The sequence below is a fragment of the Drosophila obscura genome, unplaced genomic scaffold, assembly GCF_018151105.1.
Source record: "Drosophila obscura isolate BZ-5 IFL unplaced genomic scaffold, ASM1815110v1 contig_150, whole genome shotgun sequence".
Taxonomy (NCBI): Eukaryota; Metazoa; Arthropoda; class Insecta; order Diptera; family Drosophilidae; genus Drosophila; species Drosophila obscura.
This window is the reverse complement of record NW_024542736.1, coordinates 6,418,987-6,552,532: the sequence shown is the minus strand read 5'-3', so window position 1 is coordinate 6,552,532 and position 133,546 is coordinate 6,418,987. Positions and strand designations below refer to the sequence as shown.

Sequence of the window (133,546 nt, the reverse complement as noted above, 5' to 3'; positions counted from 1 at the left end):
CTCCGGAAGAGCATTGAACAAAAAGCTTTTTCTCTCGTAACTTTGGAAACTGCATTGTGTGGGGGGCTGCTGCCGCTGCTTCTCTTCGCTTCTTTTGGTGTTACTATTGTTGCGGTTGCTGCTGGCTCCTTCGACTCTCCACTGACACATACAGTTGCACTCCAGATGATGTGCAGCAGAACTCAACTCAGTATCCAGAATGAGAACCAGGAGTTGTACCCGCAGCAGCAGACCTGGGTTTGGACCTTGGGGCCGCATAGTCGTAGTAGTAGTAGAGGGCTATTTTATTAGAAAGTTTAGTTTCGTTCTGGCCCCGAAAAAGTTAGTTTTTGCGAGTGAAACAGACCAGAATTGCGGCTAGAGAATGCTGGAAGCCTAATGATGCCTCGAATGGGGGGTGGTGGGAGGGGGCAGGGGAGCAGGGATATGGGACAGAGTCTCTGATGCTCAGCGAAATTGCGGAAGTTTGCTGCAACTAACTGAATGATTGATTGTCATTGCTGGTTTATTCACATTTTCACATCGTTTGCATTTTCAGTTTCAGTTTTATTTTATTTTATTTGTTTTCCGCCCCAACACCCACCATCCAACATCCACTTGATGATTCCTTTCGGGTATGGACTGGATAAGACTTGATAAGAAAACTTCCCCTAATGATCGAACTTTGGTTTCGGCTTAGATATTCAATTGTGCCACGAAAATTCCAACGAAATTGTTTTGATAATGTGCGGTGTGTTTTTTTTTCGACTGAAAATTCTTTTGAACAAGTTCTGACCTTCGCTTTAACCTATTAATGGGAATTATTTTCATTGCAGAAATTACATTAGCTTTACTTTTCTTTTGTGGGAATATTTCTTCAATTTTTCTATTGATCAGCAACAAAGCAAAGCACCAGGGCATCCTGCAGCCCATCTCTCATCTCTGTATATGCTGGATAAGGAACAACCTACTACTCCTCCGAGTTCATCCATCTTCTTGAGAACTCTACAAAAAATAACCATCCAAATTACCATAAGGGCTCTTTGGGGAAAAGTCTCCCACCTACACAGTACGAGTAGTTTCCCCGCATGCTCTCAGGGTCCGGGGCCGGGTCCGGAGATTTCCATTACCAGGACCAGCTCGTCTAGCTCACAGAAATGAATTACCCACTCGGATTAGGGGGGCAACTTTTTATAATCGTAATAATAATAATAATAACGCAGCCAGCGGCAATCTTCTCGGCACCCGTAAAAAAGAAACCGAACCGTGGAGAGGATAGCAAATCCTGACGGGCCTATCCCCCAAATACCTCGATTAGCCAAACTAACCAATTCGGGGGTTAGGCCCGAGCCCGCCAACAAGACCATACCAGTCAGGCACGGCACTCGAATGCTATATGGAAATAAGCCCCCCGAATCGCACATATGTGCGGGTCGTATATGCTGCCGGAGCCAGACCATAAAGAGGGGTGGGTTGGGGTTGGGAGAAAGAAGCGCAAAAACGCAAGAAAAATGAAATCAAAAACAATAACTTGTCTCCTGACAGCATTCCACAAGAGCCAGGACACGCCAAGCCACGCACATTTCGTTCTCATACACTTTCAGAGGGGTACTACAATTTGGTTGGGTTTTTCCAGGGCAGTGAAGGAAGAAGTATTCTGAAAGAAGTGAATATCTTCTGATAGATTTCGAAACTGCTGTTAATATTCTCGTAAACATTCTCGTAAGTCGAAACCATACCGATAGGAACTACATACACAATATATTCGAGCTTGCTCTCTATGAGTGCTGAGTATTCTTATTTTTAGTCCTTCGGTGCAAGAATATATAGTTTTATTAGTTGAATTAGCGGATTATCGGATTCTGTATACTTTTTTTAATTATTATACAAGTTTCAATAGGAATAATTGCTGCACTTAAGTCATAAATATACACCCAAATATGTAACCTCTTAGGGTATTTCCTTTTTCGGCTTCTACATCCAACATTTTTTTGTTTCGCTTTTTTCTTCTCATGTGCGAATTTTTCGCTTCTTTTTTTCGTGCCCCAGCTTCGGTGGCTCCTTCGCTTGACATCTTCGTTTGCGACGCTGTAACGGTATTTTGTTGTCCTTGCTTTAGCTGTCGCTGTTGCTGTTGCTGTTCTTGCTGCTGCCACTGCCGCTGCCGCTGCTTTTCTTTAGAAAAATGTTATTACGTGCCGCTTTCGTCTGGCGCCTGGCTCTGGCTCGGCCTCTGCCTCTGACTCTGGCAACTTATGCAGCGCTGCTGCCTATGCCACGACACGCTCCGAGCAAGCAACCCTGCCACACTCGCACCCGCACTCGCGCCCGCCTTGCCAGCCAGCGCTCTCTCTCTCACTCTCTCTCTGTCCTCGCTTGATTGTGTTGTTATTCCGCTTTTGTGTCGCCTCAGACTGTTGTATGTGTGTGGTGTGTGTGTGTGTGTGAGTGGAACTACACATTTTTTCGATACTTCTTCTTAATGTTATCGCTGTGCCCGCTGCTGATGCTGTGGCAGCAGGACTGCTGCTCCTTCAGCTGCTCCTTCGATGCCTTTGTCGCAACAAATTTTATTTGAAGCTGGCACTTTCTGCTCGTCCCTTCGTCCCTTGCTCCCCACTCTTGGGCTGCTCGCTGCTTCATTTTTATACACAATTCCACTTTTTTATGGGGGGGCGTGCGTGCAGTTCTCTTTCTCGTGCTTCCACTCCCACTCCCACTCGTCCTTCATTCTGGTCTCAATGGTATTAGGGGCTAATATTTGTAGACTTTTTCAGAGTTGATTGAGTGGCACGCACTGCCACACACACACACGCACACATATGTCAAAGCGTGGCGAAAGTGGTTTCCAAAGGGATAGGAGGAGGTTGTGTGCACATGACCGGAATGGAATGCCTGCGGCCAGGGACGACGACCAGGACCAGAACCCGTGCTTGTGTCCCTTGTCCACAGCGTTGTTTTCACAGCATTTGCTGTTTTTAGTTTTCGAGATTTTTGAATTGATTACGATATCAATTATGTTTGCTTTTGGCCATGGCCATCTAGCCCCAACCCACGCCGCACCACGCTCTGTGCCTTGTTCCACTTGTTTGCTTTGTTTGTGCGTGAAATTCCGGGATGATGCCATGCTGGGGCCAGCACTGCTGCTTCTCCGGTCTCCAGCGCTCTGCTCCAGCTGTGATTTGTGTTTATCCTAATAGAATAGCCACAGTAGGGGAACGAAACTGCCTGCCTCTAGCCCCATCTCTTTCATCGGGGTTTCACTGTCCCTCTCTTTCTAACGGTTCTGCTGCGCTGCGTCCGCTAGCGTAGGACGACGCTCAATTTCGGTTTCCGTTCAGAGCGCTGCAGCGCTGGTTATTTGCGCCCGAAAGTATGCTTTGTCTTGTGTACGAGCATCGTATATGCATGTGTATTGCATTGTGCTTTTGCTTCGCCTCGCTCCAGCTCTCTCTCTCTCGCTCTCTGCACTCTGCACTCTGCACTCTTCACTCTCTCTCTCTCACTCTCTTGCTCTCTCTTTCTGTGTGTGTGTGTGTGTGTGTGATTGTTGTGCGCGTAACTCCGTTGATTTGGCTGCCACTGCCGTCACCACTCTGCTCCGTCGCATTCCGATGCCGTATTGTTTTGTAAAATCGAGCTCACTGTTGCCGGAAACCCACGAACTACGTACTCGCGCCAAGCGGAAAGGATTTCGCTGTTATAGCTGATGTTACGGCCCACACTGAAAGAAACTTAAAGCTGGCGATCGATCCCCTTGCGAATGCTGGATCAAACTCTTTCAATTAAGCTGAAATTAGTTTTTGTTATGCCAGTTGCAAAAACAAAGCATCTTTGCTTTAATGATTCTAACCGTAATGTTTTATATTTGAGTGAAAAAAACTACAGCAAACTTTTCACAATAAACTTTCTTTATAGTTTTCTCTGCTACTGTTTTTAGAACGCACTTTTGTCAAACATTTTTTGATGGCAAGCAAACAATGGGTGCCACAGAAATATGAGCAAGCAAAACCTAATCCAACTGACATATGGACCAGCGAAACTCTGCTACCTCTTTCATAATCCGTTGCCTTCCATCCAAATACGAGCATAATCTGAAAACTTTAAGCGCAATTGTTCAATCAATCAACGTTAGAAGTTGGAAGCTTGCAAAATCCAAAACAAATCTCGCCTCCCTTGATGACCATTTATTTTCCTCAGTGTACTTGCTGCTGATCGGGACTAAAGTCGGATGTGCGGGGAGGCTGTCTGTGTGGGTGTGTGTCTGCGGGAAAATGGGAGGCAATTACGCAGCACGGCCATGCAATATTAAAGTTGTTGTTGCTTGGCTGTTGTTGGCGCCACCGCAGCGAAAATTTCAACTTTATTTTGAGCTATCTGCTGTCTGCAGTTATGCAAATATGAGAAATTGCATTTCACGCAGCCAACAGGCAGTCGTCGGCCACGAAGGGGGAAAGCGAGAGGCATATAGCGGATGAAGCGAGCGCGAGAGATAGCGAGTGAGAGAGAGGCGGAAGGCAGGAAGGCAGGACAATAGAGGCAAAGAAACAAAAGTATATTGGAGTTCCAGCTTCTGGATATTTCAGTACGGTTTGGTTTGGTTACGTTCGGTTCGGTTGAAGGTTCTGCTGGGGTTGGGGGATTTGCTTCGCTTTGCTATGCTTTGGCTTGGGGTTACTCCGGGTGCAGTCGCGAGCCAAACTCATCTTCTTCTGCTGCTGCTCCTGCTGCTGCTGCTGCTACTGCTTACCTCCCTCCGTGTTCTGCTGCGGGAAAACATAGGCGGAAAAGTTTTCGCATTATTTGAAAATACAGCGCGTGCGATGCGATTTTCACTGCAAATTGCAGAAGAGTTTTTGCTCATGTTTTTGCATTGGCTGGTGCAAGCCCCAAAAACCCATACCATTGCCATACCAATCCTCTGTGCCTTGCTCTTTTTCTCTGTGCGTTTTTTTCTGTGTCTTTCTGGTAGTCGGCCCCGCTACCCCCACCCCCCTGCCACAGCAGCCCTGCTTCTGCAAGGGCTGTGCCTTCGTCTTCGCCTTTGCCCGTGCCCGTGCTCGTGCTCGTTCTTGTTCATTCTTGTTCGGTCTTGTTAGGTATCATTGTGCCATGTCTGCTGGCTGCCGAGCATTTGCACATATTTTTCACAATTTAAAATAAACGAGAAGTAATTTAACTGCTTGCCAGCCACCAGTCGTCGCCATGGACATCATGCAATAGTTGCAACTCCACTCCACCCACACTTCCACTCTCACTCCCACTATCCACATCCTTGCCACTATCCTCGGCCACAGTCGCCCCAGCCCACTCTATTTGCCCCTTTGCTGTTGCCAGAGTTGTGATGATTGCTGGAGGCAAGTTTTTGGGCAAGTTAACAAAAGAAAATGTGGTCCTGATGTGAGGACTTTGCAATTAGCCATTCTAATTTGATGCTCTATACATATGCATGTGTCTGTTCTGGGTCTCTCTATATCTGTATATGTGTGCTCTGCTTGTGGTGTGTATCTGTGTGGGGTAATTGAGGGAGTAAACGGCTCGAATGATATCCATGCTTGTGGATAGACCTTGGTTGCCAGCTGCACCCCTGAAGTCAGTTATGTGCTTTCGAATTGGTTTCTTCTTACCCAAAGACAATACGGGCTGGCCAGACTAGCATGGCATATAGTATGCACGAGTATGCACTGGCTGCTATGCAGTTAAGTATCGCAGGATTATAGGACCCCCACAACTACTGTCCTTTTGCTTGAGCAACTTTTATTTCAGATGCCCAATTTGGTGCATACACATATACATATATGCAGCATTTAATTACAGTTTCATTTGTCCTTTGTCCCTCGCTCATAATTTGTTGTTCATAATTAGCCACTATTTTTTTGACATTCTTCCAAGTTAATTAGCTTGTAATTAAATTTAAAATACGTTTTTGTTTATACATCTAGTCATGTGTAGTTGGCAGCTCAAATCCATCTTTTTTTTTGCATTTTCCCTTTTGTTTATTAACACATAATTTAGCTTAAAAATACCTTACATATTGCTATGTGGTGTCATGCCACCATTTCGCTTACCAAATAAAAACTCTACTGACGTACAATATAACATGTAATTTAGTTGGAAAAAACTAAATACCTCCCGTTTTTATTATGTGTGTAAATCACAAGCATTTCCGCCGAACAAATGCTGCACAACAAATTATAATTCGCTATTTTTATAATTTCCATAATGCGAAACAAAGCATTATGGCATTTTCTGGAAACTTTCCTGCGTTTGGTGTGCAAAAGTTGTGTTATACCCGCTATGTTTGGAGCATCCTTTGTTCATTTAGATATGTAAATAAATATGTGGTAACTCTCTATTATGGCGAATACCATATTAATTTTTATTTTATTTTCTGTTAAAGGTATTTAAAAAACAAATAGATGTTTTATTAAAGGAGATACTATATATATGAGTAATGTTTCTGCAGCTATCATATTCTTCTTTGAATGATGCATAGTTCATCTACTTATTCCTTTTCTTATATGATCTTAGTCGAACTCTGTACTGCCCTTCCTGCTGCCATTTAACCTGAGTAGCCATATTTAAAATTTACTACGCGTCTTAGTACACAGTTTTAATTGCTTCTGTGCACATCGCATTGATTTACTTGTATTATTACCCCTAAATCCAAACCAATCTCATCTTGGAATGACTAAATTTATTTTTGGAGCTCATTCACCGATGTCGTGGGTAAGTGCATAACTAGGAAATAATTGAAAGACCTTAATTAAAGCAAGCAAAAGTGGAAGTAGGAGCAGGAGGTGGAAAGTCTGTGGCAGAACCAGACGCAAAAGATGCCGGCAAGCATTCGTAATAAATTAGCTCTGCACGGAAGCAGTTTCTGTCATTGCCAGTCGCCAGTCGACATTCTCCATTCGCTGTTCGCTGTACGCCGCTCTCTGGCGGAGACTCGAGCGGTTACCAGAGTTTGCCCATTCAGATTGTCATTGTACTAATCACTCCTCGGGCGCACTCCTCAGGCCATTGGGAGAAACCCATTCCCATTCCCATTCCCACTACCACTTCCCACTCGCCATCTTGCCACGAGAGTAAGAGAAACTTAATTTCTAATTACGCGTGCTATTTGTCAGCGTTTTCTTCTCTTTTTTTTTTTTTCGGTTTTCGTTTTTTTTTTTTTGTGTTGTTTCGGTGGAAATGAATCTCTTTTGGTCTCTGGTTGAGTGGCGGAAATCTTGTTCTGTTCGCATCAAACAGTCGGGGCATGCCTCATTTCCAATTAACAATAAATCCGTCGCAGCCTCTCTCAGTGGAGAATGCCGGAGGTGAAAGAGTGAAGGAACGTTCTACCGCTGGCCAACTGAGCGTATGAGTAATTTAATTTTGCCGCAACTTGGCCTTTGGTGTTACAGCTGATGGTACAGGGGAATAGACAGCCATGGAGCCATGGAGCCATAGAGACGCCGATTGCACTAGATATAGAAAGAGCAGGATAAAGACATACCGAAAGAGAGAGGGAGAGTGAGAGAGAGAGAGCTAACGATAGACAGAGTGTGAAAGAGAGGGCGCAAGAAACTGCACAGTTTACGCAATTAAAATTGTTGCCAGCGCGAATTTTCCAGCTTCGTTGCAGCCAAACACAAGAAAAATGAAAGCAGCAAAAAAGGCAAAAAAAACTGGCAGGGGGAGGCTGAGTGGAATCTTGGGTGTATGGCTGTTGCCAGCGTTCGTGTCTTGGCCACAGTCACTTCCTGAGACAGGATGCGGACGTCCTCGTTGCCGTTGTCGTCGTCGTTGTCGTAGTCGTCGTCTTGGCAGCCCTTTTACTTTTCATTTGCAGGTAACTTGCGTTATAATTAAAAAATAGCAAAGCGCATTAGGCAACAAAAGGATGGCAGACAGGCCAGCAGCCAGCCAGCCAGCGTAAGAGAAACATGCAGGACTACGTATAGCATGGGGGGGACAAGGATTCAGGCTAGCAAGAAGGAGCCAGCAGCCAGCAGCCAACTCCAAGCGGGCGTGTCCCAAGTAAAAGGAGCCACATAAAATGCTTTGGCTAATAGCCATTTTTACTTACTTCACTGCTGATGCTTCCCATGCTGCTGCTGCTGCTGCTACTTCTCACCTGGCTGCGGGATCTAGGACCAGGCCAGGCCAGGCCCATTCTCGGGGCCAAAAACTGTTGAGGCCAAAAAGCCAAGTTTGGGCGTCCGTCTGCGGCAATGAAAAAAGTTACGCTTGTCCACTCCAGGGAGCTTGGGACTTGGGCGTGGGCGTGTGCCAGAACCTCGAACCGGACCCCGAACCTGGAGCCGTAGACGGGCGTGGCATGCGGCAGAGTGCCGGAGTGGAATTCATTCCGTGCGTGCAATTAAATGCGCCGTTACATTAACTTTTACAGGGTGTCTGCCCCAATGTCTATCCCTATTTTCTGCCACTCTCTCTCTGCCGCTTTCTCTCTGTTTCTATTCTTTGTTTTCTGTGGGTGGATGTGTGTGTGTGTGTGTGTGCGTTTCGTTGATTGTTGACTTGATTTGTTTTGCTGCCTTTGACGCCGCCCCTAACGCACACCACCCCAGCCCAGCCCAGCCATTACTCCCCACAGGCCCCATCGACCCCACTCAAAACAAATTGCCGCACCGGCCAAAGAAGGCACGAAAATCAAGTCAGTGCGTTGCAAATGGTAGTGAGTGGTTCGACGAAGAGAATGCCATTTAACCTACACACAGACAGCGGTAAGAGGGCTCTGAAAGGGATGAATGTTAAGCCAAAGATCATATAGAGAAACTGCAGATCTCTGCTGGGATTCATCAGTAGAATTTAGTAGCCAATATTGAGATGGTAAACGAATTAAATATTAAATATTAAATAAGAGTGCAACAGAGTTACATATGAAGTGAAAGATCAGTCATGATTAATAGAGAAAATATAATGCTAGTTCGGGAACCTAGGGGAACCTATCAGAGTGGTGTTCAGACTTGCTTGCAGCGGCTGTTGAATTATTCCTGTAACGATGCAGAGCGGGATTTTACTTCAAATGTAGTTTAAAACACAGGGAATAATCCCCTATAATTGTGTTAAGCGAAGGGGCTTCATCCTTTTGTTACGAAACCCAAGCATACAGCCTAATATACCCCTTCATTTAATTCGGGGCAAGTGTAAGAAAAAGAACAAATTGTTTTACTTACTTTTTGCTTTGCGCCAAGTTGCTCATTTTCTGTTGCTGCTGCTGCTGCTCCCATTTCACTAGCATCCCATGCCACGCCACTCTGATTCTCTTCCGTTGCGGGGTGAACTTTTCTGGCCAATAAATGACTAAGAAACTTGCCGGGGAGGCGCAGGTAGAGCTGCCCTAGCCCTCGGATAGGTACAGCTACACGTCCAGTTGCTATGCCTTGGACGTCCACAATCGTCCGACCACGTAAACAAATGTTAACTTTCTCGTTTGCTTCGCTTCACTCTTGGCAGTGCGTTTTTTTTCTTTCTCGGAATTTTTTGATTTAGTGACTTTAATTTACGCTCTTGCCAGGTGCGCCAACTGTTGCCCCCCAAAACAGCAAGGGGAACCCCGGCCCCAGCCCCAGCCCCAACCCCCCTATACCCCATTGGTCCAGCAGCTGCGGACTTGCCGGCCAACCCCAATATACGGAATACACTTCTGGGGATCTCCACTCCACTCGATAGAAGCGTCAGCGTCAACTTCAGCCTCAGCCTCAGACTCCGGCTCAGATTCTGATTCCGCTTGAGCTTGGTTCGTTTTTCGTTTTCATTTTTAGTGGTGCGGAAAATTGATTTATTACTTGGAAAATAAAATGTGCTACGTGTCGCAGACACACACACACAAACAACGACAGCGATATAGGCACATACCTACGCAGGGACACTCATTCCCCACTCCTCCTCGTTCCTGGCACCGCCACCACTGCTGAGTTCCTCTGCTCCAGTGCTCCGCTCCGCTGCTGTTCCCCTCTCTCGCTTCACTTTCGCTCCGATTCAGTTCAGTTCACTCCATCTCCAACCTTCAGTTTCTTCTCCCATCCGCCCGTCTTTTCCGTTCCGGCGGAGACTGGCCAGGGTGGTGGGCGGGGGGACAGGACAGGGAATTACGCGCATACATAAACGCCGACAGGCAGACGTCGTTCTCGACCCCTGAACCCATCACACCCCTCTCTCTCTACAGCCCCCGCTGCCAGTGACTGTCTTGACTGTCAGTTTGTCTGTCAAATCACAATCGCCCCGCATTCACAGACAAAAATTTATACACTCGGACAAAAATTAAATTCAACTCCACAAATGTTGGCATATTTATTTTGGATCCGCCAAGATTGGAGGCCATCATTGGACTGCTTCAACAGACCGCAGACCATAACGAAAAAATATTCTTTCTCTCTGTGTAGTCGTGCCGCAGCTGCCTCAAACACAAACCCACACACACACACACACAGATACACGTACAGAAACAGTGGCAGCTACACCTTGTGGCAGCAGTACGCCCCCACGCACATTTTGATAAATCAATCAATCAATTCCTTGATTTTTTTTGTTCGTATCTGCGCTATGTGTTATTTTTATTATTATATTTATTTTCTTTTTTTTTTCTTTATAATCTTAATTTGTCTTTCACTCGCGCCACTGGCAGCGACTCAACCGCGAATGCCATTCATTTTGTTTGTTTGCCTTTGGCCTTTTTTTTCTGTTTTGTTTTCAGTTTCGTTTTTGTTGTTGTTTTTGTTTTTGCTGCTGTGGATGTTTACGCATTTCGCAATTTTGCATTTGGCACCAATGTCGCCGCTGTGCCAAAACCCCCTATCCAATTTCTGGCATTCGCGGAGAGTCGATTTCGCAGCATCTGTTGCCTTCTTTGGGGCGCTCTAGCCCTGCCGGATGTGTTTATGATCGGACTGTATGAACAAAGTTTTGGACAGCTCAATACTCGGGTAAAAGTTTCACTTCTGCAGCCATGTATATTCTATCTGTACCTACGAGGAGTCGATTTTCTGGTACAAAGTTCGCTTTTTGGAGGCCTGTGTTTTTTGGGGAGGGGGGATGGGAAATACCAAAGTTTTGGGATAATTGAATGTTTAAGTTACTTGGGGAAGAGTGTGGAATTTTTGAGTGCATCAAAATAATATCCGCTGGAAGATGTTCTAAATTGTGGCAGAGTCTAAGTTTGGGGGGAAAATTATTAGCTGCGAAGTTGCTGAAATTGAAAAAAGATTATTAAAAGGGGAAAAGATCTCTTAATGTTAGCACTCACTATAAGTAGCACCAGGAGAGAACTTTGAAATTCAATTCCACTTTCTATTATATTTCCATAAGCTCTCTGCAATGATAGAGCCTTCATTTGACTCCAAGAAAATCACTTCAGCATGGCAAATATTTATTCAATAAGAATGCCAAGAGCACAGTCAGCATATTTTTCGGGGACAGCCCGAACTAATTTGTTGCCTTTGGAGATTTCATTAGAAAGCCCAGTCCAAATATTTCCAAAATTCTGCCAAGGCCTTTGGCAATCCTATTGTAAAGTGTAAACACAAAACCGCCGAAACCAAACCAAACCGAGTTCTGTCAGTGCTTGTTACAGCTTTTGCACCACTCCCCAGTGGAACCACCATGCTGGGCACACCACCCACCATCACACAGCACCCACTCCATTCTTTGGCCCTTACAGCCTAACCACGCCCACTGTCCCCGCCTCACGGTGTTATTGTTATCGAAGCTGGCATTTGAGTTTCGGTTTGTTTTTGTGCGTTATAATATATTTGATTTGTTGCTGGCATTTTCCCACTTTTTCCATCTTTCCCTCGGAATGAATGTTGTTTTTGTCGTTTGGGTTTGACTTTTTGCCGGTTAGGCTTCGATCACTGGCGGGGGTCGGCCTTGTCATCCCTCTTGGGGCATGCTGCTGCGTGGGCTGCTGCTGTATGGCTGGATGGCATCCGCAACCACAGCCGCTCTGCCATTGTAATTGATGCTTTGTTGTTGCTACCGCTGTATTGGGGCTGGCTGCTTTAGGCTGAATATTTATACCCAGTAGCTGGAGAGTGAGAGAGTGATGCGTTCAAGCAGTTGCAGGTTACAGCTAAAAGAAAGCTGGCCACATTCAGAGCATCTAAGATAAATGTCTCATATTTGTTGGACTCATAAATCGACTTGTGTTCACGATTCAACAATCACTACAACATTCATTAGTAGAACAAGCTTTTAATTATTTTTAAAGGGTATCTCCTGGCTCGTCATATATCGTAAATCACTCTTCCTAATTTTTTTTGTCGTGGGTTTGGAACCGTTGTTCGCTTCGCTTCGCTTCGGTTCGGTTATGTTTGTTGTTTGGCTTTATGTTTTGGCATTTTTGCAATTATTTCTGGCACAAAATGTGGTTTTAGCAGTTTAATTGCTTTTGCCAAAGTATGTGTCGATGTGTATGCGTACGCGTACGATTGTATTTCTGTAGTTATTTTAGCAAATTTTCACAGCATCAACATCAGCATCGATTTATATGCAGAGCACAAATGCGGGAACCGACTCGCTGAACAGGCATCCTCAATCCACCATCCTCAGCGGCAGCAGCAGCGGCAGCGGCAGCATCCGCAACTTTGACCGCCAAACGGCAGCAGCTGCTGTTGCTGATACACTGCGGAAAAAAAGTATACCCAGTGCAACTACAAAAAAGTGTTTAGAGCCTGATTCAAAAATGGTGCTAAAAGACTTATTCACTTGGAAAATCCACTGCGAGCTTAAGTAGCTTCATTTTATTACTTCTTTTTTTTCAGTGCAGTGTTTTTGTTACTGTTGCTGCTGCTGTTGTTGCTGCTGGTTGCCAACACGCACTAATTGTGAGCACTGCTGTAGTCCGGGGCGGCCCCCATTCCGTTGTTGTCGCCGATGTTGCTATTGCTGTTCCTGCTGCTGTTCCTGCTGTCGTTGTTGTTGTTGCTGGTGCTGCTGCTGTTGCTATTGTTTGCGGCTGAGCAATAAAACCTGAGCTATGTGGCCCGTTGTTCCTGTTCCTGTTCCCGTTTCCATTCCCATTCCCGCCCCTGCCAACAACATTCCATGCCAACCAACTGCCTTTGCCGTCTTCCCGCAGGAAGCATCTGTTCGTGTGTGTGTGCGCCATACGCGGCGTATGCGTGACATTAATTTAATTGCAATTTCACATGGGAGTTGCCACGCTGCTTTTGTATGTGTTTGAATGGTTTTGTGTGCGTGTGTGTGCGGTGCAAGAAAAGTTATAAAAATCAGATTTATAAAATGTTAACTTTGATTTCATTTCTTATTTACGAGCCTGTGGTTTGGGGTGGTTTTAGAGGGTCTCCGGGAATGGGTGTGGGAATGAGACTCTTGCCGAATTGTTTGGTGTGGTTCGGTTTAGTGGGTTTTCTCCAAGTGGGTCAGATTACGTGGGATGGCATGGGGTGGAGCGAGCGGAGTGGGCAAAACCTCAACATGTGTGCGTGTGTGTGGGTGTGTGTGTGTGCACTTTGATGGCTGAGCTGGGCGAGCATTTAGCGAGCATCCTGCGGCTGCCGTTTCACTTTAATGAGTTAATTATAACCAAAAGGCGTCGATTATGCTCAGTTATGCGCACACAAACTGTCGCCATTTCGCATGCTTCACTGGAGCAGAATGGGAATGTCTCATTCTATCTCCCCCAAGACGCCAAGCCAGCCCCATACCGCTCTCCCTGTGCCGCAATGTTCGTGTTGAATTCCAACTCGTCCTGTGTGTGACACAATGTCTTGGGAGAGGAGGCTACAACGAGGTCTCTGGTCTCCTTTTGGCATTATGATAATGACATGTTTGTTTGTCTGTGTGATGCTGCTGCTGGTGGTGCTGCTTTGCCCCGCCATCTTGTCTGACAGGTGTGTGGGTGTGCGCTGTTGCATGGGAGAGGATGTGTGTGTGTGTGTGTACGTGTGGGTGGGTGGCATTGAATGTGGTTTGCGTTTTCTTTAAGTCGAGCGCATTAACCAACGGCCCAAACGATCCCGTTTATTGAGTGCTTTAACTGGCATTGGTATCAGCGTCTGTCAAGTGCTTTTCCTGCCTCTCCTGCAATTGCCAACTTTTCATTGAGCTCAATTTTTAATTGGCAATTGTTCTCGAGTGTCACTGCTGCTGCGGGGGGGGGGGTGGTGTGGGTTTATTGGTTTTAGCGGCCTACGTGTCGTATGCGTAATTTGGGGGCTTTCGCCGGCTTAGGCCAACTGGGGCGAGTGTCATTTGTGGCATGATTAATTGATGCTCATCAATGTGATTAAACTCGATTTTGGCTGCCATCAATCGCAGGAGACATCCTTCAGCGTGTCACTCCGCTGCACGGATCCCACCCCACCCCCGAAAAGCTATTTGGGTGCGCAAATTTTAATTAATTTTGTATAATCCTTTTGTAATATTCACAAATGAATACAAATTGTTATTAATTCTCAAGGCATTCCGTTGGGCGGCGGGTGCGGGGGGGGGGGGGAATTCATCAGCGTGAAGTGATCTGAAGGCGCTTTATGCACAGCATTCATATGCCCTTCCGTTTGTCGTTAATTGATACCCTGTATTTGTACAGTCCTTGAAGGTATATTATGTAACAGCAGGATGAAACTTTTTCCTACTTTTGAAGCCATACATTTCACATATTTAAAGAGCAATTGAAATTAATTTATATCACTTGAATATTCCTGCATCTCTAGATTATATTAGAGTTTTAAGCGCATCCCTTCGACTGATGTCTATCCAAATACAGCTGAGAGTTTTCCAATATTTTCCACCCACTGCAAAAGTGAGGGATATTTTTCCATGCCAATAGATTAAATCCAATTAATTGGCATCCCATAGTCGCAATTTGTGTAGATGTGTACGTATCACAACATTCTCAATTGTTTCGTTGTGCATTTCGCATTCACTCGTAATTATTGAATTATGCAAATCACGTGCATTGCGCAAAACTTTTTCGGAAAACATTATTCACACACACATAACAAAAACAACAACAACAACAAGAACAAAAAACCAGAAATAAATTGGAGAAACATATAAATCAATAAATCATAAATCATGATAAGTGCTTGAATAACTAATAAATCAGGGCCGTGTGTATTTCCTTTTTGCATTAAGCCAAAGCCAAAAACCCCAAACCGAAGTCACTCATTTAATCAGCGGCATTTTCCAGATTTATAGTTCTCCTGCTTCTGCTCGGCATCTCCTCCTCCTTCTCTCACTCTCTGTATCTGTATCTGTATCTCCATGTATCTTTATGCCTCTATGTTATTTCGTATCTTTCTTTCTCCTGGTTTATTATGCACTTAATTGCTATAAATCTGGTTAGGCACCTCAATTAGTTCTCGACTCTTTTGCCCAATCCATTGGCCAAGCAAAGCGACTTAGCAGGTTTTTAATTCATTTACGTGAAATGCATTTAATCTTCTTATAGTCGCTAAGAATCAGAAGAGAAGTAAAGGACTGTAGGACTGTAAAACTGTGGAATTGTAGGGGGGGGGTGGGGGGCGGACTATAAGCCCAGTCAGCTTGTGTAAATGCTGAGTAATGAAGGCAAAATATTCAGGCAAATTAACCGACATAAAATCAACTAATGAAAGTCATATGAAAAGATCTCCTCCGCTCTCTGTCTCTGTTTGTATCTGTTTCTGTGTCTGTCTCTGGTGGAATGCAAATTTAATAACCATTTGCTGTTGATTGCACACTGCTATCTATCCATGCCTAGGTGGGTGTGTATCTGTTGCTCAGTGTGTGTGTGTGTGTGTGCTTAGGTCCATGGATGACTAATGCAATCCTCAATTTATGCAGGCCCAACATTTTACAATTTAAGTGCAATTTACCAAAATTTATGATTGATAATGATGCTCGATTGTGTGCTAACATTCTGTCTACCAGCTCTCTGTCGTATTTCCCTGCCCACCCAATGCCTCTCCGCACTGGAGGCGGCAAAAGAAACTCGGCCAAGAGAGATTATGAAATGCCTAAAATTCACAAAATTCCTTCGAATGATTTCAAGCTTAAATTATCCATTTAGTTCATATATAATGTGCGGCTGCATACACTGAACGAAACCGTAATTGACTTTCATTAATGTGCGCTTACTCGGAATTGGGTTTATTAAGTTGCGGCTTTTTCAAGTGGGTTTCAATTTGAATTTGGTTTCGATGCCAGCAGTTGGCATAAGGGGAAGGGTGGGTAATGTTTTGCATCTTAGTTATGGCTACGTGATGAAGCAAATTTAAGCAAGCAAATGGGTTACAAAGCAAGCAAAGCAGTTGGGCTGCAGTGATTTCCATAATAATAAGTTTTAGTGGCATAGGAAGAGATTAATTAGTTAATTGATAGGTGCAAAAATAGTTAAACAAAAGGAAGAGAGATTTTTAAATCAAAAAAAAAGATTTACAATTTTAATTCACTTAGAAAATAATAAAAACAATTATGTTAGACAAAGTATAAGTAGGTAAAAAATCTTTTGGATGGAAAATATTTATATAAAAGTTAAGATAACTTGTAATGTCCAACTTACTTAAACTTAAATTCATTTAAAATTTTTCACAAATTAAACTCTATTAATCAAAATGAATAAAGCAATCCAACAAAGAAAATATTTATTTAGCAAATGAATTATTAAATGCCAAGCTACGTTCATTAGGCGCACAGAATGTAATCCTTTCGATTTTAATGCTTATAATAAAGTACTGTATCTGTCGGCCAAGAACTCCACACAACTTGGCCATAATTCTCTGGTTTTTATGGGATTATCTCTCATAATCTGACTAGACCAAACTTTCATTCTGTTAAACCAATCATATTTCAGTAAATGCATTTACTTAAATTCCGTTGTCAGCTTTTGGATGTGTGTACTGGTGTTCTTAAATTTCTTTAAATTCCTAGCATAAATGCTGGCTAAATCTCAATTTAAATTAAATCAAATAAAATGTATCAACAGTGGCGACAGTTAGCCGCATTCTCGTACGAGTTTCAGTTTCAGCTGAAATTTATGTTCCAGTTTCCTGCCATAAACCTGCCTCGACAAACAGTTTCGGCCTCAGTCCCGTTTGTTCTTTGCTCTGTAGTGTGTCCTCTGTTTTGTCTTTGGCTATCTCTGAAATCCTTCCACATACACACACACAGAGATACGCAAATGAATGCACACACAGATACTGGGCGGGGGGACAGACAGACAGAGAGATAGACAGACACACACGCAAATGGCTGGCAACATTCTCGTAACATTATCAATGACAAATTTGATGAAATAATAATGATTTATTTGCCAAATTGCTCAAGTGTACAAATGTGTATAAATTTGCACACACTCGTATATACATACATATATATATTTGTGCGTGTGTGTGTGTGTGTGCATATGCAAAGAATGAAGTCTGAATTTATCGCTATTGTTATTATCCTTGTTGCTGGTGTTGTTGTTACATGGCATAATTGCTGTTTGACATGACATTAATATTTGAAACCAAGTTTTTCCAGCAGCAAGAGTACGTTCCCCCCCAGGGAACTGATTGGCAATGGGAGCGGTAGGGGGTTGATTGCTTTGGCTCATTACTAAAACATAATGCGATTCATTAATTGATTCAATTTATGCAAATACATATGGCATATGGGTCCAATACCGATTACATTTGCCCTGTGCACTCACCTCACCACAGGTCTCTCTGGTTTCCACACATATCCATTTCCATTTCCAGATACAACTTTGCCCCTTTTCAAACTTAAATGAAAGTCAGTGAGTTGCAACCAAAGTTGGGGAATTTTTAATTCATGTAGCATGAGCTCATTAGAGCGTAAAGTTCATTTAACAATTGTCATGGATAATGGATAAGCACGCCAAGGCTCAGGCTCTACCCTGCATCTGTCTGTTTGTCTGTCTCGCTCTCCCTCTCTCACTCCCTCACTCTCTCTCTCTGTGTCTCTCGCTCTCTGTTCTGGGCTTCGGGGGGAATTAAAAACTTTAATTGGCTGCGGCGCATGCTGCGTATGCTTGATATGCGATAGCACTCGGCATATGCAAAAGGATTTGTTGCACAGCAGGACGGAGTGGGTAGTGGGAGTATGTGTGCACGAAGCAGAGGCAGAGGCAGCTGCCTGCTCTTTGGTATCAGGGCCTGCCCCTGCCCTAACGAACCAAAACCCAAACTGAAAGTGCCGCTAATGCGCTTAACTATTTGAAATATTTAACGTTCTCTCTCACTCTCTCTCGCTCTGTGTGTGTGAGTGGATGTGTGTGTTGTTGGGGGGAGGTGTGGCTTTGTTTGTGGCCCACACATACACACACATAAAAGTTCACTTTGAAATATTTTACCGCTGCCACAGCATCAGCTGGCGGGCGACACACGCTGCGTATGAGTGACATTTTGATCACTTTATTTGACTGCTAATAAATGCGACGCTTATTAATTTCTGACGCCCTTTTTAGGTATGTCAAACTGTTTGTCACTTGGGTGGGTACACACACACACATTGACACCCACTTCGATATATGTACACACCTATGTACATATGTTCGAGTGTGTATATCCATAAAGTGTGGCACGTGTGGCATGGCCTGCAATAATAAACTCTTAGCCCCGCCAATGGTTGTGTTTATTATCGCTAAAATGCACAATTAGTTGATGTTTTTGCGGTGCTAATGCCTTAATGCCACGCCCACAAGCAGTCCCCAATCTCTCACACACACACAAACACCTGCACAAGCAGTGATAAGTGACCAAACTACAAGTACACAAGCACACAGACACACATAGACAATCACATTTAATCGCAATATATATAGAGCTTAGAATGGAGAATCTCTCCCCCCCCGCTACATTGCTGTCGCCTGCCTCTGTGCGGTCAGCCAATGAGCGATAATTATGTACTGTATTTATTATTTTAACCGCTAATTACATAAAATGCATATTAGTATGGAAATTATTTATAAATATGTTAGCCAAAAATGACACAAGCCATACATAGTGGCAGCTACATACATACAAACTATACTCTCTGCATTATTATATTTCCCGCCCTACAGGCAACATAATTTTATAATAATTTTTGGAATTCATAGCCCGGTTTTTTCCACTATCGATTTTCAGCCAGAGGCCAGGGGTCAGAGCTCCTTTGCTCCCCTCCTATGTCCCCTCTCGCGATAATCATGCAAATTGTATTCCTGATGAATGTTTTAGACTGCCATTTTGATATCTATGTGGCATTATGTATTGGCGGTGACTTTAGTCTGGCTAATGCATGTTTCTGGCATCAGCAAGGGGTGAGTGCTGGATAGTGCTGGAGTGCAGACAATTAATTGTTGGCAAGGATTATTGGTTACGAGTAAAAGCGGATTGTGTTGGGGATCGTTTTTCGTTTTTCGTTTTAATTATATTCCATTGGAATCCCAATACATACATTGGTAGGGAAATACCAATGTATGTATTGCTTGAGCTCCTTTGCTGCTGTTCGAATTCCTGCTGAATTCCCTCAAGAAGTGCACATAATATGCCGTGTCTGCCCACCTATCGTTACTGTCCTAATTAGATTGAGAATGCAAGACAATTGTCTAATTTAACCCATACCCAAACAATTTTAAACGCATCTCTGGAGAGCAATAACAGAGCCTAATCTGCCCTTTGCGGTGCAGGCCAACGCTCCGACCGTTCCGAACCGCTCCGACCTCTAGCTTCATTGATCATGATGGCAGGGCATCAGCCGCAGGTACACTGTGGTCTTACCCCACCTCAAGGCAATCCAAATCCTTCAAACTTCTGAGCCGAATCCTTCAGCAAACAAACACACACACACACACACACAGACAGAACGGAAGGTTCCCGCACACATGGAAGGACAGCACAGCGGCAAGGACTCGAATGGGATGGCGGTCTGGTACATGGGGAAAGGGGCCAGACAGTCAGCAGATTTTTGTTTACTCTCGGAAAACTAACGAGCAACGAAACTAAGATGCTCCTCACATTTTCTTCACAGTTTATTATGAGCTTAACTTTCCATTAAAAAATATAAATCCCCATGAAGCGGAATGCAAGATGGGGGGCAGCAAGCAGAAAGGAGAGTAGGTAAAAGGGGGAACGTAAACGTAGCCCGCCCCCCAGTAAGACAAAGAATGGACGAATACTACGAAAAGGAAGCTGAACAAATGCCGAATTTCGTGCCGAACCATTTGCTGGTAGTTTTTTAACGGCCAAGCACAGAAAAAATGGGGCAAAAAGCAGAAGGAAAACTCGGGGAAAAAAACGAAACACAAAAAAAACCAGCTCTATGCTGTGAAGGGCTGGGGGAGGGGCTATGGTAAAACGGGGCGGGGGAAATGGGAGGGGGAAGGAGGCTAAGAAGAAAGCAAATGTGTATAAATTTCAACAAAATATCTTCCAACTTAATAAAAGTTTTGGGGTTTTTGCCTTGTTTTTCTTGTGCTCATCTGCTCCCCCTCTCTTTGTCTGCCTCTCAGTGTGTAATATGTATCCATGTGTGTGTGTGTGCATCTATTTATGTGTCCATGTGTGTGTGAGTTGTTCTTTGTTTTTTAGTTTTTTTGCGAAATACCTTTCAACTTTTGGCTAAATAATCTGCAAATTCATACACACCGATGCTGATGCTGATGTGAATGTGCATTCAGCAGTATTATAGATACAGCTACAGCCACAGATAAAGATACGAACGTATACGTAGTATATATATGCAAATCCCCTTTCCCCCCCACTGCCCACACTACGCCCCACTGCCACTGCTCGAACTCTTAGCACGCATCCCCTTATGAGCATGTGTACATTATCAATTCATGACGAAAGAACGGGAAAAACTTCATTTTTACCAAAACCCAAAAGTCCCACAACCATCCCACAATCACAAAACCCCTACCCCTACCCTATGGTGTCCTTCTACTCGTAGGGCAACAACAATGGACCCGAGCATGATGATGACGCCTCAGTTGCCACAGTAAGCGCCAAATGGGCCACAGGATGTGCACAGCAGATAGGGACACAGCACAGCAAAAGTCAGCAGGCAGTAGCAGTAGAAGTAGCAGAAGCAGGGACAGAGGCAGAGACACGGATCAGCAGCAGGACACGACTGACAACTCCCCAGCTGACTGCTCGTCCTGATGGGGCTGACATCCGAACCGAACCGAACCAAACCGAACTGAACTGAACTTGCGTTGATGCCTTCACTTGAAAAACTTTATTTCAACTTTCTTTGGCTCTTTGTTTTCTCCGACAGGAGCAGCAAAAGGATAATCAAAATTTGACATTAAATATGCAACAGAAGGGCAAACGAGCCTGCCCAAATGATAGGAGAACTTTCAAGGCAGCTGCACTGGGGGAAAAAAAAACCAAAGAGACGAGAGACACCTTTGCTTTGCAGCAACAAGTTTTCCGAATGTTTTTTTAAGAATTTTGAGTTTGTGAGTGCTGGCTGCACACATATAATTGAAATTAGTTGAGCTGGAAGAGAATTCTGTGCACAAATCTGGATATATAAAATCGTATACAAATTATTTGGAATACTTTTGTTACCCCAAGTTTTGGGAGCATTTGCATGTTCTCCATTTATTGCAAATATAAACGAATGATTGGCCAGAGGTGTGGCCAGTAGAGTTACGCATATTGTGAATGTTTTTATACAGAATATGAAACCTTAAGGCAAGCAATTGATATCAATTTAATTTTTTTCACAGTGTAAAATGGACAAACAAAAAAAAAAGCCGGCTTAGTTAGGGGTTTTTTGGTCGGTTCCGCGTTTAATCAAATATCAAATTGAATTACCAAAAGCCGCCAAACAAAATGTCAACATTGCGGCCGATTGCGGCCCAATTGGTTCAAAGCAAATACTTTCCTGAATTGTTTGTTTGTTCTCTTGTTTGTTTGCCTTTCCTCATTTAAGTGTGCGTGTGTTCGTGTGTTCGTGTGTTCGTGTGTGTGCTTTGTGTGTTTGTTGCCGTGCGCGCGTTACGGTACACCTTTTTTGTTGCTCGCTCCCGTTGTTATCGCCAGCGAGCTTATTGTTTGCGAAATGCTTTGCATTGTATGACGATGTATGGCAATGATTAAAATTGAATGGCTTTATTAACAGAGAATAGCCCACGGCCATCAACGATTCAATTCAATTCGGTTCGATACGGTTTTTGGGGGCTAAAGCAAATGCAAATGCCAGCAACCAAATTACAAATGAACAAACATTCAAAATGTTTGTCAAAAGCATACACAAATAATCCATATCTATATACATATATATATTATACTCCCACAGATATGTGTGTATGTGGGTGGAGACTTGTTAATTTCAGTGGCAAAAGTTGCCAGAAAAAAAAAGAAGAAAAAAAAATGGAATCACACAAAATATGATGATGACCTGATCCCACTCCCAGTAAGTGCCATAAAAATATGAGAAATATTAAAAGCCAAGCCTTCGCACCAGACCCAGTCCCCGTCCCAGTCCCTGCCATGTGGATGACCAGAGTGCGCCAGGTGGGGACATGTGTTCGACTTGGTATGTGGTGTGGAGTCACAATGGTAGTGTGCTCCCAGTCCACTCCTCCACTCTCCCCTGGGATGCGGCACGTAAATCGTAAAAAAAGGTTCCCCCACCCCAACCCCCCACATTTGTAATGGCCAAAAAGGCACAGGCAACTCGAGGGCCAGCATACGATACGTGTCTATGAGATTTCCTCAAATAAGTTTCTTTCGGTTGTTGGATTGCAAATGGGCTACGGGCGGGGGGTTCAGGATTATGGAAATGGGAATGGGAATGGCCCTTAAAGCGATTGAAACGATCAAACATTGATGGCCGAAAATGATTCCGAAATGATGAATGATGCCGAAAAAGTTTTCATATTCCGCAGACAGAAAGGAAAATTAAATAGATCGGAACTTAAGGAGAATTCTCTTAAATGAAACTGCAATGAAGGCAAAGATTTACTTAGATAAGTGGATCGGAATATATTTAGCTTGAAAGAAACGATAGCACAACATTTTATTTAGAATATATTCGCATGGAAACTATAGCTGCTTCATTAGGATATTACTGGCATCTCTAAGTAGCTCCCAGGTTGAATTCCTGCAGCAGAATCACTTTGAATCCGATGTGGCACATCCCATCAATGTGCTCAAAGGTTATCAGACGTGAGGGAATATCTGGGGATTATCGCATCTGAGCCATTAGATGCATCATGGGCAGAAGGTAGGTTTGGCACGGCTCTGAGGTCCGCACGCTGCCACTTCAAACGCTACACGAAGGCGAATCGACAACTGAATTGATAACAATCCGCTTTTACACGATTTGGAATGCAACCTGCAAGCTGCAAGCTGCAGCCCGCACCTGACACAGCGCCTGATCCATGTGTACGAACGATGTTTGTGGGTGTATGATGATAGACTGATGGACTGGCTGATTGGTTGATTGGCAGAGTGACAGAATGACACAATGACAGACTGATGGCTGTGGCAGTGGCAGTGCTGCCGTTTTGCTTGTTAGAATGATAGCTCAAGCTTTTTGCTAGGGCTTATGCACGTAAGTCGCTTATGGTTGCCCTTAGCTCTCCTGCATATGCATTGTTAACACACTGAAACAAACTGTAACTGTAACTGTAACTGTAGCTGTAGCTGTATCTGTGCGCGTGTGTGCGGGAGGGTGTACTTGTGTGTGTTGTTGATATGAACATAAATTTGTTTCACTGCTTCATTGCCAACTTCTGTATCTGTGTGTGTCTGCATCTCACTCTCGCTCTGTGTGTGGCTTTAGTTGTTTATTTTTGTGCAAAACTTTGAAGGGAAAACTCACAATGGCCAGATGACAGATAGGAAAAGATACATCCAGCGGATGAGTGGGCGGGGGAGGGGAAAAACTCTGCACAAGTAACTCACAAAAGTATCAAGTGTTGTTTTTGACGGCTGCATATTGACTTAACTGTAAAAATACACAGTGAGTCAAGACCAGGCCAGTAGCAGAAGCAGAAGCAGAAGCAGGACGAGAGGGACTACCACGACACAGGCAGACAGATGAGCAAGATGGAAAAGATGAGGCAGCCCCACGACAGGAGACAGCCCCAGGGAGAGGGGAGGGTGGCACCAGAATGGGGCACAGAGTGAGACCATGTCCATGTCCATGTCCCTGGCGCGTGCTGCAAGTGTTTGGATTGAGTTGTTAGGCAACTGATTTGATTTACTGAATAATAAAAAAAGCAACCAAAACATCCACACACTGACAGACCCAGAAAGAGAGAAGGAGAGAAAACGGGATTCACTCCCACACACCCCATACAGCGGGACACAGGAAGGCAGGGGTCTTGGCCAACTGACAGACTGGGCCATAAACAGTCATAGACACTTGGACATGGTCCTGGCGCACGAACGGCAAGTTTATCAACTACAATAAGAAAATGTGACAGCCAAAGGAGAAAGGAGAGCGAAATAAAAGTTTTCCCTCATTCCTTTTTCTGTCCCTGTTGCCAGACAAATTTGCTGTACTCTTCAAATGGGGTATAATTGTTTCTGTTAGATGTTTGCCAAACAGAAATTGAAACTTCCTTGCAGATTAGCATCACCCAGTGGCTATAGGAAGCTGTTTCATAATGCATACTTTTCTAGGATTTCTAATCCAAATATATACCCACAAAATACTCAATAGATCATCAAGAGTATCTAGAGCTGCGGCTCACGAATACATCCTTTCTTTCCTGTTATTTCTGTTGCTGTTGTATTGGCATTGCAAGTTCCATAAAAAATGCAAAATACATTTGAGCAATGAGCAACAACAAAAAAAAAACACAAAATAAAAACAACAACAGCAACAGTGAATGGAAGTGGCAGGACTGAAGTGAGAGACAGTGAGACAGCGGAGGAGAAAGCAATAGAAAAAGCAATTGCAGGCAAAAGAAAAAAGCAATGGAGAAAATTCTGATACAATTTGAAGCAAAAAATAAAGAAATACTAAGAAATAAATAAGAAAAATCGCATTCTCCTTATGAGAGAAGTGGAGAAATCCGTCGGCACAGACACAGACACACACAGATACACACCGAGGCATTCGATTTTTGTGTTCGATTGCGGCAAAAGTTAAAGCGGATATCCTTTGGCACAGCGAGGACATCATCGAGCCCGGTCTCTAGACTCATTTGTGTACACTGAAATTAAATGCAGTTGCTTTTAAGTGATTTTTAATGATATTTTAATGAAGATTAAAACAAATTCAAGATTTCGAATTTTCAAAGCATTTCTTAGAAATTATATTAAATATCCATTCAGGGGATTGACTGAACAGATGATATTTAAAATACCTTTCCTTTGCTTAATTCTATTTGGATATCAATGGATATTTATATTTTGCTCTGTGTACGATTTGTTGACAAGTTTCTCATCTATTCGCAAGGCAAGGGAAAGAATGAACAAAACTTCACCGCCAGCAACTCAATGGGAACTGAAAAGCGATCAAAAGTCTTAAGTGGGCGGGACAATTTGTTGCAGTAAAAAATATATGAAATTTCTATGAATTAAAATTGCCTGAAATCGTGTTGAAATTGTATAATATATCATGGCCAACAAAAATGTATCCTAAAAAAGGAAATCCCAAAATCCCATCTAAAAAAATCTAAATGCTCATAACTCAAAGTTCACTTGCCGAGCGTGGGCCATAAAAAACGTTTCAAGCGCTTCTTCAACTTCCTGATCAGCAAATTTATAATTTATTATTATTATTTTTCAGTTGTTAATATTTCATATTTTTCTTTTTAATACAAAAATATTTCTTCTACCGCTCATTGATCAATTTCTGGATGCCTGACAAATCTGCGTATGCGACATCCTGAGTTTTTGTAAATTGGATGGTGGGAAAAAAATGAGAGAAAACCAAGCCAAAAATACAATGCAAAATGTACATAAATATAACGAAAAATATTTCACATTGTGGTGCACCACTCTCCCCTCTCTCCCAGCACACACACACACACAGCACAGAGAGCATAAAATATGGGCAGACATGACGTATGCGTAACATAAACCAAAGACAAATGAACAATTGGATATAAATAAGCGACATAGCAGCGTACACATACAAACACCAGACACACACACACATATACAGAGCAGAGTGGCACGCATGCAAAGAGATGTAAAGTGACACGGATTGGGGCAGGCAGCGGCGCAAATGACAAAAATGCAACAGCAGCGTCCCAAAAAATTAACAGCGACAGCAGCGACAACAATGCCCCAAAATGAAACAGAAAGCGGTGAAGAAAAAACGAGAAAGAGGGTGAGAAAAAGTGGTCTAAAGGGTGCAAGAGAGAGACAGAGAGAGCGTGAGCGAGAGAAAAGGGTAGCGGAGCAGCCTGCGAGAGTGTCATGTAAAAAGCCTTTCAATGCATGCTGCATACTTTTGGGCGGTGCGTGCTGTGCGATGCCCCGCGGTCCTGTTGTCTGGGTGTGTGCCCCTGTCTGTGTGAAAGTGCCTTCATGTCTGTGTGCGTGGCTAGAAAGCGCGATAAAAGCAATGCATAAAATACGCCAGCGTAAAAAAAAAAACACGAACACACACACACACACATGCACGCGCGAGGCAAGCTGGCGAGCTATGAAGATTGGTTGGCCAGAGAGGGGATATTGTCGATTTTGACGACTCTGGTGATACCCACTAATCAGAGTGAATTAAAGAAAATGATTTAAAAGCCATCAGCCATACGGATGGATTTATGTATAGGAAGAGTGGGATTGGAAAAAGAAGAATAAGTTTGGCTGTTAGCAGAAGTCGGCGTTCCCTGCCACATTTCATAATTACAACAGACAGAAACAATGTTTGAATCGACGCCGCTGAGGAACTTAGAGCGATCTCGTGGCAGCATACTCGAATGCTTAACGAGTGCGGGGTGTACAAGAGAAACGGCAGCTATGAAATGAGTGGCAAAAGCGGCAACACGTCCAGGCGGAATGCCCAACAAAAACCTCGTATATAGATGTGTGTGTGTGTGTGTACGTATATACATACATGCATGCATATGCATGTATGTGTGTTCATGTGGGGAGCGTGCGATGGCGACGTGCATATGCTTGAATGCGCGTGTTCGCACTTGCATGCAACACACACACACACACATACAAAAAAATGCATATAAAATGGCAACCAAATGCACAGCAAACCAAAACACACACAGAGGCATTCAACTGTGTTTGTGTGTGTGTGTGTGTGTGTGGGGGGGATAAAACGAGTGCAAGTGGAAAAATAAAACATTTTTGCAATTAATTGCGCTCAATTTAAAATGTTGCAAAATTAATTCAAGAGTCATGCCAAATACAGAGGCGCAGTCATTTATGCAAACAGAGCGGGGAGACCGAGCAACGAGGGAGAGACACAAGTGAGTGCCTGCCACAAGGGCTGCTGCTGTTGCTGCTGCTGCTGCTGCTGTTGCTGCAGAAGAAGGGGCCACTGGATTGGGGCACAGCTGAAAGGCTGCTCAAGCGACCAGACAAATGCACAGTTGCAAATGGACACATACATACATGCACACATGGAAGGACTCCGGGGAAGGACACACTCATGTGAGCAGTGCAATGCAGTGAGGATAAAGGAGAAACTGCATCAGAATGAGCAGCAGCCAGCACACACAAATGTGGCGTTGATGAGCAGACGCCGGCAGGGGCTAGGTGCCGGACAAACGATTCCAAGACACAGGACACACAAACACACACACGCAAATACATATAGAGAGGCACACAGAAGAAGCCAAGTAAACAGCAAAAGGAAAACGAAAAGGAGCCAGAGATGGTAATGGAGCAGGACCAAGAGCCGGAGCAAAAGAAGGTGTAGGTGTAGGAGTAGGAAACGACCAGAACGGGAGCAGCAGCAAGCAGCTAGAGCAATAAAAATAACAAAAGCGAAAGAGAGCGGTAGAGAGCAGTAGAGGATGTGCGCTCAGTGGAGGACCCACACCGGGGAGGACGGAAAAGCGAGCGGCACATGTATAGAAAGCTAAAACCAAATGAGCAGCCCCACATGCACTGCAAGAAATTAGCTATATTATTTGAAGAATTCAGTAAGATTCAGAAGAAGAAAGTATATCTATCCGTTGAAGAAGAGTTACAGGACCTCCACTTAGACAGAGATCATGAGACAAGTATTCAAGTTCAGTTTACGTATTCCTTACTTTTATTGCCACTGCCTTGTATTCTTTTCTTAAGGAAACCATTCCAATCAATTAAAGTAAATTTTTTCTTCAAGTGTACAATTTGTACACACATGGCGTACCTCTGCCTCCGCTTGTGGCTGTGGCTGTAGGTGTGTTTGCTGCAAGCTTGTGGACTCAAATGGATTTTCTTGTTGTCCTTGTCGCTGGCGGAGGAGTTGCAGCGAAGGCCGTGGTGGTTGCAGGCTAAGACCGAGGCGGAGGCAGAGGCAGTGGCAGTGGCAGGACGGACCAATTCAAGTTGCAGTCACGGAAGTTGCCTGTTGAAATTAAGCCAACAGCAATTATGGCAACAAATGCGGCTAGCAGCGTCGATTATGCCTCCCAGTATGCGGCATGCAATTCTAGGAATTTTTCTAAAGACATTCTGGCCGGGCTCTGAGGCGAAGCCAATTATATGATCCCCCAGAAACTTCAAGAAGTTAAAGCATTTGCGGACAACCCGTTATGAAGGAAGTTTGAGAGAGCTTCGTTACTGCTGAGTTGTGGCTTGGCTAGGGTTTTATTTTACATAGTTTTAGTAGAGTTTAATCTTCCAAGTTGCCTTGGCAACTCTCCTCCCTTTTATCCTTTGGCAACGAAATTCTAAAAATTCTGAAGCGGAAAAGTAATCTTTAAGAGGGGACTCATCTGGGATATCCTGTGATGAGGCTATAATCCATATTTCAATGATTTCCGTATCCCCAAAAATGCTATGTATATGTATTCCCGAATCACTTTTCCATACACTATAGTCCTCTGCATTTAATCTGGCCATATATTGAGTCCCCTCCGATCTTAACCCATCCAATGTGTCAATCCCGTAGCTCAGCTTTTCAATTACAATCAAATTTGTCAAATGATTGAGCAATCACGACTATTAGATAACAGATAACAGACAGCGAAGAGCACACACAGACAGCAGAAGCCAACGACAAAAAAAAAAAAAAATGGGCAAGTGGCAGAAGTGAGAGGAAAAGGAAAACAAAACCGAAAAACCCTTGGAACATGTACGAGCGTGTAAAAATCATATGCATGTGAATGTTGCCCTGAGTGTGTCCATAAGTGTGTGTGTGTGTGTGGCTGGTGCTGCCATGAGTGTGTCTACGAGTGTGTATGTTATCTTATCGCTTCCGTTGGCTGCTTCCAGCTCCTGGACACACGCAAAAAAAAAAAGACAAACCAGAAAGGGTTGGGCCGAAGCTGTACATACCCTGGAAGAACCAGAGTTCGTATAGAAGTAAATTAGTCTAAGTCCACTATATATACCAATTGATATATTTTTGATACATCCTACACATATATGTACTGAGTATATGTATGTTCTGAGCTCTTAGATGAAAGAGAAAAGAAGAAAATGACAAATGGAATATGCACAGGATGTTGATGCTGTTTTTAAATTCTTTTTAAATGGCTCTTTCTCTGGTCCATAATACCCCATCTTTAGGTGTACACAAAGAGCTGGAAAAAAGCCAAGAAGCGGAAGGAGTGAGTGCTCCTGAAGGAAGAACAACACTTAGCCCCAGTTCAATGGAGTTATCGCTGAGCAGAATGCGTTTTACAAACTTCCTACCACCCTCGAGCACTTGCCCAAAAAAAAAAAAAAAAACATCTATATATGTATGTACTTTTTACCCGGTTTGCCTTTTTTTAAAGTGTGGGAGGGGGAGGGGGAGGGGGAGGTGGTGAATTTCGGGGGGCAGAGCAAACGAAGTTTTACCCCATTTTGGCTGCGAGTGTCTCACTGTGGGCAAATAAATGCCAAACGCTGCGTAAACCAAATAAAGTCGAAGGCACGCACATATCCCCACCACACACACACACACACACACACACACAGACACAGACACACCACATATGCTGCTCCACACACACACACAGACACAGACTCACACCCACACGCCCACACATTTAACAGTAACAGACGTTGGCAATGAACGCTGCGACAGGAAGTAGGCAACAGCCTTTTAGTCCTTTAGTTGCTCAATTTCAGTTTCACACTTCCGTCGAGCACGAGGACACCACCCCAGCCACACACACACACACACACATACACACACTTACTGACAGACAGAAAGACAGACAGAAAAAGAGAAAGACACATATGCATATGGAAAAGACAGTGGAGTCCTCGACTCGTCTTCGTCGTCCTGGCTCTGGACTCCATCTCCGCTGCAGGCGTAAAAACGTGCGGCGTACAATTTACACAACGAAGCGAGAAGCGAGGAGAGGAAGAGTGGCAGGAGATGGAGCACTTCCAGGAGCAGCCGGAACACCATGAGGAGGCAGGATCACAGGACAGCCAGAAGGGGAAACGGAGCAGCAGCAGAGGCAGCAGCAAAAAGACATGCAACAACAATTAAACTTTCAAAGACGTCGCCGTCGCCGCCCGACACGGGAAAAGTAAACCGAGCAAAAGTTGTTAACGGGGCATAAAAAATGAACAAGAAAACGAGAGAAGACGGTGGTGGGGCAACGCAGAAAAAAATGTGCAAACAGATGGGTAGAAGAGCGGCTAAAGGGGAGGGAGGGAGCAAAGGCAGAGCAAAGCAGATGAGAGGCCAGGCCAAGTGGCAGCCTGCAGTCGTGCAGGAAAAAGGAAAAGGCACGCGCAACTCTAAGAGAAGGAGCAGCAGGAGCAAGAGCACTAGGAACAGGGGAAGAGAGGCAGGAGCGGAGCACCAGGAGCACGGGCAGGGGAATGAGTTGGAGGCCAACAGACAGCGGCAAATTCGCATGCAAATTGTGCGCGAAAAAAATGAGGAAGCAGCACAAGACACACACAGAAGAAACGACCGACAAAAAAAAAAGTTCAAAATGAATGTTAAGCATGAGGCGCCGACGCCTGAGATACCCTCTCAAATGATCAATTGTTGGGTTCCCTATTTACTTATTTTTACTATTTGCCAAAGTTGTGTAAAATAATCTATTTTTTAATTGTCTTTACCTCTCAAATCTTGCTGCTTAGCAGGCTTCATAAGGGCTTCTTGCTGCTTAGCAGGCTTCATAAGGTTCTTAACACCTTATAGGTGTTCCTTAGTGCCAAAACCTTATCAAAGACATCATGCCCCTTCGGCAAAAGGTATAAAAAGAGTCGGAGAAAACATGAGCAGGCAAAAAAACCCACGAGTTAGAGTTGGAAATAACGAAAGACCAGGCCAAAGGAAAACTTTTCCCCCAAAAAAGATGAGGCACACGCAGACAGACATGCATGCCACACACACACACACACACACATCCCATACACACATATATGTGCACGTATGAGAGGCAGAACATAAATGTAAACAATAAAATTGTAGAAAATTGTTGAATAAATAGGGTTCAGTGGGGGGAGGCTGGTGGTGCTGCAGGAAGGCGATCAGCGGCAGGAGGCAGGCAAACTGCCGGCGGAAAAGCATTTTCTTGTCATCATTTCACGACTCATGAAGGCCCCGCCACACCCACAGGCAGCTCTCGCGCACACCCCAACTCCCCGCACCCCGCACAGAACTAGGTGCGAGACAACGGCAATTATCACAATTGTCCCCAGCACTCATTCACATTCACTCACTCAGCGCTGAGAGCACAAGAGTGAGGCCAGAGTCAGCCTAAGCTCATTCATTCATTCATTCATTCGTGCAGCCAGCCCTCCTCCCTCATTCAAACAGAGCACTGGGTAAGGGTACGGGGAAGGGGGAATCTCATGCTCTCTCTCTCTCTCCTCTCTGCCCCATTCATTCGACTTACGCATTGTTCCTGCTCTGACGCCTAGCTGGCTTTTGTTGCACGAACTGTGTTTACATTTACCCTCTCCGTCAAGAGGCGACGACGTCTGAGGCGAAGGCAAATGGCAGGGCCAAGTCAGGGCATCATTTCCATGCCAGTTGGCAGTCGGGGAAGGAGGGAGGAGACCATCCCAGAGACCCATAAAAAGCCGCTGCTGACGCCTGATGATGCCGCCGCCTGGCGTTGCCTACTTTGCGGCGCATTTAGTTAAATTGTTTATTTGTCTGACTGCAAGCTTTTCAGTTTGTTCACAATCAATTAAAAGTCAAGCGGCAATGTTTAATTAAGCTAAAAGAAGCGCCGACAACTGCAGTCATTCGCCATCCGCCATTTTTTCCCCCCATTTGCAGTGGTTTTAATTAGTGCCCCTGACCCCCCACCCCCACCCACACCCACACCCACTTCTGACTGCTCTGCTTATCCTTGTCTTGGCCCAAATTGAGTTATTAGATGCTCATTATCGGCCTTTGCCAAGTCTTCCTCTCCCTCACTCACTCTCTCTCCCTCTTTCTCTGGCCTTTGCACTTGCCACCCTCTACTCTGCAAAAGCCGCTGACATGGAATATAAATTTGCAATGCCCCACATCATCACACCCCCCACGCCGTTGCAGAAGTCGCCAATAATTGGCTACTAATGGTGCCACATAAAAACTTTTACCGACTGCAATAAAAAATCCCATTGACAAAACTTTTCCACCAACTACAACAAATAAAAGCTGCGAAAGAAACAACAGGAGCAGCAGCGGCAGCAGCAGCAGCAGCCAGCCAACGCCACCATCCAGCATTCAAACAAAATGAAGAAGAAAGCAAAAAAAAATAATAGAGAAAAAAACAGAATCAATTAACATTTTCATTTTGCGATTTTCCGCTTCAACTTTCCAGCGCAAATTATTGCATTTTGTCATCTTTGTTGGTTTTGTTTCTGCTGTGGCGCTGCTGCTGTTTGCAAGCCAATATATACATATAAATGGCTTGAAAGTGCATAATAGATGTTTGTTCATTGAATAAAACGGCAAATGAAATAATTGAGAATCTGCCGTGTATAATTGTTTACCGGATGAGAGGGATTTCCTCATATTATGCGATTGCTAAACTAATTTCAATGCACCATAAGGGTATAAATTATTATATGGATATAGCCAGTAATACTGCAGATAATTCATTAATACCACTCCAAGTAGGCGTACTTAATCCAATTTTCGTTCTTTCTTTCATTCATTCTGCTAATTGTTAAGGTTGTTCAATGCCAAAAAGGCACGGCTCCCACTCGAGTGCATCTTTCTATTGTGGCCATTGCTTTCGATGGCCGCTTCGCATTTCGAATGCGAATCCATTGGGTGGGGCATACAACGGGTGTGGCGGTGGGACAGGTAGTTGGCGCACCTGCATTATGCTACAGTCGACTCCACTCCAGCCACGCGCTTTATTGCAAACAATTTGCCCTGTTTGTGCCACCGGACAAATGACAAAAAGGACAAATGGCGCAAAATATTTTGCTTTCGCCCCGGTCTGGGATGCCTTGTGCCCGGATACCGCCCAGTCCCTGGCACTGGTCCTGGCAATCGGAAATGTTGCCAAAGTTCCACACACACACACACAGATACAGCTACACTCATATGCCCTGAAGGCACACACATAGACAGACAAACAGAAAGAGAAAAGAGAGATGGAGCGAGGGAGAGGGACAATGCACAATGTATGCACTGAGGCAATGCTTTGGCGGCTTAGCCGCTCGCCCACACCCCACACGCCAATCCACTCAACTTTGCCTCCACACTGCTCCCCCCCAGTACCGACAACACTTTACACTGTCCGCCCCAACACACGACACACGAAAAAATAAAATATAAAATACGCGACTAAAAATATGGCAAATCGCCTTAATAAAGTTGCGCTAAAAATAAAAACTAAAAAATACAAATTCATAAAATCAATTCGTTATAATTCGTTTTTAGAAACAACATTGTTTTCTTGTAGTGTAGTGTTCTCGTGCTACACTGTCCTACACTGCACTGCCTTTCTGCTCTGCCTGCAGTGTTTGTTTTAATTTAAATAAATGAGCTTAAGCGCACTCACAGCTCGTGATCCTTTAAGGCTCTACTCTCCTTATTTGCTGCCTTCAGCAGTGCCTTGTCCTTGTCGCCGTCGCCGTCGCCGTTGCCGCTGACGCTGCCTTTGTTGTCCTTATTTAGCTGACGGATGAGGACGGTGGACACTGGGGCTGTCGCCATTGCCAGGATATGCAAGTGCTAAGCATTTTTAAGTCAAATTGCTTTGCCGAACATTTCGCCATTTGCCTGCACGACTGACCTGACCCCGGCCATGCTCCCTAGCCCCTCATCCTCAGCCGTTTAGCTTAGCACGCCTGCTGTCCGCCGCCAGCGACGCGTTGCTGACGTTGTCGCCGTCCTCGTCATCGCTCTGTTGTTATACCCAGGAATTTTTGGCTGCCAAGGGGAATATTGCATTGAAGGAAATGCACAAAAGACTCGGAAGCAACCAAACAAATCGATTTCTTTTCGGAAAATATACAATTTATAGACCAAATTTGATGCACCAATCAGGACACAAAAATTAAATTGACCAAAAACCCAAAGCACTTCGAATATTTGAGAGTCTCATCCAGGATTTGTGGATATAATGGCCCCCCCCACAGAGTACCGGGTATCTTATTGTCGAGGCACTCGACTATAGCGTTTTCTCTTGTTTTTGAGCTTTGTCCTGCTGCTGCTGCTGCTTCTGCTGCCCCTAGTACTGCTGTGTAGCAGTAGAACTTCAAAAGGCTTTTCCGCTGTGTTAGTTCGCTTTGCTGTCGCCTTTTGCTCCTTTCACTTGCGCGCAGCCCGCACCGACCTCGCTCTGCCACTTGTGGGGCTTCTCTTTCTCTCCATCTGCCTCTCAGCCAGCCGCTCGCTCAGCTCCGCGCTTTCCTCTACTCTTTCTCTGTGTTAGCCAGCCTGAAGTTTACCTTTGGGTGCAACTGCGCTGATTTGCAGTTTCTTCTTTTCATTTGATGGGCGCAGCTTTTTGTCATGTTTTTGTTTTTTTTTTTAGTTTAGTTTATTTTATTTTATATATTTTTTTGTTCTTGTTTGCTCTCCTTTGCTCGCTTTGCGTTCGCTTCTGTTTACACAGCAAATTTATTTATTTTCGCACTGTGGGACGCGCTTAAATATTCCGTCTTTTGAGTGCTAATGCAAATGTTGTCTGCCAGGCGGGGGCGAACAATCCGCGGGGGGGTTCAGCGGGGAATTGCTTCAGCTAACGATTCAAAATTAACTGCATACACTTGGCATAGACTTGGCATTCTGAACAGATGAGCCCCTTTATTGGCGTGTTCTTGAAGCCAGTCATTCAATTGGAAAATAATCTCCGTCAAAAGTCGGTAATTGGCTGTAAAAAGATGCAGTGCTGCAGCACAGTAAAAGCAACCGTGGAAATGCTTGTTAAATTGCTATGGAAATTCATAAAACAAATGGGGGGTGAAACAAAGAAATAAAACAGAGAAACATCAACAGAAGGATGACGTTAAAAAATAAGTGAAGAATAAGTAATCCGGTTGGCCTTGAAAAGAAGCGAATGACTTGAGCATGAGCGACAGGCAAAAGCGCATTTTGGAGGCGAGTGTCCACAGGACAAAGCGTAATGAGATTATCACTTGTTCTGTCCTTTTGTTTATTTCCCTGCCCACGAAACGGACATCGTTGGGCTTTCGGTTTGTCTTCTCTTAGCTACGTTTTGTGTTCGTTTTGGTCTCGTTTCTGGTTTCGGTAGTTGATCTTAAGTAGCAGCTAAACATGATACTGATCTCAGTACTTTTACTCCTACACTGTGCAGGGGAAATATATTTTTACTTGGCACTGCAAAGCAGCTGCCGCCTCTTTAATCTTCTCTCTTTTCCTCTAGTACTTGCTTTGAGGATAACTCTGAACTAAGAGCTTGTTGCTTTCGTTTGTGCACGAAAGTTTTGTGCTGAGTGCAGAAATTCAGTGGCCCATTATGAATAGTTTTTTAGCTTGGGGCATTTTGCTATGAAATACCAAAAAAAAAAGGCCCCCCTTGCAGATGGATTTCGTGCTACTAATTTATGAATTAACTGCCTTAAATATATCTTTGAGAGTGAAAATCCATCCAAAATATTTCTGATAATCCTTGGATTCTATATTTAAAGTACGTTCTGTGGCTCCGTAATCAATAAGCTCAAAAGATCGGTGAAAAACAACTAAATTGAATAGCCATAAGCTAATCCACTTAGGTGAACCGAAGAATGATGCATATATCCCGAGCCCGACCCCGCTTACATGCATCAAGTCCAAGGAGCTCTGTTGGCCTCCGGCAAGTTGTTCCATCTACAAGTTTAAGTGCAACCCCCCCTTGTCGTAGCTAACCCTGGTTGCATTCTGCAACTCTAATTTAATAAGTAAATCACATTTCCGCCTTTTGAATGTCACCATCTCCAGCTGCAGCTGCAGCGCCTCCTTCTTCTTCTGACAATCTACTAGCATGATGCTCCGCATCGAAGCTCCGTGGCGCCGCCGTCGTGCTCGGGGCATCGCATTGACACCTCGTCAAAAGTTTTGCAAGACAGCGCCGGAGCGTGGGAGGAGACTTGCTAACTGGTTTAGTGCAAATTTACTATTAGGAGAGCGCTCAATTTCACACTGAAATTAAATTACAGCGCGTCGAAATGTGGCAGGATGTAAAAGGGGTTAGGGGGTTTACAGTGTGCAGGGGATCAGAGTTTTGTGGCCAGGCTGGGGAGTGGAGAGCGGCGGGGGTGTTCAGCTACAAATGAGCGAACACCTCGTTAGTTTCTGCGCCTTGGAACTTTTTTAATATTTACATTCATATTTTGCACCTCTGCCGCCTTTTTAACCACTTTTCCGTGTTCCGCTGGTGCTAGTGCGGTGCAGCGGGTGGGTGCAGGGGGGCAGGGGGATTTTCTTTTATTGCAACTTGTGAAACGGGGCCCTGGCCTGGATGAACGGACGGACGGGCAGACGGACGGACCAAGGATGCTGTCGAGTCATAAATTTTTGTTTGTGTTGAAAATTGCATTTGCCTTTTACTTTGTGTCGAGGTTGAGGCGGAGAGAAAGCAACCAGAAAAACGGGGCAGAAAGGCACAGAGGGAGAGAGAGAGAGAGAGAGATTGAGCTTACCCGGCAGCCATATTGGATGCTCCTAAAAGCAGGCAACGTAAAACGTGAAATTTGTTGCAACGCTTGATAATCAAGTTAGCGATGGGCGTGTCCACGCCCCCACTAACCCGGAGGCAGTGGCCACCACCCAGCAAGCCCACCCTACCACACCCCACCCCACCCACTGTTTGGTGCACTCAAATTGAACAGGCTTTTGTGCTCGATTCCTGTTTTTCGCCTTCACTTTATCGTTGAAATAAATTTAAACCGATGATTCCGATTCCCATTCTCATTCTCCCCTGATTCCCCTTTACCACGCTACCTCTCTACCCTTCCCTACCCTATACCCCATTGCGATTTTCATTCCGATTTTGATTTTGATGTTTTTGCTCACATTCTGTTTACTTGCAGATGTCAGTGGCTGCGGCAACGGCAACGGCAGCGGCAGCGGCAGCGGGTGGCAATACTATGGATGTGGTGCAGGCAGCTGGAAATCAAAGTCCAATTGGCACAAACACGCGGTAAATAGAAATCGCAATCGAGGCTTGCAATTGAAAATAGAAATTCGCATTCAAATGCAAATAGAAATAGAAATAGAAAATAGAAAATTGCCACGAGAGACCCCAAACAACAAACAGGCAAAAAAACAACTAAAATACCCATAAAATAACACACAAAAACAAAGAGAGGCGAGAAATAGTAAGAGAAAATTGGAAGAGAGCAGCTGCTGCTGCTGCTGCTGCAGCAAATAACTGAACCACAACGACAAAAACAAGGACAACAGCAACAGCAACAACAACAACAACAATATGGAGAAGCTACTGCTATCGCCGGCACTGTTTGTCATTTTGATAATGGCCACAAAATGCGGCAATGCCGTCGCACAGAATCAGCATCACGGTAAGTGGGGAAAAAAAGCGAAATAATGTGTACAGAGGGGAAACCTTTTATCAATGCAGAAAAGAATATAAATATAGAGCGATATAGATAGTTATTTTGATCACACACACACCCTTACCATATACCCACAGAGAGCAATTCCCAATTGGATCCCGATCCGGAGTTCATTGGCTTCATCAACAATGTGACATATCCAGCTGGACGCGAGGCCATACTCGCCTGTTCGGTACGAAATCTGGGCAAGAATAAGGTGAGCTTTGCAAATCTCTTTAGAGTTGAAAGGTCACTTAAGATACACTCCAAACAGGTGGGCTGGTTGAGGGCCTCCGATCAAACTGTGTTGGCCCTGCAAGGACGCGTGGTTACACACAATGCGCGGATCAGTGTCATGCATCAAGATATGCACACGTAAGTTGTGGAGAAAGATATTTAGCTTATATTTGGGGATTAACTATATCCTTTGGTGCATTGCCAGATGGAAACTGAAGATCAGCAAGCTGCGTGAGAGCGATCGTGGCTGCTACATGTGCCAAATCAACACGAGTCCCATGAAGAAGCAAGTTGGTTGCATCGATGTTCAAGGTTTGCCTTGCTATTAGATAATTTCTCTCATATATTCATATGCCTTACTCTATCAGTCCCACCCGACATCATCAATGAGGATTCGTCCGCTGATATGGCCGTGCAGGAGGGTGAGGATGCGACGCTCACCTGCAAGGCCACTGGCAATCCTCTGCCCCGCGTTATCTGGCGCCGGGAGGATGGCGAAATGATACTCATACGAAAGCCAGGCAGTCGTGAGCTGATGAAAGGTCTGTACTCGCATCTTTTGTTTGATATTTTAATGAATGTGTTGCTTGCTCAACAGTGGAGTCGTACAATGGCTCTTCATTGAGATTGCTTCGCTTGGAGAGGCGCCAGATGGGCGCCTACCTGTGCATTGCCTCCAATGATGTTCCGCCGGCAGTCAGCAAACGCGTGTCGCTCAGTGTGCAGTGTAAGTAATCGATTATCTAAGCCCTGGCTATAATATAATAGTATTTTCCATTCTCTTTCAGTTGCGCCCATGGTGCGTGCGCCCAGCCAACTGCTTGGCACACCGCTGGGCTCCGATGTGCAGCTGGAATGCCAGGTGGAGGCCTCGCCCTCGCCCGTCTCCTACTGGCTGAAGGGGGCGCGGACCTCGAATGGGTTCGCCAGCGTCTCCACAGCGAGTCTGGAGTCTGGGTCGCCAGGGCCCGAAATGCTGCTCGATGGGTAAGGAGGCAACTGGAGGAGGCAACCCAACATTTATGGCTCGCTCCCTGAATCACTGAATCGCATTCCTCCCCCCCTTTTGCAGGCCCAAGTATGGGATAACGGAGCGGCGCGATGGCTATCGCGGGGTCATGCTGCTGGTGGTGCGTTCCTTTTCGCCCTCCGATGTGGGCACCTATCACTGCGTCAGCACAAACTCGCTGGGCCGTGCCGAAGGCACGCTGCGGTTATACGGTGCGTATACGCAATCTCTGCACAGCCCTCTCCCTGCCCCTTACTCATTTGTGGTCGTGTGTGGGTCCTTTGGGCGGGCCGTATTTTGTTTGTTTGTAAATTGCAGAAATCAAGCTACATCCTGGTGCCGCGGCCAGCAACGATGATCATCTCAATTACATCGGAGGTAAGAGAGAAAAATGGAGTGCCATTCGCGGGGCAGCTATCTCTTATCTGTATCTGTATCCGTCTCTGTATCTCAGGTCTCGAGGATGCGGCACGCAATGTGGCCACCAGGAGGCACACAACGTGGCAGCTGCTGTGGATGCTGATGCTGATGTTGCTGCTGATGCGGCTGCGACTGCGGCCTGGGGGAGCGTGATATCAAAACTGAATAAGGAGCCGGCAATCAAGTATTCCTACACGATTCCCTCGGACATCGACATCGACTACAACATCGACATCGACATCTATCGCCTGCATTCTTGTTGTTTGCGTTTCCATTACCATTTGCGTTCTGCGTTTTGTGTTCTGCGTTTCTTGTCTCCTTAGTGTATATCCCTCGCCACATACAAACATACATACAAACAAACATATACATATACATATACATATACTGCCTAGGGCGCCGTCCTGCGCCAGATATCATTTGCATACGTATCAGGAATCGCGTTGTTCCCACCATTACCAGCAAACCCAGGCCCTGGACCTGGACCCTGGCCCCTGGCACTGGCTACACCTCGCAATTGCGAAATTGCACGGAAATATCAAAAGTGGACAATTGGATACCCAGCTCCAGCCCCAGCCCCATTCGCCACACCACCCCCTCCCCCAAACATAATGTTACATTGCATATAAATTAAATATGAATACTATAAAATAGTGCATAAAATTTATTATCATAATATAAATAACGACAAAATTATTGAATAAATTATCGCAAAAAAGAAGACAACAAAAAAATTAAATACAAAAAGTCAAACAAGAAGGAAAAGCTGAATGGAATTGTGTGTGTGTGTGTGTGTGTGTGTGTGTGTGTGTGTATCCCTCACATCCGACAGGGTTTCCCGCGCCACTGGCCGCCTGACCCACTGATCCACTTGCTGGCGACTATTTTTGTTTGGGGTTGAGAAATGGTAGTTAACCGAGAGGAGTTCCACATTTAAGACGAGTCGCATTGAATCTTACCCCATCGTGTGCCAAGCAGCACGGGACAGGCAGCGTGCAGCGCTTTAAAGTCACAGTTGCCGGCATTATTCGCATTGTGCCAGACCAGGGCAGAGCCGCGGCTGGGCCTGATGCCCAGGCCCAGAACGGGAAAGGATGTGTAGCCGCCGAGGCGTACATCACTGAGCTGAGCACATCAAAGGGCAAGTAAATGCAGTTCAATCGGGGAAAGCAACACAAAATTAGCGACTCACGTATAGCAGAACGGTGGCCAGGCGGTACTCCTTCGGAAAGGGTTCCACGTGCGGCTGTTAAAGATAAATTTCAGTAAGAAAGATCGCGTAGCAAGTGCCGGCGGGGGCTGTACCTGTGGCTGTACGCAGTCTTCGTGGATGTAGTACTGCCCCCCAATGCCGTAGTTCAAGACTCTCAGCGGCTCGCTGGCTGCCAGATCGAGTCCTGTAATATCCTCCAGCCGTCGATGTAGTCGCTGCACAGTGGGCGTGGCATTTTCGGCCACCTCAGCACTCGCAAATGTGCGAACATTGTCGTACCGTTCGCCCCGATGGCGCTTCAGCTGGGCTCGACTTAGGTGCATCAGATCCTGCTGTTCGGCGGCAGAGACGACCTCGTGGTAGATGGCCACCAGGGGATCCAGGCTGAGTTGCTCCATCCGGAGTGGGGCTAGGCGCAGGAATGCGGATCCCTCGGCGGCATAGTGGCAGCGCAGCGAGGATTGCACTGGCAGTCCGCTCCTGCCCTGGCAGTTGCGCTGGTGCACAAATTGGTGGCCCAGGTTGTCGGCCAGATGGCGAGCGATCGCCACGTCCTCCCCCTCGCTGGCCAGCTCCACGGCCTTTGTGAAGGCAGCATGGCTACCGTGGAGATCGTCTGGGGAGAGAGAGAGGAGCGCTGATTAAATGACTCAACCAATTCTGGGACTCAACCCACGTGTCATGATTCGCGTCAGGCCCAGCTGCTGCCAGATCTGAGAGCGTCCCGTCTGCAGGAGCCTGTGAATGGGCTCCCACTTGTCCTCGTACTGCTCCAGGGCCACTTCCAGCCACCTGCTGGCCAGAGGTCCCCTCTGCTGATCTTCCAGATGTGCGCCCAATGCCAGACAATCTGCGGCGCTCAATCTGGAACTGAGGGAAAGGATTGGAACGTGTGCGTGTGCGTGTGGCTTGGATGCGCAGACAAACGCACTTGTATTGCTTGTGGCGCAGCTTTCCACGTGCCATGTCCCTCTCATCCATATCGTAGATCTGCTGCATGCGCAGCAATCCACTGGACGCCTCTTTGAGATCCAGTTCGGTGATCGCACCCAGTTCGTACTCCGCCAGCTGTTTCAAAGGGCTCTAAAAACAGCAACGCAGATTCACCTGTCAGCACCGCTGGAGGGGGGGATGATCCCCCCAAGTCTAGTTACTCACCCTGACCAACATCGAGGCGTGCAAAGTCCAGCAGCTTGCTCGCATCCTCGTGCATCCTGCGCATCAGGGGCAGACTTCTCAGAGGATTGGCCACGTAGCTGACAGGATCTGCTCTGGCCTCCACTCTTCTGACCATCCACTCGGCCTGCAGCCTGCAAGAAATCATCTGCGGATAGAGCGAATTCAATGCCAAAATGCATTTACCTACACTCTCATCGTGTGCACCTTCTGCTGCAGCTTCGCCGCATACTGACGCACAAGCGCCAGCAGCTCATCCTCCACCTGGAGCAGGAAGGCCAGGTGCCGTGTCGATGTGGCATAGTGCAGCTCCTCCCCAGCCACAAGGCCACCACAACACAGAAGTAGCAACCAGTACGAAAACATTTTACTCACTGAAAACATCCGGCATGGTCTGGCTATAATGTGTTACATCTGTGGCAGATCAATTGGTCAAAGACGGATATGGATATGGTGGATTACGCTTCTTCAACCATTCTATACGTATACCCTATACGTATTACTGGAGTACTAACACTGTATAATAGTTTTTGGTAAACACAAATGTATCGAAAAATAAAGCTTAGGACCGTATTGCATAATTTTTTTATTACTCAACACTGAAAATCGATATGATATATATCTTTATAGTATCGATTAAGTGACAAGTCATCTCTGAATCAAATGACTGTCATAAAAAAGAAAAGTGGCCTCTGAAAAAACCTATTCTGTTCCTGCATTTCGTGCTAAATTATTCTGAAATTATAGTTAAATCTTAACTCAATTCTTTAAATCAACCACAAACAGTAAGAAAAAACGTGTAAGTGCACTGTACATATGAGTTTTGCGGTTAATAAAATGTGCTGGTCCCATCAGTCTGTCTGTCGTAATTTTCCGTATGTCTGCGCTGCCATTTTCCAGAGCCATGACTCGAAACTTTTCTTAGGAGCACACTGTACGAACATACACCGCAGTACTACCAATTCTCTAAACGCTGGGAGGTGTATAGCTTTAGAGCAAGTTAACAGAAAGTTTGCCCGTGAGCCAAATCTAATTTGCGTGCATGCTTTAAGCCCCGTCTAAACGGCGCAAGAAATAACTACTAAAATCTTATTTTTCCACTCCGTGCACAGAAAATGAATGAAAAGCAGATCGAGGACTTTCAGAGCGCTCTGAACGTGCTCGCGCTCCAGAACCAATTTGAGATGAGGCCGCCACGGAACGAGCCCAAAGTCTATCCGGTGAATGGGATCGTGCAGCCGGCGGCGATGCCGCCCCCCAATCGCAAGGGAAGGTTCACCAATCTGTTGCTGAAACTGAGGACCGTGGTGAATGTGATGTTGCGCGACAAGTCCTCGCTGCACTTTCGCCATCCCGTGAATGCCGTGAGGCTGGGCATCAAGGAATACCACACGATAATCCATAGTCCCATGGATTTGAATACCATCAAGAAGCGACTGGAATACTCATACTACTGGGGTGGGGCAGATCTGCTGGAAGACATGAGATTGATTTTCGAAAACTGCCGCATCTTCAACAGTCCGGATTCGCCCGTCTTCCAGAGCGCTGTCACTCTATGCGAACTTTTCTGGCTACGCATGGAGAAGCTTCAACCGGAATTGCACAACGAGATTAAGGTGGAGGCCAAGCCCAAGCGCCAGCGTAAGACAGCAAGTCCAATGCGCCCTGCGCCGAAGCCACAGCGACAGCCAAAGGCTCCTGTTAAGAAGGAGCCCGAGGAAAAGGGCCAGCGCAAGGCAGCCATTCCAACGCCTGCGTTCCAGGCCAATCAATATCCGGATCGGTCCCAGTGGACACAGATCAGGCCCGTCCCCACGACCCGTCGTGGTCGTGGCCGCCCTCCAGGTCCACGAGCTCAAGCTAAAAAGTATGCTACTAGCTCGGAGACATTGGTCTCGCTTCCGTACCAAAACGTCGTTAAAAATTACGGCATTCAAGTGAAAATCGAATCGGAGTCCGAAATCGCCGAGCCACAGGGGTCAGAGGTTGACCTGATTCCATTAGATCGCGAGATCGAGCGCACTCACAGCAAGACGTTGCTGACGTTTTTGCGTGGGAGGCGTGACGCTTGGCCATTCAACAACGCGAAGTATTGGGAGAAGTTTGGTGAAAATTCGGAATATGACCACGATGAAGAGACTCTGGATTGGGGTATATTGGAGACGCTGTTGGCGGGGCGCCAGTTTGAGGGCTGGGACTGGTTCCTGACCAAGATACACCGGATGCTGCACAACGCTATGAGCTGCTTCGCCCTCAACCCGTCGGTCCGCACATCGACACAAAGGATCCACGCAACTGTCGAGAGAATGATACCGCAATTTGTGGAACGCATAGCGGACGCAAAAGAGAGGGCCCGTGATGCGGTTCGCTTGAAACTTGAGGCCATGACACCGGCCCAGAGAGATGACCTCTTTAAATAACTTAGCTACGCTTTAATTGTTCATTGAATTTAATTAACAAATCCCTCTTATTGGCCAGTTGACAGATATTTGAATAACGTTCCAAAAGCGCCATCTCGCGTGTTTGCTGCGAACTAAATCATGCCACCTATCGATATCTTCAAAATACAATATCTATGTTTGCCATTTATGAACATTATATCAAGTTTGTTTTATTTGCTTTGCTTTCTTCTAAAAACTTTTCTTCGTATTTTATGGCAGCCAATCCAAACATATCAAAAGCGAAACGACTGTAGCTCGATACTATCATGATAGTTTCAAAACCATCGATAGTAAAGGCTAGCAGCAAAATATCGATACTCTCGATAGTGGCTCACAATTTAAACACAGAAATGAGTCCGGAGAGCGTTTCAAAATTTGCTCTCTTTTCAGAGGTGAAGAGAGCGGTTCGTGGTGTGAGAAACATGTATCTTACGGGAACGCATTTGGAATGAAGATTCATTGTTGCGTCATTCCATACGCGTTCTCGTAAGATACATTTGATTTGTATGGGAAAAAAATTCAGCAACATGGGGAAATGAAGAGGCAGCCTTGTTGTGCAACTTTGGCACGGAATGAGCAACAATCTGCATACCTTGGGAAAATGGATATTATGGACTTGAGATATTGTTTGTAAGGCTCCAATTAATGCAGAAACTACTCAGTCTCTGTTTTAAAAGATATCAACGAAATTTTGCAGCTCATGGGTTACCAATAATAGGTATCAGAACCGGGATAAATGTATGTATAAAACACAAACATGTGCATATATAGGTAAAAAACATGTCAATCTAGGATAAAATCATAAATAATGTTTCAATGGAGCTTGGACCAAAACATTTAACATCAATTAAAAGAAATAAGGTATACAAAGGTCTGTACGCATAGACGAAACTTGGCTGACCAGCAACACTGACGTCACATTTAGTCAACATTTACGTTTTATGCTTTGGCCGTTTTTGTTTGAACCCTATTATCTAAACAATGTCATTAAAAATAAAGCCAATCCTAAACAAAATTCATTGAGGAATTGGATGAAATAATTTTTTTAGGGCTGAGAGGGCCAACTAGCTAGTAATATTAAACGGAATATCAAAATCGACGAATTTCATATCACAAATATCATGGTATGGCAGCCCGCAGCAACTACGAATTGCACGAGTCTGGCAGCGCCACAAAAACGAATTCACATTCGTTTTATGTTGTTATTGATTGAACCTTAATATGTAAATAATCCAATAAAAAGGACTTCTGAAAGCTTGCCAATCTTTTAGAAAATTTATGTTTCTATCGGATAAAATTATTTGTTTAGGGATGAGAGGGCCAACTATCTAGTAATATTAAACGGATTATCAAAATCGAGGAAAATCAACGTTGAATTTTTTGAAAAAAACATTCGATACTGTCACTCAATACCATCGATAGTAGAGGCTAACAGCAAAATATCGATACTAGTGCCCTCGATAGTACCAGCTCTATTTGACAGCTCTCTTGTAAAACGCTCGTTTAAAATGCTGAAAATATCCATAATAATTGTAAAACTAATGTGAATTGTGTGTGTGAGTGCTGCAGGCAGTGTCTGATGGTGAAATATCATTGAATTTAAAACGCACAATTGCCAGAAATTGTGAAAATCCAAAATCAAAAATGCAAACCTGATTTGTGTAGAAGAAGAAGCAGGCATTTTTTCATCGTCGTAAAAATACATACATGCAGACACATGCACGCACACAGCCTCAAATCTATAGCTGTGTGTGTATATGCGAAACGCGCGGGCGCGAAAGAGAGCAAGAGAGCGTAAACGAGAGCAATAGTAGTTGTCGGTCTTTGTATACGTGCATTTGTGTTCGTGTTGGTGTTGTTTTGTGATATAGAGAGAGAGTCGCTCGGCGAATGTGAAAGCCAAAGCAAAAACCAAGAAATAAGTGAACGAAAATAAAAACGAAAAATCGCCATTCGTCGTCCCCCAATCCTCTCTGTCCCTGTCACACTCATTGTGTATGGTGTTGTTTTGTGATTGTTTTGTGCATTACACGGATAAAAGAGTGTTTGAAATCGGCCTAAATTGGATATCGGATATATATTAAATGCAGCCCCCCTGCCTACCCTGAGCAAAAGGTAATTTAAAGAGATCCGGATGATACGACTGGACTGGCGGATGAGTCAGTCCCCAGTCGGTCCCTGTATTGTGCACGTAGATATTGATTTGACTTCTAACACACACACATTCCCATCATCCATATCCATATACATTATCCATTATCCATACATGTCTACTAACACCCGTACGTACACCTTTTAGTGAGTAGATTTTAGATTGTTGATTTACCGCTGGAATGCAAAGGTGAAATGCAAATTGAGCAGACAGCAGCCTGCCCACTCGTCGTACAACAAATACAGTTACCTTATGACCAAATCAGAGGTTCCACGGTACACGTTAGTCGCACCCACTCACTCTCGCACACGCCCAAGCCCAAGCCCACCCGCAAGACACAGCATCCATAAATAACAGTTAATGTGACCAGTGCTGCTGTGCTGCTCTGGCAAGCTAATTGTTTTTGTGGTCGCCTCAATTAAGGTACTGGCGAAACGAGACAGCACACACATGATTGCTGCAGCAAGAATAATGATAATTTTGATCGGTTAAGGAAAGGTTCATTAAGCAGATCTATTATTATGTGGCTCCTATTACATCAACTTGATATTGTGATCTGAACCGAGTTAATTACTGTCAAAATCAGGCGAATGCTGTCGTTTATAAGGTACTTGAAATCTTAAATTCTGAAGCGCTCTCCCACTGTCGTCTACTTGACCCTCTCCCTCTCGCTTACGCACACCAGGGCCAAGTGTTTGTATAACTAAAAATTGATCTGCTGCCGCTGTTTCTGCTGCCTCTGTTGCTGCTGCTGTCGTTGAAGCTTTTAATAAATTATACAATAAAATGAGAAACGATCACAGCGGCAGACCGCTAAAACGATCGATGGCTGCTGCTTGTTGTTTTTGTTGTTGTTGAATAATTACTAAATAAATGTGTATTTATGTACATATACATATGTATATCTGATGTTGACGCCATTTTTGCTGCTATCGAAAGGCAAATTCCAAATCTTGTGAGAGAGTGTGCCTGTGTGTGTGTGTGTGTGTGACTTTAAGTTCGTGAGAAACTACGCGCCAAATAACATTCGAGGCGTAAAATGAGTAATTGCGCATATTAAAAAATGTGCCTTGTCTTTCAAAGAATCAATAAATCTGGGGTAGTCCGAAGGAGCAGCAGGCCAGTGGACCGTTATGCTGATTCCGGTGCACTTTTCACGCTCCACTGATCACCGCTGCAGCAGCAGCATCAGCACCAAGTCTTTGAGCACCCCTCGTCAAAATATTAGTTTTCGTTAGTTCTTGTTGAAAGTGGTTAGGGGAGGGGAGGACGCTGTGCAGCGGCCAACTGGGTTACCTTACCCACCACCGCACACCACTAATACTACGACGAAACAGATGTCCCAATACTCACACACACACACACACTCTATCACGTATTTAGTTCGGCTGCTGTTTCGTGTTTCGTGGCAAATTGGACATCTCATCATCATCATCAAACTGCGTTTCACGCTCAACTCTTAATTCTGCTCATTAAACGCCCAGAGAGATACTCTATTTTAATGGCCCACAGCAATACCAGCGCCAATGCTCTCTCACACCTTTTGCATTTTATTGGCGCGCACATTTTTCATGTTTCACCTTTTGCTGCGTGTTTTGATTTACACACACACACACGCACGCAAAACACGAAACACGAACGAGTGAGCGCACACACCCCCGCATGCTCTCTCATTCATGGTTCCCCTCTTATTGTCTGTTGGGGTTGGGGGAGCCATGTGCTGCGCTCTGCTCTCTTAAGGTTGCTGCTCTCTTTCTTTCCATCTCCATCGCTCTTCAAGGGGAGCGCCAAGCTCATTTGTTGCTTGTTTTGTGTTGTCTCTCTTCTTCTTCAGCTTCTGGCCATTGGCTTTCTCTCTTGTGCTCTTATCCTGCCTCTTATTGTTGCACATGTATTTAAGGCATTTTTGCATAATTTCATACAAATTTACATATTTTATGTAGCTGTGTCGCGCTCTCGTTTGGGGCAGACTTCGATTTTTTTCGTTGGTGCTCAACTTGTCAGTCGTGTTTGTTGTGAGCTTGCGAGTGTATGCAGATAGTTGTCTATTGGGTGCCTGTGCTGTGCTGTATGTGTGTGTGTGTGTTTGTGAGTGGGAGGGGGTGTGCTGGCCCGCTGCTACTGCTGTATCTGTGATTGTCGTGCTCGTGTTTATGGCTCTTAATCGTTCGGCAGTCGATTCGGTTTTCAATCGTCGTTACCTGGCCTGCTCTGCTCTCTGTCTCCGTTTCCAGCTGTCTCCCTCTGGTTTCTTGCGCTGCCCTGCTGTCTGCTCTCCTCTGGCATGCTGCTTGACTTTAATCTTCTCAATTACTCGCAATTTGCAAGTTGTATGAGCGCGCCTCTTTGGTGGGGTGTTGGTTATAGGGGCATGAGTGGGGGATATGGTATGCCTGTCCCTGTCTGTCTGCCAGTCTCTGTGTGTCTGCGTGTATTCCGTTTCATTTTGCCTTTGCCATTCTTCTTATTCATGTTTTTGTACATTTTTGCGCTTGTTTTGATTTCTTAATCTTTTTACCATAATTGATGGCAATTAAATTAAAGGTGTGTGAGTGGGTCTCTCTGTCTCTCTGTGTCTCTGTGAGGGGTTTTGTGTGTGTGTCGGCGGCCTCGTCGTGTTTGGTCGGCTGTCTGCTCTGCCTACTGCCGCCGCCTGCCTGTTCGGGCCGGTTCGATGTCGCTGTCGATGTCGATGACGATGCGTTCGAATTGGCCAGCTCTCGGGGCTCGCCGCGCCGTTGGAGATTGTTGCTTGTCATCTCTCCACCTCTTCCACTCCCCCTGCCCACCTTCCCGGCTCTCGCGTGACTCTTTTTCAGGCCCATATGACACTTACAATTGGATTAATTCATTAAAAGAGTACAGCCATCAAAGCAATTTGAGATAATCAGTCTGAATTACTGCTTCTACTACTTTCCAGATTAATCTGCGGCTTTTAAGATTATGCTACCGATTTATTTTTACAAACAGGATTAATTACAAACCAGTTTGTTTCACTTTGACAAGTTCATATTTAAGTTTAATTGCCATTTTATTGATCAGCATAAAAGTCTCAATATCTTATCAAATATTGGAGTATGCTTGATACAATGCCATCAAATTAGTTTGCATTTCACATTCAAATCGTTTTGGAGTCATAGATTCCAAATTCATAACGGCGCACCTCTAGTCAGTGTCATACAGATACATCGGAGACAGTGAGTGTCATACAGGCAGAGGCAGTGTCATTCAAATTGCAGTCTCCCATCAAAATTCACTCTTTATTTTTGTTTTGCGCGTCTCTTATTTTGGGACCAGCTTGCGTTTTGTCATTTTTGTGCGGCCTTTTATTGATTTGTTCAGATTTGTTCTCTCTCTCTCCTGAAATCCTTCTCTCCTGGGTGGGGTTTGCCTTGGTTTGATCTGGCCCTGGGACTGCTGCTGGTGGCATACTATAATTAAAGCGATTTAGTTAATTGATGTCAACACACAGCGTGCTAATGCTAAGCATTCTGTTGCCTGCCACTGCTTTGTGTCTGCCACTGTGCCTTTGTGTGCGTGTGCGTGTGCCTGTGTGTGTTTGTGTTTCACAGGCCCAATTTGTGTGCAATTTGTTGGCGAGTGTTTATACCTGGTTGGTAAATCGTTGAGAACAATAGGGTATATTGTATTCAGGATATTGCATGTAACAGGCATACACATCATGTACACCTGGATCTGTAGGAGAACTCCAAGATCAATCATACATATTTTCTGTGCGTACTGTTTACATTTTTCTTCTTCAAATATTGACACGCTTTATATGCGCCTGTGATCTATATCTACCAAAAAATGGATCGCAATCGAACGATGAGGGGTATCCTTCTAGTCGGAATATTCAACTAAATATTAGTGCCTGCCTCTCTGACTGCCTGCCTCTCTGCCTGCCTGCCTGCCTGCCTGCCCGCCTCTGCCCCCGTGAATGAGTATTAAATTGTTGACAATTGTTTTGAGCTTGAGAGAATTAACCTTTAGTTTGTTATGTCATGTTATTTGCTTTGTGCTTGAGCTTTTGTTGGGCTTTTGTGTGTCGCCATTAAATAGATACTAATATTGCAGTTTTACTGTTGTCGTTGGAAATATCTAATTATTTATTGCTTATTGTGGAACAGACATTTAAACAGACAGTGCGTTTCAGTGCTGTATGGCAGTTAATAAATGAAGTCTTGGAATGAGGTGAATATTCAAATGGAAAAAAATATCTTCTTCAATCAGTTATTTGCATGTAGAACAATTCAAGCGTTTCAAATGGGTTCTGCTTTAAGTGTGTCATCTTACAACTGTCATATACTTTTGAATCGCAGTGTAGTAGAGGCTAGCCACCACATGGAACCATAGATAGAACCGCATATCCCATAAGTAAATCTGATCCAAAGGCCATAAATAATTGCGTCATTGGGCTTGGGGGAGGAGGAGGTAGGCAGCAGCAGTCTATTAAGATCTTTAGAATCAAGTGTTTAATTTTTTACACTTTCAATCATCAATGCGAATCGAATGATTATCAATTGAATATGCAAATTATTCATTTATGCATATTCAATAACCAATTCAATCCGTGCGCCACACATTCGAGCCAACTCCGGCACCGGCACCGGCACCGGCACCAGCTAACGGCCAACGGCAATTAGTGTAATCGCTATGCCAATATACGGAGGAGTGCTATCCAATTAAGCTTAGCCCCGCGGCTTACATCATGCCAATCGTGCGACCGTCCAACAGTTCGGGCCATAAAGACACTACACAGTGCGACAAAAGCAACAACTAAAAGGAAATTAAATAAAAAATAGAGGAACATCGACAAATGAAATCACAAATCGCAGCAAACTGACACATAACCGGAGACAGCGACAGCGACAGAGTCGAGAGTCAGAGCCAGAGCCAGAGACATCGAAATCGACTCACGTACAGTGGGTGGTTCACACATACACACGCTGACCTGTTTGTCCCGGCCACGGCTCAGTCAGGGTTGGGGGGGAGTGCACACACTGCTCCGGCCCACTGTGTTCAGTTCAGTCATGCATACAGATACAAAATGTAACTAAATTGACTTGCTGCCCGACGACTGGGGGCCGGCGACTCCCCTGCCGACTGTGGAGTACAGTTGACAAGATTGACTAACTAACAAGCCAACCGAACTAAAACCAAAGCAAACTAAACTAAAACTAAATAAACCACTGACAAGAAACACCTTTGGCTCGAAACAGGAGTAAAACACACATAAAAACCAACACAACACAACACAAAAAATAACAAGCAATAAACGTGGCAAGCGAATAACGAAATAGTAGATACCCTTTAACAGGGAATGGTCCCAGTGGGAGTTAGATATCCATAAGGAGCAGATGGTTCCAGTGGGAGTTGCACAATTGAATTGTGGGTTGTGTTGTGTTGAATTGAATAAAAGTTTTTTGAAGTTTTATGGGAAACATAACCCATATAGAATTTGCTTCAGATTGGTTGAGTTACGTGGAAAGTCCCATATTTTTCTCATTGAAATTTTGTTGAATGTACTCTGATCCTGGCAACTCTTACTCACATGTTTTCTGCAGAGGATCTTTTTAGAAATCTTCAATTATTTGAGATTGGTTTTGATCATAGTTCCCTTATAGGGTCGCCAGCTTTTCTTCCTTTTCTTTGTGCTGCACCCAACATATCAATCAACTAATGGGGTACGCTTGGGCTAGGGTATCCACAACGGAAAACAATTACCACACTGACTCATGCTCATAGGTGGGTTGTGGGTGGTAGGGGGAGGGCACCCCAGGAGCAGCAGTCAGGCAGCATTTCAGCTCCTTGCAATCTACTCACACGAACACGCATACACATCCATGCACACATAATCATTGCACACCCACCCACCCATTCACACTCTCACACGCACACACCACACCACCACCACCACCACCACACACCTCACTCTCCACCTCCACTCTCACACTGTCCAACAAAAGTCAACTTTCAACTTGTGTGTTTGCCCAACTGCGACGAAGCGAACTAATAAATTTCTACTTTGTTTTCTCTCTCTCCCCAACACCTACCAACCCCTCAAACCACAAATACTCCCCCCCACAACCCCCAACCCGAACCCGAACCCCAACCCACTCTCAATCATTTTTGCAGATTGAAGAAAACTCTGCCAAACAGCAGAGGCACACAGACTTTTGTGCGCCGGTGTGTGTGAGTTCGTTTGTTGGTATAGTTTTTGTGAAGGAATGGCAATGATGTAGACCAGTGCTGATGCGACCATTGATGATGATGATCCGATCCCGATAATGATGATGGGGATGATGGTGATAATGAGCATGATGAGGCCGCAGGGGCAGACCCAGAACGCGGGCTTCTGCCACAGCAACAGCCAGCGCCAGCAGCAGCAACAGCAGCAGCAGCACCAGAGAAGTTAAGGCGAAGTTTTTCGCGGAAAGTACAGCAACACAGCTATGTGGAAAATTGTAAATACTACGAAGAAGAGCAAAAACGGAGAACGCAGAAAAACTAAACGCGCAAAAAGAAGAATTTTCTCTCACTCCTCTCCTTCTGTCACCCAGCCTTAAAGGCCATAAAGAGCGAGAGCGAGAGAGAGAGCAACAACAGCAGCAGCAGAAGCAGCAAAAAAAAAAACTGTCGTAAAAAGGCAGTCATAAAGGAAAAACCCACCACTTAATAGTGGCCTACAACAACAACAACAACACCCAACGCCAACAACTGTAAGAATTTCAATTTCCAGCAAAAAAAAAAAAATAGAAAAGAGAAACAAAAGCAGCAGCAGCAGCGGCAACAGCAACAACAATGCAAAAACGAGAAAATCCTGGCAGAGAAAAAGTTCAAGTCTGAAGTAGAAAAACCACTTAAAACGTCGATGAAACGTCTACGGGACAGAGCGACAGAGACCAAACGGATGAACGGACGGACGGATGGACAGAGAGAGCAGAGCAGAGCATAAGAGAGAGGTTCAAGAGTTTCTTAAAAAGGAGTCTGTGACAGACAGAGAGAAAGAAAGAGAGTGAGAGAGAGAGCGCGGTGTGTCGCGCGTGCTACAAGGAGCAGCAGGGGGCAGTTGTTTTTTGAGGGGCGCTGATCTGCTGCGTATATTTAGTGGTAGGAAAGGTGATGCATGCTGGTGTGTGTGTGTGTGTGTGGCTGGTGGTCACGCAAGACGTGCCAGCGGCAACGTAAACGCCGGAGCGAAACAAAGGCAGCTGCAATTGCACCTTTAGCGCGCTCCGCTCTGCTCTGCGCTCTCCCTCCTGCCACCAAGACACATAAGCCCGAAGGTAAGGCAGTCCTCCGCGAGAGAGTGCAGCGCATGCCTGCCTTACCCTTCTGCGGAAATATATCTTGCGAGAAAAGAGAGACAAAGCCGAGGCTTGACGCGTTGTCGCGCTTTGACGTCACCTTCGGCTTTATTCGAAATTCGCAAAGCAAGGAGCGAGGAACGGTACGAGGAGCGCGCGCGAATAAAAAAACCAAGACGCAAGTGGGGGAAATAAAAGAAACAAAAAAGAAACGAAGCAGAAGGAGGTGCAGAGCAGCTAGAGCCGAAACAGGAACGAGCAGAAACGAGTCGTCGTCGTCGTCGCGCACCGAAAGGGGGGAAAATTGACGCATTCCAAAGACGCGCGCGCGGTTCGGTTACAGAGTGAGGAGGGGACGGACTCATACTCATTGTTGTTGTTGTCGTTGCTGCACTGCTGCAATACCGGTATTTCTGTTGGGTGTCGTCTCTCACGTGAACCGTGTGTTTCTCTCCCTCTCTCCCCCTTTTCGTACAGTGTGTGGGAGCCAGGAAAGCGCGCAGTGCCAACCTGCTCCGATATCCCAAGTGATACCCGTATCGAGTAGCCCCCCCAAACAATCGAAGGCAAATGCAACAAACAAGCGGAAAAACAACTCTATTATGGGCCGCTCCAAGTTTCCCGGGAAACCCTCAAAGTCGATCAATCGTAAGCGGATAAGTGTCCTGCAACTGGAGGAAGATGCTGCTGCCTCCGAAGCAACCACGACGGAGCAACAGCAGCAGCAGCAGCAGTCGCAACAGCAGACCGGACAGAGTGCTGGATCGGCGGCTGGGCGGGAGAAGGGCAACAATTGTGATAACGATGAGGACGACAATGCCCCAGGCGGTGCCTCTATTAGTGGCACAGGCGGCGGTGGCAGCTCCTCCACGAGTACTGCAGCCACAAACAGCAACAGTGGCAGCAATGGCTCGACAGGAGGCACCACCAATGGCAGCGGTGTGAATGGCAGCGGGAGGAGGGAGGTGGCGGGACGCATCACAAGAGTGCAAGTGCAGGCGCTGAGAACGCCGAGGATCTCCAGGAGGAGGAGGATGACGACGATGACAGTGCCAGTGGCAGCCACAATGGCGAAAGGAAGACGACAGCAGCCCCCGCCCTCGCCGTTGCCGTGGCCGGTCCCTTTGTGGTCAGCAGTGCACTGCTGCAGCGTGCCCGCAAGGGGGGCAACAAGAAGTTCAAGAACTTGAATCTGGCCCGAGGCGAGGTGATGCTGCCCTCTACATCGAAACTGAAGCACCAGCAGCAGCAGCAACAACAATTGCAACTTAATTGCCCCGCTGCATCCGTTGTATCCGCCTCCGCCGCTGCGAGCAGCTCTGTGCCCGTCGTCTCCTCCTGCTCTGCAGCAATGTCTTCTTCTTCGTCTTCTACAAACTCTGCTGTGGCAGTGTCTCCCCCAGCGACATTGCCACCTGGCGGCGTCTCACCTAGTGGAGCGGCGGCAGCAGCAGCAGCAGTAGTAGGAGACGGTGGAGGAGGAGGAGGAGTCGGGAACACCAGGTCTGTGCTGGAATCGGTCGAAGATGTTGCATTGGTAAGTCTCGTTTGTTGGTGTCTGTCTGTGTGTGTGTGTGTGTGGCTGCTCTCTCCCTCTGCTCTCTGTGTTTAGCTTTAGTTATGAATAAGTTTAAGCCGCTTTTCCACTGCTACTTCCCACTACCCACACCCCACACCCCACCCCCTGATACCTGCTTTCCCCTCGCCCCCTACTGATAGCTGCCACAGATTTTGTTGGACTGAGGGGGGGATTGCGTGTGCTGCAACCCTCTTGCTGCTGATGTTTCCTCGCAGAATGTAAATAAAGAAGAGGGTAACCACTGCCCCCGCCACCCCCCTCCCTTACTCCCTTCTTTTTTCCCCCTCTCTTGCACTGCATTTATGGGCCCACCCTGCCCTCCCCAACCCACCTTGCTTGCTTGCACGCTGCTTACCTGCTTAATTGGCTTTTATGACGTTTTAGCGCTCTTTGCAACTGCCACATGTGTGTGGTGTCTGTTTCGTGTCTGTGTCTGTATCGTTGTCGTTGTCTGGTGTGTGTCTGTACCCCATTCGGTGGCACATACTTAGTAACTTGTTTTTGAGCCTTAAACCTTGGCTGGGAGTCACCCCTCCCAGCCCTTACTTCCCCTTGCTGCTGCTACTACTTTCCCGCTTTCCTGCCTGCCTGCCTGCCTTTCCGCTTTCCGCTTGTTTCGTTTTCAGTTTCATTTGCGAGTTTGCCTTCCTTGCCTATTCCTCGCTCCGTATCCGCCCTTTTACCCCTTTACCTGCTACGTAGTTAGTGCATGAATTATTGATTTGTGGCTCCGCTCTCTAACCCCCGAACCCTTTGTGCTTGCAACACCCTTTAACGTTTCCCGCACTCTTGCAGAAGCGCAGGTTGAGCGAAATGCCCAGCGAAGGAGGAGTAGGAGCCACAGAGGCCATCGCTGCTGCAGCAGCAACAGCACCTGGAAATGGAGCAGCAGCAACAGGATCAGCAGGAACAGGAGGATCAGCAGCAGGCAGTCCGAAATCAACATCAGCCGCAGCCACAGCGACAGCTCCTACACCTGCACCTGCACCGCCCATCAAACAAAAGAAAACGGTGACATTCAGAAATGTGCTCGAGACGAGCGACGACAAATCGGTGGTGAAGCGCTTCTACAATCCGGACACTCGCACGCCCCTCGTCTCGATCATGAAGAAGGACTCGCTGAACCGTGCCATGGCCTACACCCGCAGCGGCGAGAGCATCGTGCGGCCCTCCATTCTCTCCACGATACTCAATGGCAGCTCGAACATCGATAAACTGAATTCCCTCAAGTTTCGATCGGCACCGCCAGCTGGCCAGGAGCCAGCGGGGGGATCCAGCACAAATGTCTTCGGGCTGTCGCGTGCCTTTGGGGCGCCCATGGAGGAGGATGAGGGCGAGTCGGGGGGCGTCACCTTTCGACGGAATGAGTCCGAGGATGAGGACATGGACGAGGATGAGGGTAGCGATGAAGCCGACGAGCAGCAGGACGAGGACGATGAGCAGGAGCAGGAAAACAGCGCTGAGGCTGCCACGGAGGAGAAGAGTGCCGGCGAGGAGATGCACGAAAAGGATGGCTCCTCCTCCTCCTGCTCATCCGAGGAGAAGCAACTCGTGATGGATACACATTTTGTCCTGCCCAAGCGCAGCACCCGCTCCTCGAGGATCATCAAGCCCAACAAGCGGCTGCTCGAGGAGGGGGCCATCATCAGGCATGCGACCACACAGCCCAAGGCCAAGCCCAAGAATTACTTTGGCCTGGGTGCGGAAGCCTCCTCTTTGTCCTCCAGAAAGGAGACATTTCCTGGCTTTGGCGGCCTGAAGCTCAACAACAACAGCAGCAACGGCAGCAGCAGCATCAGCAGCAGCAGCAGCACAAAGCTACTCTGGGAGCCACGTCTGCAGTTCCAGGTGGACACAAAGCCGACAGCAGTGCCGCACAGTGCCATTTCGCCAGCAGGAGGCCTGTCCTTTGGGACACTCGCAGCGGCAGGTGAGGCGACGAAGCTTCCCTCTCCCCACAAACTTTCCTTACTAATCCTTTGTTATCGCCCACTCGCTCCAGGTGCTGCTCCAACGACCTGCGCTGTGTGCTGCACAGCCGTCAGCAGCAAGGAGGTGGCCCAGGAGCGAAAATACGGGATCGTGGCGTGCGATGTGTGCCGCAAATTCATCTCAAAGATGACCAAGAAATCCATATCGGCCAACTCGAGCTCCAGTGCATCATCCGCCACCTTTGCCGGTGCCGCCACGCAGCTGCAGTGCAAGGGAACAGAGGGTAAGCGTCTCTCCTAGGGGATCTCAAAGCAAAACTAATCTCTGTTCGATCTCCACCCCCTAGGCACCACCTGCAGCATACACTCGCCGAAGAGCAGCCAGCTGAAGAACTTTAAGAAGCTCTACAAGGAACGATGCACCGCCTGCTGGCTGAAGAAGTGCCTCGTTACGTTCCAGCTGCCGGCGGCGCACAGGAGTCGATTGGGCGCCATTCTGCCAGCGAATATGGCGCCCAGGGAGGAGAAATCTGCAACGGAATTGCTGTCCCCCACAGGAGGAGTGGCAGGCCTGCGATTCACGCCCAGCTGTGCCACTGGCAGCAGCGGATCCTCCTCCAGCTCCTCCTCGTCTGCGACGGTGGCGGCGGCGTCGGCGACGTCCTCTGTCAAGTGGAAATCGAATGCAGATGCGACGTGTGCGCCAGTGTCGGCGGTGACATCGATCAAGTCGAATCCATTGGCCGAGAACAATGTGACCTTTGGCAGCATGCCACTCCTGCGACCCGCTATCCTTGAGAAGCCTTTGTTCCTGAAGATTGGCAATGCGACGGATCCGAAGGTGACCTCCGCCGCATCCGCCTCCACCTCCACAGAGACGATGCCTTCAATAAGTCCCAATCCGGAGACAAAGGCCACACGAAAGTCAAGCAAACAGGAGAAGGAAAAGGAAAAGGCCAGGGAGCTGGAAAGCGAGAAATCTATAGGAGAGGAAACGCCTGCCCCAGAAGCCGCCCAGAAGGATGAACAGCAGCAGCAGCAGCCAGAACAGGAGGCCACTGGAACAGCAGGCGTTGGTGGCCAAACGGAGGAAGGCGGAGGAGGGGGGGACACCCTCAAAAGGCAAAGGATCGATCTGAAGGGTCCCCGGGTGAAGCATGTCTGCCGCAGTGCCTCCATAGTCCTGGGTCAGCCTTTGGCCATTTTTGGCGAGGATCAGGAGGAGGAGGAGCAGCAGCAGCAGCAGCAGCAGCAGTCGCAACAGAACGATGCTCCTTCAGTGCCATCATCGTCTGGCGCAACTGGAGACAAGACAGCTCCCATGCTGACGGATGAAAATGATAATTGTGCCACCTGCACGACAACGGGAACGGCAACGTCTCCCTCCAGTGAAGATACCAAGGCCAAGAATACTCAAACAGAGGCTAAAAAGGGAGCAGCAGGAGGAGGAGGTGCAGCGTCAGCAACAGCAGGCATTAAAGTCACAACCAGAAATGCGGCTGCTGTGACCTCCTCCGCCGCCTCGAGCCTGAAGCCAAGGAACGGGGACATCATCACAGGCGGCGCCAACAGCAGCAGCAGCGGCAGCCAACAGTCGTCCGTTATGCCAGCTGCTGCCGTGGCAAGCAGCAGAAGAGCAAAGGATCGCCAGCAGCAGCAGCAACAGCAGCTGCAGCGGACACTCATCTCGATTGACTTTTGGGAAAACTACGATCCGGCGGAGGTGTGTCAGACGGGCTTCGGACTGATCGTCACCGAGACGGTGGCCCAGCGGGCGTTGTGCTTCCTGTGCGGATCCACGGGTCTGGATCCGCTGATCTTCTGTGCCTGCTGCTGTGAGCCGTACCATCAGTATTGCGTGCAGGACGAGTACAATCTGAAGCACAGCTCGTTCGAGGACACAACGCTGATGAACAGCCTGCTGGAGACGTCGCTGAGTGCGGCCCACTCGTCGCTCAATCAGCTGACGCAGCGCCTCAATTGGCTGTGCCCCCGCTGCACAGTGTGCTACACGTGCAACATGTCCTCGGGCTCGAAGGTGAAGTGCCAAAAGTGCCAGAAGAACTACCACAGCACCTGCTTGGGAACCAGCAAGCGGCTGCTCGGCGCCGACAGGCCCCTCATCTGCGTGAACTGCCTGAAATGCAAATCCTGCAGCACAACGAAAGTCTCGAAATTCGTGGGTAACCTGCCCATGTGTACGGGCTGCTTTAAGCTGCGCAAAAAGGGCAACTACTGCCCCATCTGCCAGAAGTGCTACGACGACAACGACTTCGATCTGAAGATGATGGAGTGCGGCGACTGCAACCAGTGGGTGCACTCCAAGTGCGAGGGCCTCAGCGACGAGCAGTACAATCTGCTCAGTACCCTGCCCGAATCGATTGAGTTCATTTGCAAGAAGTGCGCCCGCCGCTCGGACAATTCGCGCCTGAAGGCCGACGAGTGGCGGCAGGCGGTGATGGAGGAGTTCAAGGCCAGCCTGTACAGTGTGCTGAAGCTGCTCAGTAAATCGCGACAGGCGTGCGCCCTACTCAAGCTCAGTCCCAGGAAGAAGCTACGCTGCACGTGCGGAGCAGCCGGGCAGCAGGGCAAACTGCAGCCGAAGGCTTTGCAGTTTAGCAGCGGCTCGGACAATGGCCTCGGCAGCGATGGGGAGTCACAGAACAGCGACGATGTCTACGAGTTCAAGGAGCAGTCCCGGAATATCAATCTGCACAATGCTAAGGCCGGCAGATCATCCTCATCATCGTCCAAGTCCTGCTCCTGCACCTGCCAGCAGCAGCAGCAACAGCCGCTGTCGCAGTCGCAGTCCTTCAGCCTGGTGGACATCAAGCAGAAGATTGCGGGAAATGCGTACGTCTCGCTGGCGGAATTCAACTACGACATGAGCCAGGTGATCCAGCAGAGCCACTGCGACGAGCTGGACATTGCCTACAAGGAGCTGCTGAGCGAGCAGTTCCCCTGGTTCCAGAACGAGACGAAGGCCTGCACGGACGCCCTCGAGGACGACATGTTCGAGTCGAGTCGCTATGAGGATCAGTTGCAGCTGCAACAGCAGCAACATGAGGCGGGTCCCTGCTCCTCCGCGTCCGTCTATGCCGATCACTCGTCCTCGTCGCAGGTGGTGCGCTCGGGTGTGCTGGACATACCCCTCGAAGAGGTGGACGATCTCGGCAGCGGTTGCGGCATCAAGATGCGCCTGGACACACGCGTCTGTCTCTTTTGCCGCAAGAGCGGCGAGGGTCTCTCCGGCGAGGAGGCACGACTGCTGTACTGCGGCCACGACTGTTGGGTGCACACAAACTGCGCCATGTGGTCCGCCGAGGTGTTCGAGGAGATCGATGGCTCGCTGCAGAATGTCCACAGTGCGGTGGCCCGCGGCCGGATGATCAAGTGCACCGTTTGCGGTAATCGCGGCGCCACCGTTGGCTGCAATGTGCGCTCGTGCGGCGAGCACTATCACTATCCCTGCGCGAGGAGCATCGAGTGCGCCTTCCTCACGGACAAGTCCATGTACTGTCCGACGCATGCGAGGAACGGCAATGCGCTCAGGGCCAATGGCTCGCCCAGCGTCACGTACGAGTCCAACTATGAGGTGTCCCGCCCCGTCTACGTGGAGCTGGACCGCAAGCGGAAGAAACTGATTGAGCCGTCGAAGGTGCAGTTCCACATTGGTTCACTGGAGGTGCGGCAGCTCGGCTCCATTGTGCCGCGCTTCTCCGACTCCTACGAGGCGGTGGTGCCCATCAATTTCCTGTGCAGCCGCCTCTACTGGTCCTCGAAGGAGCCCTGGAAGATTGTCGAGTACACGGTGCGCACCACCATCCAGAACAGCTGCTCCTCGACGCTGCAGGCCCAACTGGATGTGGGACGCAACTACACGGTGGATCACACGAATCCCAATGGCCAAGTTGTCCAGCTGGGACTGGCGCAGATCGCCCGCTGGCACAGCAGCTTGGCCGCGCGGAGCAGCGACCTTCTGGCCACAGATGGGGCGGCAGACGGCTGGAGCGAGTATCCGCATCCTCAGCCGCATCCGCATCTCAGTTCGTGTGTGCCGCCGGATGAGAATACGGAGGAGGAGCCGCAACAGAATGCAGATCTGCTGCCGCCGGAGATCAAGGATGCCATATTCGAGGATCTGCCGCACGAGCTGCTCGACGGCATCTCCATGCTGGACATTTTCATGTACGAGGATCTGGCGGACAAGTCCGATCTGTTTGCCATCAGCGAACAGTCCAAGGACGGCACCAGCGCGGGACAGCAGGGCGCGGCTGCTGCGCCTCCTCCCCATCCCATCTGCGACGAGGACACGCGCAACTCGAACACCAGCCTGGGGGGCGGTGGCAGTGGCGGCAACTGCTGGCCCGCCAGCAATCCCGTGGAGGATGCCATGCTCTGCGCCGCCGCCCGCAGCTCCACACAGGTGCAGGTGCTCAAGACGCGCGCCTGGCCGAAGCTGGACGGCAACAGTGTGGCGGCCATTAAGCGGCGCAAGCTCTCCAAGAACCTGGCCGAGGGCGTCCTGCTCAGCCTGAGCCAACAACAGCGCTCCAAGAAGGAGATGGCCACCGTGGCGGGTGTCTCCCGGCGGCAGTCGATCAGCGAGGAGGCGGCCTCCACATCCACATGACTGCGCAGCAAGAGCTTCACGTGGAGCGCGGCCAAGCGATACTTTGAAAAGTCCGGAGGCCAGGAGGGCGCAGGCGGCAGGGAGGAGCCCGCCAAGATGCGAATCATGCAAATGGACGGCGTGGACGATTCCATCACGGAATTTCGCATCATTGGGGGCGACGGCAACCTGTCGACGGCTCAGTTTACGGGGCAGGTGAAGTGCGAGCGGTGCCAGTGCACGTACCGCAACTACGACTCCTTCCAGCGGCATCTGCCCAACTGCGAGCAGATGTCCGCCAGCGAATCGGAGTCGGAGCATGCCCACGCCCACGCCCAGCAGCTGAGCGCCGAGAGCCTGAACGAGCTGCAGAAACAGGCCCTGGCCGCTGCCACGCTGGGAAATGTGGGGGGACTCAACTACCTGCAGACGACGTCCTTTCCGCAGGTCCAGAGTCTGGGCTCCCTGGGCCAGTTCGGACTCCAGGGACTGCAGCAGCTTCAGCTGCAGCCGCAGTCGCTGGGCAACGGCTTCTTCCTGTCGTCGCAGCCGACGAACCACCAGGCGACGGGCAACGGAACGGACGAGCTGCAAATCTATGCCAACTCCCTGCAAAGTCTGGCCGCCAATCTGGGCGGTGGCTTCACCCTGTCGCAGCCCCAGCAGCAGCAGCCACAGCTCATTGCGGTGTCCACCAATCCGGATGGCACACAGCAGTTCATCCAGCTGCCGCAGGCGACAACGGCACCGGCGGCCACCTACCAGACACTGCAGGCGACCAATTCGGACAAGAAGATTGTCCTGCCGCTGAATGGCGCTGGCAAACCGCTCAAAACGGTGGCCACCAAGGCCGGACAGCAAGCGACGGCAGCGGCCAAGCAAAAGCAACTCAAATCCGGCGCTGGCCATCACCAGGTGAAGCCCATTCAGGCCAAGTTGCAGCCACAGCCGCAGCACCACCAACTGCACCATCAGCACCAGGTGCATCAGCATCACCCACAGCAACAGCAGCAGCAGCAGCATCATCAGGGCATAACGGTGACCAGCAACGGACAGCTGCTGGGGCAGGGCATGCTGCAGCCGCAGCTGCTGTTCCAGAGCAACGCCCAGCAGCAGCATCCGCAGCTGATCCTGCCGCAGCACACACAGCCACAGAACATCATTTCGTTCGTGACGGGCGACGGCAGCCAGGGCCAGCCGCTGCAGTACATCTCGATACCGACAACGAACGACTACAAGCCACAGCCCCAGGCGGCGCCCACATTCCTGACGGCCGCACCTGGTGGAGGGGCCACCACCACCTACCTGCAAACAGATGCCAGCGGCAATCTCGTGCTGACGACGGCGCCCTCCAATTCGGGTCTGCAGATGCTGCAAGCGCAGCCGCAGGTGATTGGAACCCTCATCCAGCCGCAGACACTGCAACTGGCCACCACATCGGCGGGTGGGGATCCGACCGGTGGCATTCAGAACGGATCGAATGTGCAGCAGCCGCTGATACTCGGCGGAGCCACAGGCGGCGGTGCGACGGGCCTGGAGTTTGCCACCGGGGGACCGCAGGTCATCCTGGCCACGCAGCCCATGTACTACGGCCTGGAGACGATTGTCCAGAACACGGTGATGTCCTCGCAACAGTTTGTGTCGACGGCCATGCCGGGAGTGCTCAGCCAGAATGCCAGCTTCTCGGCCACCACCACGCAGGTGTTCCAGGCGAGCAAAATCGAACCGATTGTCGATCTGCCCGCCGGCTATGTGGTGCTCAACAATACGTCCGATGGCAGCGGTGCGGGTGCCACATTCCTGAATGCCGCCAGTGTGCTGCAGCAGCAACAGCAGCAGCAGAGCCAGGAAGAGATGCTTCAGAATGCCAACTTTCAGTTCCAGACGGTGCCACAGACATCCTCGGCTGCGGAGTACTCTTCTGCCCCGCTGGTGGTCACCGCCAAGATTCCACCCGTGACGCAGATGAAGCGAACAGCGAATGCAAAGGCCAACAACATCTCCGGTGGTGGGGGAGTGGGAAAGGTGCCGCCACAGCCGCAGGTCGTGAACAAGGTGCTGCCCACCAGCATAGCCACACAGCAGGCACAGCAGCAGCAGCAGCAGCAGCAGCAGCTGAAGAATGCAGCAGCAGTGGCAGCAGCAGCAGGGAAGCAGCAGCAACAGGGGCAAATGAAGAGCAAGGCCACGGCGGGATCCACATGCGGAGCACCGCCCAGCATTGCCTCAAAGCCGCTGCAGAAGAAAACGAATCTGATACGACCCATCCATAAGCTGGAGGTGAAGCCAAAGCTGATGAAACCCACGCCCAAGCAACAACAGCAGCAGCAACAGCAACAGTCGATGCCTGTCATGCAACAGCAACAGCAACATACACAGGTGCAGCATCCGCCTGTGATTAGCCAAGTGCCCGCCAAGGTAACAATCATCCAACAGCAGCAGCATCAGCAGCAACAGCAGCGACAACAGCAGCCGCAACAGCTGATACGGCAGCAGCAACCTCAGCAGCAGCAACAGCAACAGCAACAACTGATGCAGCAGCAGCAGCAGATACTCATCCAACAACAGCCACAGCAAGCCCAGCCAGCGATGCCCATCATCACCATTGCAGAGGCGCCACCAACAATGTCCGCGCAGTTTGTGATGGAAACCCAAGTGCTCGAGCAGCAGCAGCAACAGCAGCAGCAGCCGGAGATGATCAATCGATTGCAGCACTTTGCTGGTAGCAGCTCCCTGCCCACCAATGTGGTGAATCCTTTGCAGCTGCAGGCGACGCCCTGCAGCAGCATCACAATGACGAGCACGAGCACCACCAGCACCACGACCAGCATTAACTGTCGACCCACAAACCGCGTGCTGCCCATGCAGCAGCGGCAGGAGCCAGCGCCGCTACCGAATGAGCCCGTCGTGTCATCGCCGACGCCGCCCAAGCCGCTCGTGGAGCAGCAGGTGAGCCTGCAGATCTCCAGTGGCAGCGTCTCCAAGTGCTATGCCCAGAAGGCGGCAGCCTCGCCATCGCCTCTGCCGTCGCCTGTGTACGAGGCAGAGCTGAAGGCAGCCGCTGCAATGGAGAGCATCGCTCTGACCTCAATGGCCACCATCATGGAGGAGGAGGGCGATGAGGAGGATGAGGAGGAAGAGGAGCAGCAGCAGCCCACAGAGTCCATCTACATGGAGGGACTGTACGAGAAGCAGCAGCCGGAGGTGAAGAGCGAGGTGCTGCTCATCCAGCAGCAGCAGCAACAGCAGCACCAGCACCAAATGGACCACCAGATGGTGAGCAATGGCTATCTGCTGGAGAAGCATCGCAGCTACCAAGGGGCATCGGTGGTGCCAATGGACACGGACAATCCCTACGAGGATGAGGAACTCGACGAGGATGACGACGAGGACGATGACTTCAGCCTGAAGATGGCCACATCCGCGTGCAACGATCACGAGATGTCGGACAGCGAGGAGCCGGCTGTGAAGGAGAAGATCAGCAAGATTCTGGACAACCTCACGAACGACGACTGTGCCGATTCGATGGCCACCGCCACGACGGCCGATGTGGAGGCCACAGCCGCCGGCTACCAGCAGATGGTCGAGGATGTCCTGGCCACCACTGCAGCTGCGTCCGCGGCACCTTCCTCTTCGTCTGCCTTTGAGGCCACGGCTGAGGAAACGGCTGCCGTGGAGGCAGCCGCCACCTACATCAATGAAATGGCCGAGGCCCATGTCCTGGAACTGAAGGAGCTGCAAAATGGCGTCGAACTGGAGCTCAAGAAGCATCAGCAGCAGCAGGAGCAGCTGCACCAGGAGACGTCGACGAAGCAGCAGCAGCACCAGCAGGAGGAAGAGCAGGAAGCAGCCACCTCCGTGGCCATGGAGGTGCCCACAGCAGCGGCCCCAGAACCGCCGCCTCCGATGCGCGAGCCGAAGAAGATCAGCGGACCACATTTGCTGTTCGAGATCCAGAGCGAGGACGGCTTCACGTACAAGTCCAGCTCCATCGCGGAGATCTGGGAGAAGGTCTTCGAGGCGGTGCAGGTGGCCAGGCGTGCGCACGGCCTGACGCCGCTGCCCGAGGGACCGCTGGCCGATATGGGCGGCATCCAGATGATTGGACTGAAGACGAATGCCCTCAAGTACCTCATCGAGCAGCTGCCGGGTGTGGAGAAGTGCTCCAAGTACACGCCCAAGTACCACAAGCGCAACGGCAATGTGTCGACGGCGGCAAGTGCCGGTGGTCACGTTGCCACCGGCAGCAGTGGCTGCAGTGCAGCAGCGCTGGCAGCCGCTGGTGGCGATGCTCAGGCGTTGCTGGACTATGGCTCCGATCAGGATGAGCTGCAGGAGAATGCCTACGATTGTGCGCGCTGTGAGCCGTATGCGAGTCGATCCGAATACGACATGTTCAGCTGGCTGGCCTCCCGGCACCGCAAGCAGCCCATTCAGGTGTTTGTGCAGCCCTCGGACAACGAGCTGGTGCCAAGGTAAGTCCCTGCCCAGTCGCCCCCATGGCAACTCTGATTGATTTTGGATGTGAATTTGCATTTGCATTTGCAGAAGAGGAACGGGCAGCAATCTACCCATGGCCATGAAGTACCGAACTCTGAAGGAGACCTACAAGGATTATGTGGGCGTGTTCCGTTCCCATATCCATGGACGTGGTCTCTACTGCACCAAGGACATTGAAGCGGGTAAGTGGCTCATGGATGGCCCTTTTCGAAAGGTGGAATAATTTCCTATTTTATTTTCCGTACAGGTGAAATGGTCATTGAATACGCTGGCGAGCTGATACGCTCCACGCTGACGGACAAGAGGGAGCGTTACTACGATAGTCGCGGCATCGGTTGCTACATGTTCAAGATCGATGACAATCTGGTGGTGGATGCCACCATGCGTGGCAATGCGGCGCGTTTTATCAATCACTCGTGTGAGGTGAGTAGCCACATTTCATATTGTTAATATATATATATTTTACATTAATTTAAACATTGATTTTACAGCCGAATTGCTACTCAAAGGTCGTCGATATACTGGGACATAAGCACATCATTATCTTTGCGTTGCGGCGCATTGTGCAGGGCGAGGAGCTGACGTACGATTACAAGTTCCCCTTTGAGGATGAGAAGATACCCTGCTCGTGCGGCTCCAAGCGATGTCGCAAGTACTTAAATTAGGGCCCAACCCCCTCCCTACACGCATACATACATATATACAAATGCATATATACATATTACTCAGTATCGGAGACAACGGAACATGAAACATGAAAGAAAAACAACAAACAAAAAACAAAACAAAAACTCGTAGTTAACGGTTATTTGCGATCTATGTTTGATCTATCGTGATATACTTTTCGTTTTATACAACAACCACACCCCCCACAACCCCGCGCCACCCCACATGAAAAAGTCTTAAGTAAATGTAAGAGTTAAACAGTTGATATTATTATATATCCTAATATATATATATTATATATAATCTATTACTATATATACACACACATACACACACATACATGAATATCTGCAGCAGCAGCAACGAATGCAACATACATAGGAATCCAACAACAACAACAATAATAATATCCAACACTCCCCACAAAACAAGAACTCGATGATGTCAGTATTCAAGGGGGAGTAATAATTTAAATTAGATATTATAATTATATATATATGCCTATAGTATAGGATTAGGGAGAGCCCTACCCACCACACACACACACACAGACACACCACACACACCACACACCAATAAGCATAGGCAGGGCTGGGGCAGCTCATGAAATTAGATGACAATTTGTGGGACGTTTACTTACAGGGGCTTTGTGTTAGAATTTGTACATATAAATTGCATACGAATTATAAATATTAAAAAATATTATATATATCTACATCTATATAGAAATATTGATATAAGAATTGAACTAACAATTAAGGATACAAAATATACAACAAAATGTATAACCAGATTATGATCTGAAAGTTGAGGAAGTTGGAGGAAGCAAAGCAAAAGCAAAGCAACTATTTTATGTCGAGCCTCTGCGTATTTATGTTTTGTTAACAATTGTCAATACTAATGTAACTAATTGATTGATTGATTGGGACCACAGATAGTAAACCCGCTTCACTCGATATAGGGAGATAAAATATGTATGTAGTATATAGAAACCAAGCATCACCCCCTTTGAAATTATTCGAAACAACCCAAACAGACAGACAAACATTTTTAATTGTATTTTTTTAAATTGTATATTTATTCATTTATATGTATATGTAATTCTACTCGTATATTTTTTGTGTATGTAAAATCCGGAATCCGTGTAAATTGTTTAGCCGTACCCGTACGTTTTCTTTGTTCGAAAATTATTTTTAAATTTGCGGTCCTAGCGAGAGGAGCTGAGCCTCCTCACTTATATTCTAAATAGATTTTTTATAGCATTAGTCCGCTCTGGTATTTGTCGCGCATATATATATATATTTATATTGTATAATCTTGTTAAGGCGAAGCGAACGAACGAACGGATGGATGAATGGATGGATGGATTGGATTGGATCGATCAATGAGCAAAAGGAGGAGTCAGTCGTCGGCGGACAGGCAAAAGTTCCATAGCATTTTTTTGGCAGCCATTCAAGACGCGCGCGCACTTTTTGCACGCTGTCGAGGAATTTTATATTTTTATTCCCTAAAGAAAAAAGTTTAATAAACTACAGATTAAAATTCAAACACACACAACAAACGTTCTTTAATCCCAATAGAAAATATACGACGACGAGTATTAGTATTAAGAGCATCAAGGGCTAACACCACCGTCCTGTTCGATGCGCTGCTTGGCCTCCTTGGCGGCACAGAGGGCCTTCAGGGCCGCCTTCTTGGTCTTTGCGTGGTCGGTGCGTGCATCCTTCAGCTGGCGGAGCAGTACGCCCACCCGGTTCTGGGCCGCCTCCAGCAGTGCGCCTTTCTCGACCAGCGACTGCTGCCAGACCATGTTCGTCTGTTCGGAGCTCTCCTTGCTCTCTCTGACCACCTTGAGCGTGGCCAGCAGCATCTTCAGCTCCGTCTGCGCCTGCTGGTACTGCTTCAGGGCCAACTGGGCATTGGCATCGGCCGAGAGCAGCTCCTGGGACTCCTCCTGCACCACCAGCTCGGCCTCGCGCACCTCCGCCTCGAGCTGCTCGAGGATTTGGCTCTTGCCCGCTAGAACTGCCTCGGCAGCCATCGCTGCCGACATTGCTTTGTCCGCGTACTCGTTCTTGATCTTGTCCGAGGCCACCTTCACCGCCGAGGCCATGTCATCGTTTGCCTTCTTCGCCTCCTTGGCTGCTTGTACCGCAATGCCCGAGGATCGTTGCTTGGCGTTGCCTTGTTTCTGATTGCGGCCTGATGCCTGCCGCTGCCCTTGCTCCCCCCTCTGCTGGCTGTCCTCCTGCGGGTTGTCGGGATTGCAGCCATTCCCGCCGCCACCGCCGACACCCCTCGTCGAGTCATCCGTTCCACCGCCATCGTAGGGCAGCAGCCGCTTGCTGCGTGTCCGGAAACGCGAGTCGCCGTAATATCCCGTGGCCTCTGCTGTCAGACAGATGAGTGCGATGAGAAGTCCGAATATCAAAAATTCTATTCGCATTTTCGAGCATTTTTCCCACAGCTGAATAATATGCCAGATGAAATGTCAAATGAACAAAGGCAAACGCCAGTATTCGGTTGGAAGCAACAAACATCAGAGCAAAGCAAAGCAGCCCAGGCCTTGGACGTTTGGACAGTGCACGGATCTCGAACTTGAATTGAATTGAAAAATGAATTATACCAAAGCGGTGCTCACCTGCCTTGTGCTTCTGCATGGAATCTTCGGACTGGAGTCCATCTACCAGTACGGCGATGCTGCCCAGCTGGATGAACGGGACAGCGGGCCGTTCCTCTCCAAACTGTACATGGATTCGGGCGAGGCGGCGGCGGTGGCGGCGGCGGCGGCGGGTGGTGGGGGCGAGGCGAGTTGCGGTAACGAATCTCCGAAGGGGAAGCAATGCGGCAACTTTGACAAGGGCAATCCCAAGTCCAAGGCGTCCAACATCGCCCAGAAGGCCGCGCAAGAAGCAAAGGCAGCCAGCGATTCCCAAATGGCAGCAGCCGAGGCAGCGGCCACTCAGGTCAAATCGGAGCTGGCCGAGAGAGCAGCACAGTCGGCCCGTGCAGCCGAAGCAGCGCTCGCGGGCAAGCAGCAGATTGTCGAGCAGTTGGAGCAGGAGTTGGCCGAGGCGGAGGCCGTCGTCACTGAGGTGACGTCCTCGCTGCAGAACACCCAGGCCAACAACATTGCCGCAGCAGCTGCGGCCGCCGACTCGCAGACTCAGGTGGAGCATATTAAGCTTCTGCTGCAAGCCGCCACATCAAATCTGGCCAATATTGAGGGCGTGTCCCAGGGCGCACAGACGGAGCTGTCGGAGAAGACCCAACTGCTAGAAGCGGCCAAGAACCGGGTCCAGAGTCTCAACAAGCAGATGACGGAAGCCAAGTCGGACTTTGAGAAGACCAAGCAGGCAGCATACAAAGCGGCCTGTGCCGCCGTCGAGGCCAAAAAGAAGGCGCAAAGGATGCGACGAATGGCCGCCTACCGGCAGTGGATGATCGGGCAGCCAGGAAAGTACCCCCGAGGAGGGGCCAAGATGTAGACGGGGCTCACGTGGTTCAGCCATTTATATATTTTCTTAGTTTGTGTTTTGTTAAGCCCCATTTCATTTTTATATTTTGGTAAAACAATAAAATAAAAATTTAAAAAAAATAATAAAAATTTAACTTTGTATTTGATGACCGCCAAACTCCATTTAGCGCAGAAAAAATACCGAAATTCTTCGGGATATAAAAGTATATTTAATCTGGTTAGTTTCGGTATATTTCTGAGGGGTCACACTGAACAGCTGTTTATTGTTATAAAATCATTGCCGGCAATTTGTTTTCGCGATTTTGTTGCATTTCTATATTAAAAGTAATGACTAGACAATGCTAATGCGTAGAATTAAGCTACTTAACTGTCTGGGCGCACGCTACAGCAGCTTGCACTACGTGACGACGCCAATTTTCTATGTAAACGCAGGTGAGCTCGGGTTCGGTGATTTTGTTGCTTCTGTAAGTAAAGTTGGACCCCTTTTTAGCACCACACATTGGCCACCTGTACTCGGCGGTGATAGCCGATGCCCACTGTCGCTACCAGAAGCTACGGCATCCTGCCATTGATGTCCGGCTGTGCACGGGCACCGACGAGCATGGGACCAAGATCCAGCAGGCGGCAGCCAGCCACAAGGTGCCCGTGGATCAGTACTGCCGGGAGATATCGTCCCGCTACCGGGAGGTCTTCCAGGCGGCGCACATACAGAATCACGACTTCATACGCACCACGGAGGAGCGGCACAAGCAGGCCGTGGCCCAGTTCTGGGTAGGATGGGGCCAGGGGATAGTGGAGATTCCTGTGACATATTTTCATTCTGAGTTCTGCTTCCACAGCGCACGCTGCACTCGCGGGGACACATCTACTCGGCTGCCTACAGTGGCTGGTACTGTGTGTCCGATGAAGTCTTCCTCACCGACTCCCAACTGCGTCTGGACGAGGCCAGCGGCACGCGCTACTCCCTAGAGTCGGGCCATCCCGTGGAGTGGACGGAGGAGACCAACTACATGTTCCGCCTCTCGCAGTTCCAGGACGATGTCCGGCACTGGGTCAAGCAGGAGGCGCGCATACGGCCGGCCAAGTTCGAGAAGATTCTTTTGGACACGCTCAGTGAACCGCTGCCGGATGTGTCCGTGTCGCGGCCCTCCAACCGCGTCCACTGGGCCATACCCGTGCCGGGGGATGACTCGCAAACGGTGTACGTTTGGCTAGATGCGCTGGTCAACTACCTCAGCTCCTTGGGATATCCCAATGAGAAGGTAAAATCAAGCTTATACGCTGAATTATAATCCACCTATTGAATGTTTCCTTTCTCATTGCAGTTTCTGACTCACTGGCCGCCTGCCCAGCAGGTGATTGGCAAGGACATACTCAAGTTCCATGGCATTTACTGGCCCGCATTTCTGCTGGCCGCTGGCCTACAGCCGCCGCAGCAGCTGTACGTGCACTCGCACTGGACCGTCGACGGTCAGAAGATGTCCAAGAGCAAGCACAATGTGGTGGATCCCGTACAGGCCGCCCAGCAGTACACCATGGAGGGGCTGCGCTACTTTCTGCTGCGCGAGGGCGTCGCCCACAGCGATGGCAGTGAGTGAAGCTACCAACTAAGTTCAGTGGCCGACAACAAACCGCGAAATCCTTTTGATGTCTGTGGCTTGTTCACTTTGTGGCTTGCCATTCAGCGGGCGCCTGTCCCTTAAGGGTGGATACTGAGGGGATTCGAATAGTTTTTCCATCAAATCACCAGCCAAAACTGTTGAGGTTGAGGTTTCCTGTGTGCCCGTGTCCTGCGCCTGTGTGCTGCATACATATGTGAGTGACCATCTGTCGTCGTTCCGTTTACCTTTGCTTTAATTTGCATTTCAATTTTATGCCCGACTCCACACAAACTAAGGGGAAAAGTTTTTGGTCTGCTGCCGAAACTGACTTTTGTTTATTTGCCTTGAAAGTTTCTCTCGTTTCCTGGGAAGAAAACTTCCCAGTGATTTGCATAGGAGTAGGGGAACCACAACCCGAAGCAGTGGTCTCGTTTCGTAGGGGAAAGCCGGCAATTGTCTGACGGATATGATTAGAATCTGCCATCAATCAGGTTCGTGTGAATAGGGGTTCGGGGTTCAGGGTTCAGGGGTACGGACTTGCCATTCAGGACTCTTTCGTAAGCAATTAACACACTTCGATGGCCAGAGACTGATTTGTGGGGAGTGTCACCACTTTTAGATGCGTTTTGATTGATTCTCCCACCCCATCCCATCCCATGCCATCGTTTTTCGGTTTTCAATTTACATAACTTGTTATCGCCCTCCCCTTCGGTGAGGCTTCCACCCGTGCCAGCCAGGTCTCAAAATTTAATTTTCAATTATTGCTGACTTTGCTTTTTCGGTGGATTTCCCAGGCAGACAGCAGCAGCTTTTCCTGTTTTCCTTTATTCAATTTGCGCTTGTTCATGAATTTTTTTGTTGTGTTTCTTTTTTTTTATGGCCCGCTGCTTTGCGGCTAATTTAATTGAATTTTTATTGCATTTGACGCTGCAAATTAAAACACGAAAAAAAAACCGAGAATGTGCTGCAGTGCGTCAGCGCCGCCGCCTGATTAAATTACGAATGTTTTGAGCTCGCATTTTGCATATTTTTGGGACCCATAAATGATTTATGACAGATAAATTTTCTTTAATTCAAGCAGATGGGCCATGTCCATTAGGTGCAGTTCCCCACTCTAAATCCGATTTGTGGCTGGTTGCTTCGGGTGATGGGGAGGAGGAGGGGTGTAAGGTTGCTTTCATAACGCGTTGGGAGAACATTCTTAAACGCTCAAACACTTTTCATTAGCAACAACCAGCGGAAGTTCCGCTTAGTGGAGAGAATGTGCTCGACATAGAAATTGCATTTCGAATCTGATGCAATAACAGCTGCGGGTACAGGAGACCAAAGACCAGCACCAAGACCAAGTGCTGCTGAAGGACCTGCGTCATCTGTCTAGAAAAAGTTTTACAGCAAATGCAAATAAGTGAAGGAGGCGGCAGGCCCTCTGGCAAAGGCAACTGTACGCTGATGCAATCAGCTTCCTTGGGGCGTTACTCAATTTATAAATTTGAATACTTAAACTTGTCGCTGGAGAATGCTGTTCCTTCAAGTACGGCGGCGGCTCCTTCTCTGAGCTGAAGGTCGGACAAGTTTTGTGTGACAGCTGACAACGCGAAAAGAATTCTGCGAATCTATCAGAAGTCCATTATTGGTACGTGCTTCGCTGTACCCGGTTTGTGTAGCCTCCAGTGTGAATCTTTCGTTGTTGGATCTAATGGTTATTCTTGAATAAACGTTTCCATAATCCTCCAAGGCGCTGCCTATCCTTCAACTTGCATCTTCTTGTGATTCTTTCTTATGCTGCTCATCCTGCTTCAAGTTTACTTGGGCATGCTCCGCCCCCGTCTAATCCTGTTACAGTGTGTCGACAAGAAATTATTGTTTGTCACATAAAACATGCTCGTACGACCCGACCTGTGCTCGGCGGCTAATTTGCCTGACACCTCCGACTGGCTGTCTCCGATTGCAGCAAGGCTGGTTAAATATTTGATGGGAAAGTGTTGCCTTTCCCCGACCCCTTTCAGTAAACATGCTCTGCTGCTCTCCAGTTAAAGCCAAAGTTAGCTTGAAAAATATATAAGCAAAGAGTGGGAAAAATTGTGTCAAAGTTCTGCAGGGCAAATGGCAAAAAGTGGAACAGCAACGGGAAAGCGACAAGTTATTGAGGTTATTTAAGGTGCAGCCAAGAGGCAACCGGCAACCGGCTACATCTAGAGTGCAACTCGTGGGGCACGTAAAAAAGTATTATTTATATTAGGGCTAGCAAGTGCAGCAGCATTTGTCTGTGTCTCTGTGTCTGTTTCTGTGTCTGTGGCCGGTCGGGCCTCCTTCCCTGTCACGTGTTCCATGTGCAGAATGTGCTTAAAGTTTTGTTGCAAGTGTTGTATGTACATGTGTACAGAGTTCCCCCCCTCCCGGTGTTTATTGCACATGCCCGGAACTTTTGCTTTTTTGCAATTTGTAGCTGCTCACGTAAGCAGTTAAAAGTTGGCAGGACTTAAGCGCCAGCGAGGGGTCCATGTCGATGTCGGTCTCGGACAGGTAACGCCACATACAACATACAACACGTGTTGCGGAGGAGCCTCTTCCCAAACAATTTCATTAGAAGGCAATACTAGATTGGGTTGCGGCGGGGCAGGCATTGTAGACGGGCGGGCGCATGGTAGCTGCTAATAAACTTTGATGCATTTCTACATTTTCAATGATTTACAGCCGACGGGCAGGCCAGGCATCAAAATTCAATGCATTCAAAATGAAAAGCTGGAGCTGCTGCTCCTGCTCCTGCCCTTCCAATCGCTTCAGTTAACTCAATATGAAATTCAATGACTTTGCAAAGAGTGCAGTGCCTGTCGGATCAAGAGAGAGAGTCCCAAACGACCCAAAGGATATCCTATAGTAAATGAGAAACATAGGCAGCAGATCAAATACAAATGAATGCCATATTAATATTTGGAAAATATCTATTAAATCACATTAAAGTACCCTTGAAGAGCTCTTCGTACCCCAGGTATCCCCCAGGTCTCATACATCTCTCAGTGCCATTCTGTCGTAGCTGCTGCTTGACATGAATTTGATTTCAGAAACTACAGTCGTCTGTGCATGTGGAACTCAATCCGACGCCCATTCACTTGAATTTTAGCTGACTTTTGCCTGATTCACTTCAGGTGGCACTCGTAAAACTTTGCTCTCTCTTTGTCCCTCCCTATTTTGCTTCTTGTTGCGCAACAATTGCATTAATGATGGCGGCAACAGTTTTGGCAGTTGCCGTACCCCCCGTGGAGAAACTCTCGCTCCATTGCGAGTTTGGAAAGTTCATAGAACTCCTAATGAAATTCCCCACAACGAATTCTGTTTGCTGTGGAAATTATGAACGCTTCGGTTTTTGGGGGCAAGTTTTAATTTGATTGAAAAACCGCCAATCAAAATTGTCAGAATTTCGAAATAGCCATAATTGCTTGCCAGCAGCAATTAGCCGATTATTGTCTCTGGACGGGTATAGTTTTAATTACCAAATGGCTGCAGATGCAGCTGCATTTTGTGGCTCCCATTTATGGATGGCTGGGACTGGGACTGGAGCTTCGTCTGCTGCTATCATCAAATCCGAAATTGTTGGTTGGGAATTTCATTTTCATAGGTAGCACAATTTTAATTAACTACTCGACGCATATCAATGGCCCTGCTGGAGTTTAAATAATTTTCGGTTTGGTTACCATGAGCCATGTCCATGTCCTTGAAGCAGTGGATTATTAGTTTTTTGTGCCAAGCCAAAGGGCTATTGGAATTGTGCTAGAGTTCCATGAAGCTCGAAATAAATTCAATCGATCTCCTTGAAGCAGTTCCCAGCAGTTCTCAGAACAAAGAACCCTTGAAATGGCTAATGTTTGATTAAATGAGAGCAACTAGGGTTGCCCTTAAGGCACCACCATCACCAACATCATCGTCATCATATTATAAGAGCAAGCCCTCACCAGTCCCAGTTTTCAATGCTTTTCCCTTTACACGCTCCTTCCTTTCAATTCAATTTCCCTGGAACCAAGTAGCAGCTAAGATTTTGCAACTACGAGCATTAGCGAAGCTTAAACCCTTTCATGCGCAGCTTCTCGCCCACAAAGCCAGCCACCTGCAACATTTGTAGCAGATTTAGCGGGAAATAGGGAAAATAAGGAAAAGGGAGATACTTTTCCAGCTTGTTGCTGCTGATGATGTTGTTGTTAAGTTATTCGGATTTTAGATTTTATCCCCACGGCGGACACGGAGGGCACGGAGCAGCCTTTGACTGCGAGTCTCTGGTGGGTTCTCCCAGGCCCCTTAATGGGCGAATTTGTAAGCATTTCGTGTAGAACTTAAATGGAAGATGAAAATATCACCCATACGACTAGTGTGCTCCGCTTTGAGTAGGGTTTTGTTTTTGTTTGTTTGTTTTGTTTTGGGGTCAACAGCAGTGATAATGCGAGTAGATCTGATTTCATTCCTCGCATTCATTCAGAGACAGCAGAAAGCAGTTCCTGACAAGTAGTTTCTCCTGGTCTCTGATTTCTGATTCCCATTTCAGACTACAGCCACGTGAAGGCACTGCGCATCCTCAACTCGGAGCTGGCGGACACTTTGGGCAATCTGTTATCGCGTGCCTGTGCCAAGTCGCTGAATCCCCGCCAAGTGTATCCCCAGCCGCATGCCGAGCACTTGGCGGATCTGCTCCAGAATGTGGATGCGGCCAAGCGTCTGCGGGACACGCTGCTACAGCTGTCAGGTAAACCTCGACAGCTTCCTTGTCATTTTAATATTTAAGCAGCCACCATCCTCGAGGCTTGTGGCTGAAGTTTGCTGCTGAAGTGCCTGCCTCGAGATGCTTTATAATCTGCATTTGCATCCGCATCCGCATCCCCATCTGCTTGGCACTCTTCCGGCCAATCACTAAGCAGCAAGTGCACTCGAGAGTGTGGCCAAGCAAGCCATCCAAAGAGCCTGAGAGCTCAAAGTGAAGCCATCATTTTGTATATTGTATTCTGTATTCCGTACTCTGCATTCTGCATTCTGTATTCTGTTCGCTTTTGCAGAACGATGCGAGGCGCATTATGAGTGCAATCACTTCCACTTGGTGGCCGACACGACGATGGCTGCTCTGCATGCGGCCAACAATTTCTTTGAGAGTGCCAGGCCCTGGGAGCTAAAGGGCGGTGCCGAAGGCGCCAACGAGCCCCGACTGGCGACCATAATCGCCATGACAATGGACGCGCTGCGGCTCTGCGGCATTGTGCTCCAGCCCATAATTCCTCAGCTGGCCACACGACTGCTCGATAAGCTCAGCGTGCCAGTGTCCCAGCGCGGTTGGGATTGTTTGAACGAGAACTTTGCCAGGGACTCCAGCGGTAACAGCACGAGGAGTCGTCATCAGTTGGATGGGCAGAGTAGTGCGATGCTTTTCCAGCGCATTATGGAGGAGAAGGATAAGTCCGTTCAGCAGAAGCCACAGCCGCAGCCACAGTCGCCTCAAGCCAAGCAAAGCAAATCGAAAAAGGAGCGCCTCAAGGCGGCCATCAGCAACACCACGACAACGACAACGACAACGTCCTGAAGTGGCCGTAATAAACCAAGTCCCTGAGTCAACCTACAAACCACTTGCCTTGCCGTATTTATTCATAGCACTGGGTCTAATAAGTGGCCCAAGTGGCCACAAATCACAATTCCGTTCGGCTGGGGCACTCTTCCTCCTGCGACACTGATGCGAGTCTCATTAAAACCCACTTAATTATGTGCAGGAAGGAGCTCAGTCCCGTCAGCAGCCTCTCGCCGACTGCTGACTGCCGGCTGCCAGCTCATATTCGTTGGATTTTTCATAATTTATTACACGCAATTGAAGTCAGTATCAGGTGCCATACCCATTGCCGGTATGGGACGTAATTTATGGCCTGCAATCGGCATCCAAACTTCTTACTCAAGTTTTTGGGGGCCAAAGTTTATTTGTTAATTTATTTTAATTTCCACAGAAAAAGTCGAAACAGCCAAAAGCCCAGACCCAGGCCCCGCCAGAGTGTAATCAAAATAAATGGCAAAAGTTGCTCTCAATCTAAGTGGAAATGCATGTTGCGATGCGAGGGGCAGCAGGGGGAAGAAGGAGCAATGGAAGGACGCGAAGCAGGAGCAGGGACTCAAGTGCAACCATTAGAGACAAGTGCTGGCCCTGGCCCTGGCCCCACAGCCAGACAAAGCTGATTAGATTACTTGTAAGCCAATGGCCGCCGACTCAAGGATTGCCTTTGCTCTCTCTCGAGAAAAGCGTGAAAGATTTTCACTCACGCAATAAGTAACGGTTTAATTAGGATTTGCTCCAACTGCAACCATCAATCAAGTCTCAGCCGCAGCCAGAGAGTCAAAAGTTTTTGCCTTAACTTTCTGCAAAGTGCACTTGATTGCGCGCGTTAATGGCCTGATGGGCCAGTCGCCGCCAGTCAGCTGCAGGTAAACCGCAATTTACCTGGATGCTGGCATAGTGCGCTCCAACACTCTGCTGCCAGAGCATTTCCCATGGGGGAGTCTGGCAATTAGCCAGCCAAAAAGTGCGGGCTTTGGGCCCAGTTAACTTGCAATTTGCAGTGCGACCTGCAGCAGAGTCCCCGTCCATGATGATGTTGCCTATTGCCTATTGCCTATGTTGATGCAGACCCTTTAGTGGTTGCCTGAAAAGCATTGCGAGAACTGACAGACCAAAGGAGATCATTTAGGAAGGGGGGAAATTTAATTTGAGAGCAAATTTGTTCTTGCAAAGCTTCCAAATGTAAGCCAAACAATGGGCATGGCAAGGTATCAAATGTACTTGAAACTGGCAGAGTATTGGGTTGCACTTGTGAGGAGTATACATATGTATATGTATGTAAGCATGTGCATTCTGATTTCAGAACAATTAGGGAATTGGCACACACTTGAACCAGTTGTACTCCAATACTCCAACCCAATTCGAATAAAAGCAAATAAATTGGAAGAAACTTTAAAATAAAGTTTCTTTCAATAGAGAGAATAATGAGGGGAAACTCAAGCTTACATATGCATGTATGTATGCATATCAAAATATATAACAAACTTCTTTAAGCAAATACTAAAGAAGTCGCCAACAATAGGGGCGAGTCAGCACGAAGTGAAGGAAAAGTTTGGATCAGGTTAGTGGTGGGTGGCTCTCCTCCTTCGATTTGTGGCTGCGTGGAATATAATATCAGACCTGTGGTAAATTAAATTTATATGGCAAGCAAATTAAGTTGACGTTAATGAGACACAGAACAGAACGGAACAGAGCACAGGAGGGAGCATAAACAAGCGCATTAACATGCTTGACTTGTAAAAAGTTGTTAAGTTTGCATTCAAAATGAAATTATGCAGGTCTGCCACGCAGACTCCTGCTCCTCCTATGGACGGGCTCCAGAGGCAGGAGCAGGAGCAGGTAATAAGGTTAATGATTCAGTTTAAATGCTTAAACTTGAAGGAAAACCTTAAGTGGCTGTGGAGGATGCTGCCCGGCAGCCGTCGATGTTGCGGTGGCAGGAATAACGCTGTTGCACTTTGATTAATTACAAAAGTTGCTCGATGGCTGGCCTTGGCACCGCCTTTGTCCCCCACAGGGCCCGCACCGTGCACTGCCAATGCATAATTTAATTTTCCCGCAGCCACGTGGCACAATATTGTAAATGAATTAGCCCCTGTCCGAGGCTTGGATACCCGACCCTCACAACCACATGCACATTGTTGTCAATGTTGTGGGGTTGCAGCAAAATTTATTTGGCCAGGCACCTCCAGTTTGAAAATACTACTGGAAATATTTCAAAAAGTACAAGTAATCGTAGCTCATGAAGCGCGAGGAGAACGAATGAGCAGTGAGGATTGAGCAGTCCGTTGCGATTGTGTGGAGTGCAGCGCCGTCTTGATTGCTTAGCGCCACACTTCCGTATCTCCAGACTGCTTTAATATTCCAGCGGAGTAGTGCAAACATATATATCTCGGTTTCCTGATTAAACCCTCGCATGCTGCAGCTGTGGCAAGTCCAAACTTCTGAGCAGATGATACATAAGCTGCACTTGATGTTAAAAGCATATCAAATGTCAGGGCAGAGTTTGGTAATCGGATTTTGTGTGCAATATATGCAAATTCAAAAGCGGAATAATTCCAGTAAATACATTAATGTTGGCAAGTGTGCAAATTCCGTTTAACTAATTCATTCAGCCAACTGAAAAGGGTTTAACGAGAGCTGCCACCAACAAATGTTGTAGTTCCCCCCCAATTATACTCAGCAATTAAATATGAAAATTTAATTGAGCAAATATACGAACATGTTCTTGATTTAATTTCCACACAGAATTTTTGGTCGAGCATGGACAGACTTTGCAGACAGATTTTATTTGCCATTTCACTTTCTCAGTAATTTAGCGGAACTGAAACTGAGAACATGGCTGCTACATTTGTTGGGAAATATGTTAAGTAAACGAACCCTTGTCCCGCATTTGTGGATGCCATGCTGCTTCACATAATCTGTAATTAAATTGCACTAAAAAAATTCCCACCAAATCCGTAATCCTTTAACACAGACACACTCGCACACAGTGACGACGTGGAGGAGGACGACGAAGGAGGACTCCAACTATGTGAGTCGTTATCCCTTTTAATGAATTTTTTTTTGCTGGACTCTGGGACCGGCTTCGGCTCCAGCTTCGGCTACGAGTCCGGGTCCGGCCTCTGTTTTTCATTTTGCCGGGGCAGCAAAAGTTTATTTTGCTTTAACCCTCCCCGCTCCCTTGCACGAACCGAACCTTTTTCTGCGCCAAAGTAAATATTTTACTATGCCACTATTTAAAGCATACTTTCAGGCGGCTGTCTGCACAGCTGGAAAACCACAGCAGCTGCAGGCGGTGTGTGGCAGTGTGGCAGTTTGGCAGTGGCAACAGAGCGGCAAGGAGCAAGCAGAGCCAGCAAGCATACCGCTCCTTTGAAGCAACAGCCTGGCAGCCATTTTATTTTTGCAATATTTTTCAGGTCAAAATGTCGTAGAACTTTTATTAACTTGATGCCAAAACATGGCATCCCATTCCCATCCTCCACCCTCCCAACGATGTAGTTCTGTCTGCAGTTGTGTGTTGTGTGTTGGGCTTGTATCTAAACATTAAAAGTAGCTTAGAGCTGCTGTCGGTCGGTGGCCATAAGTGTTTGGTCCTCAAGTGGATAAGTTATATTGGCCCAGTCAACACCCGAATGCGCTTCAAGAGGCAAACATCTTTGCATACTAGCTAGGGATAGTTCCCCTTGATGCCTTGGTCAGCCAAGTGTGTCGGAGTAGAGACTTCATTTGGCCCATTTTATGGCCTGGAAATGGGGCTGATTTTTAAGTTTTGCCCCTCTGGCCCAGTGCCACACAGGGAGGTCCTCTAATTTCCCTTTTCACTTTTCACTGTGTGCAAAGTTTTCCCTTAAGTCTTGTGTGCTTTTGCCAGACTTTTCACAGCGTAATGAGCATAAGAATGCCCTGTGATGATGACGTTGATAGGTAGGACAAATTAATTTGCTGCACTTTTCCCTGACAATGCAGACTTGATGCGAAGGAAAAGCGCCAGACAAAGAGAAAATGAAAAACGTAATTTGAACGAAGACAAAGGCGTCGACAGCCAACGAATGGGAACAGGAAAATTAAATGCACCTTCAAACAAAAAAAAGTATCTTCGTGCCTCCGTCTGGGTATACATGTAGCCAGCCTGTCTGATGTTGCATGCAAATATTTGACAGCAAGTTAAATGGCGTCGCAGTGGAACTTTTGCTGCTGTTTCCGGCGCCTGTTAAGTGTCCTACAATCAGCGTTGCTAATGTTGTTTGCCCCCGCGCAAAACGGCACCCATAATCGCTGCCCTCAACGACGGCGCAGAGCTGGCAGTCCCCTGGGGAGGACAGGACCAGGACCCATCCTCGAGAGTAAGTAAGCCGTTTGTTATTTGCACAGCGGGACACCAGCAGCAGCGCCTTGGGCTGCCACTGGCTCTGGCTCTGGCTCTGACTCCTTTTACTGCTACTGCTCCTCTTCAGGATGCTTCTGTTTCCTGCATACCAATCATCATGCATATTAATGACTGTGAGCCCTGTGACCTGCCAGAGAACTCGTTCGTCATGCGGCCCATTTGACTTGCAAAACGATCAAATGAATCAACGATACTTGCAATTTCCGCGACGTCTCCTTGGGCAAGTGCTCCCCGGAATGCGGGAAATGAATCAGGAGGAGCAATGACAGCGGAAGTGGATGCAGCAGCCGCTTACACATGAAGCACTCAAAGAGCTCAAGTGACAGGCACAGCACAAAAGGCATCGCGAAGTGGAGGCAGCTGTAAGATGTCCCATGGATTTACCAATCGAAAGCTGAGGAAACGAGAGCGACACACAGTAGGGGGCACAAAGTATAATGGCTGAAAAACATCTCCGGGAACTCCGGGAAGATTAGCCAAAAAGTACGCCAATTGATAATTGATGGCGCGTTGCCATAACACATCAATCCACATGCCCCAGAGCACTGCACTCTTCGCGAGTAATCATTATCCCATGGCATTTTCATGCATTTGGCCACTAATGAAAGCCGCTCAGTGTTGCTGTCGAAAGGAAGCCAATTAAAAATGAAACACACAATGATAAAGATCTGTGACAACAAAAATCCACTCGACTTACTTCGCAAGTGCTCTGAAGGAGAGTCAAGGCAGACTCTCGAAATAAAGGAATTTCCGCCCGCCCCACTGCCACATGTTGAGCGGCTTTAAATGTTTTATTTTTCGTTTGTTTGTCTCTGATTTCCTTTTTGGGCGCTCTGATGATATAAGGGTCGGGGGCACTGGGCCGGAAATGAAATAAAAGAAGCAACAGCCAGACAAAAAGCTACAAAAAAAAAAGGGAAATGAAATAAGACAACTAAATAAAAATAAAATCAAAATACGTGCGGGGGCGTTGCGAGCATAAATCTCATCAATCAAATGGAATTGTGCGCATAAAGTTATCGGCTCAACTTACAGCAGATAACTCCACCCGACCACTGTCCCACCGAAACCCCCTTTTGCCTGTCTCTTCGTCTGTTGGGGCAATTTGAGTTTATTGTTTCAATCTGTTAAGGCAACCGCCCTTCCCCACCGCTCTGGAGTAAAGTGGACTGGAGGTGAAGTCCTCATAGCACTGAGCAGGGGAGAGCAGAGCTGCAGCTGTGCTGTCCTCGACTTGGTTGCTTTTAGCACTCAAATAGATGCACTGAGAGAAATAAATGAAAGGCTTCAAGTGCTGACCAATTTATGGTTTGTACGTAGTTGATACTTATAGCTCTTTGTATTGATCTTTTATCCCAGTTTTAAGTGTGAGATATATATTAAAAAAAATGCTTCAAAAAAGTCCAAAAATATTGAAAATTAAATATTTATTTTTGGAAATTTTCTTTGCGTATACTTTGCTATGCCGCATTAAACACAAATCGAGCCTGGGCCCGCGGGCCAGTTTTGATTGCGTGTCCTGGTCCTGGACATGGTTCTAGTCTCAGTCTTGGTCCTGCGTCTGATCTTGCTCCTGGTCATGGTTCTGCTTTTGGTTCTGGTTAGTTTTTGAGCTTTGTTTGTTTTTCCTTTTCTTTTCTTCCACACTCCGTTGCTGCCGCTGTTACCGCCGTTGCTGCTGCTGTTGTTGTTGTGGGGCTTTCCCGGGAAATCCGATTTATTTGCATTCGCTCTGAGTGCCTGCCCATCGCTCGTCTATTTCAGCACTTTGTTTGTATTTGCGTATGTTTTTGTTTTGTGGTTTTTTCCTGGTAGCTCCCTGCGGTTTGTTCTATATTAAAGGTGCAAAAGTTTCTATATTAAAGTTTCATTCGAAGCAGCGGCAGCATCAGGAGCAGCAGCAGCAGCACCAGCGGCAAATCTGTCCTTTAAGCGGGCCTAATTAAGTTGCCTAATTATTTATGGCTGTAACTGACTTCGGGCCACTTTACCGAGCAGGCTGAGCAAACAATGTCAAACAAACAGTTTGGCCCCCCGGCCATATTGATTAGGTGTGTAAATATGGCCAAGATGGCGGCGGATATTCCGCTTGTCGTGTTCTGTGTCAAGAGTGCTGCGACCCTGATGGGGCCTAATGGCTTGTGAAGTGCCGCACAGTGGCGCCGACTCAAAGGAATCTTCAGGTTGCTATTGATAATCATTTAATTTGCGGTATTAATCAGTTATGATAAGGGAATACACTCTGAGGAAGAATTTCTGTCTGTAATGCAATCGCCAAACTTTTCTTCTTAGTTTTATGTTTTTATGTTTTTGTTCCTTGACAAGTTGTTTTATTTAATTCTACATAAGCATGTAAATTTCATTGCTAAACTTTTATTTGACTGGAAATTATCTTCTTTAGCAATAAGAGTATTTACGATTATCGGAGAGTCGAAAACATCCATAAATAACGAGTAGGTAATAAATTTTGTTTTACTTGAATCTGTTGAAATGTTTTAGGTAGATGTTTCAACTTTCAAGACAACATTTCAAATAAAAATCCTTGATAAATGGTTTGTTGAGCTGCTATTTGCATATGCTAATTAAATCGCTCAACTTTCTTTTGATGATTGTTTTGATTTTGAAACTTTCCTCAAATTGGTCATAAAAACTTTCGTTTGCTAAAAGTATCTTTATTGCAAGTTAATCCAATTTAAGTTTGGAAAAACTAGAAAACTTTCATGGCTTTAGTTCGTTTGTTTCGCACTCCAAAAAGTCCACTCTAAGTAAAAAAAAATCTTTTTTGATTATTTCTTAATACTCGTATTTATTAAACACGATAAGACGCACTCAAACCACTGTGCCAGCTTTCGAACATCACTAAAACTTGTAAACAAAAAATTACAGAAATAAGACGAGACTGTGCGTTGCACGTCAAGTGCATTTTCCGCTAAAGGCAATGGCAACCGCAGCAAGGCTTCCCACGAAAATAAGAAGTTTTCCACGCTGCGCTGTTTGTTGGTTGGTTGGCAGTAAAACGTTTAACGCTTTTAACTTGCAGACCCGTGATAGAGGATAGGAGAGGAAAGGAAAAAGCAAATTCGCGGCGAACTTTTGTTGTTATTGTTGCTGTCGATATTTGAAAAGTTGCTGGCTAATTTTCGTTCAAGGACTTGGAGCAACTGAAATTTGCCGTAATTAACTGAAACGTTTGCATTTTAATAGACTTTGCATAAATTGTGCGTTAAGTTTGAAACAAAACAGCAAAGGGGAAGTCTTGGAAAAGGCAACATTATGAATAAAGTTTGTTCGACTGAACAACTTGTGGCATAATCGATAAGTTGAGCTGTGAATGGGGCTGCGAATGGAGCTTCGAAGTTCGAACGAAAGGCATATGCCACATCAAGTATACGCAACGTGGCACCCCAAGAGAGCAAGAGAGAGTGGGAGAGAGTGAAAGAGAGAGTGTGTGGGTTTGTGTTCATCAAAGCATGACTAATGACAACTTTGGTCAGACATGTACATGCCAGCAGTATGGGGGCGGGGGCGGTATATATCATTTCGTTTAGCAAATAACAAATATCAAAGCCAGAGCAGGAACAACATGCAGAGATGGCGACGAGAGACAGAGAAATAAAGATAAATAGTGTTTGGAAATGTTCTCCATGTTTCACTTTGCAGATGGAACGAAAAATGGTAGCACACTCGAGCGAGACGAAGCTCGTGGGAGCATCCAGGCTATGTCAAACAGAAGGTAAGACCCATGAATATTTCCCATCAACTACGAGCATATGCTGCCACATACTGTTGCATATGCGTGAAAGCGACACTGGCTTGCCTTCTATTTGATATACCTTGGCAGCATCTATCTCTAGTCGCCACTCTGTCTTTCCTTTTCTCTATCTCTGTCTCTCTCCGTTTCTCTGCGGCTTCTCCTGCGCTCAGCGAGTGCCACAACGAGCGCATTTGCAACATTTATTGAGTCGTTGAACGAGTTGAATGAGTTTGGGTTTTTATTTTTAAACGCTGGCTGCTGACGGTAGCCTCCAGAGCACATGGACCTAACGTATGGGGGTATACGGGTTAAATATTGATTTACGACCACACACACACACATATATGCACACACTGGGAGTGGGAACGAGATGAGAAGGAGAGAGCACATGCTTGGACCCTGGGCGACCGCAAAACAATGCTGCAAACTGGAATTTGTTTTTCAAATTATGACCAGGCGGGAATTTCTATTTAAATATGCAATATGTTGTGCCCCAAGGGGGCATGCGGGGGTTCATGATTATCAGAATGTTTGGTTCTGTTCCGACTTTAAGCCCAAGCACAAGCTGCAGCGACTGGCCAAACTTCAGGCAGCTTCAAGCAGCCAGCACCAAATGAGACCAGCCCCATCAAAGCAGTCAAACGCATGTCCATGAGGCTCATTAAGAGAGGTCCTGCACGGGCTGCAGCGCCGTTGTGGGCCAACCACAAAAGGAAGCTTACTGAATTCCAATTTGGATGGCATACATTACGAGTAGATGGCTTAAAGCGAAAATTGAATGTCAAGTGCAGGACAAGGACAAGAAGGGAATGCCTGCAGGCATGCAAGATACTCGCTTCTGAAGACAAGAACTCGACCAAGAAGGAAGCGATGCGAGTCGATGCCAGGCGTCTTGGGGCGGACAAAATGCGCAAATTGTTTTCACTTGGCAGGGCAAGCGTGAAAGCGATGTTGTGCTGGCGTTGGTAGCACCAGGACCAGGACCAACACTCGACTTTTGCCCAACTCCACAGGAAAACTTTACGCAACTTTACTGTGCTGCTTGCGGGAAAACTTTTGCGCCACACGTTGCACATTCGACTCACGGCCGAGCCACATGGCGAATGACAAATGTGCCCACTGCTGATTCGCAAATCGCTTCCGCCGACCTGGAACATTAGAATAAAGCAGAGCTGCAGAACGTAAGTACGACTGAGATGGGTTTGGGGGTTCGGGGTCTGCTCTTGACACCCGAGGTGTTGGTAATCTGTTCTCCGGTCGCGATTATTATTACGGCGAGCTGTTCGCATTGCCCTCGAGTGTCATAATAATTAAATGGAATTAATGCCAAGCCAGCCAGAAATTCATCACGCCCACAATCAGTGGTGCTGGTCCGGCCGTGGTGCGTGCCGCCGCACTCGCTTTGTTATTCAAGGTGGCAGACTCATTTGTAGGCCTGTCCGGCTACGGGTCTGGGTCCTGCTTCAAGACCATCTCTGGCGGTGCCTGTGAGCCATCTCTTTGTCCGTTGCCTTTGTTTTCCTTATGGATTCCTGGCCTTGAACTATGGACAAAGATGCCAGGTCTACCTTCGGGCCTCTCTCTGTGTGTGTGTCTCTCGTAGGGAAATCACACCCACACACTCTGACTGTGGGTACATGAGAGATTTTCATGCGTGTCAGCCTTTGGCCTTCGCTGCCCACGCAGATGGGGAGGCCATCCATGTATGCTTTATGGCCGCACACCCGATGCCCATTTCTGGGACCCGAATAAACAGGAATTGAATATTTAAGCTGGCGCTTAGGCCTGCACTTATTTATCAATGCCCATAGCTCGACTCGACTCGACCCCAACTATGATTCATGAAGCGAAGATTTCTCTCCGACAAATTGCCTGCAGATGGGTCCACTCAAAAGCCTTTACAATTCCAGGCAGGAATATTTTAATAAATTTAATCAATGTTCCCGCACAAGAAACGAAAAGGTACCAGACCACTCAGCAATGTTGAAATCTAGAAAAGATAAGGAATAAAACCACCAACAAATTGGAAGTTCCGCAAAACCGCAGAATTTTTTGAAGCGTTTCGGACAGCACCTTTAATTGCCAGCAGGAGTTGCATACAAAGAGAATTCACCAATCTGACAAGCCACTCACAAACTCGACATTGGTTGGGTACACAATATATACAAGAATATATATGTATGTTCCGGTAAATAAATGTCTGCATCCTTTGTGCTGCAAAAATTCCAGACAGCTGGAAAATGGTAGAAAGCAGACCTTAAAAGTAATATAAAAGTAGGAAACTAATTTTTAATAATCAAAGTAATTTTTAATGTTACAACTATTTCTTCTCAGTGCAGTTCAAGATGTAGAGCTGTGTGTGAGTGTGATTGCCTGGGCGTAATTGTGTGCACTTGACTGGGGCTCTGATTTATGTACTCGCAGAGCGCAGCATACGAGAACATTGCACTCGAATACGCGAATTGATGATTGATGGCAGGGCATCGGGTACATCAATCATGAGTCTCCAGCCTCAGCGATAATTTGATGGATATTCAATAGTCAAGCAGCACTGGCCTAGCTCCAAGTCGCCCTGTGACTTGCCCGCCCTGAAGTTTATGCATTCGAAATGGGACTTTGGTTTTGGTGCGAAAAAAATTCGAAGGAACATTTTACATGCAAAAATACTACCTTTTGATTATTTATGCAGTGAACCTCGAACCTCGACACGAGTTCAAAGTGCATTCACTGGTTGCTGCGGCTGGCTGTTCTGCTGCTGCTGCTGCTGCTACTCCTGCCTGCTGCTGCTGCTTCTGCGGCTTGCCAAGTCAAATACATAACCGAATAAAGTTCGGGCTCAACTTGGCTTACCCGTTGCTCGTCGTTGCGTTCCAGGGTATATTGTAATCGTGTAGATGTAACGTGCATATAGAAATATGCGTTTCTTATGTTCCATATTCTTCGGTTCTGCCATCTGTACTTCCTGGGTAACTTTACAGCTGCCGCTTCTTTCATGTATACATCTTTGATGCTCAGATAGAAGTCGGTCAAAATTAATACACAATGTTAGGCAAGTTTTGTAAAATTACACATAATTGAAATTTCTGTCAGCAAATAAAATTTCTTTGGCCCCATTGAGCAACCAGAAGTTCGTGCAACTTCACTGCTGCACAGCAGGTATCCCCTAGTCGTAATGTCCCTTAGAACACTCTCCCCGATTTGCCAAGTTACAGTTTTGTTTATTTTTTTTTCGTTTGATGTTGGGTGGCTGCTCTCCATTTGTCGAATGCTTAAAGCCATTCCAAAATGATTGGCTTTTATGTCAATAAGCGTCTCGGCTGCCCTCACTTGTTTCTGTTCCATTTTTTGTTCTGTTGCTAGTCTCGCTTTTTCCCATGGCTTATTTTTACTCTCAACATTTTCATTCTTTTGGTTTTTGTGGTCGCGCTGTTTTCTGTGAGTCTGTTGACTGTGTCGTTATTTAAGTGTCCCAATAAAACACAATAAATATGCACATACACATTTATGTACATCATGTGTACATACGTACATGTACATACATAGTGTACATATAAAGTACAGCAGCGTTTTTGTGATGCTTGCAGCCAGAGTACGACAAAAAGTTGTCGAATAGACCAAAAAGAGAGCCGAAGAGCCAACATTTTTGAGGGCCTCAGCTTTTGGTCACTTAAAGTTTTTATATGCCCGAGAAGAAAGCTTAAAATTTCACTTTGATATCTCGATGGCGGACCTGGGAGCGCAGCTGCCACTGAGCACTGATGCCATACATTCTTCGAGGCCGCATTCGCATCCTGCCACATGCGAGAAGTGGAGCCTTGAAAATATATTAAAACGTGTGCCTCTGCTGCTTCAATTTTCACACCGCAACAGAGTTTGAGGTAGACGGTTTTTTTTTTGCCAAATCAAATTTGCGATAAGTTGCCAAACATCAGGGCGTAAAAAAAAAACATTCGTCACTCATTTTTTTGTGTGTGTGCATAAATCTAAATTTCAACCTTTTTTTTTTGGGTTGCGTTTCTTCTGTGCTGCCAACTGGCACGCACAATTGATTTATGAAAATTTATTGCACACATGCAGAAGACCCAGCACACACACACACACCTCAAACATATCCACACTCTTACACACACACACGGATACGAATTTTCCATTTGATTAGTGCAGGCGCCCGGCGATAGGCAACAATTTCGTTGGCGAAATTAAAGTCTGGCACGGCAGCGGCAATAAAATCAAAGCCATAAAAGCTAATGAGCCCGAAAACTCGTCGCCGTTGTCCCAGCCATCTCCAGCACTCGCACACCACAGAATATATATCTAACACACGTAAACGAGCATAATGAATATCGGGGCCATCTTGTTGCGTCTGCACTCTTTCATCAAATCAAGCACGAAACAATCTGTGGCCCCCAGTACATAGAGAGTACGGGGTATATTATTTATGTGCCAAATAAATTATACTTAGTACTTTTCCGGCTGTTGAATTCTTCTAATTTAAGTGTTAAATAATGTTTGAAATGGCATAGGTGCAATTCAAAATTGAGAAGTTTCTTTTCGTTCAAGTCATGGATATTCTACAGTCGATACAAAAGCTATTCCGTTCGTACTTGTCTCAGACCATTAAATGATGCCGATCGACGACTACCTACGGACAGGGAATGTCATAAAATTTACGCAAATTGTTGTTGCTGCTGATTCCAAGCCCCGATGTCGACGTAGAGATGCCTGATGCTTGCTTACCGCTATGGCCTGTGAGTGTGCATAAATCGAGCAAAAGTACAAACAGAAACACATGAGAAGAAGAACCGTGTGGCCAGGCAACGGATTTATGCGCTGATAAAAAAACGGAATTCTGGGGCATACACTGAGAGAATTAGCATAAAAATACAAGCCCTAAACCACATGTCTGAATCCATGAAAAGTCAAAAATGCTGGCATGAAACCCACATACGAATTTTGTCTTCTCGTGTGATTCCCATTACCCCTTGAAGTTTTCTCGGTGTACACCTGCCAAAAAGGAGACAGATGTCAAAACATAAGTAGCACTAAAATCAAACGAAATCCCACTGTCAAGCTAGACACATATCGTAAACATTTGATCCCTCAAAATTACAATAGAAATTCCAAGTGCCCGAAATGGAGACAAACCGTAAAGACCACTCGAAGCAAACAATGGGCAGCTCCTTCTGGGATGACCTGTGGCCGCAGCTGTTGGAGGAGAATAAGTGCCACATTGAGAGCAAGCCAGCTGCCTTTTATGTGCCCCGCCAACCCTTCAATTTGCTGCACTTCCACTCCTACCTGGCGCAGGCGGGATATCCGAACTACGTGATGCCCCACGAGATGCGCTGCTGTGGGGCCGCCAAGCGACAGGAAGCCGCCGAGGAGGAGGCAGAGCTGGCGACAAATGCAGAGACCAAGGCAAGGCAGGATGCTGCCAGTGAAGATTTCGAGCAACGCGGCTCGGAGGCCATCCGGAGCGTCGACAAGAACGTGGACCATCTGCGGACCGAGCAGGAGCGCCGCCAAAAGCTGGCCTACGAGTTCGCCAACCGCAAGTATCCCTGGACCATGCAGACGCCCAAGCACGAGCTGAGCCTCGGGGCGACTTCCGAGCAGCGGAGCTGTTTCGTGCTGCCCATGGAGAAGAAAATGCTCGAGGACCTGCTCGACCACGAGTGCAAGCTGATGATCATCGATGTGGGCAAGGATGTGCAGTTGAAAGATTGCCAGCGCTGGATAAAGTTCCGGCCGTTCATTCAAATGCTGGCGCTGGTGCGAACCATTGAGATGGAGCGTCGTCTCCAGTTGCTGGGTGTGTTCCACACCCTGCTGGTGGAGGAGAACGTCGAGAACAGCTGGCACGATGAGCTGGAGGCCTCGCTGCGCAGCGGACTGAAGCAGGCCAAGAGGCTGCAAATCCTCAAGGCCTGTGGTGAGCCCTTCCTGTTCGTGTTTTCGCGGTATCGTGGAATCTGCACCTGCGATACGTACGGTGTGCTCCGTCGACTCTAGAGGCCACACACAAACGCTCTCGTCGAGTGGATTCGTGGCTGCCTAATTTAAATCGACTCTGATTTGAAGTGCCGCCTGCCGCCCGACTTCCTGGCAGCGTTCGCTCCAATTAGGCGAGTGGCGGCCCACATCAAGTGCAGTCGGACGCACTTCCAGCCCCAGCCACAGCCAGTGCCCGGAAGCACTGCACACCTCAATGTTGCCGGGGAATGTGCCAGCCAGCCGTCGAGTGGGTGTCAAAATGCCTCCGTCAAACTGCCAAAGTTGAGGCGCAGCCGGGACCCGCCATTTATAATTTTATTTGCCGCGAACATTTTGCGCCAAATCTCAACAAATTATTACAAAGCTTTGCAAACTTGGAACTGATTATAAAAGTTGCGAACAACAAGAAGGTAAACTGGAGAAACCCTGCCAGTGAAAATTGAGTTTTAAGAGTGTTTTGGGATGTCAGATCGAAGGCACTTTTCCTCCTCCTGGTTTTACTTTTTTTTTGTTTCGCTGTCAAAAGTTTCCTGGCTGGCGGCTGCCGAATGCGTTGCCGCTACTTACAGCAGTACTCCTACACGAGCATCATTTTCAATAGACATTCGCATAAACCGCCTTGCATTATGTTATTAAAAGTTGCCCCAGCCATGCCTGAAAGGGCCCAAAGTTTTCTTCTAAAAATTGTCTGAAAAATAGAGAGGGACAAGCGAAGGGGAGTGCTTCAAAAAATAAATCCTACTGGCCCACAGTCACATACACTATACTACACATTTAATAAGTTATATATTTGCTGCTCATTTCATTTAAATATAAATATACTTATTTTTGTGAATTTTTTAGGCTTGCTAAGGGCTTGCAAAGTTAACAAAGTTCCCAGAAATGTAGCAGTCTGGCTGCCAGTTTAATTTCCCAGCATGTTGGAGACCACCAGACTAGACGTTTATCAATAATTATGCGAGTTTAAAATATAATTTTCAATTATGTTATTGTTAGTTTTGAATATTGCTGCGGCTTGGATTCTGCACTTGCGCATATGCCACTGAAATTATTCCGCTTATAATCGTTTGTTTATGTTGTGCCAATGCCTACGTTCGCCACTGTTTTAAAAATATCACCGAGCTTGGTTTAGTGTTCGGGCTGGACTGGGCCTCATATGTAGGTCTTGTTCATGCAGATCGGCGAGAGAATATAGGGGAAAACAGCTGTCAATTCTGACGTATTCGCAGAGCGGGATGGCACCCATTTCGAATTCGATTTCCAGGGGTAACCAGTTGTGGAACCAATTCGCCCGCCCGGAGCTTTCCTGATAAGCTGATTGAATAAGAATATATAAATAAAATTGACCCCTCGCTGGTATTTGAGTGTTTGAGCATGAGTTATGGGCAAAGCCCGCTGCCAAGCGGGCAAACGGGCAAGCGGCGAGCAGTTCTACAGCCTCTAGAGAGCTAAGAAACGCTAGAGAGAGAGAGAGACTAGTGTGTAAATAACTTCCCTATCTGATAGATCTGATGGAGAGTGCAGCGTTTGAGCTCGAGTTCGAGTGTTAGTCGCGTTTGTCGTTTTGTAAGTGCAGCCAACAGCTTCAGAGTCAGTACTCGCTGTACCCTAATCAACATCGGTTCTCGTAATGGCAATCGCATCGGTGCCCCTGCTGATTCTTTGTCTTGGCCTGTGTCTGAAAACGGCCTTGTCCCAGACGGTTCCGTCCCACAATTGCGGGGATCTGTTCAGCTATTACCGTCGACCGGATGGCTCACTCATTGGTGTTTTCACGCCCCTCCAGGACGGCCTCACGAGTCTCGACTGGACCGTGATGTTCACGGCACACGGCACTGATCAGGTAGGCACAGATCAAGCACAGCATCAGAATCACAGGCTGAACGATTTCATTCCGTAGGCGCACACTGTGAGCAGCATGGGGGGCTATCCCGACAAAGAGACGGCGTTCGAAAAGATGCGGAGTGGAGGGCGGGGCGAGGCCTTTGTGAAATTCCAGAACTACGGCAACGAGCTGCCCAAGCTAATCAAGGTGGAGCTCAATGGTCACGTCTATTGCAGTGCCTCAGATTGTGAGTAGTAATAATGGCTGTGCATATGCTATATGCTGATCCGTGTTTCTTTTCTGCCACACAGATGATGCCCCCTCGAGTACAATGACACGCGGCTGGACGGCATCTGTCTCGAGCAGCAGCGGATCAAGAACGGCTCATGTGGAGCCACCGCCCGCTGCCAGCACTGCCAGCAATCCCTTCCTTAATAGAGCGAGAACACGCACGCAGGCTACAGTTGCTCCACGGATCGAGCCCGATCTGTCGGAGTGTGGCGTGGAAGGTTTCGCGCCTGCCCAGGCCGGAGGCGAGATTATAGCCAAGGGGCGATTCCCCTGGCTGGGCGCCCTCTATGAAGACAACGGCCCAACGCTGAAGTACACCTGCGTGGTGTCGGTGGTTTCCAAGCGTACGGTGATGACGGCAGCTCACTGCATCCACGGCAAGAAAGCCCTGGACATTTGGGCCTATGTGGGACGTCATGATCGCAACACGCATCCCGAGCCCGGAGCCACCCTTATCCGCGCATCACGTACGATCACGCCAGCGCAGTACGACGGCAACCCAATTCCCGACTCGGATGTGGGCCTCGTCGTGCTCGACACTGCGATTGTCTACACTAACTACGTGCGACCCATCTGCCTGTGGACAGCGCGCATGGGACTGCCAGCGAATGAGGGCGACGTGGGCACGGTGGCGGGCTGGGGCCTAGACGAAAATGCCGTCGAGACGCGTTACCCCAAGGCCGTCAATGTCCGCGTAATAACCCGTGAGAGGTGTCTGAAGGAAATGAGCCGAGCAGAGGACTTCATCACACCCAACACCATGTGTGCCGGCAACAGCAATGCCCACGGCCCCTGCCTGGGCGACTCTGGTGGCGGTCTGATGATCATGCGCAACGGACGCTGGACAATCAGGGGCATCGTCGCCCTGGCGCCAAAGAAGGGATTGATATGCGATCTGACTCAATATGTAATCTACTGTGACATTGCCAAGCACCTCACATGGATCGAGAGCAACATAGTGCACTAGAACTGCTGCGGAGTGAGAGATGAATGTGTGAGTGAGTATAGTATGTAAATTCCCCAATAGAAATACTCCCAAGTGAAGTCAAAGTGTAGTTAGATCAGTTACAAAATATATGAGCGATGAGAGATGTTATGCGCTGTGCTCGTCCAATAAACAATACGCAGATGGGTTTTTGTTTGTATAGCAATTCCCACGTTTATTATGTGCGGGGGGATTTTTTACAGGCACTCAAGAGCAGGCGCTCTGAACGGTTTGGTTGGCAAGGGGTGCAGCAGGGGTCCATGGGATTCCTGCAGAACTTGTAACACTCCGACTGCCATTTCTGAATGAATTTTATGTGCTACTCGCAGTTCGAAAGTTCAACAAATTTATGCTTCCCATGGCGATATTTTAATGTGTTATGAAATGCTAATCGGGATGGCGGGTATCAATTCGGTCGGGCCGTTCCAGCGCGTCGTTTGTTGTGTGTCTTATTGGCTCTACACGATGCGGAATTTCCAGTTTGCTGAGTGACGTGACTCAACAACCCGTCCCGAGAGCGGGAACGGGAGCTGCTGCTGTGGCTGATTCTGATGCCGATGCCGATGCTGGGGCTGTTTTATTTATCCATCGACGCTTGTCGCGTGCGCAGTGGGCAAACCGATCCGATCCGAACTGAACTGAAGTCGATAGATTCCGGAAAGGTATGGGGCTGAAATTAGCCATAATTGTGACGTTAATTGTGGCATTGGCCAGGTGTCAGCTTCTGCCGGAGAACGCATGCTCCGACTACTTCCAGTACGTGAACGATGGCTTCGAAGGCCTCCAGGGGGAGGTGACCCTGCCGAGCGTGCAGCGGGGCCGCAATCGCATCGACGTGCGCCTCACCCAGCGGGGGGATCAAGATGTATGGTGGATTGCTTTAGCCGTCTCTCCACCTGAATCGCCGACTGATTGCTTTGCCTGCTTCGCATTCCACAGCCCGCTTCCGTTGGCACCCTGCGACCCTATCCCGATGAGGCGTCTGTCCGCTCCACTGGTGGACCTGCGAAATTTCGAATCAGCCTCCGCCCCGACCCATCCAGCGGGCTACTGCCCAAGCTGTCGCGCCTCTCCTACAACGATCTTCTGCTTTGTTCGGCCAGCGAATGTGAGTAATCTGCGCACCGCTGGTGGGCTCAGGCCAACGTATGACTCACGATCATTGCTTTCCAGATGGGCCCCCCAATAGCTTCTACAATCGCTTCTACGAGATTCACGTCAGTGGACAATCGCAGCGGCCGCAGCGACCGCGTCGCCCGCTTCAGCCGTCGTCCGTGTTCGATCTGTTCCCCGGGGATCAGTCGGGACTGGAGGTGAAGACCGTATACTATGGCTCCACTCCCGGCCAAACTTCGTTTCCCTCCTGGACATCGGTGTCGGACGGCGGCGCAGGGTCTCCTGTCTGGCGGCAAGCCTGGCAGACTACAGCCCCTGCACCTGCACCAGCACAACGTCCACCTGCCACTGCAGCACCCACACCTGCGACTGTTTTCTGGCAACCCCCGGTAGCACCGCAGGCAACCACCACCACCACCATTAGCTCCACCGTCGACGCGCGCACCGAATCGCAACCGCAATCGATTCAATCCCCAGGCCGCCACGACACCGGTGGAGTGTGGCCGCGAGGGCAGACTCTCGCCGTTCATACACCGCGGCAAGGAGTTCCCGCGCGGGCAGTATCCCTGGCTGTCGGCTGTCTACCACAAGGAGTCGCTGGCGCTGGCCTTCAAGTGCGGCGGCTCCCTGATCTCGGCCAGCATGGTGATCACGGCCGCCCACTGCGTGTACAAGATGCAGGAGGATCGCGTGCTGATAGGAGTGGGCCGCTACGATCTGGACGACTACAACGAGGACGGGGCCGAGATGCATGATGTGCGGCGCTTGCTCTGGCATCCGGAGTTCTCCACACGAGTGGTCTCCGATGCAGACATTGCTCTGGTCACCCTGCAGCGGCCCGTAACGTGGGTGCATTTTGATTTTGATTCGATTGGTGCCATCTCATATCTCATCCCCTTTTCCAGATTCAATGACATCATTGGCCCCATCTGCCTGTGGACGGAGCGGGAGAGTGAAACGGTCAGCACATCCGGCTTCATAGCGGGCTGGGGCACGGACGAGTTCGGCAACTCCAAGACGCAATATCCGCGGGTTGTCGAGGCGGAAATAGCCAGCGCCACGGACTGCATCAGCAGCTGGAAGGCCTCGGCCGTCACCGAGCGCACTCTATGCGCCGGCAACCGGGACGGATCCGGACCCTGCCTTGGTGACTCCGGTGGAGGCCTGATGATCCGGCGGGACACCCACTGGGTGCTGCGCGGCATTGTCTCGCTGGGCGAACGTGGCGCCTCCGGACAGTGCCAGCTCAGCAAGCAATATGTGCTCTTCTGCGACCTGTCCAAGCATCTCACTTGGCTCAGCGAGAACCTACGTTAGATCTGGGCGGAAGCCCAAGATTGTTTACCCTTGATTAAAGAACCCTAAGCCACAGCCCAATCAAATATTTCGCATGCACTCCGGCCCCTTCATAACTCTGGGCAAACACGTTTAACGTATCTCACAACAATCTATTCTCGTGCTGATTATTTTTGTGTTTGGGGAATATTAAGTATTAAGTAATATTGCCAAACAGCTGGCAGAACGAGTTTTCGATGAGTTATGAAGCGAACCCTTGCTCGCACGCTGCTTATGCGATGCCAGTGTGTTCAGGGACCAGCGGCAGTTGATCAACTATTCGGCATCTGAGCACTTGGCTAACTAATTCATCCCCTCATCAATCCATTGTCTTATTTGGCATCATACAGTGGAGTTTCTGGAGCTCCTATTTACCCATGATTTTTTCTATACTTCACAACCCAATTTCTCGATGAAGAAAGCTGCGACCATTGTTGAAATGGCTGCGGGAATAATAATGGATTTACTCTCCAGTTACCAAAGCAATATAAAAGATACGTTGAGAGCGCTAACAGCTGTTTATCACACCTTCTCTTTGGTGGAGCCCCTGGCAGAGAATGAAACTTGCAAGCTGCAGCTGGAACTTGATGCGGAACGAAACAGATCAGCTGCTGATGGCCACCAATCACAGCTTATATCCCATGGTCCAATCTTCGTAGTTACTTCCCACGATGGAAGATGAATTGTGCAGGGCCTCCTGAAATAATTGAACGCTAAACGATCAATGTCTCAGAACCATCTCAGACGTTAGACGTTAATTGTAATTAATTCAAAAGGAATGAAAATGAGGAATTGCCATTAACTAAATATCAACATTATTACCACGTGCTGACTGCCCATTGATTAACTGCAGTTGATTAAATATTTGAAGTTCAAGCGTGCTGATCTATGACGATTCGTCCAATATATAAGTACAGGGCGATACGAAAGCCCTCTCGGTAGGCTGTTGGCACGATGAAGTGGAGAAGTTCGTTGCTTTTGCTGGTCGCTCTGTGTGCCAGCTGTCGCGGCATCTGTGCCAGGGATCCGCAAGCTGATCAATGGGAGGTCCTGTCTGAGTTGGGCAGACAAGTGGAGGAGATCTATCGCTATGAGATGAGTCGTGGAGCTAATTCCGAAGAGGTCCTCAACAAGCTACACAGCTCGTCCCATGAGGTTGTCCTACGGGCTGGTGTCGAGGCCATAGGTCTGGCTAATAAGCTGCAAAATGACATCACCAAGTCGGTTGCCAGCTTTGTTGATCGTGTGGGCATTGCGATGGGGCAATTGCAGTCTTTTCTCTTCAGGGAGCGAAACAGGTACAGGAGCCAGTCACTGCAGGATGCAATGGAGGTGCTAAGCGAAGTAAATGCCGCCATTCTCGATCTGCGGACCAGCCTGGGGCACATCAACAGCCAGCAGGCGAGCAACGATCAGTGGGAGCGGCAGACAGCGGATGAGTGGAAGCAAATGGCCCAAGTCCTAGTGGAAAATGTGAGGCAGTCAACAGCGGGTACGGGCACCGCTAGGGCCAGGAAAATCACCCAGGGTTTCCGAATACGCAACGGCCTGCGGCTGCACGCCTGCCAGGAGGAATACGAATGGTTTCAGACTCGATATTATCTGGAATTGCAGGAGCCCCTAGAGATCTGCCAAAGCTCTACCGATGAACTGATTCTAGCCACGGTGAATTGCCGGAATTTCAGCAACGAGTGCCACAATGCCGTAAGAAAAGCTCGCAGTGGACTCAAGGGGGTGCCTGAGGAGCTTGACCGCTTTCGGGACCAGGCCAACCACTTGCTGTTTGTCCGCGAAGAGAGTATTCAGTGCTTGGCGAAAGTACTGGAGGAATTTACCGCGGATAGACTCATTGTGGAGCGTCAGCTGCAGGACATCATCGAACAGTACGAGCAAAAAGTCTCTCCAGAGACTTCAGAGAAATGGGGTAATAATTAGCCTCTCTTCAGCCTTGTATTTGGCAGGATAATATTAAGTAAGTGCTATGGCAGCACACAAAAGGGCAAGCATTTTAAGGGTTTTCCTATGATTATTATAGAGTATTCCGTAAACATCCCACAGCTGTCAGAGTAGATAATTATGCATTGCCAGTTCGAAAAGGAATTCCACGCGCTTGCATAATTCCCATTTAAATGCTTTTCCAGCTCAGACTCAGAATCAGAATGGAGCGTAATAGACTGCAGCTTTGAGTAACTAAAATGACTCAAAGTATACCTAGACAAGTGGGGCTCTCTGCGTTCGTTGGAGATGGAATAGGCACACAGATCACTTGCTAGGCGGCGTTCATTGGGTGAGGTTCGATTGTCATCAGTTTGAGCAGAGTAAATAAAAAACGTAGCTGAAATGGGGAAGCTACTGCTGGTCTCTGGACTCATCATTACGATGTGCCTCGGGTGGAGTCTGGGACAGCTGCCGGCCAACGCTTGTTCGCAGTTTTTCGGCTACCAGAGATATAACGGACAGTACATTGGCCTGGTCACAGTGCGCCACGATCCGATGGTGAACAATCACACGCTCTTCCTGGAGTTCTCGCAGCCCGGATTCTATACCTGGGTAGGTAGGATAATGCCCTTCCCATGCCCATTCCCCATTCCCATTTCCACCTCTGAACTTGGGTTTAGCCCCCAAACTTTATTCATTTGCATTTGCTGCTCTTATCATTGAATGCGCTTGCGGTTGTGATTTTTCCCCATTCCATTCGCACTTGCGGTTGATGTCAATAATGATCAACGCATTTAGCGATCGTTGTAAACAAGATCTCAATGAGAGCAGGAACATGTTTTAATACTCTCTCTCTCTCTCTCCTCTCCCTCCCCCTCACTCACTCTCTCCCTCTCTATTTTCATTTAGGAATACGTGGGAAACGTTGTCCTGGTGACGGACGATGACAGGACCAAGAATAATCTGCGACAGGGCTGGCCGATTCAGTATCGTGTGGACTTTCCCCTGCCCAGCCAGCCGCCCAAGGTCACCAGCATCCGGGTGGACGATGTGCAGCTCTGTGGTGACAAGCAATGTGAGTAGGATGCTAGAAAAGCGATTTTAAGACGGAAATTGATGCTGTAAATTCTTACAGATACTCCACCGAGAACATCCATAACGCTGTCGCACACGGTCACCACCTCCCTACAGGAGCGCGGCACGGGTCATTCGTCAAATGCATTGGATGTATATGGTTCCCAGCCAGTGCAGCAACAAGTATGGCCACAAGTACGGCCACAAGTTCGCCCCTCAGTCCGACCCTCATCTCCAGTGCGTCCCGCCGTTGAACCTCAGAGTGGTTTCGATTACCGTGAACAGAACAGCACACAGCGGCCAGCAGTTAGTCCTGGACAGGGCAGGGCTAGCCCGCAGACCATTACACAGAGTGCACCAGTGAACAGTGGATCCAGGACTCCCTCTCCGCAGACGCCCTCCAGCAACATTGTTTGCGGCCGTGAGAGGACCGTAACCACGCCGCTGATCTTCCAGGGGCAGCGCCTGGAGCGCGGACAGCTGCCCTGGCTGGTGGGACTCTTCGAGCGGCGAGAGAGCAACGGTCCGATCTTCTTCTGTGGGGGCACGCTCATATCCGCCTCCACGGTGCTAACGGCGGCGCATTGTTTCCGGTTTCCGGGCCGCGATCTGCCTGCCAGTCGCACGGCCGTTTCTCTGGGCCGCAGCAGCCTGGACATCCTGACGGATGGAGAGTTCCGAGGTGTGTCCCAGCTGCTCATACACGAGAACTACCAGTTCAAGCAGTACACGGAGGCGGATCTGGCGCTGGCGAGGCTGGATGAGCCCGTCGCCTTCAGCGACTACATCGTACCCATTTGTCTTTGGAGCACGAGCAACCGCATGGATCTGCCGCAGGGCGTCAGGTCGTACGTGGCCGGTTGGGGTGCGGACGGGGAGGGCAATGGCAACACGGACGTGGCCAAGGTCACTGACCTCAGCATTGTCTCCGACTCGAACTGCACCCTAGAGCTGCCCCATGTCCTTGTCCAGCCGAGCACCCTGTGCGCCAAGAAGGTGGGCGCCGGCCCCTGTGGCAGTGACGGCGGCGGCCCTCTGATGCTGAGGGAGGGCGATGTCTGGCTGCTGCGCGGCGTCATCTCTGGCGGCAGGATCAATGCCAAGGAGAACACCTGTGACCTGTCCAGGCCCTCCGTCTTCACGGACGTGGCCAAGCACATCGACTGGGTGCGCAGTAACATGTGGAACTGATCCGAACAGAACTGAAATCGAAGCCGAAACTGATTGCCCTTTCCTGCCTTCTACGAATGCAATGACAATTAACAAGCGAACTGACAAATGGCTGGAAGAGCGGAGCCAATCCGATTTGTAGTTTGATTAATGGAATTTAAACTGGCATCTACGCTACGGGTAATTCAAGTCTGGCATCCATTAATCATAGAGTAGAATAAACAAACGAAACCACAAAGTGTGTATACACTGCAACTGAATCATTGTTTTGCTGCACAAATTCTGAGTGCTAAATGACATGGGGATCTCTTATGAACGGGAGCTCTGCTGGCTGGATTTATTGATATTCCTTAAACATATTCTAAAGGTAAAGGGTACCTCCTCTGCGAGGATTGTTTAGTGTATTTCCCCATTCAATACCTTGGAAATTTACACAAAAGTTAAGAGAGAGTACTCGTGTAATCAAGTGGGCCCCATCCCAAGCCCAAGCCGTTTGTGCCAGAGAGCCAGACGGAGAGCGCCGCAGAGCGAGAGCTCAGTGTGAGGGTGACTGCTGGCTCCAATCGAATCTCATTATCGAGCCACTCCGCTAGATGATCGTTCAGCTAGATCGCGCCCCCCCCAACCAAGCACACAAATCATTCATCGCTCGACTCTCATTGTGTGCGGTTTCGGTTTCGGTTTCAGTTCGCCGCTTGAACTTGCCACTTGTGAACCCGCGAGTTGTGCGCGACATTCGCAGTTACCTTATTTATTTGTTTCCCTATAAATATTTATTGAATTGCATGAGTTATGTGCCAGCTACAGCTACAGCTAGGCCTCCTGCTGACTCTGCTGCAGATCTCGCTCCATTGGGCACAGAACCTGCCATACATTGCCTGTCCAGAGCTGTTCGAGTACTTGGGCTACAACCAGGAGCACATTGGCCACATAAACCTGAAACTGGACTCATCCATTTTGGAAAATTCACTGCGCGTGGAGCTTTCCCAGCCAGGTCGATATACCACCGTAAGTTTTCCCTCATATCCCTTACAGTTTTCCATTTCCAGCTGTTTGTTGTTGGGTTTGCGCTCCCTTATCATGCAGCGACCTTACTCTCGTGATTTTCCCCGTATCACAATTGCAAGCTCAATGTTTTACTCGATTTTTGCGGGTTACTCGATTGCATGCTGCCGCCTGATAAGGCCTGAGGGGAAAACACCCCCCATTCACCATTCCGCTGCTGCTGCTGCCACTTGATTCTGATTCTGATTCTTTCTCCTCCGTTCTGATCTGTTCTCTCCGGTGTGGGACTCCAAGTTGTGCGACCGGTTTTTACCATAAACTACAGACTAGTATTAATATCTGTGGAGCCTCAGCTTTGGTTTTACCAGTTGAGTTATGTTTACGTGGATGGGGAACGTAGCCGACGTCGATTACAATTGTTGACGCCATCCATATCCATTTCCATACAAGGGAAGACGGTTTATGACGCGCTCTCTTTTTGCATCTCTTTCAGAGCTACCCGGGGGACCTGAATCTACTGGAGAATGAGGAATCGGTTAGGTATCGACTGCGCTACAACGAACCCATCAACTATCGCGTGGACTTTCCCACGCCGGGTGTGGTTCCAAAACTAACTTTGATCTCCCTCAACGGGCGGATTGTGTGCCGTTCTATGCCGTGTAAGCGGACAGCCCTTTTGCCAACTGTATATCATTATCTGATTAGTGTATTGATGCCTTTGCAGATGCTCCTCCCAGTACGAAACTTTCGTTATCGCACACTCTACGTTCCACGGGGCCTTTGCTGAGTCAGCCTGAACAAAGACCTAGGCAGCCACAATTTTCACAACAGCCACAGCAGCCGCAATATCCACAGGAGCCGGAGGAACCAGTGAGAGCACGACCCCAACCTCAGCCACAGCCTCAGCCTCAGCCACAGCTCCAAGAACCATTCCGACCACGACCAGGGCCAACGCCAGCACCACAATTTATCCCGGAGCCGACTTCAACCACCACACAGCGAGCCACAGCACTATCACCCGCTGGACATCGACCCTCAGGCAACAGACCCCAGACCCTGGGACAATTGAATGGCGTCTGTGGCAAGGAGAAGCCCGTCAGCACGCCGCTCATCCATTTCGGGCAGGTGGTGGAGCGGGGACAGCTGCCCTGGATGGTGGCCCTGTACGAGCGAGTGGGCAACGAGTACAACTTCCTATGCGGCGGCACCCTCATCTCGGCCTCCACCGTGCTCTCGGCGGCCCATTGCTTCCGCTTCGGCAGCCGCAATCTGCCCGCGACTCGCACAGCCGTGTCGCTGGGCCGCAACTCCTTGGATCTGCTGACGCAAGGAGCCCTGCGAGCAGTGGCCGAGCTGGTCATCCACGAGCAGTACAATCCCAGCATCTATACAGACGCGGATCTGGCGATGCTGAAGCTATCAGAGCCGGTGGAGTAAGTGCTGCCAGACAGAAGTGTTGCCCCCGAGAGCAATCCTAACAATTTATTTGTTTCAGTTTCACCGACTATATCCGACCCATCTGCCTGTGGAACGAAAACTATCTGCTCGATCTGCCGTCGGGCCACAAGTCCTATGTGGCCGGCTGGGGCGAGGATGAGCGGGGCAACAGGAACTCTCGGATCGCCAAGATGACGGACACGGACATCATCACGCTGCCGGAGTGCCGGGGTAATCTCACATCCGAGAATGTGCGCTTCGTCACCTCGCGCACCGTTTGTGCCAGTAATCGGGAGGGAGCCGGTCCCTGTAACGGGGACTCTGGCGGTGGTCTGATGCTCCAGGAGTCGGACATCTGGCTGCTGCGCGGAGTCGTCTCAGCCGGCCAGCGGCTGAGCAATCGCTGCGATCTGTCGCAGCCCGTGATCTACACGGATCTGGCCAGGCACATCGACTGGCTGCACACGGTCATGTGGTACTGAGAGCCTTTCCCTAGACGATTAGTTAATAGCTTGTATGTGAATCCAGTGCCAAAATAAACGCTAGCCTAGTTTTTTATTTACATTAAAATTGAAAGATTGCCTCCTCGACTGGTGGCTCTCTGCCAGCGGCAATTTGTCAAACAAAAAAGCTGAAAATTGTCGCCCATTTGGATGTGGCTGCCACTGTCGTCTGTCCGCTGCTAATGAGACCTAATGGAGGCACCCAGTCGCAAAGCGCAAATCGCAAGACGCAAACAGCGCTCGAAAGTCGCGTACATAAAGACGCGCTGGCAAAAACGTGCCAAAGTTGCGCTGGCAAAAACGCGCCAAAGTCGCGCAAGAGAAAACGCATTGAAGTCGCGCCCAAAACGCTTCTGTGGCACAACAGGTGATTGTTGCGCTCCCACCCCGCCCCAAACCCACTCTCTTTCCCGCTCGTACCTCTCTCTCTGGAGCAAAGCTCTCTCATAGATGCGCTGCGCAGATATTTCGCCTGTGTTATGGACACATCCTGTTGAATGGAAATTGTCGGCTCTGGCTCCGACTCAGGCTCCCCCTGCTGGCCTTCTGGCAGTCAGTCGCGTATGAAAACGATTCGAAAGTTGTTGGATACTTGGCGGCATTGGCCAAGGAGAATGCACGATGCTCGTCTCTGCTCCGGCACGGCCAGTCGTGCGTGTCCAGACAGTCGACGTTCAGACTTCAGTTCGCACGGTTCGGCACGCGGTAACAGAAACAGCAGCTAAAGCATAGGCCACCAGGAGCCGACCTACCATATCAAAGTGCCAGAACGTGTGTGTGTGTGTGTGTCGGTGTCTCTTTCGTCGCCTGTGTCGGTGTCAGTGTCTGTGCCGATCGAGAATTCTTGTCGGGCGCGCGTTTCCTCCCAGTGTGCGTGTGCTTGAGCGTGTGGGTGGAAGGTGCAAAAAGTTGGGCATCGGGGCAATTAATCATTCAAGCCTGGCCCCCGAATTGACTTCAATTTTAGTAATTTGCCTGATTGATGCAAGGACCTGGGCAATTTCCGGTCGAACCCGAGTTGAGTGCAGTGCGCCCATCGCCGCGTAGCCTCTGGCGGCTGCTGCAGAAATGAATAAACAGAACCAAAATCCAGAACCATTCCAAACGAATACCAAGTGAAGATCTGGAAAACAGTGGACAAATTGCATCTCAATCAAAGTCTATTAGCGAAATGCTGCAACTGCATTGCCGTATCCGGGCATCGGACTTTTTCTGCCGCCAATCCTGCAACTGAACCGCAAAGAGAACGCACCGCAGAGGGCCTGGGCCTCCCCCCTTTACCAGACCGGACCAGACCAGACCAGAACCCGACCTCCTCCTCCCCCGTACTAATCACCAGCCTACCTGCCATCCAAATGACAAATGCAATGAGTGCTCTTGCAGCGCTCGCCCTGACAGCGGCCGGGGCAGCGGCAGTGGCTGCCTCTGCGGCTAGCGGCTGGAGCAACCACAGCATTCCGTTCCTGACCAACAGCAGCAGCAGCAACAGCAGCCACACCACCACCGCCGCCTCCATCAGCAGCAGCATCGGCCTGGCCATCAGCAACAGGAGCAGCATCAGCAGCAGTAGCAGTCGGAATGGCACGCTCCTAGAGGCCGATCACCTGCCGCTGCAGTTGACAACAGCCAAGATGGACATGGACATTGAAATCGACATTCAACTGCTGACAAATGGCTATGATGGCACAACGGTGAGTGAATCCGATTGCAGGGGAAGGTCAGGGCGGGTTATCGGTGTGGCTCATGGGGCTGCCATCGAGGCGGCATTCATTGGGCTCTCACACTGACTCTGGCTCCTGTGCGGGCTTTATGTTCGAGGCTCATAAAATGTGCTGCTTCTGGTTCAGGTATTGCTACTATAATTTACAATGTCTCTTTCTCTTTTTCGCTTTCTCTTCGATCAGAACGGGGCGGATGTGGAGACGAATTGTATGAGGTAGGGCGAGCCATCAGACATGAACATTTCATTTTTATTACGTGCTCGCATATTTCGCCGAGCCCCGAACATTGTCGTATAGTTTTTGTGTGGTTTCCCTTGTGCTGGTTTATGGTGCGTATACGCAATCAATATTTGCACTAAATTCTGCGCGCAGATGGCATTTGATGATTTGTCAAGACAAAAGGGTGACTGGCTGTGGGTTAAAAGGTTGCGGATAGCGATGAATCCTTTGTGGCATAAACCACGCTATGGGGAGAGGAGCAAAGAAAAGACACACATAGCTGTGCCACACAATTATCACACATCAAACACGCATTTATATCAGTTAATAAAATGCATAAATCACGACAAAAGGATTCAGCAAAAAGTTTCTCCTTTCGCTGGGTGCCACTCCTTGCTTTTAATTTATTTCACTTCTGGCTCAGTCAACTGCTAAATGAAAATGAATGCGAGTCTCATTAGCAGCCCCAGCAGCACATGTGAAACTTTTCCTTTACCCCAACCAAAAAAAAACATACACAGATACTTCCGCACACATATAGGGACAGACAGACAGACAAGTGTGCACCTTCATCGATGCATAATCCAGTTCTGAAAAGCGGGTAGCCAGAGGAACTCCTCCGTTCGCTCAGTGGAAGGAAGGCCAGGAAGTATATACGAAAACCAAAGTTTATCCTTTTTTTTTCTCTGGCGAGCAATTTACGTGCTTGACGTGGCAGCAGCAGCACAGCAACACACACTCGTATGCTCGTGTACGCTCACAGAGATAGAAATCTAAATACATGTTGTGCCGTGCCAAACGACAAAGTTCTGCTCATCTGTTCGCACGTTTAACTTTCAATCGAATGTAAATAATGAGTATCACGTAAGTTGGCAGACGAGGCGACTCCCTGGGGATACACATGATTGTATTGAGGAACAGCCTGCTGCAGGGGCAACGCTGTCATCCTGTTTTTGCCACACACATTTTCCACATAAATACATTTTTAACTAATTTTTAAACTGTTGCTGGGAAATAGCAGAGCAACGATAATACGGTGGATGTTCGTCTCTCAATTGGTTCACTTTGTGCCCATCAATCTATTTGATCTAATTGCCAGGCAGCTGCAGCTGCCTTTGGCTCTTTCCCTGAAAGTTTCACCTTATACGTGGCTCGTGCAAAATTCCACGAGCTTTGCTCTCAATTGGTGACACTGACATTTGTCCTCGTCATGTGTCAGCCACCAAATTGCCAGCGTCAGCCGTGATTCTTGTGCCTCTGCCAGGCATTTGCATAATGCATCACGCATACGCCGCGTTTTGCAATCTAATTGAATTATTAATCTGCTCTCGGCGATTCTTTTGCATCCCCACATCAAATGCTTGCTATATATGGAAAAATAGTATTATGCTCCTCCTCTGCACCCGACCCGCTCTCCCACCAGACATTCCATTGTGGCCATTGTGCATGTTCTTGGATTGAATTCCGCATTTTCTATTGCCCGTAAGCCGTCGCATGGAAAAACTTTTGGCTTTGGCTTTGTCCATTGTTCGCGGTCTTTGCATAGTAAGAATAATAAAATATTAATAGCATTATTTGTTATTGAATCTTCTTGCTCGCCCATTCGCCCACCCGTCTCTCTCTCTCTCTCTCTCTCTCTTTCTATTCAACAAGCGCCTCCATTGTTGTGGCAAATCCTTTGGAATTTGTGCAAATTTCCGCCAGCCATTTGTCGAAATCATTGGGCATTGGGGCGTGAAGGGGCGTACTGAAATGAGTATCGATGGCCAATTGAAAATGGGGGGCTATCAGGCCGCTACTGTAATTGTTTACCAAAGGGTCCAACCCGTAATTTATGTGCTGTGTGGTGTGCCTCAACAACATCAAGGATAGCCGTGTGCCACAAACGCAGTTTCAGTGTGTGTTGCCAGGCCTCTAACTTTGCCACTTTGGAGTGGGGAGTGTGGAAGAATGTGGAGGAGCTCCCATGCTAACATTTAATTAAAATGTTGAAGATTTCGCTTCAGAAATATTTGCCAACAATTTCAATCATAAATCGCTTTCCTTTTGCCAACTCTCAGCCCACATTTCGTTGAATCTGTGAGCCATACATAAATATCTCTCATCCACATTTCGCAGCTTAATTTTTTTTGTTAGCCGCAGAAAACGTTTTCCTCATACACTCTGGGGACTTTCAATTAGACTTGCGGGAATCACAGACCACACAATAGACTAAAAGAAAAGTAGAGAGAGATAAATGTCAGCAATTTTGCCTAATTAAATGTGTGTGACAGCGCCTGCCATAATCACGGTGCCACGGCCATGGCCACAAAATAAATGAGCAGGAATGCTGTGTGCTCCATGAATCGGGTCACGGCTATATAGCAACCGCATAAATACAGACACACGTATCCACCAGGACCCTGCAATCAACAGAGGGCGCTGCAGCTGGTGGGCACAGAGACAGAGACCCGTTTGCCATTCCACATTAATCTTGGCCACAAGAGCCACAATGTGTTTGTCTAGGTGTTGCCGTTTAATTGCACCTCCCCTGTACCTCTCTTCACGCTCTCCTCTCTGCCGGAAAGGTAAATGAAAATGGTTGCATATTCCTGATTTTTATGTTGTCTGAATTTCATTCACCGCTTTCCCTTTTTTTTTTTTAGGGTCAGGTGAATGGGGCTAAGGATTTTCAATGGGGCAGTCAAAGGGATGCCGCCAGCCCAAAAAGGCCCTCTTCTTATTGACCATAAACCCTGCTTATACGAGTTTGTGTTTGCCCTTTTTTGTGCCCTATTTGCTGCTGGCAGTTTTTATGGTTTTGGCTTATGTGTGTGTGTGTCGGTGTGTGTGTGTGGGCCACAACTAGAGCCTCTGGCACCGATGACTCCGACAATGCCACCGGAGTGCAAACGATTACAAGTCAATTTAACAGGGCCATGGCCATGTCATACCATGTCCATGTCAATCATTCTGGATGTTGGGCGTGCAGCGACATTTGTTAGCTATTGCCAAAATACCAGTGTTCCTAATAGACCCGATTTTTATGGCTGCCAAGTCTGAGATTTCTTTAAGAGGCGATTAGCTGTGCAGCAAAATAAAGACAGATAATAGTCAAATGTTTTATTTAGAAGATTTTTATTGGTTTTTGGATCACAAAAAAAGAACAGCTTCTACCCCACTAAAGCGACAAGAGGCATGGCAATGTTTCCCAACGCATTTTATGCGACAATTGTGAAAAAAAACTAACACTCATATATTTAATGATCCTTTGGGGAATCGGATATTGATGGCACATAAGTGCGCGAAATCTTATTGTAGATTGTAGATGCCTTTCGCATTTTTATGGATTTGCGGAGCTGCAATTGTTGTGCATCTTGACACGGCCAGAACAGAATCCATAAGATAGAGTTTCCTCTGTTACTTTTTTTTCCATTCCATTCGCATTCGCATTCCCATTCTCGCCCTGCTCCTTCAATAAAGACAAGTGCAGCTGCATTCGTGTATTTCCACGCCTTTAAGTGTGTGAGTGAGTGTGTATTTCCACTCCTATGAGAGTGTGTCAGTGTGAATGCCTGTGTAGCGACGACGACACTTGTGCGAGTTAACGGGATGTTTGTGTTAAGCACACACACGCACACACACACTCGCAGCACTGACGAAAGGAGACCCAAGGAGTGACTGACTGACGTGCACTTGGCAAGCTTTCCACTCAAATTCAGTGCAAATCCGGAAAAAAAAAATGAAGGAAAGGCAAAGAAAAACTATAAAATCGATACACAGAGCAGCGATGGAGTGTCAGTGGTTGAGTGAGTGAGAAGGGGCTAGCCGCTTATACAATCAGCTTAAGAGTGGAAGCAGATACACTTCAGCAGCAGCCCGAGCAGCCCCAGCAGCCAAGCAACCCAGCCAGCAGTCATCTCCTGTTGCAGCTAATTATCCTGTCGTTGACAATCCGCCCCGAGGCCAATCAGCAAGGCAATCTAAAGGCTAGCAGCAAACACAAACAAACCTCAGAACGGCAGAACCAAAGCAGAACCCCCTCTGAAAATTGGCAGGCAATAGAGCAGCGTCGGGGTAAACACATCCAAAACATTTGTTTTGCCCACACGGAGACGGAGACAAACAGGAACCTTAGACACGTTTGTCTAATGAAAAGGGAATGGGCTAATTAGCATAGCAGTGGTGGCAGCTTATGCTCCTGCACATCATCTTGCTATACACTCGTACTTGTACCTTTCTATGCTTGTGTAGGCCACCCATCGCATCAAAATGCAATCAATATATATCCGTGTATACAACCCTAACTCTACGTACTCTGCGAAAAGTGTTTCCCTGTGATGTTGCACACAACCAAAATATAATGAAATTTTAATCAGATTTTTGCACACACACAGAGCAGAGAGCCCCAGCACCATTCGTCTAGTTCTGGGCCATTTTAATTATTTATATGGGAAAAAATTCGACATGAGTTTGAGGTTCAAGGTCTGCGGTCGCTCACCGCAAGTGTGAATCCCCGCTGGAGGAAAGAAAAACTTGTTATCCATCAGCTTAGGACGATATGAATCTAATTAGTTCATTCATAATTGAGGCAAGAGCTGCTGCTCATCCTTCAGCCTTCCACTTAAAGAGAATCCCTGGTTTTCCGCGCCATTTGCATCGTAAGCCTCTGCTGTAATTCTCATATGTAGATGCTTGGGCTCCAATTATGACAGTTTGGGTAAATTTGACAGCCAGAGACACATGTGTGCGCCCCACTCCGGCAAACTTCTTGACTTTTCAGCCTTGTTTAATTAAGTCGAAATGCAAACAATGAGCCCCCCACATTCAGAACGAGCAGCAATGTTGGCTGACAGGCGTAGACAGGGCCAGGATGCGAGTAGAGTTAGAGGGGGTTAGAGCCATCAACAGACAGCTGTCTGCAGGAGCAGCTCCTGCCATAGCCCGAGCCCCGCCTGCAATTGTCAATATCCATTGACAGCTCTGACAATGGCTCCAAGGCGAGATATTTAGACGGAAGAAATTGTTAGACTTTCGCAATTGTTACTGCAGTTAGAGTCTGCTCAAGTGAGTGCCGAATGCCCCACCTTGGCAGCTCCACCCGAATAACGGGGCAGACACCGCTTTATTCCAAACTCACCCAAAAACTTGAAGTTCCTTGAGAAAGTTCCTTAAAGCAAACAATAAATATTTGCTCAACGCATAAATCAGCTGTCTAGGCCCGGCTATTATCCTTTCTACCTCAAATAGGAGCGGGGAAGACTTTTTTTCCGTGAAATTTCGCTTGTTTATTATGAGAATTTAAATGTATGCTAATCAGGGAAGCACCGGGTCGAGCAGCAGGAAGCACAGTATTCTGCCTGGCTTTCGTATTAAAACTCAAACGGCTCAGGTTTTTTGGTGGGGAATCGTGTGCGAAAAGTTCAAAATGCTGCAAATGGGAAATTTATTATGGTGCATTCTAAAAGTTTACTTTCCACTCATGGGAATTCTATTTGCTGCAGACTTTCTCTTTGAGTTTATGGTTTAAAACATTTAACTAACAAAACTATACCTTTATGGCCATATGGTTGGTTATCCCACTGCTCTTGGTGGAAGCCCTCGAATGACACTGTAAAGTGTGGAACTCTAGAGCTGTGGTCTCAGTCCAGTCCAGTGTCCTCCTTTTGTGCGGTTCGCTTATTATTGTGCCTGCTCTATGGTGCTGCTCCTTGTAAATCACACTACTTCCCGGACAGCCAGACAGACAGACACAAACACACACAGAGACTAGCAAAGAGACACAGGACGCAGCCATGGCAGTTACTTTACCTTTTAATACCCTTACGAGAAGTCTTGCTTTGCAATAGTGGAAGTAACTCTGATACCAGTAAATATATTTTTGATTAGCAGTATGATCGTATGCCTGTATCGTATATGTAGCTACCACAATAACGAGAGCACTATAAGGGTATCTACAGCTTCGTGTCTCGCTGCTGGACTTTCAGTTCGTGTTCTGTAGATGTTTTTCCAACAGGTCTGTGTCCCCTTTTACCGTTTCAAGCCTTATTATTGTTGCCAGCCTACAGCTGTCTGTGCCTCTGTGTTTCGTGTTAGATATACGAACACGTGCGTGTATGAGTGGGTGTATAACTGTGTCTGTGTGTGTGTGTTGACGTTTAATCAACGCATTGTGCCATTTAACTCTGCAAACAGAGCAAAAGCGCCTAAGTGCGGCCCGTGTCCGCTTTTCCAGCTTTCCTCTTTTCCTGCAGCCTTTTCTACTGTGTTCCCCCTTTCTGCTTTGTGTTTACTCGACGCGGCCTTCAGCAGCAGCAAATCGCCTTCCAGATACATTTGTTGTCCACTTTTATTGCCAATTAAATGCAGCAGCTGCTGTCACAGTTGCCGACTTCCTCCTGCATCTGCTGTTCTTTGGCAGAGTTTAAATTTCTTTTCGCACACACTTGGCAGATGCTTGGCTTGGTTTATGCTCTCACTTTGCGCGTTGTTCCATGTAAGTCACTGAATTGTGGATTATTGCTCTTAAGTTGGAAAGAAAAAGACAATGGAAGGGAATTGGCCACAAAGGAAAGGGCAGTGGGAGAATGCAGAACCAAGAATCGGACTATACGAGACTGCAGGCCAAGGAAAAGGGGATGCAGATACATTTTAAAGATGGAATATAATGGTGTAAGGCCAACTGTAGATGTGCCCACTCGACTCCTCAGCACCAAGCTATTGACTGTCAGGTTACCTTTTAGTAAATCAAATAATTTTTAAGAAGTTATGTTTGTTTCTTTAGCAAATGGTCACGTTTTCCATTTGGCTATCCATTATGAGTGCTGGGTGTAGCCATCTCTTCAGATGGCTGACTCGTGGGGTCCTCAGGCCCTGCCTCCTACCACTGCCAAGCAGTTAACGGCTTTTTAATGATGCCACCAAAAGAAACATCAACATGAACATCCCCCATCAACATCAGGGCCAAATCTGTGCTGGAGCAGCAGCAGCAGCAGCAGAAGCAGCAGCAGCTGGAAAGTTTAATGAAAATTCACTTGACACGCGAAAACATTTCATGTAATTTTTATAATCTTAAGTGTCTTTTATTGTCCGTCGCCGGCGGGCGGTCGTAATGTGCAGCGGCAATTAATTTTGTTTATTGTTAATTCATGGTCCATTACACGTAATCCTTAACCCAATCAGCCAGTGCCTCGGGGGCATCCGACCATCTATGCAAAGTTAGACCCCTATCCAGCCCAGGTACTTGGCCAGTCAATATTATTCGCTCCGGCCAAGTTGTGAATGAATAAACGCACTTCTGGGGCCAGAGCACAATTTTAATGTGGTTTCTGGGATCAGGTTAAATATTTATGCAATTTACTTGATGTCTTTGGAGCAGCACGCAATCGGCAATAATCTTCTTCTTCTTCCTTTTTAAATTATGTAAATTGTATATCAAACACCATAGGGATTCCCAGGCAGCAGTCAAATCAGAAGGCAGAAGTTAACAGCAAAATGAATTGCATTCACATAATGCTCCATTCCAACGCGTTTCTCTTGCTAAACACGCGACAACGATAATGCGAATGTTCCCCTTCAGAAATCCACAATCTATTTGGCTAATCAGACGCATGTTTACTCAACTAGTGCGCTAAATTGCGCATACGCCATGTGTGCTCCACGCCCAGAGAGTGCTCTGCCATTTGTGGCCAGCGCACAGCCACAGCCGCAGCATTTGGGGCTCATTAAACTTCAGTTTCCATTTCAAACAATTAGCAACTTTAAAGTTAATAAGCCGCTTATGGGATAACACACATATATTCCGTTGAAAAAAAATTAATTAAATAAAGTTCTATCGATGGGAAGCCCCGCACAGAAATGAACTGATGTGCGGCTGTGGAGTGTGGCAGGAGACTCAGACATGCCGAACAGCAGCGGTAGCAGGGAAAATGTTTATAGTATACTGCGTCGGCATTTTAATGTTTGAATTAATTAATTGCATTTGTCAGCGGTTTGCAGGTCTGCTTTTGAGCATTTTATTATTGCTTTCATTATTATAATTATTGTTATTGTTATTGTTATTATTATTTTCCTGTGGCAATAGTGAGGCAGGACTACGTGGAAAAGGGCCCAAACCAGCTGCAGGGCAGGCACTGTGAATCCTTTTTCGGGTACAGACCCAGCCACTTCCACTCTCACAGTAATTGCATTTCCCGCACTCATACGAATACGAATACGAGTATGGGTACGAGCATGAGCATGTGCCTGGCTGTATTAATTAATAAATTCATTTACACAGCTCAATTGTGTTTGTGTGAGTGCGTGCCACAGCCAGAGGATACTGGGTGGGTGATGGTGGGTCTACAGCAAAGGCAACCACCAGAATGCCAACATGTCTGCCACACACACACACACACACACACACAGAGAGAGAAATACACTTACGACTAAAGAAACCGCAAGACAAATTCTCACTCAAAGTTGCCACAGACAGACACACAGACGACAGAGGGATAGAGAAAGACGACGGAGCAACGCTTAGCCAAACAAATTAATTTCATTAGAGCCTCGCTCAACAAATTTCTTGAAATTTTGTCAATTTTAATTATGAATAATGCCAGAGACTTTGGCCTCTTTGGGTGCTGCCACAGATGCCACAGATGATTGATAGTTTTTTTTTTTGTTTCTTGCGGCGGTAGCGTTGACTGCAGACACCACAGACAAGACACGCATGCCACACGCAGGCAAAGCTTAATTAAAGCAGAGAAAAGTCTAATTAAATTTGCCAAAAACATTTCACAAATTTAATTAGTTTGAGCATCAAAGGGAATGTACGAGTACTAGAACTAAATTAAGAACTAATTGGAATCAGTTTAAATAACTCGGTTTTCGTCTTCACTTCACTTCATTGCAGCTGACATCGTTCTACAATGAGAGCAGCTGGACAAACGCCTCCGAAATGGATACAATAGTTGGTGAGGAACCGGAGCCGCTGTCCCTTGTGTCAATTGTTGTTGTTGGTAAAGTAAATGTCGTTGAATGCAACACGTACACACACACACACACACGTAGACACTTCATCAGCCATGCCACACTTCTAAACGTGCACACACACACTCTCCACAATACCAGCAATTATCTGTAAAATTGCATGTTGCATGCGGCAAACAACACACCAACAAAGGCACATCCACATCAGCACACATCAGGTGTACCCCCCCACCGCCCACCCCATCCCATAAGTATGCTTTGTCTGATCATTGTTCGGCGCTTATGGCCATCATCTGGATATGGTGCGATTGTGGGTGTACAAATATGTTTCTCGGAATCGCCGCAGGCATCTTCCTATCGGTGCTGATATTCCTATCCGTGGCCGGGAACATCCTCGTCTGCCTGGCCATCTACACAGAGCGCAGCCTGCGACGCATCGGCAACCTGTTCCTGGCCTCATTAGCGATTGCGGATCTGTTTGTGGCCTCCCTGGTGATGACATTCGCAGGCGTCAACGATTTGTTGGGTGAGTACAAATAAAAACCATTTTTTTCTTTCTGCAAACACCAATGCCATCTCCCTCTATTGAGTCTTTATCCGTATCTGTCTGCCTGTATCTCTCTCTCTCTCTCTGTCTGTCTGTCTGTCTATCTGTCTCTGTGTGGGTAATGGAAAATTGCAATTGAAATTTTTTGTTGCTATCGCGGAAATTTATGTAAAATGCTGCAGGCTGTTTCAGCGCAAAAAGCGTTGAGGTCCGCCCCTCGAGAGGAACCGAAGAGTGTCGAAACGAGTCGACGTAAGAGTGCCCTGCCCTCCTCCACTCGTGTCCCATTTGACATGCCTGGCAGCGCTTAAAGCCGGATTTTATGTGGCTTTGTCAATGCCTTTTAAAGTGTCAGCTGCACAAGGAGTCGCTGCACGAGTACCCAGGGTACAGCGGCTATGCCGAGCACACCCAGTATGTACTCCGAGTGGGCCATTGTGATTGCAAGAGACTTCCGTGGAATAATATACAGAAGCGAGGGTTGCCTTTGCTGTTTGAAAAATGGAAGAAGTCTCAGCATATCTTTAGAAGTAGGTGGGTCTATGGAGTGAGGCTTACTTTTGGCCTAATTAATGTTGGATGTCAAGTTAGTTCTTTGTACATCTGCTTGGGTTATAGCTTCACTTTCTGATCAACTTTCGCACAAACTCTTCGTTTTACCCACTGGCAAGCATCGTTGAATAAAAATGGTTATAGTGAGCCATACAGGAATTTCATTTTATTCCAGCTGCATGTCTGATGCGAAGACTAACATGCAGATCCCAAGTGCAACCACACATTCTGATTATTTTCCATTAGCCATTCCAAGAGGAGCAATGGCAGTCCTGCCTCCTCCTTCGCCTCCTTGCATCCTTGCATCCTTCCACTATGGAAGCCATTCCTTTATAAAACCCCTTCTTCGTATCCTCTCAGTTCTCAGTTGACGCTGACAAAGTTTTGCAACTGCAAGTTTTTGCCCGTCCGGATGCCATTGGAGGAGCAGCAGTCCCAGCCTCATTCCGGGTGCCGTTTATGAGTGCATTTTATTAATTCCACAACGGCGATGGCACTGCCTGTGTCCTGAATCCTGGGAGTACTCCTGACGAGTGGCAGCAGCGCGAACATTGGCTAAGTAAATAAGAGGCAAATTAGGCGAACGGCGGCTTTGGGAGCCGGCAAAACTTTTCCCAACAGAAGAATAGGGGTTCGAAGCAGCCGGGGGACAGCGAGCTAACAACGTGTTCCGGTTCAGGAAACATGCAGCTGACATCAATGTGTACAGGGTCTCGCACAAACACTGGAAAAATAATACGTGGAGGAGCGTCCCGTGCCCCCACAAACAATGAAAGAAAGCGAATGTGAGCTTGTCATATGAGTTGGAAAATGTGAGCGAAAGCCGGGACTGAAATGCGTTGCGATGCGTTCAGGTGACACATGTATGTGAGGCCCTCACCCATACACCCAGCACCCCCTGGGCTTTTCCTGGGGTTTTCCTGGGAGTGTGTGAAAATAATAAACGACTTTGCCACTCGAAGAAGAGGAATGAAGGAGCAGCGGTAAAGCGCTGGAGTGGTGCCTGCCGCGTAAGCAAAAGTGTGAAAAATAAATAAATAAAAACGCTCAGCTGCTCTCAAGACAAACACATGTCTCAGGAGGGGGACTTCAGCACCCACACGCAGATACACACCCATACAGAGGGAACTGTTTTTTTTTTTTTGCCAAGGCAACATTTAGCACGCTTCAAGACAGGCAAATCAGCAAATAAACATCATACGCAATTGGACAAATTCAAACAACAAGAGACTCACACACAGACCTGGAATCAGACCCACTCTCAGTCTCAGTCCCATTCGCAGTCTCCTTCTCCGACTCAGATTCAGACACGTTAAGAGAACAGACAGATGGTGCCACAGAGAAACATATAACACATTTTTTGGCCATAAGCAATTGGCATGTGTATACGTATTTTTGTATTGAAAGCTGTGGGAATTATTTGCTGACTTGTACAGATCCCCAGCCTTCCCTCTGAGAGAATTCTCGCTCTGTATCTCTCTGTCTCACTCCTGAAATTGCTTTTTGTCGGGGCCTTGAGCATTGGGGCAAATTTTGTGCATATTTGTGTGCCAAAGCTGCTTTTGGGATCGGAGTTTGGTTGCATTGGGGGCTCAAACCTCTGGAGTGAAAATGGAAAATGCGATGCGATGTTTAATAGAAACCATTTTCAAATCTAATGCAATGCTCAAAGAATTCGTTTGAAAATCTAAACAGAGCTATAAAATAAGGCCATCGACAGAACACTGACAGCTGAAATATGTTTCGAAATACCATTCGAAAATATGTCTAAAAACAATTTTCTCTTTTTGTTGGCTATCAGCTACCAGTTTCCATTTACCAGCACAATATTTTATTTATTTTATTTTATTCCCCTTATTTAAATCAATATTTAAAGCATTGAAAACTGAATGTCATTATGGCTGACTTCACAGGATAACTTTTGATGGACCACAGCATAAAAGTGAGGAGGGTCGGATGGGATGGGATGGGATGCGATCTGATTTGACCAGTTGCGTCGGCACATCCTGTGGCACTTAAGAGCCATATCCTGGGGCACGCCTGATTGAACGGCATGAAAGCCGTAACCGTTTGCCAGCATGATTTGCGTTTTCTTATCGAATCATCATGCAAAAGCCATACCGCAAATAAATAACCTTTTTGTGTATCAAAATCTTTTATTGAATTCCACACACAAACACACACACACACACACATAGACCGCACTCATGTCAGTGCTCTGTAGCTGTATCTGTGTGTAATTTATTTCCGTGTGGCCCCATGCCTTCTTCCCTGGGCGCCAAAGGACATCCGCTTCTGGTCACGCACCGTACATCAATCGAGTCTGTCCATAATTGCAGCGCACTTATAAAATTGCCCAGCACCCAAACCAAAAAAAATAAATACAAAATATTTGTTTTTACTCATGACCAAATTAAATTTAAATGACGCAAAGGACAGCGAGCGGTGTGCGTGTGCATGTGTGTTTGTGTGTGTGTGTGTGTGGAAGGAAAGGAAAATGAAAAGGGAAGCGGACAGAACGGAAATGAATTTATGAAATCATTTAAACTCAATTTACGTCATGAATAAAACGAAACAAGAATCTGATGGCTGTGACACCATTTCCCTGTTGCAGTTACTGTTGGGCTTATCCCCTTTGCCAAGGGGTACCATGATTATTACCTTTTGAGCACATAAAGTACATATACTCGGGTTTATTATACATAGAACAGTATCAACATTCGTAACTTTATTTATTGCTCCCAAACTTACTTTAATTAAAGCAAAAGTCGAATGAGAGATCGTAAAGAGGGTATCAAAGCTTCGGTTTCCGAAGATAGCCTCCGTTAATGGTTGTTGTTGCTGTAGGGCTTGTTGCACGGCAGCAAGCAAATGAAACAACTTTTTTTTATACCGTCCGTCGTGCGACGGCCGCAACATGGCAATTTCCGCACCACACACAGACACAGAGGCAGAGACAGGCACAGACCCCCAACTCCGAGCCAGAGCCATTCCCATTGCCAGGCCCATAGCCAAGTACTACTTATTAAGCATTTTAAGCGAGCAATCAGACCGTCAGGTCAATCAAACAGTCATTTGACTTTCCCCCTTCTCTGTCTGTTTTTTTTTTTCGTATTTTGTATTTTTCAATATATCTCCTGCAGGATATTGGATCTTTGGAGCGCAATTTTGTGATACTTGGGTGGCCTTTGATGTCATGTGCTCGACGGCGTCAATTCTGAATCTGTGTGCAATATCAATGGACCGCTACATCCACATCAAGGATCCGCTCAGGTGAGTGATGTCAGCTGTCCCCATCTCCCATCACCCATCTCCCTGTCACATGCATAAATTATTCCATCCATATATGTATCTATCGTGCGATAGAAACTAATTTTACTCCCCGAGTCCTGGTACGGACAGGTGAAAAGACCCTCCATTGATGTCCCACTGACAGCCGCGCTCGTCTATATCGATTCATTAAAATCAGCCCCCAAAGCCAGGTGCCAGGCGCCATTGCAGGTGCTTTGTATGCGCATTACTCATACGCCGCGTTGTCATGCTTGTCACGTTTTTGTACTCCCGCCACTGCCACATCACATTCTCAGCTCTGCTCTCCTCTCCTCACCCTATTTTTGTGCCTCTGCCACTCGAGTTGTTTATGGCAGTGTGGCCCATTAATCGCTCCACATAATTGTTTCATTAGTAACAGATTTATTGGGCATTACCAGGAACGTTTTTTCGCATTTGGGGCGAGACTTTATTGAAGATGAAGTTGCCTCAGCCACTTTGGGGCTGTTGATTTTGTGTTGTGGTTGGGGTTTATATTTTTTTTGGGCAAATCGATTCCTGCAAGTCATGTTACACAGCCAAAGCGAAGGAAGCGAACAAGGGAGCTTTCGTTAGCAGCTGGTCACCTGTTGAAAAAAGGGAGCTGAGAAATTGTCAAGAAAACTCAGATTAATGTCCAGCTTAGGGTAAGTTATTGAAGGGATTGAACCATTCTTTCATTTTCTACTCCATTTCCCATTAAATCTTAGGGTTTTCCAAGCGTTTCTTTAAGATTTCGATTTACTTTATTTACTCTTGCCTACATTTGCCATTTGTCACACCCGATCGAAATGACTTCATCTGTCAGGTGGATACAAGTTGCCCAAATGTTCGTTCCATTATCACTGTTCAATCTAGCTTGTGTACATATATCCGGCACGTTCCTCCAGCTGTGCGGCTCACTCCTATCCTGTGCTGTCCTCTCCAGCCAAGAGCTTACTGAGAAGCAGTGGGAGCGAGTGGAAGGAAGTCTAAGGGACAATCAAATTCTGCTGCCTCAGGTGGTTGCCAGTCCGTCTGGATATCTCTGTGTGCCTACCCACCTTCCTCCCTCCCTACCCGACTCTGACAATGACAATGAGCCTGCCTGTCCTGTTTTTCCTGCTTGTGCTGCTTGTCCTTCTATCGTGGCTGCCTAAAAAGCTGCCAGTCAGCCATGTTAGTATGCTTTGTAGTCAGCATTTGAAATTGATTTCCAGAGCCAAGCAATTGCAACAAAAGCAGTCAGCCCCCACCCCCCACCTGAAAACTTGAAACAAGTTTATCAGGCGTCTGCCGGCTGTTCTTAAACTTCTCTACATACTGGACCTGGTTTATTCGGCTGGACCACAACAATTGTGTGTTAATTAAATTTTCAACAATGCCCCCGACCAGGGCCCTAGCCTGGCCAAAAGCTTTCGAAAAGCCAACAAAAATGTGTGAGCCACAGGAATTGGAACAGAAATATTACAGTTGCTGGCAAAGTCAAACGCAAAAATTTATTATGTGTCGACAGCAACAGAGCGGAATCTCTCTCCATTTGTGGGTGGGGGGTGTAAGCACTCACATCTGTACATGTGTGTGTGTGTGTGCTATGTTAAAAATGTTGTTGGTCAAGTCGCTGACAGCCTGCCACTGAGAACCATGAGCCCAGCCCAGTGGGATAACGAACCTAACGAAATGATTCCAGCAGTATGGGGCAAGCTGTTTGGTGGCACACTAAGGGGCTAGGGGCAACTACAGCAAATCGAGACAGTTGCCAACCCCTCCCGCCGCCCATGACGGTACCCATACCACAGCACTAGCCCACAAACCCCGTCATAAAAGAGCCATAATAAATCCTTTGATGCTATTTTCAGCCAAAAGCCAAAAGTAGAAAAATATTTTTTTTCCATCCCCAAACCCCCCCCCCCCAGCAGTCTGCTGCCACACTACGACCCCTTGCTTGTTGCCACCTGGGGTAGCTTATTCGCTTATGAAAAATGTTGTACGACAGTTGTATTGGTGTGGCAGCATCCATCTGTGCCTGTGCTTCCGCCACCGCCTCTGGTCCTGCCACTCCCACTCTATAGACGAGTGTACAAATCTCTCTGCTCTGTTGGTCTTTTGTATGGCCGGGTTGCCCGTAACGAGTTGGGGGAGCATATAACGCTTCATTGATGTGGCAAGCTGATGCCAGAGCGGGGCAAAAAATTCAGATTGCAAATTTTGTATGCCCCGGCAAAGGATTTAAATGAGCTCTGGCGGGGCCAGTGGGCAGGGGTTAGGTGAAAACTGACTGGGGCAAGCAAATGACAATTTTCATGCAACATTTTTCATGATTTTGAATTCCGTTTGTCCTCGAGGAGCATCAGACAGAGTACTCGTAGCAGGATGGAGAGTTTGTTGGTTGGATGCAATTGAAAGTGGAATTAAGCAAGAGTTGGGGATGGATTTTCCACCAAATAGTGAGCTGCAGTCCGCATAAAGAGCACATTTCCCTGCACGGAATCGATTGGTTAATGATGGGTGAAGTGCAGGACCCGGTTGGTTGATCTTCACTGAAGCTAGAGGAGGCTCTCAGCATGGCATTTATTTGGGTATTATATCTTGGAATCATCATTAATCGAACTATTCCAAAACATTGAACCTCAAACTGGCACTGACATTTATTCAGTTTGAAGAGCTTTTAGTTTTAATTTAATTTATTTACGGCTTTCGAAAATAGATCTAACGCTAATCCCAATGAATGCCATTGAGACTCTGATTGAGCCCACTTGCCATAGTACGATATTAATTTGAGCCGCTGGGTTAATGACATTTGCAGAGCCACTCAGAGAACAGTGCCCGCTGGGCAAGTCCCGACAGCGATTTGAAATTGAGTTTGGCCACCTGAATTTCGTTTGCATTTCCACCATCCAACAGTGCCTCCCACTTCGTCCCTAGCGCCTAGGGTTCTCCTTAGAATGGGCGCGCCTCGAGTTGCTTTACACTTCAAATGTCAAGACGTCGCTCGCACCACTCAATCTGAAGGAGCAGACCCGAACCCAAGCCAAGCGCCAGCACTGGGACACCGGGTGCCGTCAGCTGGCAGCTGCTAAATTGCAGGAAAACTCAACGCAGCGCAGCGCAGAGTCGCCACCTTTTGTGTCTGAGAAATGCTTGATGGTAGCTGGGATCTAGCATTAATATTGCTATCCTTAGAGCAGTACTCCGCTCCGCTCTCCATATCTCCTCGTCTCCGTTCTGCTCTTTATGCAAATCTGATTTATTTGCATGTCAAAGTGGAGGCAGCAACGCATTTCTTTGTGCCCCACATTGCTCGGCTGTGCCTTCCAGCAAAGTTCAGTCTCATTAGAGCACATCCATCCCAGACCCAGACCCAGACCCAGCCCAGACCCAGCCCAGACCCATCCCATTCCCCTACCAAAAAGAACTGCTGATTCTGTATATTTTCTTAGCGTTTTAGAATAATTGCAGGCGTTTAATTTAATTGCGCTCGCCTGGATTTCGCAAAAAAACAATTTGGATGAGAAGCGCGTGCAAATTTAATTAGTAGCAGGCCCTGCCAAAGTGAAGATGAGGCGCCTGGGCATCTCATCTCATCCCACAAGAAAGTTGAATAACGAAATGGGAAAATATTCGTATTTTATGTGACAAGTTGATGCCATCGTTGCCGTTGTCGTTGTCGTACCCCAAACTTGGCTGTCGTTGACTTTGGCGCTTGTCATCATCGTAACTGTCAGACGCATATGTGAAATTCATTTTAAACTGCAATAAAAACTGAAAGAACAATGAAACTTTGCCGCAGGAAAGGGGAGCTTCTCCCACGCATAGGTGTGTGTGTGTGTGTGTAAATGGAGCTGGAATGGCGTTGTCGTGACTGGGTTGGGGTTGAACACCGGAGGCGCAGCACTTAAACACACACCACAAAAACATGTCCCACCTACAATGACGCACTTGGGAACATTTTGTAATTGTTTTTTCATCTTTTTTTCAAGGGTTGTCTTGGCTTTGGCCGGGAAAAAAGTTGTTCCTGGGAATCTACAGTGTAGGACCGCAGATGGGAATGCAATGCATGAGATATATGATTGAAAGTTTGAGAGGAAGATACTTGAAGTCTTCTAATCATTTAAAATTAAAGAGAGAGGGCATTTCTTAGCAATTTTCTTTAATTTCTGTGGCATTAAAGTGACTTGCCCAAGATCGTACACCTATTGTTCTATAGTACCTGCTGTGAGTGCCAGCAATGACAGTAGAGAGTCATCAAAATATCCCAAGCTGACGTTGGAAAAGTATCAGCCCCAAACTATGCAAATGTCTCCCAGCCAACAACAAACAGAAGCAGCAGGAGACATTGGGGCAGGAACATTGTGCGTGCCTTGCGGTAATTTCTTGAGTGCATGTGGGACAACACACACACACAAAGCTGACGTCGCCGCCGCCGCTGCCGCATGCCACGGAGCCAGTGAAGCCAGAGTCACAGCCTGAGCTCGAGCGTTAAATGCAAATGTCCTTTGGCTTGGAGCCGCTTGCTTCTGGCACTCACAAACACACACACACACACACACACAATTTCACACACGATTTCAATTAGCCCATCGATGCTACGACGTTGATTGGCTGCTCAAAGTTTGAAGGCAGACAGGGCAATCCGTGTGTCGTGTGTCGCCTAATGGCTGCAGCTTTACGAGTGTGTGCATATATCAAAGCGTTACCTCAACGTCGAAGCAGCCGAATTAGTGCAGCCAGGAGAAGCAGCTGCAAAGAAATAGAATTCGGTAAACTTTGACAGAGAGCGGAATGGGAAGCCTGATGGAGCCAGGTGGAGAGATTGGGCGCACCAAGAGCTAAGGGGCTTTCGTCACATGGAAATCAATTTTCGTGCCGAAAACGAAATTGAATTTGTATGTGAATACAATTACATAAACTTCCGTTTCCGCTTTGTCGTCGCAGTCGTCGTAGTCGTCGTCGTCGTCTGTGTCCTCGTGCACATCCACATTCACCTCCCCAGCCACATCCCCATTCTCGTCATCGTCTGAGTGCGTCTTTGTATTGAAATTGAATTATTCTGTTTGATTTCCTGCACAAGCCAGAATGATGCGGCATATGGCACCGCTCTTGTGGTCCCCACTCAGCCTTGGGTATTTCGGTTTCGGTGTTTCAGTGTTTTGGGTCTGGGACTGTGGGCTGTGGGCTGTGGGTTGTGTTTGGGTTTTTGGTACCCTAATTCAGCCTGCTCATTTCCTGCTGCTCTAGAGTCAAAATCGAAGTGCTTGACAAAAAGGTAGCCCAACGGAGTCTGACTTGCATGCGCCATGTGGCAGGGTCTGTGTGGGATATGTGGGCTGCGGTTTGGTTTCGGGTTAGGCTGATTTGTCGCACGGCCAATGCTGGGTAATTAATGACACGCAGCGCGGCTACACACCTGATCCTGATCCCTGATCTGGGCGCCCTGCCACACACACACATGTCGCGCCCTGCCCCCGACCGAAAACGATGTTGTACTGCCTAATGGCCACTGCTGCCGGGGCGCTGAGGGAATGCCATGCCGGCGACATGCAAAGCCACAATCACAACATGGCACACCAGCAGCGTGTTCTTGTTTTCTGTTCCGCCTCTGATGTTACTCCTGCATGTGATATTTCTGGTCCTGGAGCGCCCTCTTTGCTTACCCTTTGCTGGAGACCACAAGGACAAAAGAACAAAAAGACAAGAGCCAGCCAGCCAGCCAGCGAGCAGCGGCAGCAACATCATCATATGGAGGAGGAGCAGCAGCGGCAGCAAGCATGACGCGTGTATTTCCGCTTCCGTTGTCCCGAAATTGATGCAACCCTTTTCTCACCCAGTCAAACCAGCCTCTCATTTTGTTCTCTTTCGCAGATATGGCCGCTGGGTGACACGACGCGTGGCTGTCATTACCATAGCCGCCATTTGGCTGCTGGCCGCATTCGTCTCGTTTGTGCCAATCTCCTTTGGCATCCATCGGCCTGACCAGCCGATGATTTTCGAGGATAATGGCAAGAAGTATCCCACATGCGCTCTGGACCTCACGCCCACCTATGCCGTCGTCTCCAGCTGTATCAGTTTCTACTTGCCCTGTGTGGTCATGATTGGCATCTACTGTCGGTAAGTCAAATGCGATTTGGGACGCTGCCAGATGGGGCGACTACAGTTTCAGATTTGAGGCAAACTTTTCGGGGCCCTGCATAAAACATGAAATGCATAAAGAAACTCATTTGCCTTTCCCGACGCCTTCAGCTGCAATTATGTAGATACACAGAGATACACAGAGATACACAGAGATACTCCTGGTACTTCTGTATCTCGGAGCTGAAGAAAGTTTTTTGCTTTCAAATGGCAACAAAACGCCAACTCAAATATTTTCCAGCTATGCCAAAAACACAAAAGGGGAAGCCGAAGCCAGAAGTAGTAAAAAGTATATAATAAAATGTTGTAAAAACGGAGGAAGTTTGCCTGCTATCGCAATGCTGAATATATCAGAAAAATGCCACAAGGAGAAAGCGCTCTCCCTTGATGGCCGCCAGGCACGAGAGGTTGTGTTGCCAGTTGGCTGTTGGCTGTTGGCTGTGGCAAGGGGTTTTGGGGTATGGGTCTGAGTCTGAGTCTGAGTCTGAGTCCTGGGGTTGAGCAAATAAGCGCACGCATTAGTGTCCGTCTAAGTAATCCCCAGGCTGACCCCTCAGACCAGTGCCCGCCCCCCAAACGGAACAGGCAAAAGACTTGGGCGTGTAGAAAAGGACTAGGACAAGGACAAACACACACAAACACACACACACGCACAAATACATAGAAGTAGCAACTGGACAGCGATATGGCATGGCTGCTCATCAACGTTACGGCCAGCGGCACGTTGCCATTTTAGCTTAACGAGATTTGCAGCCCCCCATTGGCTGATGTTGGGTGTGGGCCATCAAATGGATCCCTTGCTGCTTCGCATTGGAATTTTCTATCAAATTTCGGTTAAATTACAGAATAAATATATACTTTTATCGTCATAATTTGTGCCTGGTCGTGTTATCCTTTCTATGCGTTGATCCAAGTAAACACTCGCCCACGGACACGTACTCTGACAGACACTATGACAGATACTCTGACTGACGCATATGCTTGTTTATTTGCTGCCCAGCAGCACTATGCCAGGGATGGGGGGTGGTGTAGGGCCCCATTGAGAGCAGCTGAAGTGGAAGATTGGATATGATAGTCGTAGTCGTTGCGTATACGCAGTGTGTGTGTGTGTTTGTGCCGCAATTGACATGGCAAGTGGCCCAAGTGTATAATTATCATATCAATTACATGAAACAGTAACCAATAACTAGCAGCAAAACAGACACCAGAAGTTGAGCAATCATTTGTCAGATACGCCCACAAACACAGAACATTTATTAAGTGACAAATAATTGCCATTTCCCTCACTCTCTTCTCTTTTGTCTCTCCGCTTCTCTTTCAGTTTGTATTGCTATGCCCAGAAGCATGTCAAGTCCATCAAGGCGGTGACCCGACCCGGCGAGGTGGCCGAGAAGCAGCGCTACAAGAGCATTCGACGCCCCAAGATGACGCCCAAGAAATTCAAGGTGCGAAACCTGCACCACAGCTCGCCGTACCATGTCTCCGACCACAAGGCGGCTGTGACAGTGGGCGTAATTATGGGCGTGTTCCTCATCTGCTGGGTGCCCTTCTTTTGCGTGAACATCACGGCCGCCTTCTGCAAGACCTGCATCGGCGGACAGACCTTCAAGATACTCACCTGGCTGGGCTACTCGAACTCGGCCTTCAATCCAATCATCTATTCGATCTTCAACAAGGAATTCCGGGACGCCTTCAAGCGCATCCTGACCATGCGCAATCCCTGGTGCTGTGCCCAGGACGTGGGCAACATTCATCCGCGTAACAGCGACCGCTTCATCACCGACTATGCGGCCAAGAATGTGGTCGTGATGAACTCGGGCCGCTCCAGTGCCGAGCTCGAGCAGGTCTCTGCGATTTGACCAAAAGGCGGCTACAGCGGAGCCAACTGGCTGCCGTGCTGCTACGGCTGCGGCTGTGGCGGCCTCCGGGTGGACGATGACGACGACGGAGCACTGACCACGCGCTATGTTCCATGAGATTCGGTCACGGCGCCAACGGCCACCATTGTGGAGACCGTCGAGGCCGCCCAAATGGAAACGGAGCTGCTCTAAGCCACTAACTGGGTTCCTACAGCACCAACTCGATCTCTCACACGAAACCAAAGCAATCCCGAGTCCCTCCCAACATCCAAAAACAAGCCCCAGCACCCCGTCCCGCCCCAAAAGAAAATCGAAAGCAAAATGGAAACCTGTAAGTATTATCAGCGCGTCCCAGAGACAAAGCAATCAACTATGCGTATACTTAATCGTATCTAGCCTTAAGAGTCCCCCTCAAAACCACAAACGATGCCCAAGACGTGATTAGGTCTAAGGTCTCTTAGCCCCCTCCCGCCCTGCTGCACCCAAAAAGCTTTCTGTCCAAGCTTCCTGTTTGGTTATTCATGACAGTTTTGCAATCGTTTGGGATCCATGCAAATGCGATTATTATGGAGTGACACATGTCACTTGCCACACCCACAACACCACACACACCCACACACCCACACACACACACTAGCTATACCTACATTTACACTGGCTTCAGGACAGGAAGAGGAGAAAAAAACGTTGCATACATCGCGGCGCCCTCACATTGGACGAGCAAAAAAGCTTTACATTTGATTTATTGATGGGAATTTATTGCCATTGAACGGCGGAGCTGCCAACTGCAGTCGTAAATCATCCAAAATGATTATTGTTATGGCTAAACCAAATGGCATTACCACTCCAACCCCATCGTTATTTGTGCTTGCTTTGTAGTACAATACATACATATATGCGTGTATATATGCGTGCAATGTTTAGTTGGCTTCAACTTCTTTATGGGACACCCCCTGAAAAGTTTCCAGACTGATTTGAATTTATGCGGGTAAATCTGTACAGCTCGGTGCTCTGCTCTGCTCGGCTCAACAATGTTAATTAAGCCAACTGTGATTGACACTCGCGCAGGAGGAACAAAGGCAGCAAGAATGGCAGGATATTTTTGGGTACCTTTGCAGCTACCCTTGCAGATATATAGTTAACTTATTTTCCAACCGCCAAGCGGCTGTTTATTTCGATCAATCCCAATGCCCTCTCTGGCAGTGTATTTTACGCGAAACAATCTCAGTCGAAAGGTTAACCGTGAAGCAGCTCTGATGGGGGCTTCAGCTCTGATTACCGAATGATTTAATGAGCCGCACCTGCAAACAGGTAACAGGTAACAGATTCAGCCTTGAAGAGTGCGGCTGATAGAGGAGCTGCTCCAGGCGAAATGAGCTTGTTGCCTGGTCCCGGGCCCCAGGCCCCGCGGTGTGGCATTCACCTTCTTCCTTTGGCGGGGAATTCTGTCTTTGCTAAAGTACAACAAATGTAAACAGTTTGCTCTTCGCGGCTTAATGAAAAATTATGCTGTCTGAGTATTGCTTCGGGGTTTTTGGGGATGTGTTTTCTGCTTGGGGTTCTGGTTCTGTTGCTGTTTCTGTTTCTGCTTTTGTTTTCCCTTTCTTGCCACTCGAGTTTCAATTCCACTTATTTGAGGATGCCACAGAGCTCCTCCATTTTCTCCCTTCATCCCTGCTGGTGCTGTTATTAATACAAAGTACTTATGTTGCCTTTTTTGCAGCTCTGTTCCTGGCAATCCTCTTACAACTTTTCATCCTTTGTTTATTCGATTCTCGCTCCTTTTCGTATTTATTTTGGCAGTTTATTAAAAGTTGCCTGCTTTCGTCATTTTAATTACAATACGCCAAATGGCATTTGTTATCGACTGGCACGCCCTTGATCCGCCTGCAGAACGCCTTTAAAATTGCGCAACTGGCACGCAACTGGCACGCAATCAATTCGACTTTGGCGCCCTGCCACGCGCACGTGTCGCATAGTCTCCTTCCAGGGGCATGCCGCAGCTACACCCCGGGTAAAGGCTTGAAATGTATCGCCCCACACGAGTGGAACCATCGATATGCCACCCTCGCCAGCCACCTCTCGACGCTGCTCCACTTTCCATTTGCGTATTTTTTGCTCTTTTTTTGGGGCATAGCGCAGTACAGCCATTGACTTTGACTTTGGCATTTTTGTGGCACGCTAAACCCTCAACAGGGAAAAAAATTCGGGGAATTACATGATAAATAGGCAAACCCAAACCTTAACCTTTTGTGGCCTGAAGTCGAGCAGATTCAGTATTGATTGAAATAAATCAGGAATTACACTACCCCAATAGCAAAGCATTGGAAAAATACTTTAAGGACATGCTTGTACTGCTCCTTAAGTGATCATTTTTCTGAGAACTTTCAGACACTCCTTTACTTGCGGCATTATCTTTCCGAGAAGTTCAGCCACTGTTGGGTTAGTGCTTGGGATTCGGTTTTGGGGCATAATTAAGATACCCTTAATGCCGCTCATACTTTCGCTTTCACTTCGCCGTAATCTGGCTTCCTGTTTTTCTGCCCACTTGTTCTGCGCTTCTTTTGTTCATCTTCGATTGGCTTGAGGCCATGCGACTGCGATTGCCATTGCGACTATTGGTGCTTTTCCGGCTTTGCCGAGTTCCTTTTGTCCTGCAATCATTGTGAAAATCCTTTTGCTGTCGTTGACTGCGCCGAGAACGAACTTTCAAAGGTTACGCGCCTTTTTCGAGCATTTGATTTCGTGCGAATTTTAATTGAAACATTTGTAGGACCGAAACCGAATTCTAGGGCTGCGGTCTCTCCATCTGTTTCTTTCCCTATGATTTCCTCTCTCTCGTTCCTTGTTTTTCTGCTTCTAATTGTATTAGCCAGATTCATGTTAGATGGCTACGTGACAGGCATACCAAACGGTCTCTTAAGAGCAAAGCCAAGCTGAATTTGCCCTTTCATTACCATAATCGCTGCACGAAAAAATACACCAGACTACCCCACAGATATTGAGAGAAGGATATCCAGTGAAAGAGCAAACTCCCCTGCTGCCTGATCCATTTGCTCGACTGGCTGCTTATTTGTTGCTTAAATAAACAGATTTCTCGTAATTGCTTTCGAAATTCAATTATTTGCCCCACACAAAAAACCAACAAATCGACAAAAAAGTAGGAAAATTCATTTAAACAAACATACAACAACCATCAATGCCAATAGCAGCAACAAACAATTACAATTTTTGTGCAAACAAATTGAAAGTGCAGGAAAAAGTTCACCTGGAACTGAATTTATTCAATTTAAAAATAACATAAATGAGCATTAAGCAAATATTTGCCAGCAATCGAATGTTGAACGTAAATTTGTAATGTTATTGGTTTGTACGCCATTGTATGTGGGGTTTGTTTGACATTTGGCTTAGGTTTACATATTTAATGGAAGAGAAATTCTAAGTTAAATATTTGCTGGGAAATAAAAACATTGATGTGTAATAGGTTCTTCCTATTAAAACGTATTTAAGAATGAATATTTATAGGTTTTGTTTATTTTAAGGCCAAATAATTTAAATACTTTCGTACATATTTTCTACACTCTCATATATTTGATTCGAGAAAGCCCATTAAAGAGGTCGTTACATCAAATTCAAATGAAATACTTTAAGATATATTAACATTATTTCCTTTCATTTATTCCCCCTCGAGGGCCAATTTATTCCCTTCCCATGGGCTTGGGCTATCGTAATTTAATAGCAAGGCAATGTAGCTGAATAATCATACTTCGAGGCACTTTTCAACATTTCAGCCATGCTGCTTAAATGGAAATTGTTCTACTTTTGATTATCATTTTTATGGAAGCCACAGAAAATATTGAATTATTGAATGAATAATTTCTAACGATGTTTCAGAATTTCAAGTTTGGTTTAATAAATATTATATGCCAAGTGAAATCTTTAATATCCAACATTTCATCTGATTATATATATTATATTATATATATTTTATTATATATTTTTTTTACAGCTCCTCAATTTGTTGGCATATTTTTTGGCTAATCCCCTGTATGCATTATGTATGTATGGCATTTATATTCAATTGGCAATCCTTTGAGCCCTCTTTAAAATCTGTTTGCACACAATTTGTTTGGCTTTGCAGAGTTGGTGCCGAACTTTTGGGCAAATATTTAAGTCGAAAAAGTCAGGCGATGAATGTCAACAAGTCGCATAAATTGCATGTTGAATGCCAGGCAGAGCGCAAATCGGTCGCTTTCCATTTTCGACATTTGGCACTGACATTGACTGGCTTAGAGTGATTGATTGATTGATTGATCGATGGACGGATGGATGTATGGTAGTTCTGCCTTTGTTTGAATTGAATTCCGCTAGATCGGCTTTAGTCAGTGCTCAGCAGAGATTGACGGTGGCCCTGGCTCCTGGCTCCTGACTCCCTAGAACCCCGAACTATCAACAGTTGTTTGTCCACTTGCCCTTCTGCTTTCCCTCCAACCTTCTGGCTCTACTTGAGATATATATTTTGTCATTTTTATAACTTTGGCGCCTTCCTGTGTTTACTTTTCTTCACGACTTTCTGCAAATTCCCTCCGTTTCATCCTACGCACTGTCGGTGTGTGCTGCCAGCATCTCTCTCCCTCCTTCTGTTTTCGCTCCAGGCGCGTGTCATTTTGTAGCCTACTTTCGGGTCTGAGCTGCCTTTGTGCTTGGCCAGCATTGCGTATAACGCAATGTATACGTAACGTATGCCCCCGAAAATCGTTTTATTGCCACCAACGCTTGGCGTGCTAATTTATACGTTCGAGGCTCAGAGTCGGGGCCAAATTCGAGGCCGTAATTTAATGGCGCGCTCAGCCCCAGTCACGCCTCAATGTATCATAAAAACACACACAATTTTAATCACAATTTGTTTTTTCGCTTACGCGCCAGGATCTACTTGGCTTTGGCTTGGGCTGCATAGGCAAATTACCAGCAAATATTTGGATAGATGCAAAGCATTTGGCACCACTCCATCTAATGGGATTCTCAAACAAAAAGAGAGTGTTTCTTCATTTTTGGAGGTCAAAGAGCAGAGCACTTGACCCATACCTGGACGGTCGGACATTTTGGCAGCATTCCAAGCAGAAAGCGGATGTGAATAAACCCGTGGGATGTATGTGAACATGGTTAGTGATTTGAATGTGAATGTGGATGCAATGAACTTGACATTTAACCTCTGCGTATGCGCAATCTTTGACATTTGGCAACTTAAAGTGCTTTAAGCCGCCCCTAAGACTTTAGCCAGCAACTTGCATTTGATATTCATCTGCTCTGCGTTGCAGCCACCGCCACTTTCCGCAGAAAGTTTCCTCTTTTTGACGATGGGCGGTGTGCCGAAGAGTTGGGAAAACTTTTACGGTGGCAAAAACTTTGTGCAGTCGCTGCAACAATAACAAATGCCGGCAAAAGTTTAGATAGATTTCCCTGCCCTTGCAGCCCACCTGCCCGCCGCAGTCTGCAATTAAAATTATGTGCCACACTCGCATTCAGCTCTTTCTTGCGCCGAAAGAGTTGCCGTTGCCCCAGCTGCAGATCCATAATGCACTCGACTTGGGCCGTAAT

The 133,546-nt window shown here is 47.5% G+C and overlaps 14 protein-coding genes across 17 annotated transcripts; 12 read left to right on the top strand and 2 right to left on the bottom strand.

Annotated features, from left to right (window-relative positions):
• Nucleotides 1–37,470: 37,470 nt before the first annotated feature.
• LOC111066893 (lachesin) lies at nt 37,471–40,346 on the top strand. The gene is made up of 10 exons (XM_022355839.2): nt 37,471–37,931; nt 38,063–38,181; nt 38,239–38,339; nt 38,407–38,513; nt 38,570–38,743; nt 38,800–38,928; nt 38,990–39,188; nt 39,274–39,422; nt 39,529–39,588; nt 39,665–40,346. The coding sequence occupies exons 1-10, from the start codon at nt 37,841–37,843 to the stop codon at nt 39,781–39,783; spliced, it is 1,248 nt and encodes a 415-aa protein (XP_022211531.1). The 5' UTR covers nt 37,471–37,840; the 3' UTR covers nt 39,784–40,346.
• Nucleotides 40,282–42,412, bottom strand: LOC111066958 (prolyl 4-hydroxylase subunit alpha-2). The gene is made up of 8 exons (XM_041591640.1): nt 42,210–42,412; nt 41,998–42,153; nt 41,775–41,924; nt 41,520–41,713; nt 40,936–41,459; nt 40,823–40,876; nt 40,590–40,755; nt 40,282–40,511 (listed from the first exon to the last, which is right to left on the bottom strand). Exons 1-8 carry the CDS (start codon nt 42,401–42,403, stop codon nt 40,450–40,452), a joined length of 1,500 nt encoding a protein of 499 aa, XP_041447574.1. The 5' UTR covers nt 42,404–42,412; the 3' UTR covers nt 40,282–40,449.
• Nucleotides 42,413–42,672: 260 nt separating this feature from the next.
• LOC111066959 (bromodomain-containing protein 3) lies at nt 42,673–44,609 on the top strand. Of its 3 annotated transcripts, XM_022355934.2 has the most exons (3): nt 42,673–42,818; nt 42,875–43,037; nt 43,132–44,609. In XM_022355934.2, exon 3 carries the CDS (start codon nt 43,135–43,137, stop codon nt 44,437–44,439), a length of 1,305 nt encoding a protein of 434 aa, XP_022211626.1. In that variant the 5' UTR covers nt 42,673–42,818; nt 42,875–43,037; nt 43,132–43,134; the 3' UTR covers nt 44,440–44,609. The 3 variants fall into 3 exon arrangements, with proteins under 3 accessions (XP_022211626.1, XP_022211629.1, XP_022211625.1); XM_022355937.2 differs by lacking the exon at nt 42,875–43,037 and having other exon boundaries at nt 42,673–42,804; XM_022355933.2 differs by lacking the exon at nt 42,875–43,037 and having other exon boundaries at nt 42,674–42,818.
• A 1,312-nt stretch (nt 44,610–45,921) lies between these two features.
• Nucleotides 45,922–67,541, top strand: LOC111066961 (histone-lysine N-methyltransferase trithorax). Its single transcript, XM_041591772.1, is given in 12 exon segments — nt 45,922–46,575; nt 52,751–53,334; nt 54,400–54,876; nt 54,879–55,459; nt 56,297–56,401; nt 56,432–57,431; nt 57,504–57,716; nt 57,780–64,177; nt 64,229–66,519; nt 66,593–66,726; nt 66,792–66,967; nt 67,036–67,541. Coding segments are annotated over 10 exon segments (11,424 nt in total). The 5' UTR covers nt 45,922–46,575; nt 52,751–53,334; nt 54,400–54,524; the 3' UTR covers nt 67,210–67,541.
• Nucleotides 67,542–68,747: 1,206 nt separating this feature from the next.
• On the bottom strand, nt 68,748–69,727 carry LOC111066963. Its single transcript, XM_022355942.2, has one exon. The coding sequence runs from the start codon at nt 69,654–69,656 to the stop codon at nt 68,826–68,828; it is 831 nt and encodes a 276-aa protein (XP_022211634.2). The 5' UTR covers nt 69,657–69,727; the 3' UTR covers nt 68,748–68,825.
• LOC111066962 (tol-Pal system protein TolA) lies at nt 69,728–70,780 on the top strand. The gene has a single exon (XM_022355941.2). It carries the CDS (start codon nt 69,826–69,828, stop codon nt 70,696–70,698), a length of 873 nt encoding a protein of 290 aa, XP_022211633.2. The 5' UTR covers nt 69,728–69,825; the 3' UTR covers nt 70,699–70,780.
• Nucleotides 70,781–70,918: 138 nt separating this feature from the next.
• Nucleotides 70,919–77,909, top strand: LOC111066954 (methionine--tRNA ligase, mitochondrial). Its single transcript, XM_022355922.2, has 6 exons — nt 70,919–71,120; nt 71,179–71,459; nt 71,528–71,950; nt 72,014–72,278; nt 76,824–77,021; nt 77,329–77,909. Exons 1-6 carry the CDS (start codon nt 71,027–71,029, stop codon nt 77,844–77,846), a joined length of 1,779 nt encoding a protein of 592 aa, XP_022211614.2. The 5' UTR covers nt 70,919–71,026; the 3' UTR covers nt 77,847–77,909.
• Nucleotides 77,910–91,047: 13,138 nt separating this feature from the next.
• LOC111066902 lies at nt 91,048–92,791 on the top strand. The gene has a single exon (XM_022355849.2). It carries the CDS (start codon nt 91,145–91,147, stop codon nt 92,021–92,023), a length of 879 nt encoding a protein of 292 aa, XP_022211541.2. The 5' UTR covers nt 91,048–91,144; the 3' UTR covers nt 92,024–92,791.
• Nucleotides 92,792–93,573: 782 nt separating this feature from the next.
• Nucleotides 93,574–95,270, top strand: LOC111066928 (phenoloxidase-activating factor 1). Its single transcript, XM_022355878.2, has 3 exons — nt 93,574–93,848; nt 93,906–94,077; nt 94,142–95,270. The coding sequence occupies exons 1-3, from the start codon at nt 93,636–93,638 to the stop codon at nt 95,086–95,088; spliced, it is 1,332 nt and encodes a 443-aa protein (XP_022211570.2). The 5' UTR covers nt 93,574–93,635; the 3' UTR covers nt 95,089–95,270.
• A 414-nt stretch (nt 95,271–95,684) lies between these two features.
• On the top strand, nt 95,685–97,654 carry LOC111066926 (serine protease gd). Its single transcript, XM_041591771.1, has 5 exons — nt 95,685–95,971; nt 96,046–96,214; nt 96,280–96,428; nt 96,616–97,067; nt 97,128–97,654. Exons 1-5 carry the CDS (start codon nt 95,771–95,773, stop codon nt 97,537–97,539), a joined length of 1,383 nt encoding a protein of 460 aa, XP_041447705.1. The 5' UTR covers nt 95,685–95,770; the 3' UTR covers nt 97,540–97,654.
• Nucleotides 97,655–98,511: 857 nt separating this feature from the next.
• LOC111066911 lies at nt 98,512–99,605 on the top strand. Its single transcript, XM_022355859.2, has one exon. It carries the CDS (start codon nt 98,512–98,514, stop codon nt 99,490–99,492), a length of 981 nt encoding a protein of 326 aa, XP_022211551.2. The 3' UTR covers nt 99,493–99,605.
• A 196-nt stretch (nt 99,606–99,801) lies between these two features.
• LOC111066909 (phenoloxidase-activating enzyme 1) lies at nt 99,802–101,992 on the top strand. Its single transcript, XM_022355858.2, has 3 exons — nt 99,802–100,107; nt 100,405–100,570; nt 100,631–101,992. Exons 1-3 carry the CDS (start codon nt 99,898–99,900, stop codon nt 101,758–101,760), a joined length of 1,506 nt encoding a protein of 501 aa, XP_022211550.2. The 5' UTR covers nt 99,802–99,897; the 3' UTR covers nt 101,761–101,992.
• A 383-nt stretch (nt 101,993–102,375) lies between these two features.
• On the top strand, nt 102,376–104,744 carry LOC111066908 (serine protease 42). Its single transcript, XM_022355857.2, has 4 exons — nt 102,376–102,747; nt 103,238–103,403; nt 103,469–104,177; nt 104,240–104,744. The coding sequence occupies exons 1-4, from the start codon at nt 102,532–102,534 to the stop codon at nt 104,661–104,663; spliced, it is 1,515 nt and encodes a 504-aa protein (XP_022211549.2). The 5' UTR covers nt 102,376–102,531; the 3' UTR covers nt 104,664–104,744.
• Nucleotides 104,745–105,365: 621 nt separating this feature from the next.
• Nucleotides 105,366–128,554, top strand: LOC111066960 (dopamine receptor 1). Of its 2 annotated transcripts, none has more exons than XM_022355939.2 (6): nt 105,366–106,375; nt 115,497–115,557; nt 115,920–116,099; nt 119,816–119,945; nt 125,823–126,068; nt 127,411–128,554. In XM_022355939.2, the coding sequence occupies exons 1-6, from the start codon at nt 106,040–106,042 to the stop codon at nt 127,946–127,948; spliced, it is 1,491 nt and encodes a 496-aa protein (XP_022211631.2). In that variant the 5' UTR covers nt 105,366–106,039; the 3' UTR covers nt 127,949–128,554. The 2 variants fall into 2 exon arrangements, with proteins under 2 accessions (XP_022211631.2, XP_022211630.2); XM_022355938.2 differs by having other exon boundaries at nt 115,497–115,602.
• The last annotated feature ends 4,992 nt before the right edge of the window (nt 128,555–133,546 follow it).

What these genes read in the sequence shown, in the direction of transcription:
- LOC111066893 (XM_022355839.2), top strand. Translation starts at nt 37,841, where the DNA reads ATGGAGAAGCTACTGCTATCGCCGGCACTGTTTGTCATTTTGATAATG. An exon ending in GAAATCTGGGCAAGAATAAG is followed by an intron (nt 38,182 to 38,238) that starts GTGAGCTTTGCA and finishes CACTCCAAACAG; the next exon opens with GTGGGCTGGTTGAGGGCCTC. An exon ending in CAGTCGTGAGCTGATGAAAG is followed by an intron (nt 38,744 to 38,799) that starts GTCTGTACTCGC and finishes CTTGCTCAACAG; the next exon opens with TGGAGTCGTACAATGGCTCT.
- LOC111066958 (XM_041591640.1), bottom strand. Translation starts at nt 42,403, where the DNA reads ATGTTTTCAGTGAGTAAAATGTTTTCGTACTGGTTGCTACTTCTGTGT. An exon ending in AAGGTGCACACGATGAGAGT is followed by an intron (nt 42,154 to 42,209) that starts GTAGGTAAATGC and finishes GATTTCTTGCAG; the next exon opens with GCTGCAGGCCGAGTGGATGG. An exon ending in GCTGCTTGGCACACGATGGG is followed by an intron (nt 40,512 to 40,589) that starts GTAAGATTCAAT and finishes AAACAAAAATAG; the next exon opens with TCGCCAGCAAGTGGATCAGT.
- LOC111066959 (XM_022355937.2), top strand. Translation starts at nt 43,135, where the DNA reads ATGAATGAAAAGCAGATCGAGGACTTTCAGAGCGCTCTGAACGTGCTC.
- LOC111066963 (XM_022355942.2), bottom strand. Translation starts at nt 69,656, where the DNA reads ATGCGAATAGAATTTTTGATATTCGGACTTCTCATCGCACTCATCTGT.
- LOC111066962 (XM_022355941.2), top strand. Translation starts at nt 69,826, where the DNA reads ATGAATTATACCAAAGCGGTGCTCACCTGCCTTGTGCTTCTGCATGGA.
- LOC111066954 (XM_022355922.2), top strand. Translation starts at nt 71,027, where the DNA reads ATGCTAATGCGTAGAATTAAGCTACTTAACTGTCTGGGCGCACGCTAC. An exon ending in CGTCGCCCACAGCGATGGCA is followed by an intron (nt 72,279 to 76,823) that starts GTGAGTGAAGCT and finishes TTCCCATTTCAG; the next exon opens with ACTACAGCCACGTGAAGGCA. An exon ending in CACGCTGCTACAGCTGTCAG is followed by an intron (nt 77,022 to 77,328) that starts GTAAACCTCGAC and finishes TCGCTTTTGCAG; the next exon opens with AACGATGCGAGGCGCATTAT.
- LOC111066902 (XM_022355849.2), top strand. Translation starts at nt 91,145, where the DNA reads ATGGAGACAAACCGTAAAGACCACTCGAAGCAAACAATGGGCAGCTCC.
- LOC111066928 (XM_022355878.2), top strand. Translation starts at nt 93,636, where the DNA reads ATGGCAATCGCATCGGTGCCCCTGCTGATTCTTTGTCTTGGCCTGTGT. An exon ending in CGGCACACGGCACTGATCAG is followed by an intron (nt 93,849 to 93,905) that starts GTAGGCACAGAT and finishes TTCATTCCGTAG; the next exon opens with GCGCACACTGTGAGCAGCAT. An exon ending in CTATTGCAGTGCCTCAGATT is followed by an intron (nt 94,078 to 94,141) that starts GTGAGTAGTAAT and finishes TCTGCCACACAG; the next exon opens with ATGATGCCCCCTCGAGTACA.
- LOC111066926 (XM_041591771.1), top strand. Translation starts at nt 95,771, where the DNA reads ATGGGGCTGAAATTAGCCATAATTGTGACGTTAATTGTGGCATTGGCC. An exon ending in GCTTTGTTCGGCCAGCGAAT is followed by an intron (nt 96,215 to 96,279) that starts GTGAGTAATCTG and finishes ATTGCTTTCCAG; the next exon opens with ATGGGCCCCCCAATAGCTTC. An exon ending in CGGGACTGGAGGTGAAGACC is followed by an intron (nt 96,429 to 96,615) that starts GTATACTATGGC and finishes AACCCCCGGTAG; the next exon opens with CACCGCAGGCAACCACCACC.
- LOC111066911 (XM_022355859.2), top strand. Translation starts at nt 98,512, where the DNA reads ATGAAGTGGAGAAGTTCGTTGCTTTTGCTGGTCGCTCTGTGTGCCAGC.
- LOC111066909 (XM_022355858.2), top strand. Translation starts at nt 99,898, where the DNA reads ATGGGGAAGCTACTGCTGGTCTCTGGACTCATCATTACGATGTGCCTC. An exon ending in AGCCCGGATTCTATACCTGG is followed by an intron (nt 100,108 to 100,404) that starts GTAGGTAGGATA and finishes ATTTTCATTTAG; the next exon opens with GAATACGTGGGAAACGTTGT. An exon ending in GCTCTGTGGTGACAAGCAAT is followed by an intron (nt 100,571 to 100,630) that starts GTGAGTAGGATG and finishes AAATTCTTACAG; the next exon opens with ATACTCCACCGAGAACATCC.
- LOC111066908 (XM_022355857.2), top strand. Translation starts at nt 102,532, where the DNA reads ATGTGCCAGCTACAGCTACAGCTAGGCCTCCTGCTGACTCTGCTGCAG. An exon ending in AGCCAGGTCGATATACCACC is followed by an intron (nt 102,748 to 103,237) that starts GTAAGTTTTCCC and finishes CATCTCTTTCAG; the next exon opens with AGCTACCCGGGGGACCTGAA. An exon ending in AAGCTATCAGAGCCGGTGGA is followed by an intron (nt 104,178 to 104,239) that starts GTAAGTGCTGCC and finishes TATTTGTTTCAG; the next exon opens with TTTCACCGACTATATCCGAC.
- LOC111066960 (XM_022355938.2), top strand. Translation starts at nt 106,040, where the DNA reads ATGACAAATGCAATGAGTGCTCTTGCAGCGCTCGCCCTGACAGCGGCC. An exon ending in TGTGTCAATTGTTGTTGTTG is followed by an intron (nt 115,603 to 115,919) that starts GTAAAGTAAATG and finishes GAATCGCCGCAG; the next exon opens with GCATCTTCCTATCGGTGCTG. An exon ending in AGGCGTCAACGATTTGTTGG is followed by an intron (nt 116,100 to 119,815) that starts GTGAGTACAAAT and finishes TATCTCCTGCAG; the next exon opens with GATATTGGATCTTTGGAGCG.